The 127,233-nt window shown below is 34.5% G+C and overlaps 4 protein-coding genes and 1 long non-coding RNA gene across 6 annotated transcripts; 2 read left to right on the top strand and 3 right to left on the bottom strand.

Moving 5' to 3' along the window:
* Positions 1–4,922: 4,922 nt before the first annotated feature.
* Positions 4,923–6,437, bottom strand: LOC119083152 (MOB kinase activator-like 1). Its single transcript, XM_037192798.1, has 3 exons — positions 6,233–6,437; positions 5,806–5,972; positions 4,923–5,657 (listed from the first exon to the last, which is right to left on the bottom strand). Exons 1-3 carry the CDS (start codon positions 6,244–6,246, stop codon positions 5,179–5,181), a joined length of 660 nt encoding a protein of 219 aa, XP_037048693.1. The 5' UTR covers positions 6,247–6,437; the 3' UTR covers positions 4,923–5,178.
* Positions 6,438–25,919: 19,482 nt separating this feature from the next.
* LOC119083151 (alpha-ketoglutarate-dependent dioxygenase alkB homolog 6) lies at positions 25,920–37,740 on the bottom strand. Its single transcript, XM_037192797.1, has 3 exons — positions 37,586–37,740; positions 26,738–26,951; positions 25,920–26,671 (listed from the first exon to the last, which is right to left on the bottom strand). Exons 1-3 carry the CDS (start codon positions 37,613–37,615, stop codon positions 26,190–26,192), a joined length of 726 nt encoding a protein of 241 aa, XP_037048692.1. The 5' UTR covers positions 37,616–37,740; the 3' UTR covers positions 25,920–26,189.
* Positions 29,364–37,215, top strand: LOC119083142. Its single transcript, XM_037192783.1, has 14 exons — positions 29,364–29,559; positions 29,878–30,430; positions 30,487–30,642; positions 30,864–30,950; positions 31,025–31,233; positions 31,287–31,433; positions 31,492–31,852; positions 31,924–32,060; positions 32,119–32,226; positions 32,283–32,400; positions 32,452–32,684; positions 32,742–34,852; positions 34,923–35,649; positions 35,708–37,215. The coding sequence occupies exons 2-14, from the start codon at positions 29,905–29,907 to the stop codon at positions 37,187–37,189; spliced, it is 6,402 nt and encodes a 2,133-aa protein (XP_037048678.1). The 5' UTR covers positions 29,364–29,559; positions 29,878–29,904; the 3' UTR covers positions 37,190–37,215.
* Positions 37,741–50,050: 12,310 nt separating the features above from the next.
* LOC119083150 (homeobox protein SIX3) lies at positions 50,051–97,046 on the top strand. Of its 2 annotated transcripts, none has more exons than XM_037192796.1 (5): positions 50,051–50,877; positions 54,222–54,340; positions 54,403–54,652; positions 96,035–96,312; positions 96,525–97,046. In XM_037192796.1, the coding sequence occupies exons 1-5, from the start codon at positions 50,606–50,608 to the stop codon at positions 96,890–96,892; spliced, it is 1,287 nt and encodes a 428-aa protein (XP_037048691.1). In that variant the 5' UTR covers positions 50,051–50,605; the 3' UTR covers positions 96,893–97,046. The 2 variants fall into 2 exon arrangements, with proteins under 2 accessions (XP_037048691.1, XP_037048690.1); XM_037192795.1 differs by having other exon boundaries at positions 50,065–50,877; positions 54,382–54,652.
* A 2,903-nt stretch (positions 97,047–99,949) lies between these two features.
* On the bottom strand, positions 99,950–121,738 carry LOC119083157. The gene is made up of 4 exons (XR_005088807.1): positions 121,728–121,738; positions 118,740–118,743; positions 110,825–110,831; positions 99,950–100,296 (listed from the first exon to the last, which is right to left on the bottom strand). It is a non-coding gene; the product is annotated as an uncharacterized LOC119083157 (long non-coding RNA).
* Between the last annotated feature and the right edge of the window lie 5,495 nt (positions 121,739–127,233).

Here is a 127,233-nt window from a genome sequence, read left to right as displayed (position 1 = left end):
CAAACGTGAATTAATTTTAGGGTTTCGGTTTATCTGATATAATGTATGGCATACGCACTATACCCTCAGTATTGTTAAGAGTGATATCGCCAAATCTTCAGGTGATTGGGAAACAAGCGGTCTCCGATTTTGATGAGTGATAGCTCGTTGGATTCGTCTTTCAATTCTAGGAAACACGTGTCTTTCACTTTTTCTTAAAAAATTTGTTTTCTGTGAAAAGCGCTCAAAAGTGAAGACATGCCAGAGGGTACCGAAAACAGTTTTTCGGCAATAACTCAAGAAAAAATTATTTTAAATGGTTGTAATGTTGTACGATTGTCGGCCTTGAAAAGACCTACAGGTAGAGTATACGCACCGCTTGGTGCTAGTTGATCCACTAGAGTTATGACTAGAAATATAGTGAATGTTCGGAGAGTCCGCCTTCTCTGCAGCTTCGATGTACCACGGAACTGAGTATGGGGTGTTGTAGCTGGCCTCACCCACTATCGTTGCACATATAAATGAATCCAGTACTTTTGGGCTGCAAGCCTACAAAAGTCTTGAAAAAAAAGTTGGTGCCAAAATGTAGATTTTTTCCTTCTGTCTGAGGGCCCAACTGCCAGAACAGCGTCTGCAGAAAAGCTGCAGAAAAGGCGGACTCTCCGAACATTCACTATATTTCTAGGCATAACTGTAGGTTGTAGGGAATTAACACTTTCGATCCAAGTATTTTCATGGGGCTGGTGTCGTGCGCTCATAGAGTGTGACTTGTATTTATGAAATCGGAACTCATGTAATGCTCAGTTACTATGTAAAGTGTCGGTCATTCCTTCATTTCCATGTTTTGTCCTTCCCTTTTCCCTCCATTTTGTCTTTGCTCTGATATGTCCATTCATTGAGCCTTGTCGAATCAAACAGAGGGAATTTTGTTCTTTAATCTGTGATGGAATATCATCGTTCGTAAGATGTGACGTACCTCAGTAGGTGATAGGTGATACTCTTATGATAATTCAAACAAGGAAATATTATCTTTGAAAATCTAATAGGTATATAGTCAGGCAATAGTGAACAGGTCGTTCAAACGCATTTGGTATATAGGTCCTAAATACTACTTTTATGTGATCGAAATATTTTCACCAATTGAAATGCGATTTCGAAAAACTTTTTTTCCTTGAAAGCTGTTGACCAGACGCGTCGTTTAAGCCCCATATTAGGTCGGTGGTCAAAAATCTCGGGGAGATACCACCATAAAAATGTAAAATTCTAGTTTATTTCACGAAACCTGAACCGATTTCACTAAACTTTTTTTTTGCTGAAAGCTATTGACAAGACGCGTAGTTTGACACCAATATGAGGTCATTGTAAAATGCGGTGTTAACACCCCCCCTGAACAAAAATAAAGTTTTACCGAAATGCACCCAAAAATTTATTGCTGTTCTAAATAGAGGGACCCTAGAGGAGTTCAAAACGATGGTCCGTTAAGATGGACCAGATGCTTCCCCACACCCATACAACTAAGGAAAAAATTGTATGGGCTGGGGAAGCATCTGGTCCAGCTTAACGGACCATCGTTTTGAACTCCCCTAGGGTCCCTCTATTCAGAACAGCGATCAATTTTTGGATGCATTTCGGTAAAACTTTATTTTTGTTCAGGGCGGGTGTGTGTTCGTTTGTATTCGACATTCCGAGATATTCTCAATAAACGTCAAATGATTTTTGTAAATTTGTTTTCCTGTAGATGTGAACGATATAATTCCACAATTGCTCCAAATGACACGAAGATTTTTGGTTCATTCTGCTTTGAAGTAAGGTAAAATCACTTCGACCCAAACGTTGCCGAAATTACATGTTTTCAAATAAAAACGGAAGATCGGTGTCATTCGAAAGCTACAGCATATGACTTCACGAGAAAAACACCTTTGGGTCAATCAGGTTAGTTGGATGAGTGTAGTAGGTGAAAACAGCTTCCCAGTGTCATCCTCGAATTTTAACTCGTCGAGATTATCTCGAAAAATTTTGTAACCATTTTTTTAAACGGTTTTGAGCCAAAGAAACATTTTCTGTTAGGTAACAACCACCAATTGCAAAAAAAAAAATCCTCGCTATTAATGACCTCCGAAAACTTTTTTAGACATATTTCCACCAAATTTTGGGATACCTTATATTGGGCTTAAACTGCGCGTCTTGACCATAGCTTTCAGGGAAAAAAAAGTTTACCGAAATCAGTTTTTATTAACGTGTAACGCAACTAACCGCCGACTTTTGCGATCACACAAGTCACACTTCGCAGGCTAAAAATTCCAATTCTTGTTGGTATGAAAGCACTGTGTCTCCTGAGTATTAGAAAATTTATAGACTGATTGGTGGTAACCATGGAGTTACCCATATATGAGAAGACGAACATGACCAATGCATTGTGGAGCAATGGCGTAAGTAATGAAGAAAACTATGGGCAAAATGCAGAGAAAAAAAAACCAGTTCGACTCTTTGTTATGTTTCATTTTTATTGAAATTGTGTGAATAAAAAAATGTTTATTTTTTCTTTAAATTATTTTTGGGACAATAATTATTTTTCATTTTTTGTTTTAAATTTTATTTTCGTGAAAAAATAGTGCTTCATCTCTGTATATATCATGTAAACTATCATCTAAATTTTTATTTTTATTTCCGTTTTCTAAACTCTAATAACAGCATCGGGTGATCTTTATTATAAATCACAAAGCACAATTTTATTTTTATTTTCTCATCCATAAATATGTTCAATGCCTTCACTTCCTACCACGAAAAAAATCTTTAATAGAATGAATACTCCGTAAAAAAATAAAATTCGAATCGACCTGAGATTTCCATTTCCTTATGTTTGAATTGGACACGTCCTAAAGATGTAAGCGTTCTCTTATTCATCGAGATGTGGATATTCGGAACATTTACATAACAAGCACGATTTTGTCGCTAATCTTCCCCAGTGGAAAAACAACGGTCTGCGTAACCACAGATGCAATATTTTGATATTTTGCACCGAGGAACATAAAAGAAACTATCTTCAGAGTTTAAAATGAATCAGCGTGTCAATGATAAGCTATTGATCCGAACTAACAAGAATAGTCGGAAATAGATATTTACGTCACAAGGACGGAAAAGTTGCAAAGTCGAGGCTTTATTGATGTTTGTAATGTACCATGCCGAGAGATTCGCTTTCGGTATTGATTATTAATCATTTCAATCGTAAGATTAAATTTGTTGCATCAAATATCAACACCTCAAATTGTAAATCCATTCAAAGTTTTGGTTCGATTTCTATTACAGAGTCGTTAATGTTTTACAGTATTTTGCAATTTCAATCATAAAAAAGTCGTAATCGTGGCGCTCGAAAAATTAAATTCTTAACTATGTTTTGATGATAAGAACAATTTAACATATTTTATAAGTCTAATAATAAGTCTACCTAGAATAAAGCATAAAATAGCATTATGTCGGCTCAAAATAGTTTCGTTTCTTTTCCGTTTCTCTGCAGTTTCTTTTAAAATTATTAAACTAAAACTAAAATTAAAATAAATAGTAAAAAAAGGGAGATTTGTTACAACTACGGATATTATATGATGAATGCTCGTACAAGGTGATAACAAATGCCAGTTCTTTAAGAGGCACATGCACTTAGCTAAAATTGTAGCCTACATTTGTGTGCCTTTTATTTCATTTTTGTTGATCTATTTCCATCAAAATCCTTTTTCAAAAATATACGACAGCAACAACGACCACAAATGTGTCAGCTTTAAGTAAAAAATAGTTTTGTTTTGGTTGTAGTTGTTTGACCGGCTCTGAGAAACATGAGCAGGTTAACGAAATGTTCATAAAATGCTCACTTTTCTCATGGCTGGTCAAACTGCTACAACCAAATGTTTTTTCTGTTGAAAGCTAACAGTGTTAGCCGAACACATTCGTGGTCGGAATTGCGGTCGTACTTTTTTGAAAAAGGATTCTGATGGAACGATATCATCAAAAATGAAATGAAATGAAAAGTGAAATTTTCATAAACTGCTCACGTTTCTCATTGCCGGTCAAACTGCTACAACCAAATGTATTTTCTGTTGAAAGCTACCACATTCGTGGTCGTTATTGCGGTCGTACATTTTTCAAAAAGGATTCTGATGGATAGATATCATCAAAAATATGCTAAAATTTAGTATTTTAAAAACGCCAAAATGTATGCTTTTCAGTAAGAGCAATCTTCACTTGGCAAAATGTTTGTGATGATTTAACCTAGGTCAGAGAAAACCCAAAATTTGTGTGAATTTTTGAGTTTTCTCTAACTTACGTTACATCATCACAAACCTTTCTATTTTTTATTGAAACCTAACACATTTCAAACACTAAACGATGTTTTTATTTTTTCCAAAAAGTATGCGAGGCCAAAATTATCGTCAAAAATTTAACATTTTTGTGCCCAAATGTAGGCTATAAATTTGCCAAGAGAAGATTGCTCTTAAACATGGGTACGCGGGTCTTGACATTTTCGTTAACCAAGCTGGTCTAGAGCGATGTTTTACCAAAAATATTGGAAACCTGTGTAAGGGAAAATATCGCATGATAGAATTAGAATTTCAACTTGAAGGACACTTATCGAATCATGTCAGCTTTTGAGGTGTCATACTTAAAAATTTATGTTCATTTTCGCTTCAGCGAGAGAATTATAGCTATTATCATTGACAAATTGAAAAATCCAAAAATTTGACTGTACAGTTACTCAATACCTTTCAATTCAAATTTTTATTTTTTTTCCTTGCAGTCTTCATTTGCAATACCTGCATGAGTAAAGAAAAAGTACGTGCGCTCTGGGTCCGCATATAACAATATAATAGGGGACACGTTTTCGAAACATGAACGAAACGATAAAATATCAAAGTCCAGGTTGGCTCGTTCGGTATGTGAGGCCATTATTTTTCGTTTCTTCTTTGAAAATGCAAAACATAAAACCGCAGTTATGAATCAAAGCTTACTGTTTAGTTAAGTGAAACTCAGACAGAGGCAATCCAGCAGTAAATAATGCAACATACCTTATATAGCTTAAAATTAATCATTAAATGTCATTAGTCTGGGAATTCGGATACAAAACGAAAAACTTACACAAAAAAAAACTTTTCCAATAGAAAATTTGCACTTGATGAGTAAAACAAAAACGGGAAACCTTACCTTCTACCTTTAAATGGACCGATCGTCTTTTCCCGTTAATTTCTCGATTAATTCCTGCAACGGAGCCAATTCTCTTCGATCGATTAAATTGAATTCTTGCACAAAGTAAATGAAGTGCTTGAACGATGTGTTCAAGTGGGCCTCTTCGCCTAGCCGTACGACCTCTTGGAAATGTTGATGATATATGTGGGCATAAACGCGGAAAAGTCTCTTCAATATCGTCTTGGCAATGGTTAGAAAATTTTTCGGGAACGGTACACCGATTTTCGATGGAAACAACGTCTCGTCGTCCAATTGGTCCTGCACCCATGTCATCAGATAATCAATGTACTTTGGTGCACTGCATTTGATGGGCTTTTTCACTGTTTGGCCATCAGCCCAATGATATTCATACTTTGGTCCAGCTGACATGATGCTGCAACTGTCTTCCGTACAGAATTCTGTTATTGTGCCGTATAGCATGTTGATTTGATTGAAAAAGTCAACAGCTACAAAAACACGAAAAGATAGTAGAATCAGTAAAATCAGATGATTGGTTTAGGCAGTGCAGTAAAAAGTACAGACAACAGTTTAAATCATAACGACACTTCCGAGTCACTGTTAATAAGTGTTAACAGTGTTCTTCGGTGAACTTACTATTGACGGCAACCCATTCGTTCAGATCTTCGCCATCTGGCAATGCAACTGCATTCCGTAAATTTCCTGAACCTAACGTTGCTGCAGCATGTTTCATCAAATCATATTGATGAGTCCCTTCGGGTATATTCTTCTTCGGTTTGAATGTCTTGCTCGATCTCGAACCACTTGAAGGAAACGTTGGTTTGGTTTTTAAAATTAATTTCGTTTTTGCTATATCGAATTTTCTCACACAGACACAACAACTAAACGAAAATTATTTACGACAAAAATGTCCCCCCTTTTATCACTAAAACAAAACAATGTCCAAGTGACTTCGGATGACTAACCATCGTATTTTGTGCACACAGAATCATACCACCACTTCATATTTTTTACAAAATAGAAAACAAAATTAATGATTTTTGCATTCAGTAAATATACTTACAATAGGAAGCTCATTTTATATTCGCCAATCAACAATTCGATCGTTTGCCCAGGCACTAAGCAATTACAACTTTTCACAACACAAACTGCAACCGTTTTACCGTGGAAAACAAAATCGAAATTAATTTAATAAATAACTACTACGTAATCTGTTCGAGACTCTTTGTTGGATTCATTGATTTAGTGTGGTTATGTCGTACGTAAAAAGTCAGCTGTTTGACAGTTAGACGGTAAACGGTTTTGGTGAGATATCTTTGGCTATTATTTGAAATTGTAGTCTGGTTGCTCACAGATAAGACGTTTTGTGCAAGGTTAATTTATTTGATGGGATTTAAATTTCTTCACCGACAAATTAAGTGCCCCTTGAATAGGGTGTGTCGATTGCAATTTTTAGCCCCGTACGAAGTACGAAGGGGCTTATAGGATTACGATGCCGTGTGTAATTGATGGAATTCGAAGCAGACGGTAAGGGCAAAGTGTTTGCCTATGTTCATAGATGACGAATCCGCAATAAAAATTTGGGCCGTCTGTCCGTCTGTCCGTCTGTCCGTCTGTCCGTCTGTCCGTCTGTCCGTCACGTCGATATCTTGAGTAAATCAAATCCGATTTCAAAAAAAAAAATTTTCCCTGAAAGATAGTCAAAATAGTGAGGCTAAGTTCGAAGATGGGCATATTCGGGTCGGCCCTTCGTGAGTTAGGGCCACCTAAGTGATTTAAGGTCTTTTGGTGATATTTATGGCAAAATAAACGATGGAAATGTAAATGACACGGCAAATGATAGGTATTGTCAATACCAATCCAGGAAAAAAAAGTTTTTTAAAATCGGGTGAGTGGACCGTGAGTTAGGGCCTTAGAAGTGAAAAGCTACTAGGGCCCTATGTGTATTTTACATAGAACTCAAGTAAATTTCATCCGTTTTTCGTAATTTTTGTTTCATTTGGAAGGTAATCGAACGCCGAATAGAAAGTTGTTGAAAAAAAATTAAATTTGGGTCCTTGGACTAAGGCCACTACTAGGGCCCTATGTGTATTTTACATTGAACTCGAGTAAATTTCATTCGTATTTCGTAATTTTTGTGTTATTTGGAAGGTAATCAAAGGCCGAATAGAATGTTGTTGAAAAAAAAAAAAAAAATTTGGGTCCTCGGACTAAGGCCGCTACTAGGGCCCTATGCGTATTTTACATACAACTCGAGTAAATTTCATCCGTTTTTCGTAATTTTTGTTTCATTTGAAAGATAATCGAACACCGAATAGAATGTTGTTGAAAAAAAAATTTAATTTGGGTCCTTGGACTAAGGCCGTTACTAGGGCCCTATGTGTATTTTACATATAACTCGAGCAAATTTCATCCGTTTTTCGTAATTTGTGTTTCATTTGGAAGGTAATCAAAGGCCGAATAGAATGTTGTTGAAAAAAATTAAATTTGGGGCCTCGGACTAAGGCCGCTACTAGGGCCCTATGTGTATTTTACATATAACTCGAGCAAATTTCATCCGTTTTTCGTAATTTGTGTTTCATTTGGAAGGTAATCAAAGGCCGAATAGAATATTGTTGAAAAAAAATTAAATTTGGGTCCTCGGACTAAGGCCGCTACTAGGGCCCTATGTGTATTTTGAATATAACTCGAGCAAATTTCATCCGTTTTTCGTATTTTTTGTTTCATTTGGAAGGTAGTCAAAGGCCGAATAGAATGTAGTTGAAAAAAAATTAAATTTGGATCCTCGGACTGAGGCCGATACTAGGCCCTATGTGTATTTATACTAAATAAATTAAAATTTTAGGGCTATTTGAAATTTTTGTTTTATTTGAAAGGAACGTCGTACGGGGCTTCGTAATTGCGCTATGCGCAATTTCTAAGATGTACACATTTCATAATAATTTGACTTCAACTACGTTTACGGGTGCAATAGGTCTACGGTCAAAGTAGGGTGACAGACGCACTAGGGTCACGTACGCAATAGATATACGGGTTTGTACGGGGCTCAGTCGCAGCAGACGCTCCGACTGTTCTGATGGCTCGTTTTTTAGTCATTCCTGGTTCCGCCCTACCGCGATTCACCCTCGCACTAGCAATAATAATCAGCAAATTTTTTTTATAAGTCAATATAAGCTTGCACAGTCACTTTTTTAAAAATTTTCGAGCTACACGAGATACTTGGATTATGGGTCCGAACCAAAAAAAATCTACAGATGCTTTTGCAGAGTTTTCACTCTGTACGGCATCTAGAGGGTCTACTAGAACATACAAAAATAAAAAATAGTTAAAAAAATGTTTTACCGTCATTTTGGTATAGCACCAAGTTTCACCGAGGTGGAATTTTCTAGAATTTTGTATGTGAAAAAATCATCTCTTCTGGGTAAATTTTAGTCAAACTAATGTTGTGATAGCTCATTTTGTAGGGTTTTCAATAGCGAATCTAGCAAGCGTACACTTTCGATAGGTAAATCTAAAAACTTATTGGTTTCGCTGTTGGAAGGCTCAAAAACGGGACAACTTAGGACTGGTGCTGAAAAAATCGTCATTTCCTGGCTTGGTACGAAAAATACTATTAAAACTCATTTTCAGTACAATGTGCACAAAAGGGTGCACATGTACAAGTGTAAACATTGTGAAAAGGGGTTCCTTTCACAAAAAGATTTATCTGAACACGAGATAAAACACAACATGGAATATAATGATCGCATCGAAAATATTTCACAAAATCTGTGGATCGTTACAGACGGAAGATTCTGCAAGTTATGTAACATAGTCGTAATTCCTTGATTTCCTCTTCTTTTTTTTGTAGGCAAATTTTTAAATCTTCGATAATTGCCTCCATGTTTGTAATAGTTATTTACGTATCGATTGAGTAGGCCGAAAGAGGTACGTATTAAGTTTTGTATTCTTGCTAAGAGGACTGAAAGTAAAGAAATGTCAATTCAAGGGGCGAAAGCGAAAGCTTTACGATGTATTTCCGGCAATTTTAAACCTACATAGTCGAGTGATAGCTCGTTTTGCTCGTATTTAAAGCAAGAATATGATATAATCTCAAAAAAAAATTCTTCCGTCTTTTTTTGGGGGTTAGACTGCTATCGCTCCGGACATGATGAAATATGATGAACGTAATTGTTTGTAACCAATTTTTCTTTGTCATCACGATAACTTGAGTAATTCATAACCTATTTTGATGATTTTTTTTTACCGACGAGGAATGGGATTCCTGAGGTTAATTTCGAAGATAATTTTATGTGTTATTCTCCAGTGACTGGAGAAAATAGTGAAAAATGTAGGTTTACAAAATTATCCATTTGACATTTGGAAGGTCAAGTTCGACGATGAACTATGTGTGAACAATTCTTCAAAAGGTTTGCCAGAAAATATAAATGCAACAAAATAATTGATTTGATATTGATCTTTGATAATTGATAATTAACAAGCAGCAGATACCTAAAATTACATATACAGGGTAAGCCTATAGAATGCTGTAACAGAAGTGGTTCCCTTCTTGAAGACATGCTAAACCTGCTAGGTCCTTTTTTGATTTATGCTGTGATTTATTCATGCCACACATTCAAAACTACAACGGAAGCATCATTTCGTCTAAACAACTGCAGGGATGTGGCTAAACAATGTTTCATGACCAAAAGGTACTTTATGCACGACGAGCAAAGAGCATCGGCCCAGACGCGGTCCATGGGTGGTGAGTGCGGACGTCAGAGTGGGCTCAATTTGTCGGCAGTGGATAGGCCAACGATCCTACAAAGTTTTAACTGGGTCTTACGGCAGAAAATACCCCAAAATGTTTGTTACCACACAATGTATGAAATGTTATCAAAAACGTAATTGTTTGTTTCAATTTTTCTTTGTCATCACGATAACTTGAGTTTGATGATGATTTTTTTTTAATCGACGAGGAATGGGATTCCTGAGGTTAAGTTCGAAGATGGCCCATCTCGGGATAAGGCTCTGGAAATTATTCCAGAAAAACAGGATTTTACTCTGTTGATAATTGATAATTTAATGTGTTATTCCCTTGACTGGCAGAAAATAGTGAAAAATTTAGGTTCCAAAATTATCCATTTGACATTTGTAAGGTCAAGTTCCAGGATGAGCTATGTGTGATCAATGCTTCGGAAGTTATGCCGGAGAATAGAAATGCAATGCAATGCATGCTGAACAACTAGGTCCCACCTTTTGGGTGGGTCAGGTCCCTTGACTGACAATTATTGCAATGTAATTTTAATCAGCTTATTTTTCATTCTTAAACTTCCTAAGCATCTTAAATCACTATCACCGATACAATAATTTAGTTTTTGATATGCTATAAACTAACTTCAATCTGTGATGAGCTGTCAAAGAGTAAACATCTCTACCAAAACAAGGACATACTTTAGTCGGTGATTGGCTGTCAAAGAGTAAACATCTCTGCCAAAACAAGGACATACTTCAGTCGATGATTGTCTGTCAAAGAGTAAACATCTCTGCCAAAACAATGGTATACTTCAGTCGATGACTGGCTGTCAAAGAGTAAACATCTCTGCCAAAACAAGGACATACTTTAGTCGATGATTGGCTGTCAAAGAGTAAACATCTCTGCCAAAACAAGGACATACTTTATAGTCGATGATTGGCTGTCAAAGAGTAAACATCTCTGCCAAAACAAGGACATACTTCAGTCGATGATTGTCTGTCAAAGAGTAAACATCTCTGCCAAAACAATGGTATACTTCAGTCGATGACTGGCTGTCAAAGAGTAAACATCTCTGCCAAAACAAGGACATACTTTAGTCGGTGATTGGCTGTCAAAGAGAAAACAACTCTGCCAAAACAAGGACATACTTCAGTCGATGATTGTCTGTCAAAGAGTAAACATCTCTGCCAAAACAATGGTATACTTCAGTCGATGATTGTCTGTCAAAGAGTAAACATCTCTGAAAAAAAATGGTTTACTTCAGTCGATGATTGGCTGTCAAAGAGTAAATATCTCTGCCAAAACAAGGACATACTTTAGTCGATGATTTTCTGTCAAAGAGTAAACATCTCTGCCGAAACAAGTACTGCTGTTTTTGTTATCCGGAGAGCTACTCATGTATAATAAGGATACAGAAGAGAATTGTTGCACTGTGTGGTATGTTTGGTTGTGCTGATATTGTTTGCTATGCTAGTTGATATGTGTTGTGTGCATACTTATATTGCGCTCTAGGTTTTAATGTCGGTCGCTTGAATGACAGCAATATCTACTAATGCGGCTAAATAGCACGCTTCACATGCTATTTAACGGTCCCAAGCCCGTGAAAACGCAGAGGGGTAGAGTAGGGTATTTGTAGGGTTTAGTTAGTTATGAATAATTTAGCGAAGGATAGGACATCAAGTTAGGGAAATTTGTCACCCTTCGATGTGTGACAGCTAATTTTGCAAAGAAATTCGATTCTAATGTCCACTTTCCACTGGTAAGATAGGTGTCCTTACTTGATCCATTTGCATAGCACATAAGTGTGTAGCGAATGTGTCTTGTTTTACCACTCATTGCCGCCGGTATTGGTAAGATAGGTGTCCTTACTTGATCCATTTGCATAGCACATACATGTGTAGCGAATGTGTCTTGTTTTACCACTCATTGCCGCCGGTATACGTTGTATATAGTTCACATTAGTTTTGAATTTCTTTCGAGTTAGCGATCATTCGATAGGTGATCAATTAACCTAACTCCTTGTTAGGCAATGAGAAACTGTTTATACGATCATTGTGTATCAGTTATAAGCAAACTCTCCTTAAAATTGCCACATTAGGTGGGGTAGATAGGACGCAACGTTAGGTCAATTGTAAGCCATCAGAGAAATGATAACGGATGTCTGGGCCGGGACAACACCATCTGTTGTCATTTCTCTGTCACCCATCGATGTGTAACAGCTAATTTTACAAAGAAATTCGAATCTAATGTGAACTTTCCACTGGTAAGATAGGTGTCCTTGCTTGATCCATTTGCATAGCACATACGTGTGTAGCGAATGTGTCTTGTTTTACCACTCATTGACGCCGGTATACGTTGTATATAGTTCACATTAGTTTTGAATTTCTTTCGGGTTAGCAATCATTCGATAGGTGATCAATTAACCTAACTCCTTGTTAGGCAATGAGAAACTGTTTATACGATCATTGTGTATCAGTTATAAGCAAACTCTCCTTAAAATTGCCACATTAGGTGGGTTAGATAGAACGCAACGTTAGGTCAATTGTAAGCCATCAGAGAAATGATAACGGATGTCTGGGCCGGGACAACACCATCTGTTGTCATTTCTCTGTCACCCATCTATGTATAACAGCTAATTTTACAAAGAAATTCGAATCTAATGTGAACTTTCCACTGGTAAGATAGGTGTCCTTACTTGATCCATTTGCATAGCACATAAGTGTGTAGCGAATGTGTCTTGTTTTACCACTCATTGCCGCCGGTATTGGTAAGATAGGTGTCCTTACTTGATCCATTTGCATAGCACATACATGTGTAGCGAATGTGTCTTGTTTTACCACTCATTTCCGCCGGTATACGTTGTATATAGTTCACATTAGTTTTGAATTTCTTTCGAGTTAGCGATCATTCGATAGGTGATCAATTAACCTAACTCCTTGTTAGGCAATGAGAAACTGTTTATACGATCATTGTGTATCAGTTATAAGCAAACTCTCCTTAAAATTGCCACATTAGGTGGGGTAGATAGGACGCAACGTTAGGTCAATTGTAAGCCATCAGAGAAATGATAACGGATGTCTGGGCCGGGACAACACCATCTGTTGTCATTTCTCTGTCACCCATCGATGTGTAACAGCTAATTTTACAAAGAAATTCGAATCTAATGTGAACTTTCCACTGGTAAGATAGGTGTCCTTGCTTGATCCATTTGCATAGCACATACGTGTGTAGCGAATGTGTCTTGTTTTACCACTCATTGCCGCCGGTATTGGTAAGATAGGTGTCCTTACTTGATCCATTTGCATAGCACATACATGTGTAGCGAATGTGTCTTGTTTTACCACTCATTGCCGCCGGTATACGTTGTATATAGTTCACATTAGTTTTGAATTTCTTTCGGGTTAGCGATCATTCGATAGGTGATCAAATAACCTAACTCCTTGTTAGGCAATGAGAAACCGTTTATACGATCATTGTGTATCCGTTATAAGCAAACTCTCCTTAAAGTTGCCACATTTCGGACCTAACTCCTCGCCGATTCCTACGGGAAGAAAAGAGGGCACAGGCAGGGCCTTGGGGGCAGTTCCCAAGTGCGCTCAACTGTGAAAAATCTTTTTCAACATCAGTACATGAAATATTTATCTCATAAAAAAAGCGTCATAATTGTCAATATTATATAAAATCAGGGTGAAGGTGACGCACCTCTTTGTGTTATAACTTACAAAGTAACTGATATCTCTTGTGGTGACGCATTCTGCGTGTGAAATAAATAATTTGAGAAAAAAATACTTAGTCGAATGTACTTAGAAAGGACAAATTTTTGGTTTAATTAAAAATCCATTAGACAACAATATGTATGAAACAGCGATGTAAAGCTTTAAGCTTAACCATTTCTTTTGTTCTAAAATAACACTTTTAACTAACAATACGTGAATTAAGAGTAGGTCCGGAAGGAAAGGACAATTGAGGACATATTTTATGTATAATTAAAAATTATTTATTCTTTTTTCTTGAAATTTTATTTTACCAAAATTTAGTTTACAAATAACTTCGAATCATTTAAATATAATGGACGGATGACTTAACTTAACTTAACAAACTTTATTATTCAAACAAATACAAATTACAAATATAATAATAATATTTCACTTGCAGCATATGTTTACATGGCGACGGACGAGCGAGAAGGCGAAAGAAATTATGGACGGATGATTACAAACTATGGATCACTAATTATGGACAAATTGAAGACAATTGATTGAAAGAAGAGAACTAAGCGATTTAGCACTAAGAAAAATTATTTGATGTGTGGACACAAATTTTCAGACCTTCAACTATTGTTTTGGCCTAATGCACCTTTTGGTTGACTGATATTTTCTCAATAGATTTTTGTAATTGTAACAAAAACGTAAGCAAATAAGTTAAAACTTTGTAGGATTGAGCCATCTCTGTCAAAGTATGGTCAACTTTCAAACAGTGCTGTACTTCTGGGCCGCTGCTATTTGCTCGTCGTGCATAAAGTACCTCTTGATCATGAAACATTGTTTAGCCACATCTCTGCTTGCAGTTGTTTAGACGAAATGATGCTTCCGTTGTAGTTTTGAATGTGTGGCATGAATCAATCACAACATAAATCAAAAAAAGACCTAGCTGTATTTACAGCATTCTATTTGCTTACCCTGTATATGTAATTTTAGGTATCTGCTGCTTGTTAATTATCAATTATCAAATCGATTATTTTGTTGCATTTATATTTTCTGGCAAACCTTTTGACGAATTGTTCACACATAGTTCATCGTCGAACTTGACCTTCCAAATGTCAAATCGATAATTTTGGGAACCTAAATTTTTCACTATTTTCTCCAGTCACTGGAGAATAACACATTAAATTATCAATTATCAACAGAGTAAAATCCTGTTTTTCTGGAATAATTTCCAGAACCTTATTCCGAGATGGCCCATCTTCGAACTTAAATCCCATTCCTCGTCGAATAAAAAAAATCATCAAAATCGGTCAAGAATTACTCAAGTTATCGTGATGACAAAAAAAATGGTAACAAACAATTACGTTTTTGATAACATTTCATACATTGTGTGGTAACCAACATTTTAGGGTATTTTCTGACGTAAGACCCTTGACTTTCAGTCAAGGTAATATTTGATATTTGATAATTAACAATCAGCATATACCTGAAATTACATAATACAATACAATGAGTATATAGTGTTGCAAAAGTCAAGCAATTGTAACATTAGACAACGTCGACCAGTGTGAAGTTTGCAGCCCGAGCGAAGCGTGGGTCGTAATTCTCACGAGTCGCGGTATCTTATTACAACATAAACAACGTAATTATTTGTATCCATTTTCTCATGAACCGGATCATGAACCGATTTTATCTATTTTACCGGAAACGTACACATAAAAAAATTTTTTGTCAAGAAACATGTTCCATTTTGGCAAATTTTAAGTTTTCGTCTTCACAAAAATTTCCATACAAAATTTTTTTTTAAAGAAACGTGCTCCATTTTGGCAAATTTTAAGTTTTCACCTTCACAAAAATTTCCATACAAACATTTTTTTTTGAAGAAACGTGCTCCATTTTGGCCAATTTTAAGTTTTCGTCTTCACAAAAATTTCCATACAAAAATTTTTTTTTCAAGAAACATTCTCCATTTTGGCAAATTTTAAGTTTTCGTCCTTACAAAAATTTCCATACAAAAATTTTTTTTTGAAGAAACGTGCTCCATTTTGGCCAATTTTAAGTTTTCGTCTTCACAAAAATTTCCATACAAAAAATATTTTTTGAAGAAACGTGCTCCATTTTGGCCAATTTTAAGTTATTGTCTTCACAAAAATTTCCATACAAAAAATATTTTTTTCAAGAAACGTGCTCCATTTTGGCCAATTTTAAGTTTTCGTCTTCATAAAAATTTCCATACAAAAATATTTTTTTTGAAGAAACGTGCTCCATTTTGGCCAATTTTAAGTTTTCGTCTTCACAAAAATTTCCATACAAAAATATTTTTTTTGAAGAAACGTGCTCCATTTTGGCCAATTTTAAGTTTTCGTCTTCACAAAAATTTCCATACGAAAAATATTTTTTTCAAGAAACATGCTCCATTTTGGCCAATTTTAAGTTTTCGTCTTCACAAAAATTTCCATACAAAAAATATTTTTTCAAGAAACATGCTCCATTTTGGCAAATTTAGTTTTCGTCTTCACAAAAATTTCCATACAAAAATTTTTTTTTGAAGAAACGTGCTCCATTTTGGCCAATTTTAAGTTTTCGTCTTCACAAAAATTTCCATACAAATTTTTTTTTTGAAGAAACGTGCTCCATTTTGGCCAATTTTAAGTTTTCATCTTCACAAAAATTTCCATACGAAAAATATTTTTTTCAAGAAACATGCTCCATTTTGGCCAATTTTCTTCACAAAAATTTCCCTACAAAATTTTTTTTTTATGAAACGTGCTCCATTTTGGTCAATTTTAAGTGTTCGTCTTCACAAAAATTTCCATACAAAAAATTTTTTTTAAGAAGCATATTTGGTTTCTCCTTACTCAAGTTATTGCTAAAACAGTGTTTTAACCACCCTCTGAGATCATATGACATGTAGACATATTACACTCGAACTGGATTTTGTTTAAAAAAAAAATACAGATACCTGTTCGCTAGAATTGAATCCAATGAGCTACAACTCAATCATATCGGAGCGAGCTTGTTTTCCAAATGTCTGAGTAATTGGCGAATTGACTCTTAATATAAACTTGTCGAATATCCAATTAAATTAGGATCAGTCAAGGGACCCAACCCATCCACAAGACGGGACCTAGTTTGCTTACGTTTTTGTTACAATTACAAAAATCTATTGAGAAAATATCAGTCAACCAAAAGGTGCATTAGGCCAAAACAATAGTTGAAGGTCTGAAAATTTGTGTCCACACATCAAATAATTTTTCTTAGTGCTAAATCGCTTAGTTCTCTTCTTTCAATCAATTGTCTTCAATTTGTCCATAATTAGTGATCCATAGTTTGTAATCTTCCGTCCATAATTTCTTTCGCCTTCTCGCTCGTCCGTCGCCATGTAAACATATGCTGCAAGTGAAATATTATTATTATATTTGTAATTTGTATTTGTTTGAATAATAAAGTTTGTTAAGTTAAGTTAAGTCATCCGTCCATTATATTTAAATGATTCGAAGTTATTTGTAAACTAAATTTTGGTAAAATAAAATTTCAAGAAAAAAGAATAAATAATTTTTAATTATACATAAAATATGTCCTCAATTGTCCTTTCCTTCCGGACCTACTCTTACTTCACGTATTGTTAGTTAAAAATGTTATTTTAGAACAAAAGAAATGGTTAAGCTTAAAGCTTTACATCATATTGTTGTCTAATGGATTTTTAATTAAACCAAAAATTTGTCCTTTCTAAGTACATTCGACTAAGTATTTTTTTTCTCAAATTATTTATTTCACACGCAGAATGCGTCACCACAAGGGATATCAGTTACATTGTAAATTAATACACAAAGAGGTGCGTCACCCTGATTTTATACCCTATTAACAATTATGACGATTTTTTTTATGAGACAAATATTTCATGTACTGATGCTAAAAAAGGTTGTCCACAGTTGAGCGCACTTGGGAACTGCCCCCAAGGCCCTGCCTGTGCCCTCTTTTCTTCCCGTAAGAATCGGCGAGGAGTTAGTTCCGAAATGTGGCAATTTCAAGGAGAGTTTGCTTATAACGGATACACAATGATCGTATAAACGGTTTCTCATTGCCTTACAAGGAGTTAGGTCAATTGATCACCTATCAAATGATCGCTAACCCGAAAGAAATTCAAAAATAATGCGAACTATATACAACGTATACCGGCGGCAATGAGTGGTAAAACAAGACACATTCGCTACACATGTTTGTGCTATGCAAATGGATCAAGTAAGGACACCTATCTTACCAATACCGGCGGCAATGAGTGGTAAAACAAGACACATTCGCTACACACGTATGTGCTATGCAAATGGATCAAGTAAGGACACCTATCTTACCAGTGGAAAGTTCACATTAGATTCGAATTTCTTTGCAAAATTAGCTGTAATTCATCGATGGGTGACAGATAAATGATAACAGATGGCGCTGTGCCGGGTCAGCGCCATATCTTATCATTTCTCTGATGGGTGACAATTTCCCTAACGTGGCGTCGCATCCATCCCTAACCTAATGTGGAAATTTCAAGGAGAGTTTGCTTATAACGGATACACAATGATCTCGCATAAACGGTTTCTCATCGCCTTACAAGGAGTTAGGTTAATTGATCACCTGTCAAATGATCGCTAATCCGAAAGAAATTCAAAAATAATGCGAACTATATACAACGTATACCGGCGGCAATGAGTGGTAAAACATGACACATTCGCTACACATGAATGTGCTATGCAAATGGATCAAGTAAGGACACCTATCTTACCAGTGGAAAGTTCACATTAGATTCGAATTTCTTTGCAAAATTAGCTGTAATTCATCGATGGGTGACAGATAAATGATAACAGATGGCGCTGTGCCGGGCCAGCGCCATATATTATCATTTCTCTGATGGGTGACAATTTCCCTAACGTGGCGTCGCATCCCCAACATAATGTGGCAATTTCAAGAAGAGTTTGCTTATAACGGATACACAATGATCTCGCATAAACGGTTTCTCATCGCCTTACAAGGAGTTAGGTTAATTGATCACCTGTCAAATGATCGCTAATCCGAAAGAAATTCAAAAATAATGCGAACTATATACAACGTATACCGGCGGCAATGAGTGGTAAAACAAGACACATTCGCTACACATGTATGTGCTATGCAAATGGATCAAGTAAGGACACCTATCTTACCAGTGGAAAGTTCACATTAGATTCGAATTTCTTTGCAAAATTAGCTGTAATTCATCGATGGGTGACAGATAAATGATAACAGATGGCGCTGTGCCGGGCCAGCGCCATATATTATCATTTCTCTGATGGGTGACAATTTCCCTAACGTGGCGTCGCATCCCCAACATAATGTGGCAATTTCAAGAAGAGTTTGCTTATAACGGATACACAATGATCTCGCATAAACGGTTTCTCATCGCCTTACAAGGAGTTAGGTTAACTGATCACCTGTCAAATGATCGCTAATCCGAAAGAAATTCAAAACTAATGCGAACTATATACAAAATATACCGGCGGCAATGAGTGGTAAAACTAGACACATTCGCTACACATGAATGTGCTATGCAAATGGATCAAGTAAGGACACCTATCTTACCAGTGGAAAGTTCACATTAGATTCGAATTTCTTTGCAAAATTAGCTGTAATTCATCGATTGGTGACAGATAAATGATAAAAGATGGCGCTGTGCCGGGCCAGCGCCATATATTATCATTTTTCTGATGGGTGACAATTTCCCTAACGTGGCGTCACATCCATCCCCAACCTAATGTGGCAATTTCAGGGAGAGTTTGCTTATAACGGATACACAATGATCTCGCATAAACGGTTTCTCATCGCCTTACAAGGAGTTAGGTTAATTGATCACCTGTCAAATGATCGCTAATCCGAAAGAAATTCAAAAATAATGCGAACTATATACAACGTATACCGGCGGCAATGAGTGGTAAAACATGACACATTCGCTACACACGTATGTGCTATGCAAATGGATCAAGTAAGGACACCTATCTTACCAGTGGAAAGTTCACATTAGATTCGAATTTCTTTGCAAAATTAGCTGTAATTCATCGATTGGTGACAGATAAATGATAACAGATGGCGCTGTGCCGGGCCAGCGCCATATATTATCATTTTTCTGATGGGTGACAATTTCCCTAACGTGGCGTCGCATCCCCAACATTATGTGGCAATTTCAAGAAGAGTTTGCTTATAACGGATACACAATGATCTCGCATAAACGGTTTCTCATTGCCTTACAAGGAGTTAGGTTAACTGATCACCTGTCAAATGATCGCTAATCCGAAAGAAATTCAAAACTAATGCGAACTATATACAACGTATACCGGCGGCAATGAGTGGTAAAACTAGACACATTCGCTGCACATGAATGTGCTATGCAAATGGATCAAGTAAGGACACCTATCTTACCAGTGGAAAGTTCACATTAGATTCGAATTTCTTTGCAAAATTAGCTGTAATTCATCGATGGGTGACAGATAAATGATAACAGATGGCGCTGTGCCGGGCCAGCGCCATATATTATCATTTCTCTGATGGGTGACAATTTCCCTAACGTGGCGTCGCATCCATCCCCAACTTAATCTGGCAATTTCAAGGAGAGTTTGCTTATAACGGATACACAATGATCTCGCATAAACGGTTTCTCATTGCCTTACAAGGAGTTAGGTTAACTGATCACCTGTCAAATGATCGCTAATCCGAAAGAAATTCAAAACTAATGCGAACTATATACAACGTATACCGGCGGCAATGAGTGGTAAAACTAGACACATTCGCTGCACATGAATGTGCTATGCAAATGGATCAAGTAAGGACACCTATCTTACCAGTGGAAAGTTCACATTAGATTCGAATTTCTTTGCAAAATTAGCTGTAATTCATCGATGGGTGACAGATAAATGATAACAGATGGCGCTGTGCCGGGCCAGCGCCATATATTATCATTTCTCTGATGGGTGACAATTCCCTAACGTGGCGTCGCATCCATCCCCAACTTAATCTGGCAATTTCAAGGAGAGTTTGCTTATAACGGACACACAATAATCTCGCATAAACGGTTTCTCATCGCCTTACAAGGAGTTAGGTTAACTGATCACCTGTCAAATGATCGCTAATCCGAAAGAAATTCAAAACTAATGCGAACTATATACAACGTATACCGGCGGCAATGAGTGGTAAAACTAGACACATTCGCTACACATGTATGTGCTATGCAAATGGATCAAGTAAGGACACCTTTCTTACCAGTGGAAAGTTCACATTAGATTCGAATTTCTTTGCAAAATTAGCTGTAATTCATCGATGGGTTACAGATAAATGATAACAGATGGCGCTGTGCCGGGCCAGCGCCATATCTTATCATTTCTCTGATGGGTGACAATTTCCCTAACGTGGCGTCGCATCCATCCCTAACCTAATGTGGCAATTTCAAGGAGAGTTTGCTTATAACGGACACACAATAATCTCGCATAAACGGTTTCTCATCGCCTTACAAGGAGTTAGGTTAACTGATCACCTGCAAATGATCGCTAATCCGAAAGAAATTCAAAACTAATGCGAACTATATACAACGTATACCGGCGGCAATGAGTGGTAAAACAAGACACATTCGCTACACATGTTTGTGCTATGCAAATGGATCAAGTAAGGACACCTATCTTACCAGTGGAGAGTTCACATTAGAATCGAATTTCTTTGCAAAATTAGCTGTTACACATCGATGGGTGACAATTTCCCTAACGTGATCTAAATCGCTAAATTATTCATAATTAACTAACCCTACTAATACCCTATTCTAGCCCTCTGCGTTTTCACGGGCTTGGGACCGTTAAATAGCATGTGAAGCGTGCTATTTAGCCGCATTAGTAGATATTGCTGTCATCCAAGCGACCGACATTAAAACCTTGAGGGCAATATAAGTATGCACACAACAAATATCAACTAGCATAGCAAACGATATCAGCACAACGAAACATACTACATAGTTCAACAATTCTCTTCAGTGTCCTTATTATACATGAGTGGCTCTCCGGATAACAAAGACAGCAGTACTTGTTTCGGCAGAGATATTTACTCTTTGACAGCCAATCATCGACTGAAGTATGTCCTTGTTTTGGCAGAGTTGTTTTCTCTTTGACAGCCAATCACCGACTGAAGTATACCATTGTTTTGGCTGAAATGTTTACTCTTTGACAGCCCATCACCGACTGAAGTATACCATTGTTTTGGCTGAGATGTTTACTCTTTGACAGCCAATCACCGACTGAAGTATACCATTGTTTTGGCTGAGATGTTTACTCTTTGAGAGCCAATCACCGACTGAAGTATACCATTGTTTTGGCTGAGATGTTTACTCTTTGACAGCCAATCACCGACTGAAGTATACCATTGTTTTGGCTGAGATGTTTACTCTTTGAGAGCCAATCACCGACTGAAGTATACTATTGTTTTGACAGAGATGTTTACTCTTTGAGAGCCAATCATCGACTGAAGTATACCATTGTTTTGGCAGAGATGTTTACTCTTTGAGAGCCAATCACCGACTGAAGTATACCATTGTTTTGACAGAGATGTTTACTCTTTGAGAGCCAATCACCGACTGAAGTATACCATTGTTTTGGCTGAGATGTTTACTCTTTGAGAGCCAATCACCGACTGAAGTATACCATTGTTTTGGCTGAGATGTTTACTCTTTGAGAGCCAATCACCGACTGAAGTATACTATTGTTTTGACAGAGATGTTTACTCTTTGAGAGCCAATCATCGACTGAAGTATACCATTGTTTTGGCTGAGATGTTTACTCTTTGAGAGCCAATCACCGACTGAAGTATACCATTGTTTTGGCTGAGATGTTTACTCTTTGAGAGCCAATCACCGACTGAAGTATACCATTGTTTTGACAGAGATGTTTACTCTTTGAGAGCCAATCACCGACTGAAGTATACCATTGTTTTGGCTGAGATGTTTACTCTTTGAGAGCCAATCACCGACTGAAGTATACCATTGTTTTGGCTGAGATGTTTACTCTTTGAGAGCCAATCACCGACTGAAGTATACCATTGTTTTGACAGAGATGTTTACTCTTTGAGAGCCAATCACCGACTGAAGTATACTATTGTTTTGGCTGAGATGTTTACTCTTTGACAGCCAATCACCGACTGAAGTATACCATTGTTTTGGCTGAGATGTTTACTCTTTGAGAGCCAATCACCGACTGAAGTATACTATTGTTTTGACAGAGATGTTTACTCTTTGAGAGCCAATCACCGACTGAAGTATACCATTGTTTTGGCTGAGATGTTTACTCTTTGAGAGCCAATCACCGACTGAAGTATACCATTGTTTCGGCTGAGATGTTTACTCTTTGACAGCCAATGACCGACTGAAGTACACCATTAGAGATGTTTCCTTTTTCACAGCCAATCATCGACTGAAGTATACCATTGTTTTGGCAGAGATGTTTACTCTTTGAGAGCCAATCACCGACTGAAGTACACCATTAGAGATGTTTCCTTTTTCACAGCCAATCATCGACTGAAGTATACCATTGTTTTGGCAGAGATGTTTACTCTTTGACAGCCAATCAGCGACTGAAGAATACCATTGGAGATGTTTCCTTTTTCACAGCCAATCATCGACTGAAGTATACCATTGTTTTGGCAGAGATGTTTACTCTTTGACAGCCAATCATCGACTGAAGAATACCATTGTTTTGGCAGAGATGTTTACCCTTTGAGAGCCAATCACCGACTAAAGTATGTCTTTGTTTTTTCAGAGATGTTTACTCTTTGACAGCCAATCACCGACTGAAGTATACCATTAGAGATGTTTACTTTTTCACAGCCAATCATCGACTGAAGTATACCATTGTTTTGGCAGAGATATTTACTCTTTGACAGCCAATCACCGACTGAAGTATACCATTGTTTTGGCAGAGATGTTTACTCTTTGAGAGCCAATCACCGACTAAAGTATGTCCTTGTTTTGGCAGAGATGTTTACTCTTTGACAGCCAATCACCGACTGAAGAACACCATTAGAGATGTTTCCTTTTTCACAGCCAATCATCGACTGACGTATACCATTGTTTCGGCAGAGATGTTTACTCTTTGACAGCCAATCATCGACTGATTGAAATTAGATTATAGCATATCAAAAACTAAATTATTGTATCAGTGATAGTGATTTAAGATGCTTAGGAAGTTTGAGAATGAAAAATAATCTGATCAAAATTACATTGCAAAATTGTCAGTCAAGGGACCTGACCCACCCAAAAGGTGGGACATAGTTAATTATTTTCTGATTTTCAAAGTTTTTTCAAAAATAAAAACTCTATACCTGTCATTCTGTATCCTTTTCTTTCTCTCGTCATTGTTTGAAATTCTCTATCGAAATAGTAGGATGCTAGGAAGTTCGCGCCGCGTCATTCACAATAATTGACGAAATGACACATTTTGTATAAGGAAGATGTCAATTTGTGGGTTATTGTGAATGACGCGGCGCGAAATTCCTCAACACCAAATAGTATATTTCGTACCTAGAACTAAAAGTCTTTTTTAGCGTGTGAGAGGTTTCCACACAGAGCCGAAGGCGAGGTCTGGAATCGAATGCGCTAAAAAATATTTTTAGTCCGTGGTACGAATAATATTTTTCATATCGGACGGAGAAAAAGTGCGACGAATTCGCACTTTTCGTGTCCTAGGTATGAAAACTATTTTTCATACCTAGGACCCAAATGTACTAATAATGTTCAAAGATAAGATCAGTGTTAAGTATGGTTTCCACTCAACAAAAAGTACTCCGTGAAAGAGCGAGCTGTCAAGTAAACAAATGAAAAATTGAAGAAAAAAAAACACTTTTGTCTCTCACACGGAGTACTTTTTTGGTAAGTGGAAGTCAAGCATTAAACGGACCAGTTCAAAATTTCCTCATTTATGGGTCAGCTGTCAAAGTTGTTGTAACCGTCATCAAATATGTATAAAAAAAATGTGATTCAACTAATGACCTCAACTGGCGAGACCAGTATCATAATGAAACTAGTCCTGCATATAGGTCTGCTCCAATACCATACGAATCGTCAAATTACTGTCAAATTTCATCGATAGAAACCAAAACCCTTCCTAGCAACCAAACTAATATTATCTGTCTAGAACGATAATCTCGAGCTTATCCCTCTATGGCAACAGGTGCATAATATATATTATGAATCACTACTACTTTATTCGCTCGTGTTGTTGTTGTTGTGTTTAAGCCATATTAAAGATCAGCGTTTCTCAAACTTATTTTCCCCCCTAAGTCGATTTTTTGAGAGAGTTTGGATGCTAGAGAGAGTATTGTAGAAACATAACTGCATCAATATTTATATGAAAACCGAGCTCTGGATGAAATCGTGTTTGTTCGGCCAGTCAAATTTCAAGTTTACACTGTAAACTTTACAGTTACTTGGAACAAACTTATTCGAAACTTTGGAAAACTTGACATTTTTTAGAAAAGCATCGGTGCAACCTTATATTTACTTAAAACAAAACTTCTTGCTGATTATTAATGCTAGTGCAATGGTGAATAGCTGTAAGCCGGAATCCCTAATAACAAAAAATTGAAATCGACACACCCTATTATGGGGTGGGTAGGCCGTAGATTGTGTAGTTTTTATAACATATTAATATCTTGCATCATCATCATAGTCTTCCTATAGAAAGTATTTTATTAACATTTTCTGAGCAAATTGGAATAAGAAACTATAACATCGATGCGCTTTGTGCAATAAGTGGCTTAGAGTGGCAATAAGTTATTGTTGTCTGCTTTAACGCTACGCATGAACGATCACATGCATCGGCATCACTCCAAAGATGTCCTCCTGTGTAGATCATACGTTGCGTCCTTCTGTTAGTCCGCTTGCAAATTTCATTATTTTAGAATTGTATGAATGCAGTGTAATGAAATTTTTTGACCTCCTTACTTTGTAAACAATGTGTGCGCTGTTGCTAGAGAGCTGTCTTGGCCGTACCTTCATTATAATTTAAAGCAGCGTCATATTAGAAATGAAAATCACATGCTCCTGTTGATTGGTTACCCGTTTCTTTTATTAAACAGTCAATTAGGTAAACATTTCCATTATACAATTGAATCCAAAAATTCTGCTTAAGTCAAAGTTTAAAAATTATTTTTCATTTTTACGATGGCTGATCGACAGCTTAATAAACTGAAGGTGAAATTTGGAGACGAATATGTGTGGGTGTTAGAGTTTCTAAGTTACTGTGTGCTTTGCTACCATATAGATTTTAAAAAATGTGTTTTAACGACGACGACGCCTATAATACTTGAAATAACATTTTCTTTCAGTGATCTGCTAAGACACTAACATAAAGTGTTTTCATCCGCCAAATTTTTCGTATCTCAACTTATTTTTTACCTCAATATAAATATATATCTTACTGATCGAGCACCATTGATTGATTGGAACAAAAATAGAACAAAAAGCAAAAACGATCTCAATTCGTCTTAACAATCTTAAGCATCACAATGTATAATCATTTATCAAATCAACAAATTTCCTAATTTCCTAATTTCAATTTCATTTTGGAAGTTTTTGGCACATGTCTTATGGTCAATGAAACTCTAGTCTCACGTTTGATTTTATCGCCTAACTTATAACTATTACTACAATGCTGTAAATTCGCTACATTTTCACTGATCACATCTTCATCAATTTCGCAAATAGCATGCAAATATTTATGGTACATATCGTCTCGCAAAATCAATAGACTTCGAGGCTCGATGAACAATTTGCACATAATTTTTCTCGATAATTTACCGTCCATTTGGTCACTGGAACCATCATTGGCTGACATTAAAGTTTCCGAAAATTCGGGATTATTATCGTTAGCCTCAAGAAATTCCAAAACAGTGTGCGAGCCACACGATATAGTCGTAATTATTGGATAAAATAACGGCCCATCTAAATGCGGCATAATTCCTTGTTTCGGCAAGTATTCATTCACAAGAACATGATTTGCTTTCTTCGTATCGAATATTCCTGTTAATTGAAATATCATCGTGAATAGATTTGCCGATTAACGGTTCAGAAGAGTGAGCAAATTACCCAAATTATTTACTTTGTCCACATAATTCTGCAACCAACCGGGCATTTCTTCGGCTATCATACCATTTTTGTGCGGAACGCCTCCATAGTTCAACAGGCGTCTGTGCGTCAATTGGTCCCATTTTGGTTTGGGTGCATTGTATACAGATGTTAAAATTTTCTGCTCTTCTGCCGGTGTTATGAAATTTGGTATGTAAATGACGGTATTTGGACACTAGAAAAAAGGAAATAAAAAATTGTTATAAAAGCTGTATTGATCTTCACTGGTCTTCCAATATTCGCATAAAATAATGACTTTCTACCCGAGGGTCGGGGATGTACTAGTGTGCCCAGATTCAGGGAAACATATTTAGGGATCATGGACAATTTTTATTTTCACTTGTTCGATCTGTAAGTTCAAAATAGATTTTGGGATTTTTTTTGCTACGAAGGCATCGTTTTACGTTGGCGTGTAAGCAACGCACTTCAAGCAAAAGTGCTGCAAACATTACGGAATTTTTCTCGTAATTCACGCCATAAGTGTGCCAAAAATTTGAATTTCAAGTGAACGAGTCTATGACCAACAAATATATTTCAAACGCTTCCTTGTATGTAATTGACGCTGCGTTAGAAAGACTTGCGTGAGAAAGATTTTGAATTTCGACCGCACTTACGGCATCAAAAGTTGTATACGCATCTGGTGTGGACGGTTTATTTTAGGCATTTTAGGCAGTTTCAGTGCTTGAAGTGTGTTGGCGTAAGTTAGGATTTAAACTTTATTTAGTATATACACACTCTCTCCCTCTACATCTCTGGCAGCACTTATTTCCAATGAAAGAACAATTCCAGGTATGGTCTGTCCATACAAACCGGAGGAAATAGCGATTTCATATAAAAACCTTACCTTTCAATGACTTTCATACGCTTCATACAAAATGTCACATTAGACCATACCTAGAGAGTATGATTAGATTAGATTAGATTAGATGGGAGGGTGTAAGCCCAGCACCTAAGCCTCAGATGGGCCTGTTGTGCTATTGTACAAGTCTCTTGATCATATGGACTGTGATTTTACATCATATCTCTCCCGACTTAGATTGTTCACAAATCGACCGTGTGTTAACGTCCCATACGTTGTGAATTCTCCAAGCCGTGGGTGGTATGCGAATACCACAACCATCACTAATTGACCTGTACATTTTCCCAAAGATGGCGCTATCAACATTGTCATGTTGTAGCTCTTTCTACTATTGACATTATGTCGATATGGTTTCTTTTATGGAGAAAGCGAATGTTGGGTTTTTTGATATTTCCGACTTTGTTACGGTTACGGCTATTAGTTTTAGGTAATAGCAAGTGTCTAATCACCATAGGCCATGAGTTACCTCTTCGTATAAATCGCCATGCCACCATGTGACTGAACTCGTTCTGGCGTTGCAGGTTGTAGCGTTTGAATGATTCGTATTTCGTCATATCCCTTGACATCCATACAACGTATCAATCAATAGATCTGTTAAACCTCGCGGTCATTTTGGAGTACAAGATAGTTTCTGTATCTTGGGATTGTACCACAGCAAATTTGTAAAAATTTGCTATGTGGTTTTGGGGTGTCAAATGAGAACCCGAGGCGTTTGTACCTTACCTGCACTAAAATTGACTGCCAGATGCCATACGGCAATGTGTCATTTTCGTACATTAATCGAGCACGTAATTTAGCATTAGCTTCTGGTAGAGTCGATTGTTAATCCGTACACCGACGCCACGAAGCACATGTTAAATAACAAAGGAAATAACACAATTGTTGATATCGCACAATGAGGCGAGAACAACTTTATTGATCAAAGAGAAAATGACCTACGAGAACAACACTTTGACTTCGTTAATAAAACCTTTAAAATAATTTCACCATTTAACCATTACAGCAAAATAAAAACACCAAAGCCGTAAAAGTTGGCACAGAAATCAGACAAAATCGAAAATGAATTCACACACAGCCACACAAAAGAAACACTTTTAGAGAGCAACGCATAAACACGTCCGTTCTCTGTGACTGCCGTTGTGGTACCTAGAGAGTATACTCAATTATGAATTATTGCAGAGATGTCCCAAATATGACCGATTCTTCGTGAGGTATGAACAGCACTGCCACATAAATTATCACGAACAGATAGTTTTAATATATATAATTGAAATTGTACCGAGTGACATGACGTGCACGTGTTTAAATAATGTCAATGACCTATAAAATATTAGAGCCTTTGTTGTTGATGCAGTGTGATGATTTGTTATTTTCTAATTTTAGTTAACTAGACATTCTATTGAATAAATAATATCGCTGTGAATAATCCACCACTAACAAACCAACTTATAATATCATCCAATCTGAATTAAATGGTAAAAAAAACCTTGATATATGTATCTTGAGTCCTTAACATAAATAAAATCATTTCCGTAGTGTGCCAATATTTCTTTCGGTCTTTCGGTATAATAATAGCGTAAGAAAATGTATCCGACTAATTACAATTTCCATTAATTTCGCTCTGACACGCACGGTGGCAAAATGTTTGAGTGGTTTTTGATTTCTCGCCAGATTTATTAGTATCTTTTCGATTGTCCAGACAAACTGTTAATCTCAGTGAACCGTGACATTTTATTTCGAAGACACTGTCGGTAGTATTGTGACTATAAAACAGTTTTCTTGTAAATAAAATTGAGAGTTACATCGATTATCACTATCCGAATCGGTGCCTTGTAGAAATTTTACTTTTCTAAACTTGAAACAGAAACCGAACTTGTTTGATCGATAGTCGTTTTCATACAACCATATAACGTGTCCGCGTATGGTAATTGTTTCACCTACTTTTCGGTTCAGTAAAAATCCTTTCCTCTGTTTATCGAAGTATCGAAGTTACATCGTCACCGACCACTGCCGTTTGTGAATTGTTTTTATTTAAATTGTACTAAAAGACCTGTAGCACGTACAATACAGTGACTGTAATCGAACAAATGTGGACGAGTGTAGTGCATTTAATATAAAGACTATATCATGTCGTGTTGCTTATCATAATTTTATCATCAATTTACATGGTTTTTTCTCTAAAATTAATTTTAATGTGCAAATGCAACAAATTCTGAGTAAACTCTTTAATTGAATCTTATAGACTGCATGCAGTGAATGGTAGAAGAGAATGAACCAAGGGTGTTCGTCAGAGAAAACAAGTACGTCTTCGTCGACAACGGACACCAACAAAATACCACGACACGTAGTAAATTTAAAAGAGTCCAACACCCATCTATTCTATGTCATTCAATCGGATAACGAAAGTCATGGCGATACTCAGCAACTGGTTCAATTAAGAATATCGAAGCAACGTCCTCCATCAAGAAAGTCTTTTGCACAGAAAATGCAATTACGCTACAATGACAATAATGATGGTCTCGATGAAAACCGAGGAAAGTTAAAAAAGACACAAATTGCAAGTATTCACAAGCGAACAGATCATCCGTCGTTTGTAGTACTTCCGGAAGTGTTTAGCAAAGGACGTTTAAATATTCGTCAAACAATTGAGAAAAACCAATCAACCAGCGAAAATTCCAATGCAACTTATGTGATACGATCGAAAAATGATAACAGAACCTGCGAAAGCAAAGCCAAAATTCCAAGACTATTCAATTCGTTGCGGGAAAGAAATCCTAAAACTGCTTACTTGCATGGTATACTCGTTGCATATTGTAATAATGAACAGGCAGAAATTTTTATCGTTTTTAAGGTATGAACAATTTAGTAGCTAACAAGAAGACGGATGACTTCTGCGAATGTGCTACTAAGGCTACTGCCAAAAAGTTTCGAGACTCGCTGAATTTAGACGATAAAATTGAAACAGTGGGGACAGCGCAGAACGCATCTAAATGTTTCCTAAGAAAAGGTAAGAATTGAAAGACTTTTTCGTTAATTAATATTGCAAAAACATATTTCTGCTACCGAACCCGAAGCTTTTCTATAATTCCCCCTTCCTATGATTTGGGAATTAATTCCCAACTCTCAAACTTCATGAGTTTTTGATAGGCCATGTTGTCTAGAGTGACAAGATTTAAAAGTATTTGCTGTTGATCAACTTGGAAATAATAATTCGTTTAACGGTTTCAGAAGATCTTTTCAACATTGATTACGTTGATCCGACACAAAATCACATCCCGCAGAGGTTACGAGCGGGTCAAGACTATGACAAACGATGTACGTTTTATCATCTAAAAAAAAAACATTTTTATTCAGCAAGTTTCACTTTTTCGTTTAAAATCAAACATTAGATAAATCTTGTTTCATGTGTCCTAATATGACGAGAATATTTCCGCCGACAAATTCGAGGCGTCGTACCCGATTTACGTCGAATTGTGGGTCTGATTCGTCTCCAACAGATCATGGTGGTTACACAAAAATAAATTTCAAATTGGTTCGTCAATGCCTGATAAGTGGATCGGTGGACGAAAAGACTGAAGTACTGGATGCTATTCGTATGGTAAGTTTTGTGTTCATATCAGCTCGATTCCACTTGTCGGTAATTATTTTTAGAGAATCAAATCATCAAATTCCAGCGTGGCAATTAATACAATTGAAGAAATTGTAAAATTTGATCTATTCGGAGTTCAATGTGAATGTAGATCAAAGCCACTGCTAGGAGACCTTTTTTGGCCATTAACTCCATCGCACCAATTACAGGTGAGCAATAAACGAAACATTCTCTCAACGAGCGAGTAGACAAAACTTTCGTTTTCAGACCAGCATCGCCCAGTTCGTAAATGCTTTGGTGTCGTATAAAGTTGGACGCAACTACTTTAACAACAGACCAATAATTGGTATGCTGACCTGGGGTGACATTGGACGAGATAACATTGATCAGATTATGGGTGACAATTTGATGGGCATTATGATGAAATTGAGTTTAAATCGATTCCAACGCACCGATATGATAAAAAATGGTCTGATTTCTTGGCTAATGCAACACATGGAAGGGGAAGAATATTCGGCTTCGAAATATCATCTCCAATGTATGGCCGGATTATTGAGGAATTTACTCCAAGGATTTAATTTGGAGAATTTTTCGTCATCCGAAATGCAGAAGATGATTGTACTGCTAGGTGAGAGATACTCATATGAATGTCTACTTGACTGGATACACACACATCCAATCCAAATACTTATTTTTCAGGTAGATTCTTGGAGCACGAAAATGAAATAGCAAAGCGATACGTTTGTGACTCACTTATGATTTTGTTTCAAAACATAAATTGTGTTACTAGTGCAAAGAATTTAAATTTTCAGAGAGTTATCCAGGAACATGCAACTGTACGTTGAGTCTGTGTAACAGCGATAAATTTCAATAACAGAGAGTTTTATCTTTTAGAATGCAACAGACGCGGCACAAAAAGAGCGTCTGGGTGTAATCTGTCGTTTATTGAATAGGTCTGCAACGACAACGCCTCACATCAACCAGAAATTTTATTCTCGATCGGTTTGTTGATGGTGTAAGTTAATATCGGGAGAACTTAATTTTGATGACGATTTTAGGAAGAAGAGCCGTTCCTGGACGCAGACCTGGGACCATGTGGTGAAGTGGATCATTATTCCGGCGAATTTTTGATCAGAGAGAAATTTACGGGCGATGGTGATACGCAACGACAAAATGGTAGGTTCATAAACTTCATCTTGCTACTTCCAACAAAAATTTAATTTTCAGACACCGCTGAGACTGACAAATCCAATTCTATCACCTCCGACGATTCACACAAACACGACCAGTTGATTACAAGAGTGTTTATCGAACATTTAAATTGTTTCCTACCGAATATTGAAAACAATCGAATATTTCCACTGTGCAACAGTCGGTGTGCTGATAAGATTAGAACATGCTCGCATGTTGGAGACATCCAACCGAGGAAGCGACAACCGTATATTCCACCAAACTCACGAGTATGTTATTTTACCCATTAAGAGAATAGTTTGTCACGGACAAAAAATTGTTTTCAGTTGTCACTTCAAAAACATAGTATGACAGATTCCATTCAAGCCACGTCCAGTGTGGGCTACAATAAATCAGCGTTGCAATCTAAGCCGGCCGACAAAGGATCGCTGAGCACCAAAGAACGAATAGCTTCGCGAGTTTCTACAATTTCCCACGATAAAACTGCTGCAAAGTGGAATCACATTGGAAGTGAAGGTAGTGATGACAAATTATCAGGATCAGTATCAGCGCATGGAGGAGCAATGGAAAAAATATTTGAGGGACATTCAAAGAGACCCCATGGTAGAATGGAAGGCGAGGAAATTATATCAAATTCAAGCCATCGACCTTATTCATTCGAAACAGTTGGTGTATCAGATGAAAGGACAAGGAACGAAGGGAATACAATTGACGATCAACGTCAGGGCAGAGAATCACCTCATACTGCAAACGTTACAAACGAGGATCGTAATGAACCATCCCGAACTAAAACAAAGGATCGGGAAGGGTCTAAATACAATGCTGTGACTGCCGCTCCGATGAAAGCTCTTGAAGCCACAACTCTACCGATACACACGAAAGAAGCGGAGGACCGAAAAGATTTACTACGCAAAAAGACATCAGAAACGGAAGCAGACGCTTCCGTCGGAAGTCATGGATGCACACCGAAAAATTCAGTCGGAAAAAAAGAAACTTGCGAATTTGCTCAGCAGAAATTTGGTTCCGATGAAACTAATGTCGTCGATCAAGAAGATGGTCGCCAGTCATCACATAGCACATTATTCGATGTCAGTGATGATTTTCGTCAATCAAGAGGCCGCGATTCTGAACAAAAAACCGTATTCGAAGGGACAACGCTTAAAGAACCGTCGGCTACTCGGGGTATTGAGAAAGATGACTCCAGTACGAAATCAGAAGAAAAATTCATTGACTTGAGAAAAGACAACGAAAACTCTTACAGGACCCAAGTAACAGAAAATATTGATGAAAATGAAGTAGACAACAATTTCCCAATTCAAACTGAAGAAATGATAGTCGAAACTGGTCAGCAGTCATTATTGGATGCAAGATCAGAAAGAGTTCAAAAGAAAACATCGAAAGATAAAGCGAAAACGGATGGAGGTGAAACCGGCATTAGATTAGAAGTCAGATCAGAAGAAGGATATCACAGGACCGAAGACACAGAAAATAAAAAAGAAGTTGGCCCCCAATTGTCTATTCGATCTGAAGAAGTGATAGTCAAGAGAAAAACTGTCGAGAAGTCATTATTGGATGCAAGATCAGAAAGAGCTCTGAAGAAAATATCGAAAGATAATTTGCAAATGGATGGTAACACTGGCGTTAAACTGAAAGTCAGATCAGAAGAGAATATAAGAGATCTAAAAAATTGCGGAAACAAATTTCAAGAAAGTAATGTAACAAACGAAAAATCTGGTCTCACATTACAAGCTAAGTCAGAGTTGTTTGCAACCGGAAATGAAAACCAGAAATTGAAGTCTTTGAGGTTAGACAATGAAAACCTGATTAAAGATACAGAGACACAGGGCATTCGTGCAACGGAAACCGGCATTAAACTGAACGTTAGATCAGATACTGTTGTGCAGCGAGGAAAATATGAAAGATTACATAAATTATCTTCGGCATCGATAAAAGACAGAAAAGCGACGCAAAAATTACATGCAAGGTCAATGGAAATGATAAAGGACTCCAAAGATCATATTTTGAGAAAATCTAAGAGTGACGTCATGTATGATGTGGACAAATGTCACACAGAAGTCGGGATTCGTCCAAGAACTCCACCTGGTTCGCAACCAACGACTACAGCAAAGCGCCAAAATGTATTTGGACGGGCGCACAACGCAAGGTCAGTGGAACACGAAGGAACAAACTATCAATTATTCAAATCCAGTTCTGAAGAGTTACTGGGATCCACCAAAAATCAAAATTATTCGCTTGAACCAACCGGAAATAGTAATTGGTCCAGCAGAACGAGATTATTGGATCAATTTGCCGTCAGATCAAAGGAAATTGTTGGTCGAACTCAAAGTGCGATAATGAACGGAAAAGAGGATTCGCGTGGCACATATCAAAGTTCAAAACATTGTGTTGACTGTACGGGAAGCGGATATGTTTTAAGGTAATTTAATATTTATCTCAGGGCCTCCAGGCAATTTCAGCTTTATAATATAATTATTTTATTTTCGAAGAGCAAGACCAAGTCAACCATGCGACCGATGTAAAGTAAGTCTGACGCGGTATCCCGATTTTGTGGATGCACTAGCTAATCAGGACTATCATCGACGAGATGTTACCCGTACCAACGACGAATGGATAAAAACAGATTTGATCAACAAAACGGACGGAAAATTGAATTCGAAGCCCAACCAAGGAAACCTCAACAAGGATAAACTCGGCGACACGAAAATTGACGAAAATCTTAAGGAAGCAAAATGGAATGCGGACAGAGATGTGGGAAAGTCAAGTGCAACACAAGAGGAGCGTTCAACACAAAATTTGGACAAAAAGGCGAATCAGAACAGTGTTTGGGCCGAGGATGGTGATACAACAAGTAAAAAAGATTGGCTCGCTAAAAATACTTCTAGTGAAAAGGAAATGGAATTAAACACAGCTCAAAAAGCCACCGACAGCTCGAAAGACAATGAAGACGAATCAGTTACCGATGCATTATTTCTGAGTGGCGAAATAAGGAGACACGGATCAGTTAGATCGATTCACAGGCAATCGGATGATTGCACAGAAATTACATCGAACACAAAGCCTCAACCTGTCCTTGAATGCTGGCAATCAGACAATGTAATCAATAAGAATGTTTTGGGTGAGAAATCACAGGCAAATTTAATTTTTGATCCTGCAGCCAGCATGATGAGTTCGGATGGCCCATCGATGAGCGAATCTTCGAAGCAGATGGATGAGGTAAGTGAAACTCAGATTTGTTGTGCATTTTCGCAAGAATAAAAAAAATTGTTTACAGAAAGACGAATTAACTGGAAACAACCAACATGCAGTGGATGATGCCAGTAAAAGTGGTAGCAGAGATTCTGAAATCGAAATGGTCTTCCATAAAAAAGAATTGAAAAAGTTAGACGAAACACCAACCTCACAAGAAACTCAGGTACTGACATCGGATGACACTGAGAACGGTGGCGGGCACGTTGAAGTTGATTTCGATCGGCAAGATTCGGTGCAGTTGAATATAGCACAGCCCATTCTAGGAACTGCTGATCGTCTAAAAGCAATTTCAGACATTAAAAATTATATTCCACGGTCGGAGACAACAGTTGACGATGAAGTTGTTTCAAAAACAACCGAACAACGAGAAAATATCATTCCGAATTCAGTAACGTTTTTAAAAGAATCGACAGACGTAACAAACTTAATGGCAACAACAAATGAGCGGGCTGCTGTTGGTCGTGACGATCCAAATTTGTCGACTGTTTTTTCACATTCGATTGGAAAAACAATTAGCTTTCCATTTTTATCGTCAGAGGCGACTGTTATGGACGATAGAGAACTGAATCTGTCATCAAGCCTAGTTAACACTTCGAACAATAAAACGCTCCGGGAGGCTGTAAGCGATCCACAATTATCAGAGAGACAACTCGACTTACCAGTGGCCAGGCATCTATTTCCCCGATCAAGCGAAACAATAGGAGTGATGAGAAGTAAGTCAATTGATGTTAACGTAAAGGGCACGAGTGCATCTGGTGAAAGTGAAAACACGCCCAGAGATTTGAAGGGTGGAAAAAATGACGCGCAGATCAGTAGTTTCAAAGAGAACGCAGAGCTTAGCGATAAGGGCACCGAAAAGATTGATTTGAAAAACCAATTGTCATCATCACACAACATAAAATGGAATGACTGTTCGGACAATATTTCGGTCGCAATGAATAAACGTCAACAAAATAAGAATTCCTTAAATGTCACGTCGTTAGCTATTAGATCGGTTGAAGCTGTCAACGGCTCGCCAGACAATCCACCAAGCGAATTAAGACAAAATGTGGGAAACGATATTGCATCTCCATGTTCTGGTGACTTGATACCAATAAGGAATGAGCAAAGAATTGGCAAAGAATCGATTGAAATTTCAGTAACAAAATCTGTCGACAACAAATCATCCGTAATTTTGGATGAAGCTTTCACTTCAGAACGAAATTTACACTCAGACAAACAAACCGTGAACGTCGAGACCGTTGATGACACAGAAATTGATCAAGAGTTAAATCTGGAAGGCGATGGAAATATTGAAAGGGGCAGACACAAAATCAAAGTTGTAAATTCTACTTGTTGTAGGCGACTGTTGAATAATGATGAACTTATCAACAGATTGAGCGAAAAAGTGTTGGAGAAATTGACAAACAAAATTCATCGATGTGGTACAAATTGTAAAAGTCCTTGTGGCGGATTAAATTCACTTTTTAACACTAAGAACGACAATAATCTAAATTGGCAATAAACTAAATAATAGGTCACAATAACATATTTTATAGTTGCTGATTATTTCATTTTTGATTCTTTTTACCAGCCCCCTGTTCAAATAGAACGAAAGAAATCCTTTACAACAAAAACGATTTATGAAATATTTCTGTTGACGTTAGGTAATTGCCTGAAATCGTTTGTGAAACAACATCGGAACATTTTTCATGCTCTTGCAGAAAGACTTTCGTTTTTTTAAACAAAAAAATTAAACCTCCAGTGCATTTCTCAATTGAATCATAACAAACCCCACTTCCCTCATTCAATTTGTTTTGTTTGGGCCTTGGTTCCAGAAACACCAAATTTCTTAACTATTTTTGTACAGCCAGTGCGACAAGAATAATTATTTGTAATAAACTCGAATTGGTTTACTTACAGATTGTACTGTAAAATCACTGATATCCATATCTATTTCACGGTACTTTTCATTTATTCGTCTAATTTCTCAAATCTCTATGTTGTTATCTTAAATATTTTTATGAAAACAGTTCTAGTAGATGAAGCTAAATGTTTGAAATTTGTGACATCGGTGACAATTCCAAATTGTGCGGTTTCAATGTTACGGTTTAACCGGTTTTTACCGTTTACAGTCACTTCGACATTTAGTACAATTTTATGAATTTCACTATCGAATTAGAAATGCTGCGCGGGAAAAGGTAATAGTCAAGTTTCTTGATACGAATCATACGAATCATGAAAAGGTAAAGTGAACCCGTACAGATCACGACGCACAGCCTTATAATATCGTGGCGTCATGATGGTTTTCTAAAGTTACTCATATCAGGAATGTTAGGGGTAAACCATTATGGTTCGTGAAGTTCGTAAGTAAATCAATTTCGTAAACTTTTGACATTTAATGTTGCTATTGCTATTGTCAACATTATTGATAAGTCTTTAACGCAGCAAACGTCGTTAATGAGATTTTTTACTTCTTTTGATTAAGGTAACGCCTCGTGTGTAACCTCGATTACGTTTGTCACTGCTGTCGATAAGCGATTATTAGAATTTTGACCACATCATATGTAATTGAGACTAGGCTCTGTTGGCAAGGAAAGTAAAAGACAAAATATGGCCATACGTTATAAAAATCGATAATTGCACTGTATGTCTCATTCTGTTAAACAGTATCCATTCTGAATAATTAAAATGAATTACAATCTCCGTTAAAAGTTAATGTGCATTAAAAAGCAGACATTTTTGTCAAGGTGACGTTTCGTTCATATTAATTTACTGATCCGAACTAATAAAATACTTCCGGCAAAGGTTTCCATTTATTGCAAAATCTTGTGCATAAGACACTCAGAAAATTATTCAATTAAAATCGAACATTAAACTGTTCAAATGCCTCCACAAAACAACACAAAATCCATTGAAATCATATCTTCCCATATATTCCGCACTTAATCTCGACTACCTCTGTCTCTATACATATTATACATTTTGATTCTATCCTGTTGTTAGTTACGTTGCATTTAATTCCCCTCTTTATACATCATTTATGGTTCAATTTGTATTTTAAACTCTAAATAATATATCTGACTGACTGAGGAGGATATCAAATTTCCTATATGCCGATCTGGAAACTATGAATGTGAACAGCGATGTGTATAATTTCAATGGAGACGTACACGAGACTGTTCTGTGTAGATTCTGTGTGGAATTCAAAACCATATTATTTTATTACAATGTCTTAGTAATATGCGAAGTTTGAAATTTAAGGATTTCGAGTCGAGATCAACTATGCAAAGTAGCAAGAGGGCATTATAACAATACGCGCATATATACATAAATATACATACAATAGATATGCTGCTGCTGCTGCTGCATGCATGTTCTAATACAATAGAAATTGAGGGATTAATTGGTTCACAAAAGCCTAATAAAAGCGAATCATTTCACATGAAATAATAAAATGATTTGTCTTTTTCAATTATGTAGTTAATTAATTTACTGCGGTTGAGGTTGTGTGGATGATGCTGATGTTCTTTTTCAATGTTATATTATCTTAAATGTTTTGGTTGCTGATGAGGTTATTTAAAGTAACCCAATTTCGCGATACATCAATTAATATCTGAGACCAAAATTATACAATCCTTTGATGCGTTTTGTAAACTGGTTGTACAATTTTGTTGTTGTCGCACATGTAAGTATGAATATTGTGAAAATCAGTCATACTTTCATAAGGATTTTATGAGGGTGAATCGAAGGTGACCCGAAATTCGCATCCGTTTCTCAACCATTTTATTTTCAGATCATGTAGACCTCAAATATTGACTTGACACCAATCTCATCCTGGTAAACAAAAACACCAATTTCAATTTCATCACAGTCTGGCTAGCTTTTAACAGAGTATTTAGCCTTTCAGAGCACATTTACTACTTCCCTTTTCTATCAGTAGACGCAAAGATCGTTCAATTCTCCACTTAATAAAACCTGTCGAATTTTCAACGCCATATCTGGGATTATTTATCCTACGCTGCCACGCAACCAGTTCCTAAATGCGCTTCTCCGAGCACTTCGAGGACTTCGAATTCAGCCAATTTTTAGAGCTGTGACGATTTTGTTATCTTTGTGATAATTTGTATTTCTACTAACTTGCTTCTTTGTTAAAATTAGTAATGATTGTAACCCTATGTGTCCTCTTGCATTAAATGAAATAAAATGAATGAATAACTCGACATTTCTCCGACTTTCTGCCTTAATTTTTTAAGACTTAAAAAAGCACAATGAAAAAGAAGTTCTCATGCTCTTAAAATCTTATTTCTCTTTCTTAAGCTCCTCTGAAATAAAAAGTCTTGTCGAAAGTACACGGAAAGCCCAAATCGATAATGAGGCAATACTAACAAGTAATCTGCGAAGAGTCTTAATCCCGGACATTGTTAACACATTATATTGAGGAAGGCCATGCACACATTTTTTGGGGATTTTCCATCGATTCTGAGAAATTTTCCAGAAGTCATATTTTCGGCCGATTATCAGCAAATTTTATGAAGTTAATATTTGCCCCAGGAGTACTTGACCTCAGCTTTCCAACGAACCCATACACGCCCGTGTCCTCGCCACCTTACGGAAATGAAATCCGAACTACGAAACCTCATTTTTCGACTTTTGGCCACTTACAACCAGCCAGGTATGGAAGATCAAAAATATCTGAGACTGGTTTTGGGGCCTAGGCACCAAGGCCTAACTAGGCATATATAAAAAAGTCCCGGAAAAAATAGCGCCGATTTCGGTCAGTCGAAATTCAAAAGAATCCCTCTGATCGATTTGTGAAATTTCGCCTGCGGCGCTCGAAACTTACCTATTTAACTAGTCTTGTACATTAGCATTTAGCAATGTTACTTCTTGAGTTAGTGTACGCGGTATACGCAGAAACTTTGGGTTGCGAACTCTATTAAAGTTCTGTAGCGCTTTAATTGTTCTATCAATTTCCAACAAAGATGTTTTTCTTCTATACATATCGGGTCCATACTCTCAATAGAACAAATTGACAAATTAAAATGAAAAATCATATATTTAAATGTGTGTGTGACAGCTTCGTGTACACACAGTAAAATAGGACTCTTAATGTCAAAAGTAAAAGGACTCAAAACGTCAAATCAAGCAAAGTTGACGTCTTCGTGTTAGTGGTGTGTATATGATTTTTCAATGAATTTCGGGTCATAATTCCATAATATGGTCTCAACAAAAATCGGTGCAAAAATGAGGTTCTGCTTTTCAGTCAATTCTATCTGTCAATTTCTCTTGAACTTTACAAATTTTTCTCAAGCCTTCCGCGACTGAGTTACAGGAAATTTAAAATGGAGGTATCAAATTTCTCTAGCTCTCTCTGTTTCCAAAGCCTCAATCATTAAATTCTCAATGTCTTGCACATCTAAGTTTACGACAACATGCCGAAACCTAGATTCTTTCTGAATTTTCTTAAAATCTCATTCATGATGATTCGAAAAGTGCTATGACGCAACAAAGTTCTAGTTGAATTTGACGATTTTAAAATTTTAGAAACTTATTTACTCGCGAAATAATCTTTAGCTTTGCGTAAAAATAGGGTACAAAAGTTCCCGAAAACTCACTTTTTTACCTGCTTTTTGATCAGAAAATCAACTATTTCTAGCAACTATTTTCATGACTTTTGGTCACTTTTCCACTATTTCCCTTTAAATTCTCCGTGGAATCCATGGATATGCTATGCCCTTGTCAAAATAACAGCCTCTAAACCTCGTTGCTTAAAACACGAGTGAGTTAGGCTACTATCTAATCTACTATTACAGTTCTTGTATACCATATGAATGTGTGTTGAAATATCGCGACTTCGTGTTTCGTCGCTCATCACCCACGTCGTTTAGGAAAAACGTTGTTCCTAACTTATGCTTTTTTAGTGAATTCAATTCAAACGTCTCATTCGCTAAAAAAGCATTTTAGCATTCGTTAGGAAAATAACTATTACACAACCAGGGATAAAAAACTATTTTGTCCTAATACAAATTTATATTGAAATGGGTAAGTACATGAAGGTGTGAAATAATGAGTAATTTACGATTAGGAAGTTATTTTTTTTTCTCAACTTCAGGATTACGAGGTTGTAGAAAAATGGTGCAAAAAGCTACTCAAGGCTGAGTATGAATATGAAAATAAACATTTCATCGGTATTTCGAGTACAAATTGTATGCCATTTCCTTTCAGTTTTACGCGTCGCATCCAATATAATAAACTGTACGAAAATGTACCATATATATGAATTGGTTGAATGATTTCGTTCACCGCCATAGAAAAACCAAAAATATGAATACAACGCTCGACTCATAAATTGGAAAATATGGTACTCATACATTTGCTCTTAGCATATAACCTGTCAATCATACAAATCGGATTTGTGGGGAATTATTTATATACTTCCACGGATATTTATTTATGGAAAAGGCATCAGAATCAAAAAGTTTTGTATGTTTTTAGTTAATGTAAAAGAGATTACAAACGAAACTAATATTAAATTTCTAACGCCATCAACATAATGTTAGAGTAATGCTGGCTGATGCTTTTTACGAGATCTTGGAGGGTGGTATGTACAGAATTCGTTATGGGGCCATAAGTGTATTTTATGTTGTATCTATTAAAGCATGTGCCGAGTAATTAATCCTCTTTGTATATGTTGATTTCAGAATGTCAAAATTTCATATGTCATTTCAATATCGAAAAGATGTTATTTTCGAACTTGGGCGATAACGGCTTTTCAGATTCTATACGACCGTCTTTTTCTAAATCTCTTATTTTTTTGCGTCCACTTTGTTCCACACATTCCACATCCTCTTTTTCATATAATTTGGAACTAAATGTCTGTATACAACTGATTCAGTTCATGTGGCCAGGATTTGAGGGATTGCACAGCATGTTTGTTTAATCGATTTTTATGTGTTTTAATCAGTTTATCAAAATTCTCGATTTTGCTGTACAGAATTCGTTATGGGGCCATAAGTGTATTTTATGTTGTATCTATTAAAGCATGTGCCGAGTAATTTGTATATGTTGATTTCAGGATGTCAAAATTTCATATGTCATTTCAATATCGAAAAGATGGCATCTTCAAACTTGGGCGATAACGGCTTTTCAGATATTTTTCGACGCGAAAAAGAATAGTTTTTAAGTTAAATTCGCTTCGTTTAATTCGAAAACTGCCGTTAAATCTTAATAGTCTGCGAAATCTGAAGCGAATGAGGTACATCCCACCCAATAAATTTTCACCTCACGCTTCAAATAATTAAATCTCAGCGAATATAAAAAGGATATAACGACCTGAAACGTTTACCAGTGCACATCTCTACAATCTCGAATGTATCCGACTACAGATACTTCTATGTTGTTCCACAAACAGAAGTTTGTTATGCTTTTCATCTTCCATAATGGAAATCATATACTTTCTCACGTATACATGACTTTATTTCGTTACTCAGTTAAATATAATACTTCCAAGCTTCACTTTAATGTTCCACATAAACACAAACGTAACGAGATATTTATGTATAACGTTTTTGGAGAAGCAAATCATACGAAGGATGAGAAAAATAACTGTTTATGACATGCGCTCATTTAAGCATATATACATACCGTATACAGTTAAATATATATTCGAAAAAAAAGGGAAAAATATGCTTTGCGGTTACACAGAGTGGCAATGATAAGAGTTCTTCGTTTTCTGTATTATTTTCTATTTCCACCTCTTTCCACATATGTATGAAAAGACATAAAGAAATAAGATCTTCTTTGCGTCTCCGCTTTTCCTTTATGTCTAATGTGATTCGGATTCAGTTTTTAAGTAAAAGGAAGCAAAAATTAAATTCATTCGTAAGAAGATGTAAGGCGCATAATGATCTATTTTCATAATTTTAAATATTCTAATATTAAAAAAGGAAGCAGAGGTCAGGCATGACAGCCGTCAAAAATAATGGTAGTGGCCGCTAGCGTGTTGACTGTGGACAGAGGCTTCGAAACAACGAAAATGTTGTAATTAAGGTAGGTGTACCGTTTGAGTTTCTACACAAATTACAAACATACCTATTTTCCTAACGTTTTCCTTAACTTAACACGTTGCCGGTTATTGTGGCTTGTCAATTTTAGTCACACCGGAAAGTGCCTGCTCGATCAATATCCCCTACGTGTTAACGGAAGCTCTGGGCTTCACATTTTCATTTATAATAAACAGTATGTGAAGAATGAAACATTTGAAAACAAAAGTCTGTCAGCGATATCACGTCAGAATTAGAAACCTTTCCTGCCTCGATATTTCTTTCGGTCACCACAAATACTATTCACTCAGATAACATGTAATTGGCTTTTATTGTACCTGCTAGATTTGCGTGTAAAGGGGGGAAGGCCGTATTTGACAGTTCTATAGAGAAATACACCTTAAATTTAATGCTAAAATACGTTTTTATAGAGAATTTATGAATTAATTTTTTTAGAGATTATTTTACTATCGCACAATGTTTACATTACGATGTAAGCACCTTCAAGTGAGCTTAAAATTTTTATATTGGTTCATTGTATGATACGGCCTTACCTGTAGACTTACGTTCACTGGCAAATCTAGTGGAAATGTATGCTACTGTAGGATCAATTTAAGAATCTTTTTTTTTGCAAGTACTTTCAAATTGAAAACGTTTTGAAAATCTGATGAGCCAATTACAGTAAATTAGTTAACCTCTGTCTTATTTGCTTCTGGACTTTATGCTTATTATTTTAAACAAAACGTTCGGCCTGAATTCGAATTCGGACACACTGTTCGCTGTGTGGGGAATGCGTCTGTTATTTTGTGTCTATTTAATCATTCTGACGCTGAGTAATTACCAATATTTCAAACTTTTGATGAATATAAATAAACAAACCGAACCGAAAGTAAATATTATTTCAGAAATATAAAGGATGAAAACTTATGACAAAATGTGTCAACATATCACCGAAGTAAAAGGAAAAATGCTGTTTGGATGGATACACTAGTCCATTATTTCACTCAGAGACAGAGCGAACAGAAAAATGAAGAAAAATGTGTATTATTTTACCGAGTTGTTAACAAGAAATCTTCAAATTGAAACTCATAATCTTAAATTTATTTACTTTATACACACTCCGCACTTTATACAAGTTGTCTCAAATCCATTCAAATATAACAACAAATCTTAAAAATACTGCTGGATTTTCCTTTTAAAAGAACTTTCTTATTCTTTTTCTTCGTCTATTTTTTTTTCTTGCTGTATTTTCAGTTTTAAAAGGAGTTAAACCAAACTTTTCCATGTACACATTGTTTTTGTTTCGACTAAATCCCTTTTTCTTTATGTTATGATGAGATTACATTAAAGCAGAAAAAAGTTTTCTGGAAAAACCATTAGATTTTCAGTAGCTGGAATAGTATAGTACAACGATTTTGTATTCAAATCTATTTGTCGAATCGATTAATTTCGTTTGTTTATAAGAGTAGACTTAAGTCCGTTATGCCTTATAGAAAAGGCAAATGTATCGAAAAGCCTAAAGATGTGTTACTTCGTTTGCGACATTTAAAACCTTTTGTAGCCAAAATCTATTTGAAACTATCTGCCTTGAGCAATAATATCGCATTTTTTCTCTAGTGCACAGAGCGATTTTTTGAAAAAATGGCCGACTGAAATCGGACTTTTTCTCGAGGTATACGAAGCGTTTATGGTCGTTTGGGGTGTCATAAGAAAGGTAATTGCATATTCTTTCGGAAAAGATGGTCTCATGAGGGCTTTAAGCATTTACGATGAAACATGAAAAGTTTTAATGTATAAGTGCTCGTATTTCATCGTATAGATGAGCTACCAATCTTCCGTAAGACTCTATTTGCCTTGAAGCAAATTGCCTTTCTTATGACACCACACACCTGTACGTTTCGTGTACCTCGAGAAATATATGTAAGAAAAGTGTAAGTTTTCAGTCTTTTTCGGTTGAAAACTTGAACTGCATCGTCGGCAACATGACTAAAGGGCGTATCTTCGATATCTCAGGAAGTACTGAACCGATTTTGAAAAACTTTTTTTCCCTGAAAGGTATAGTAACAAGTTATGAATTTTGAGCATTAAAAAAAATTCAGTGAAATCAGGCTTTTCAGTTTTTCCACAATAACTTCCGAACCGTATGGCCGATTGACTTCATACCGAGCTCAAAATTCACTACTTTTTACTACCTTTCAGGGAAAAATAAAATGTTCTCAAAATCGACTCCAATGTCTTACAATTTTTTATAAGCTGTTTTTTTCAGTTTTTCGACAATACCTTCCGAACCTAAAGGTCGATTGACTTTACGTCGGGCTCGAAATAACTTTTCACTGCCTTTCAAGGAAAAAAAAAGTTTATCAAAATCGGTTCAGTAGTTTCAGAGATATATGAGATACGTTCTACAGTTATGTTGTCGACGATAAGATTAGATTTGCCCCGGACGTACATGCAATTATCTTTCTAAGGACATTCCTCACGACCTTCTACGGCCACGGCAGAGTAAAAGTAAACCTGGCAGGAGCGGTTCATTATTAAAACGTCAAATGAGGGACCTAATACACTGTATGAAAATGAACTCAAATGAACACTGACATAAGTTGAAAAATTTAATTCGCAAAAAACATAGGGCTACTAGATTGTTCAGGTCCCTAGTCAAACAAACGCTCCTGCCTGGGTTACTTTTACTCTGCCGTGTTCTACGGCTCGTGTAACTGGAGACATTTCTGTAAGAAAAGTGCATGTTTCCATTTTTTATCACTCCACACTAGCCACACAAGCTTCGAAGAATTTTTTTGAAAGTGGTTTTGCCTTTCTGGGCACATTTAAAAAAATCCACTGAAAATGCGTCCGATTAAGGTCGACTGTTTTTCAAAAGAATCCCTCACAACAGTTTACTTCGATTTATCTGTTATCGGCATTTAATAGTGTTTTCGCAATTCCGGTCCATAATCATCACCTTTCCATGCATCCATTTAATGTCGTTTTGAAGGTATTTATTTCACAGTGCGTTTTTGATTATTTTTTCGCACTTGGGCTTTTTCACCTTTTTTTTCGCACGCTACATAGCTCAGTACCTTTAAGAAAGACTAAATTTTATAAATAAAAACTTTGCACAGACCAGGATTTGAACATCCAACACCAAAATTCTTCCAAACACCAAGCAACGACCATAGCCATTCGGCTACAGAGTCACACAATTATACAGAACGTATTGTTGAAGCGTACATACTAAGCATTGACTACTTGATTTTATTTAGCGCGTCTCTATACATCACATTGCAATGTGTTGCTTGATCGTTCAAATGAATTCATATTTGGTAGAAATTTTGGTAATATTTTGCATTGGAAAGGTGATTATGGCCCGAAATTGCGAAAAACGTTGTATCTGCCACGGTAGGTATGCCGGTATTTTTTCGCACACGACGTCTTGTCGACCTCGGCTTCGCCTCGGATCGACAATCGACATCTAGTGCGAAAAAATACCTTCATACCTACCTTGGTAGATAATATATATTATGCACCTGTTGCCAAGATTGATATTTTGACGTGTGGGACATTATTGCCCTAGCCGAAGGCGTGGGCCATAATGCCTACACGTCAAAATAACAGTCTGGCAATAGATGCATATCATATTTTATCTGTCGAGAACAGATATATCGAGATAAACAAAAACTCCCTAGAGGGATAAGCTCGAGATTATCGTTCTAGACAGATAAATAACTAATACAACTCTGACCAAAAAACCGCCTTCGTTTCCAAATCGTCAAAATAAACATTTTGAACAGAGGTGCATAATCTATGTACTATAATCGATGACTTATATGGAAATATGATTCCTTTGTTAATCTTCTCTTCAGTATGTTACATCACTAGAAAATCATTGAGAATAATAATGTTTTCTTTCGCTCATTACATTACACGATTACGATCGCCTGGCTGTCTAATTGGAACATTTTTTTTTATATAAATGAAAGATACGTGGTAATTTTAAAAATACAATACATTGTGAAACCAAACACATAACAATCCATAAATGTGACGGATGTGTACGGCGCCAATTTCGTATCACTATTCAACTTCTGTGCTGCAGCATTTATTTTAAAATATACGAGAGGAAAAAAAACAACTATATTTTCGAGAAAAGGCACCAATATTAAATTTCGTCAGACAGCATACGACATCTATCACACTAAATAGTGATGGAATAGAGTGGTAACCTTTGACTAACGTTAAATGTATAGTGAAATTTAATTCTAATAATATTTCGGTGCTCGATTAAAATATCGTAAATGCAACCATTACCATGAAATTTTCATGATGAAAATGTGAAAGTAATTCAGAATAGTTCTCATCAATTAATGTGATCAATATTTGAGGCCTCTATTTTCACCATCGTATTTGAAACACACACGCTCCTTCCATGGGAAGTGTTAATACATTTGAAATGGTCTGAGATATCTTAGTGTGAAGGCCTAATTTAAAGGGCCAACGAATGAAAATAATGTTCGGAAGGCTCAATGTTAGGTTTGTGAACTATGGGATTTGACGCTTGAGGACTGTCGGTGATTTACAAAAGTGACGTCACGACATTAGAAGTTGAGGTAATATGTAATTTTACAGCGAACGTCGATGGAATTAGAGCGAAGATGGGTATTAAATATTCCAACATCGTCTTCTCTTGAGGAGGTGTTCGAATAAGAGTGGTTATTGACAATTTAGCCGTACACAACAAAGAGAGTTAATGTAAACTATTCGCTATGAGGTCACACGTCGTGTTCGACTCCCTGAGTAAGGGTTGTTGATATAAATGCATCCGATTTTGGTACATTTTTTTTACTGTGTCGTTTTAGGGAGTTGGGAGTTGGGAGTATACGGTATTTTTTACGTTGCGCCAAGCGTTGCGCTGAGCCAAGAAAATTATGTCATCAAAAACAGTAAAATTATTTAATTTTTAACTTGTCGGGCCACCACCAAAAATTCCATTTAATTCTTGATTTGGCTTCAACACTAGGGATGGGAGACGTTCAAAATTATCGATAATATCAATCGAAAGAAATTATCGATAATTGATTAATCATATCGTTATCGATAATTTAATAATTATCGATAATTATCAAAATATCGATATTTTGATATTTATCTGAAAATTCATGATAATATACCGATATATCGGAATATATCGATATATATCGGATTTTTGGACCGAAATATCGATATATCGAACTATCGATATCTTGATAATTATCAAAATATCAATAATTATCGATTATAGATACTGTTTTGATAATTTTCGATAAAAAAAGTTGATAATTATCGATTATCGATAATCGATAATTATCGATAATCATTATCATTATCGCCCATGCCTATTCAACACCTTCATTTTTATATTGTACGATGAGTGTGTGGTTGCTGAGGTATACACCAGGGCTACTTTCGTTTAATCCATTCTTAGGGCTACAAAATGAAAAAGAAAAGAACAAGTATTTTTCGTATCAGGCAATGTAAAAATCTGGCTTCAAGGCTTAGGCTTCGGTTTCAAGGCTTTATGAGCCATTTTTTAATCTTGTTTGAAAGTAGACTACTTAAATATGAAGATCAGCTGACGAGTCTTTTCATACCAGAAAATTATTATTCAAAGTTCAAAAAAAATGTGATTCGTTTGCATAGGACAGAACCATTAATTTTCTAAATATCTGTGCGAAATATCTAACAAAACAAATACCATATCTTGACAAAGAAAAAATAAATCAAAATATTTTATTAATAAGCGAAGCCAATCCGAAAAAAGAGTCCGTAGCACAAAAAAAAAAGTATAACGAAGAAAAGTTACCGTCTCTTCTCCGCAATTTCCTACCATTTACATTGGTGAAGCGTATAGTGTATAACATTCATTTACCACCCGTTCCACATCTACCCGTATTATATTTTCTAACTCACAAATAGCTCTATGTTCGCGTTATATATACCATATCATCAGTTTAAAATTCCACCACATGTTGGTAATGTATTACATACAAAAAGTAGATAGTATCTATTACTGTGCGAGTAGGATGGACTGTTGTTATTTATCTACCATTGCGATGATAGCTGAGTTTTTTTTGTATTGTATACTCGCGACTCAACTTCTTTTAGTTAAAAAAGGGGAATGAACAATGGCACGCAGGTCTCCGGTGCAATATAACACGGATAGATGGGTTGAAAAGAGATGGCAATTGAACGCCTTCCAATCTGCTGATTGGCGTTCTCTACGGCTAATAGTGACTGTAAAAACAACCATTTTAGGGCGTTGCTAACAGCCAAATGTAGGATGTATATGTTAGTTTTACATTATACCTACTGCATGTCGAGAGTCAGTAGACATTGAACGGTCTTACAAAACGGGTATATGTGTGTTATCGGTAACACGCGATATGTAATTAATACCAAGGATTGATAAATAAGAAAATTGATTCCTTGTTTGTCTGGTGTGACTTTGATTGGGAATGATACTATTACGGTCGTTTTCAGATGAGTGATAATTCCTTGTGTAAGTGTAACTGATGCTCTCTCCGCTCAGTCTTAGACAAATGTTCGATAAATGCGTATCGATTGAATGAATTGTGAACAAAAAATCTTATTTTACAATTGATTCAAAGTTAAGTGAAAATTTTTAACAAGAAAAATTGTGCAAATTGTGACTTTTTTTTTAAACATGAATGAAAGAACAAAAGTGTTCGGACTGACAGTTTTTGTTTTCGTGAAGTGTTAAACCAACAAAAAACGAAAATTTAATTTTAAAAAAATTATATAAAAACGAAAATCACCAAATCTGATCTATACGTTTACATGGTACTCAAACAAAACTCAAAATAGCTCCGAACAATTTCAATCTGGCGGTGGTGCGACCATCAATGGCCGTTGGGCCAACGGGGGGAACTAGTTCCCCGACATCAGCTCATCCAATTTTAGCGCCTAGTCCTTTGTTCGCTTTGCCAACATTAAATTTTTCCGCTACACAAGTAGCTACGGTTTGTGAAACATTAGAAGAATCTGGTGATATAGAACGTCTGGCTAGGTTCCTATGGAGTTTACCGGTCGCTCATCCAAATATTAGGGAATTGGAAAATTCAGAAGCCGTACTGCGGGCTAGGGCAATTGTTGCATATCACACAGGACATTTTAGGTATGTTAGTGTGGTGTATTTGTAAATACTTTAAAAATTATAAAATGACAGTGCTACAGTCTCAATCGTTTTAATCTAAGAGCCCGGACAGAAATTCTATTTTTTCGTCGCTCAGTGAACGTAAATTTTGACAACTGTTGCAATAAAAACAAAATTTTATTAATTGATTTTCACTATTTGAACACAACGTCATCACTTAAAAATAATTATTATTCATTAACACGAAAATGGAAAACCTTTTTACACCAAAAATGTCAAGTTTCACTGACAAGTTAATTCTTCACGGACAAATTCGGCCGTGGAGAATCTAACCTCACAGTTAACTTTGACTGAGCGACAAAAGTTACCGTCAGTGAATGAAATACAATTCTTGTACGCGCCCTGGTGCGTCTGTTCAAATTCAATTGAAATTTTGACTTTTCTTTGTTTTCTTGTGCTTTTTTTTAAATTGTGCAATGCTTCAGGAGAATCCTTTCAATGTTTTCAATGCTCTCATTGTTCATGTCATTGTTACGCATTTGGTTGACTGCATTAGGAGTTTTACGAGAGGAAAATGAAAGAACGACTTACTAGAAAAAAAAGGAATAATAAAATGAAAGTTTTGTATTTAAATGCTAGGAATTTAGTGATATTCACCTAAATGTGGATACCTATAGACACCAAATTTGTAAAAGGAGGATGACTCTTGATATATCCGGTTTTATTTTAATTTAAATCGTCTGCCAAATTTAATTTTTATCTCAATTTTTGAATTTTAAATCTCGACGTTTAATGTTACTCCGTTTGCTTATTCGCTGACATTAATTTATTGCCACTTTTCTTTTCTTTTCTTAATTTACTCTTTCGTTTTTTGTTCTGTACAAATTTTTGTACTTTATTCCCTAAACTGGTGCAATGAAAGATGGAAGATTGACGAGCGTATCTCTATTATATTCATTAAATGTGTACATGCTATGCTTACGTTTATAGGTTTAACTTGTTCCATGCTAAAAACAAATCTCCGACTTCATTAACTTTTAATTCATTGGGTGGATTCAAAAACAACCAAAAAATAACAAGGAACATATTTTTCTTTTCTAAATGTTAAAAAGTTAACATTATCAAAATTTCAAACATGAAATAAATTTCATTAAACTTAATGAATGTGTAAGGGAAATAGTTTTAGTTTTTTCGGTTAAAATGTAAGTTTACCCTCGACTTACCACCTCAGCAGTCTTGCTTGAAAGCGTAGAGAGTTTTTATCGAATTCTTAGCATTAGTAGTGATATTGTCTTGGTGAACACTGTTAGAATCATTCTCATTTTGACAGTCGTGCAGTCTTGTCTTATTATCCTTTGAAAGAGACGTGCTTACCCTAGTTGTCTTTTATTTTACCATACATTAGAGTATATAATAGGACTATAGGACACTAGCCTGAGCTCAACATATATATTTGACGTTGTTGATAATAGATGATTGGCTGTTTCTAAAAAGATTATAATGGCGGACAACGCGTTTTCCAGTTCAGACAGTACAATATCTTGAGTCGGAATTTCCTATTTTCTTCCAGATTCTATTTAATATGTGCGAATAACCGTTTTTATCAACGAAACAAAAAAACAAAGAATTACCGTATACGTATTTTCGAAACGCATGATAAAAGGAATGAGAGGTTTCCAATACGAGGCAGAGGCGAGTTCTGGAATCGAATTCGCTAAAAATCCCTTTAGCATAAGTTGGGAGCAACATTCTTCCTAATACGCGATATTTTAACACTAGTTAGGAAAAGTAAATTTACATGAAAAATCCTTTCATTTCAGTCCATTTTTTTTTTCAATAGAAGAATTACTAATTCTAATATTTCCTTTAATGTCCATTTACTAATTCTACATTAGAATTAGTATAAACGTACGTAACTTTTGAACTTATGTGTAAATGTGATGTCGGTATTTACATGTGGAACGAATCAAATAAGTTGGAATGAAATCACTGGAAGTTTTAATTCTATAGCCCAAGCATTTTCGGACATTTGTAAAATAAGAAAAGTAAATAATTACGATACAGTAAAAAATAGGGATTAAGTAACAAGGTCATCCGACCGGATCTTATAATTTAAGAGCAATCTACACTCCGACCCCCTATGAAAACATATTTTCGATGATAACTTTTTATTCGAATTATTTTTGAGAAAAGTGGCCTCACCGTTTGGTGCCTTACTAAGGCAGCCTTAATATAGAAAGTTAGACACTGGAATTGTAGATATTGATGTAGTCTGCTCCGAGAAAACTCTAAAGTTCAAAAAATATCACAAATTTTGATACTGTTCTGATCGATGACACGGAATCCAAAATGTCCATTTCTTGGAAATTTTTGTGATATAATCAGGTAGCCTCAATAACAGTGAATTATGGATTATTTGTGGAATTCATAGGCCGGCTGAAAGGGAATTATTTGCGTAGCAAAAGAATAATTCACAAATATAAGCCACATAACATAAATTGTGTCGGTCGGTTTTTAGTTCTCTCCGACTGTAAAAATGATCTTGAATGCAAAATTGTCTGGAACATTAAAAAATCAGAAAAGGTCCAAAAAATGTATTGCTTTTTGAAATATAATGACTGTCATCTGCTTCCGAAGGAATGACCTAAATTTACGAAAAATTAACGAAAAGCAGTAAAATCAGTTGAGTTTCAATCCATTACCCATAACAAATAATTAAGTTTACACAATGGGGTAGGGTAGTCTCGCACATCTCACAAATTCATGGTGAGCGAGACCTGTAAATGGTGAATCTCACGCAATCATGACTTTTCGTTACATGTCGTAAAAGGGCGTATACTATGATTGCGAGATTCCCTGACACCTTGACAGTACCCTCTTTAGCAAACAAACTTCGTTTTGATGCAGGAAAAAACTACCTTATTTTGACAAATTTGACACTGACTTTTTTTGTGATGGACTTGCGGTGCTGCGCTTTTTTCTCGAAGCAATAACGACATCACACAAAAAAAAAATCAACTTTATTTCATTTTTGCACACCAAAATAACTGAGCAAAACACAAAAAAGACATTATTCACTTTCGAACCCCGAAGTGGTGACAATACAAAATAAATATTTAAATCACCCTAAATCTCCTAGTTTGTTTGCTAGATAGGGCATTGGTTTACATCTATTGGACCAGTCAATAGAGACATCATGTTAATTTTTACTTGCGCAACTTGGTTCAGTTACTTTGCCTGGTCTTCGTATTGTCGAACACACAATTTTCGAATGCTTTTCGCGTATAGAAAAGTCAACATAAATTTTTATAAAAAAAATCGAAATCTGAAACTCTGAAATTAACAAAGAAAAAACATTTTTGCAGAGAACTCTACGCAATATTAGAACGACACAAATTTACGAAACATTCGCACGGAAAATTGCAAGCAATGTGGTTAGAGGCTCACTATCACGAAGCGGAAAAATTACGCGGTCGACCATTAGGTAACCATAATTTCGAAAACAAAAACAAATTGAAGTTGTAGAATTGTCTCGATCGGTTCCAGGTCCAGTGGACAAATATCGTGTACGGAAAAAATTTCCATTACCGCGCACAATATGGGATGGTGAACAGAAGACACATTGCTTCAAAGAACGCACAAGAAGTTTATTACGTGAATGGTATCTACAAGATCCATATCCAAATCCAACCAAAAAACGAGAACTAGCACAAGCGACTGGACTGACGCCGACGCAAGTGGGAAATTGGTTCAAAAATCGACGACAAAGAGATCGAGCCGCTGCTGCAAAAAATAGGTAAGTTTGACGTTTAATCGATTTAATATTATCGTAATGACCGGAAGTGCAATATTAATCACCCATTGTTAACGACAAGTAGTCACAACAATAACAACAACAGTCGAACGAGTGGAAATTACCTAAAATAATCTACACTCTTGGGTTCATTCAAAAATTTTGCAAGTAACTTTTACGTTGAAATTTATTTATACCTGTTGTGAACACCTACGGTACAGATACGTAGAAAGTTGATCCATCGATTATTGTTTGTGTTTATTTAAATTGATTTAAAAGATTTGTCACTTTTGTTCAAAAGCTTTACTTTTTTACAACATTCTGGCCGTTTTAACGAAATATTTTTTCTGTGCACATAATCTGACCACAAGACGTTCTACACGAGAAAAAGAATCCAAGACAAAACAAAGAACATCATTTGTCATTGAACCAAAACATCGTTTGTCTAATACTCTTCATGCGGTTATTATGCTACCCAAATGCACTTATATAGTGAAATAGTTATTTCTGCAACAAGCTGCGAAAAGTGAATTTTTCAAATGCATTCGTAACACAAATTGAATATTCTACCAAATTTTTGACTAATTTTACCAATAATTTTGAGAATTTTGAGAATTGGCGTAAATTGTTTTTTTCATATCAAACATTTGTTCCCTACAGTCCATGCAACATGTGCCATTGACACTAATCGGTACCGAAAGAAGAGACAAAAAATTGATTAGACAAACACCAAATTTACGTGAAATGACACATTTAGATCCTAATAAAGTACTTTGCACCTCGATTGTATAAATAGCTATTATGTACAGCAGTACGATCAAAGTACTGCGTAGTAAATTGACGCAGTAAATTGACGTAGTAAATTGATGTGTTGCCGATACGAGTCACATCTGCTTATTTCCCACGTCGTTTGACGTTGTTCCTAACTTATGCTAAAAGGTTTTTTTTAGCGAATTCGATTTCAGCACTCGCCTCCGGCTCGAGCTGGTAACCTCCTATTCGCTAAAAAATCATTTTAGCATGCGTTAGCAAAATAGCTATTTCACCATTAGTTGCAAAACAAATTTTTCGTAACAATTGAAAAAAAGACCCCATTACGCTCATCAAAGAGGCATGAAAAAGTTCACTTTTCGCAACGCAGTTGCAGAAACATTGATTCTTTGTCTGTTTTCAACAGGCTAATTCGAATGTCTTAAACATCTTAGTGGTCAATAATGAGGCCACATGCGGTTTGGTGGTGATGTCGAATATAAACATAGAAAATAATATATGGAGAATTCGTATGGGTGTGGTACCCATACTCCGTCTATATTTAGGGTGTTATGATATTGTAAACGTCAAAATTTATTATTTGCAAATAATCGACATTTTTTTTATTCAATGCGTGTGAAATAAAGATGGGAAACAATTTTATTTATACAATAGCAATTTGTTCATTAGTCTAACTAGTTACGGTTAGTAAATTGATTGCAAACCTGAACATTTAAGGGAACTAGTTGTTGTAATGGATCATCGACAGGTACTTAATTGAAACTGTAACACAAAATTCGTAATTAATTTTTGCTCTTGAAAATGTTCATTTTAACGAAAAAGAAAGTCTTGTAGGCCCACGATATAATTATTTCAAATATGACATAAGAATCGGCTATGGAGGTATAAAATGCTTCGCTTTCGTTTAGGGAAATGCGAAATGAACATTCACAGTTGCGTAAACAACAATGAAATGAAATGTCGCTCAGATTTTAACGTATCTATTAAGAATAATGTTAAACCATCAGCCCCAAATACTCATTGATTTACAAATTTTTCCTCGTCCAACATCAACAATTATCAAGAAAAAAGCGCCTCTCATCTCAATTACAAATTATTTTCATCTCAATTAATGAACCCATATGCACGCACACCTCTATTAATTTATTCTATTCACTTCATTCACCAACAGAAATAATAAAAAAAACTGTAGAGCTGTTAATATCGAACATTTATCGCATCAGTTGGATAACCAAACAAAAATTCCAATTTGAAAAACCAAATCCATCTTTCCTCTTACCTCTTCCATCCGATTCATATGCGTTATACATTATGATGTTGGATCGTGTATACATTTTTCAAATAAAAAAAATTATGTCGAATCGATTTAACGCTTTTTCGGTCTTTCGTATCCCGCAGTTTGATTTATGATACAACCAGTAGTCTCTAAATATGAAAAAGAATTATGGTTTTGTATATCATTTTCGGAACACACATTGATTTTGTTGTTGCGACAACATTGCGTTATAGCCATTATACCTTCGCGTAATATAACATCGAGACCGAGGTACAGAATCTGATAACGTACGGTGAAAAAATCATCATGTTATATTAGAGCAGTGCCCGGCAAAAGAACCATAATATGCAAATTTATTTTTGATCATAAATTAATCTGTTATATTGGTCAGCAAGCGCATGGTATAGTTGTTAAAATGCTCTTGACGATGTTTGTTATTAAACACATAATCTGTTTCGTAATGTGTGAATTTGTAGCTGATTAATAATTGCTTCGTTTGCTTCCGTTCGCATCTCACCGTAATTAACTTTGTATCATGATTTTCAGTATCAGATTAAGCTAAAAATGAGTGGAGAGCTTTGCTAGGACTCAAAGCGTAACGTTTTATAAAATATGTGGCGAAAGAGGACAGATTGTACGTAGATGCAGCAACAACTTAGTAAATTTAACGTCCTGTACCTGTACACATAAATCGATTCTTTAGTCAAACTAAGTAAAGGTACCATGCAGAATAGGAAGGAAGGCCAAAGTTTGAGTATGAGTCTCCAATTTTAAATCAAAAAGTACTGGATTTCCGTAACTGTGCTGTGTATTTGCGCCCCTTTATCTGTAACATGTTTTCTGATCTTAGAATTTTAACGATGAAGGACAAACCAAAAGATTCAAATTTAATGAATAAAAATGTAGTCTAATATGCCTCACTAAAAACCTCCGTGTAGGTAGAGGTTGCTTAAAATTACAAAGAGTTACATAGAAGAACCTTTAGTCTCATAATAATTTTGATTTGAATGACCCAACCCTAGCATTATTCGTAATTTTCCTCATAATATTAACGCATTCAATACTAAATATACCTAAACCAACAATTTATCGTTCATGGCCAAAGTACATGGACAATAATTTTGAAAGTTTGAAGGCTTCACGCAAATCTTAGACAAAATGGACCCACAGCCGAACATTTTTTTTGTCTTGAACAGACAACAAATTGAATGAAAATTTAAATCAATTTGATATTTTATTTGTAAATTGCTGCACTAACGATTATTATAGCCGTTCAATGATTAAGAAAAAGAGCGAATAAATTCTCCTTCAAATAAATAAATAAAATTTATCGCATAATAATACTAACAACATTCATAAATTTGCATTCTCTTTTCCACTTCAGTATCACATTATATACAACAAACTCTACAATTGCATTTAATAAAGACATAAAACATAAGACATTAAAATATGCCCGTCGGCATAAATATGCGACTAATTTACATAGTACAATTTTACAAAAAATGAAAAACATTATTATAATGTGGTATCCGCGCGCAAGAGGAAAAGAAAATCCGAAACTTTTATTCTCGACTTGCAACGCAAAGCGTTTGCCAACACGCCAATTATACTTTTGTTTGACCGGTTTGTGAATAAATGCATGGCGAGTTTTTTACATACAAAACATTTACTCAATTGGGCACTTTCGAAGTTCAATAATTCAAATTCAATGTTTTTCTTCAATTTGTCGTATAAATGACAAAACTCATGGATAAATGATGGTTTTTCAAACAAATTTTCTTTTTTCTTCAACAAAATATTTTCATGACTACAATTCGCCGTAATTTGATGCAAGAGAATCATTACTTCAAGCATGAGTGTTTCCCTAAATAGAGTACTGTAACTGAACAGTGTATCAAACAAATTTTGGAAATGTAAAAAATGTGAAAAAATGTGCATAGAAAATAGCAATGAATGTACATACCACGTATGGCCGATTCTTCAAAATTTATCTTGAACGCACTCATTATTTTTGTCAAAATCTCATAAAAATGGAGTCCGTTTTTAAAATCGGTTTTTCCTCCAAGGTGACGTAAGACCATGCCTTGGTGGTTTATATTCATTGCAAAAAAGTACTCTGATCGAAAATACAGACGGCACTAGTAAATTTCTAATTCAAAAAGCAAGAAATCCAATTAGTTTCATTTGGACGAAATTTCATCACTCGTAACGAAAAATACTATTTTTAGAGAGTTTTTTAACACTCGTTTTTGCCTAAGTTGACACAGTCAATTACTTTCCCGAAAGAGAAGTTCCGTTTTCTCCAAGGCTTTAAACTTTTGGGAGGTCTTGCAGATACAGATGCGCGGGTGACACACACAAAATTTGATATTTTTATACATTTTCGTAGAAGATTGATTCTCAAATTTGACAATTTCACAGTAGGTGAATTCTGGTTTGTGTGTCCCGCGTATCTAATAAAATGTCGGTCTGCGTGACCTCCCCACTAGTACATAGCCTTGGTTTTCCCTACTTCTGTAATTTGTCATAGCTTCCTATTTTAACCATTAAATCGGTTAATGATAAGTTAATAAGATTAAAAACATACTTTCAACAAAGTGAATAAAAATAGCAAACTGTTTTGATTAAGTCTGAATTACGAACATCACGAATCATTATCGAATAAACGTAATTACTGGAATAATTTTCAACCATAATCAATATGTGTGTAAGCAGTATCGATGAAATAATGCCTTTCTCATCGCTATATGAGATTATATTTTCGGAATTAAAGCATAGAATAAACGAATCGGTTACGCTATAAATCTGTTAACAATTGACACAGATAGTAAGTGTGATAATTGTTTAAAATACGAAAAAAAAAACAATTGTTGTCGGGATGACCGAAAATGGTATCCGTTATAATTTTACTAGTATGTTGTTAAACAACTCGAATTAAAGAATTTATATGGATAAAAAAAATACAAATTATCCATGACGTTATTACAATTTACGTTTTGATTGCATAGCTGGTAAGGTACCAAAATGCTTCAATAATTTTTTTTTAATAATAGAAATTAAAATTTACAAAAAAATTGCTTGTGACTCGTTAAATTTCAATTATAAAAAAACAACAAAATCCGCTAATTTAATTTGAAGAAATTTACTGAACTTTTGTTTGCACAATGGCCATGTCCCACACGAAATTAGATATGATGTTTTCATTGGTTGAGTCTCTCAATGATGAGCTGAAATTTCCCGTATAAACCTTATTAGCCTGCCGCATATCAAACCTGTTATTTCATTTGATATCATTGCTTTCAAACAGTGCCATAAAATCTTTTACTTCATTAGTTTTGACATGCTGTTTGTTACTAGCAAATAGTTAGATAAAATTACTCAAGTACACTAGACGGAATATAGGTGAGTCAATATTGAAACAAATTTAGACTTTCCGACTAGGCATAATCTCAGAACTGTGGTCAGTCGAACGTTATAGGCAGCGGAGTGAATGTTCTATTAACACATTTTAAACTGTTTCGAATTTTCGACTTTTTGAAGGTGCAGTTCGGAGCGGTCGTATTGCTCCCTGTACTGATCACGGACACTAAGTGATTTTTTAAATTCGTTAAAAAAATCGATACTGAATTTTCCTTTGTGTCACCATGCCAAAGTGTAGGTTCTTCTTTCAGTACGACGTTATCGTCGTACTGCATCTCACGCAGTTCTGTATACGGCGCGGCGATAGGGAATGGTTTTCATTACAAAGCTATTTATTCCAAGTACGTAATCAATTAAACCTTTCCTTTACTACGACTGTAATTTACTCACACAATCCGCCCATTTATTCCACTATAATGTCTAGTGTATGTTATATGTGTATCAATTTTGACAAATAACATTTAATTTCATCATGCAAACCACATAATTTTTTTTTTTCATCAAAAGTGTGAACAACATAAAATGATAGATGATGACATTGCGTGATCATTATATTAAGACTGAAAATATTTAATGTTTTTCGTAATATAAAATTGGGTTCCATCGTACATAGATGGTTGATTGGTATGTGGTGTAGTTTCTACATGTTGGAGGATTCTTATCGAATAAAGTAAACAATTTTTTTTTCATTCGTTCCTAGCGAAGTCATTCACATTTAAAGAGTACCGTGTTTTGCGAACATTTATGATCAAATACAAATCTAGGTACATTTAAAAAAAAAATTCAATAAAACCGCAAGCCGAAATGTCTTACTTTATTGAAAACAACTTTAAATTAAAATTTGAATATTAAATTTCAATACGTTTCAATGGGCTTAATAAACAAAACAACCTACTTTCAATCAGGGCCTATTTTTGGGAAATTGAATTTTCCAAATTTCCTCAAATTTGCCAAAATTTGCTAGAATTTGCTAATATTTTCCAAAATTTTCCAGAATTTTTTGATAGCAAATTCTAGCAAATTTTGGCAAATTGGAAAATTCAATTTCCCAAAAATAGGCCCTGCTTTCAATGGTCGGTTATTAAGAGAATATCGGGTCTAACTGCGCTAGTCTGTACCTGCTGCCCTTTCATTTTTTGAATTTTTAGTGCAATTACGACGAACGAACCAAAACTCAATTACTATCATAGCTAACCAACTTTGGCAATAACTTTGGTTATATTGTCGATTTGAATGGGAAAAACTGTTCCGGTTGTTCCGGCTACAAAAAGAACCGAGCAAACCGTAAATTGCGCTGAAAGGTGAATTTCTAGATCTTAAACCGTGCTACAATAACGTAAAAAGTGAGATCTTGTTAATAAGACTAAGTTGTCAATCAAACGATATAACAGTTGGACATTTTCTCTGAAGTGATACCATACAATGTATGGCATACATAAAAGTAAAAACAAATATTGTTGCATCACAAATGCATAAACAAAAGTGGTGATACGATTGTTTCGTAAATCAGATATCATTCCTTAACCATAACTTAAACATTATTATTACATTCAACAAGTCTAAACAAAAAAAAAGAGTTTTCAATAAAACTACTGGAATACGAAAAAAGTGCTCTTGAAATCGATACTGGTACCCGACCAATATATTACCAAGGCCCATATCAGTTAACCATAATTCTTGGTCTTGAGTATATCATATGTATTACGCAATCTAACCATACCATCGAGCCAATGAATGTTTGACACAAAATATATAGATAGATACTGAACGATGAACATTATATGTGTCTGTAAAACGAATATTTTCTACGTGAATTAACAAAAGAAATGTACCGAACACACGACCGATATTGTATTACGTTCACTAAGGATTTTCTTAGAATAATGAAATCAGTGGAAGAATTTTTGTTTTGCGGTGGACACATTGGCTTTTTTTTCGTATATTGCATATGTGTATAGACTTTGCATTAGCGTTTGGGTTCGTTCTTCTTTTTTTTAAATATCCCGTAACGTCTTTATTATGATTTACAAAAAAAAAAAACCTTAATTTTCTTGTTAATTTGATAGTTACTGAAATATTGAAGTCGATTGAGGGTCCTATACGAACAGGTTCAGGTATCGAACTGTTTTTTTTTTCGCTGGATATGAAAACAAAAGTCGACAGTATGGGGGGTGAATTTGATACTTTTCGTTCATGGTAATTGATGATGTTTTATTAATGGTCTAGATAATTTGAATGTTATTCGGTAATTGAGGCTTTCAGAGAGGACGGTTTTGCCGTTTTCTAAATAGAAATCCAACTATCTTGTTCGGTTGATTGTTGGTAGATAAAATTTCTATCGTTTAACACTATGTTGGCTATAATGCTTTAAAAACAATCGTCGTCTACTAATTTTTTGTTGATAATCAGAGTCATCCCATGGTCGGTGGCATATCTTCAAAAAGAATTTAATAGAACATCTCAAAACAGATCACACAACATGCGACAAGATCCGTTAGCTATAAAGGTCTTTAGTCTAGCAGTCTGTGTCTACGGTAAGAATATAACTTCAATGAGATGAATGAATTTTTACCGTGAAGAACGTGAATCTCTGAATCTGAGCCTCCTGCTCAATACATAACTAACAAATCGTCAAAATAAAAATTTTAGACAGAACCTTTTTGTACCTTTTTGGTATTCATTAAAATCTGCTGCTTACATATGGAAAAACTGTTAGGCCAGTTGTACCAGTTGTTAGCCCATTTGTTATTATATTTAGTATTACTTAATTTTGTTAGTCTTTAGTTTTTTACGCAATCGACTCACGTGGTTATTAAAATTGCATTAAATTCATCTGCTTCACACACGGTCATTTTTTTACCTTTGAGACTACATCAATATGTGTTCATGATATGGACAAAATGATATGAACACACGTACGTATGTGTGGCATTATTTTTTTGCTCAGATGTCTGTTAAACGTAATTTTAAATTAATGGCTACAAAACAACATTTTTGTATTTTCCATGCACAAAAGTAGCAGAATTTTTGTTTCGATAAAAATCTTGACTAATGAAGATTATACCGAACATGTCATTGTCATTTATGCGAAGTAATTACTACACCATTTTCATTAAACTTGTATTGTAATTTCGTATTGTTGTGGGATTTTTTTTTAGTGTGGAATGGAGTCAAGAGCACCTTTGATATTGATTTTGTTTATAATAAAAATTGCAGGATCTATCCACCTATTTCACATTACACTAGGTAAAACACGAATTAACATGTTATTTCACCGAATTTACCAAATTTTGCCGAATTTAGTGAGTGGCAGCTGGACATTCTTTCAAAGTCGGTTTATATCGAATACATTTCCGATGCAGTTTTAAAATCCTGGTCGCTCTTCAATTCTAGTTACTGTCATGTACTTTTTCATAATTTAATTAAACTGAGTTTCATCGTACCAGAATAATATACGTCAGGTTCAGAGAAACAATGTGCTGACTGTAGGAGTTCTTATTGATGTGATTCCGAGCCGCAGCAGCTATAGAAACTGTTACACACATTTCAATCAATTGCAGAAGTTTGGCATTGTTGGTTGGTTATTTTAATCGGAATTTCTATTCCAATTTTTTGTCCCCCAATATACTGAGAAGATCCATCAATGGTCATTGATATTTCCAGAAATCCTTTAAATTCTCTCAAAACAATTACCAACCACATCATCAATTCATTCATTATTTACACAAAGTGTTAAGACCTATAATCCCTCATAATAAAGCCCCTTGTCATTGTGTTGATATATTAAAACCAACAAAAATCTATCTTTCCGGATTAAATTTTGTTATTATCTCAGACATTTCAAAAATCAGATTTTCTCAATTTTTTTTTTCTTACAGAAAAAAAGAAGACTAAAGATTTGACAAAATGTTCCTTCCATTGAACAACATATATATTATCTGTATAATGCACTACGTACATCACGTACGCGGTGATGTTGGTTTTTCATTTCAAAACTAAAACTTTTTCCATCTCTTCTCTTTTTCGATGTTGTCATCGATTGTTATAAAATAAATGGGATATAATGCGACTGGGATGGGACACATATGTATGTGAAAGGCAATGGTCAAATGTTATTGTTTCGGATTAAACCAAACACAATGTCTTCTATATACTGACGACTTATTTAGTTGAGTGTAAACAATATTTGTAGCATAATGTGAAATTTATTTACAAATATTATTGAAGGGTCTTTGTTCGACGGCAGTCAGTTCAGTAATACTGATTCAGTATACTAGTGGAAGTAGATGAATATTTTTTACAAATGTAAAATAGACCGATTTTTCTCTGGACAGAAATATTCGGCCGTTCTATTTTGAAATAGTGACTCTATTCCTTAATATTTAAGACTTACATTAAACTATTATTATACTAATTTTCCGAGCTCAACGAAAATACTGAAAAAAATTAAGACAAAGAAATCTGGGACAGCCTCTTAAACACTTTATGGACCATATTGATTAAATCGATACTCAGGACAGGAACTTCTTTTTCATTATTTCATCATTGGTATCATGCGATTTTATTGCAGTTGTTCCACCCGAAATCACATTTTTGAAGATTCTTAACACTACAATACAATAATTGAATACTTTTATCAGTAATAGTGACTGAAATAATCTAGAGCTTTGAATTTGAAGTGAAATTATAAGAGAAATTGAATCAATGAAATTAAATCTGAAATAAAATTGTGTTGCCACGACTGGGACCCGAACCCAGAATCATGCAGTTACGCGGGTTACACATCACGTTTCATACAAAAAATTCACCACGCCATACAAATTCAATTTTGGTGAATTCGTTTGTATGGAAAAGGTGTGTTACCGTATATATAATAAAATGGCGATCTGCGTGACCCCGGTGACCCCCCCAAAGTATACAGCCTTGAGAATCTCCACATTGCCGGGGTTTCGCTCAACCAATTGAGCTACAGTGGACATTTTATTAGTTTCAGATCTAATTTCGAACCGTTGTTACATTACTGAAGCATGTATATGTAGCTAAACCGTGTGCACTTTATGCCAGTAATACGGGCTATTGTGGCGCTGATATTACTTCGTGCCACCTACACATACATGCCTCTGTCGTATTTTCTTGTAACTCAGTCTCCATTATTACATTATTATCACAATATTTACAATGGTCATAAGATCAATGTTTGCATTTGCAAACGTTCATTAAAAAGTAAAATTCGAACTTGATTCAACTTATCTGCTAATTTCCACTTCGTCACAATATTACTACCGTGGTTTGATAGGCATACGACATATTGTTTAACCATGTCTACTGAATCACCCATTGTTTCACAATATGAGGTCCGACCCATATAATTATGCACTATCCATAGCAACACGTATAACATTCAATATTTTTATTTTCATATAAATATCAAGCTACAATAGAGTTGTCACAATCACACGTGTCAAAATATTGATTGCGGCGATAATTTATTCGGTAGAATAAAAATTTGTCGTTTGTATGTTGCACTACTACAATATTGCGTACCATAACGTATATCTACATGCCTCAGATATATTTATACACACAATCATGAGAATTTTTTTTATAGCAAAACTTATACGGTGATCAAGGAAGAGAAAATAACGTATAAGAACCATCATCATAATCAATCGCAGCATGACTCGTAATAAGATTTTGAATCCATGCAAAAGTGAGCTTTGAAGTTTTTAAAGTCATGAACATTGGAAACACAAAGGTGTTTGTGAAGTTGAAGATTCTTTGACATAATCTTTGAGGAAAGTGTTACGTTAGTGGGGTAATTGGGGGAAATATGTACTGCGATAGGAAAAGGAACAACATTCACTTTATTACCGAGGTGTATTATTATCGAAACATTCTTTTTACAGTAAATAAAAAACCAAATTTGCATCCCTTCTTTCTGTTTAATTCCGAGGCTTTTCCAGTTATACTAACTTACTAACTTCTTATCTGATTCACTTCCCTTCCCTTCAATATTGTTGTAAATTCACAAACACTGCAATTTGGAGCTTAATATTTATTTTGTTCCAGCCAGATCAACCATACAGCAAACAGAGTTCCATATTTATCTACATTTGAACGGTGAAACGTCTGGGGATAGGATTTTATCGATTTTTTTTTCGTTGTTTTCGTTTCCACTAAATCTAGTTTACAAGGGTCTTCCCTTTTTGAGTTATATTGCTGCTAAAATGTCACTTAAGAAGGTGTTTGTGTGCGTATATGCTCTCTTAAATAATAACAAAGGGTGAGTTAAGGCGTTTCAGCTTGTTTTTCTACATTACAGTTTTATAAACATAAATATTTAGGGCTAAATTGATTACATTATGCGACAGTTTATTCCGCTTTTATGCGTACGGAACACAAATATTTTTGAGTATGCGTTTAGCATTATAGAGTCTAAATGTTGCTCTTTGTTAATGGCATTTTGTGAAGATTCTTTTTATTGCTAATGAATCTGTGATAAACTTACATAATCTATAAAAAAATGAGTGAAGAGTACTTCAGAGCGCCACCAAAATTTCTTGTCAGAAAAAGTTATGTAATTTAGATGTACAGAATTTTTCGTCGGAATTTACCTTTACTAAAACGTTATTTTTCACCTAAAAAGCACAATCTGCACGAAAGAAAGTAATTTGAATGCAACCAGTGCCAATCTAAAAAAAATGTGGGAAGAGTACTTCACCGCGCCACCAAAATTTCTGACAAAGTAAAGTCGGACAGAAGTGGACAGAAGAACTCAGGGCCTATTATTTGGGAATTAATTCCCAAAATTCCCAAAATTCCCAAATATTCCCAAATATTCCCAAATATTCACAAAAATTCACAAATATTCACAAAAATTTAAGACCAGGTAGACTTAAATAAAATTTGAACGATTCAGTGGAAATCATGCTTATCAAATTTGTGATACATAATAAAGTGTTTTAAGCCAGCGGCGTTGGAGGTACCCCAAAAAATGTATGTTTTACGGCACAGCCCTGCTACTAGCATGAACACTGAATTTACAAGTGTCAAATTTGGAGGCTTTAGTGATACGAGCTACCGCTTAGGATTATGTTTTAACTCATACAACAAAAACAAGTCATCTATCTGTATAACAGAAACGCAGTGCCTACTGTGATTTCATCAGCCTCATGGTTTGGGAATCAATATTGTTAATATTTGTGAATATTGGTGAATTTTGGAAATATTTGTGAATTTTGGGAATATTTGGAAATATTGGTGAATTTTGGGAATATTTGTAAATATTGGTGAATTTTGGAAATATTTGTGAATTTTGGGAATATTTGGAAATATTGGTGAATTTTGGGAATATTTGGGAATATTTGGGAATATTTGGGAATATTTGGGAATATTTGGGAATATTTGTGAATATTTGTGAATATTTGGGAATATTTGTGAATTTTGGGAATATTTGTGAATTTTGGGAATATTTGGAAATATTGGTGAATTATGGGAATATTTGGGAATTTTGGAAATATTTGTGAATATTTGTGAATATTTGTGAATATTTGTGAATATTTGGGAATAATTGTGAATATTTGTGAATTTTGGGAATATTTGGGAAGTAGACGAGGTGTAAAAATTTTAACGATAGAAAATACCTGCTGTAATGCCACTGGTTATTTCTAAGTCATTTGTGAACATCGAAAATCAACTTCTGATTGATGAGATTAAATGTCAATGGTATTTAAACACGATTTATAAAGCTTTATTGATAACAGTACAAAATAGAAACCAAAAATTTTGGGATAATATATTCAAAAGGAGTATTTATTTGGGAATTAATCCCCAAATATTCACAAAAATTCTCAAATATTCTCAAATATTCCCAAAATTCCCAAATATTCACAAATATTCCCAAAATTCACAAATATTCCCAAATATTCCCAAATATTCCCAAATATTCCCAAATATTCTCAAATATTCCCAAATATTCCCAAAATTCACAAATATTCCCAAAATCGATTCCCAAATAATAGGCCCTGGAAGAACTTATGAGTGTGCAACTAAGACTGTGTATGATTACTATTTGCTTCATTCTAATTCGATACAAAATTGGTTGACGCTCACCGTATTAGCTTGAAATGCAAATTCATAAAAATTCAGTGGACAACTTTCATTATTTCTGGAAATGGTTGTTTTGTTTTATTAATTTATATTGTCGTTTATACAATAATTGAAGTCTTCAAGTTTGTACAGCAATAAATTTGTATTGTTAGTTTTATAAAACAAATATTTTGATGCGGAGTCATTTGCACTCACTACTGCGACCAAAAACAGAGCCCATAAATACTTAAGGTAACATTAAATTCATTTGCATTAACGAACTGAATAACATATACTCATCGTAATCAAAAGATAGTCATCTTAAGCGAAACCTGTTAATTTCTATCCAATGTTCAATTAAACATATTAAAAAGACTAATGGCAATAAATAATAAAATTTTATGATAATTATTTTTATCAATGTAAACGATCACTATAATTCAAATGAAAAAATAAAGTAAAAAAAAAACTCAACAACAAAATAACTAGTCACATTTGTGCTGCCACACATTTCATGTAGACATAAATTCATTTTGTTGTGAGCATTTATTTGAACAGACCATAATAAATCTAAATGTCATAACTTTGTTCAACGATTATCTAAAAGAGATTTAACCGTTTGAAAAATCAGTCATCAAATATAACGGCAATCGAAAATAGAAAAACCAACATCAGAAATTGGCTCAATTAACACCATTTTTCAAGTAAAAAAAATTATTTAAAAAAAAATACTTTTTATGAAAAGAAACATTTAAACGACCGTAGAGATTACTATATGGCAATTACGGATGAAGTTAAAATCAAGCCCATATTTATTCACATATCCATATCTAAATGTAGCGCAATTTTATATACAATTTCTTCCATAAATAGAGTTGGGATATTGAGAGAGTAGCATTCAAAGTTTTTAATATTTTCGCTATAATTAACCTCGACTTATAATTTATCAAAATGTCAGGTGGTATGTAGTCATCAACGGAATGACATGTTGATAATATCTTCCTTTAAATATTTACACTCTCTCATGGTTATAGTTTTGTTTAAATTGAATTTTTATTTTTCACTCTTTCAACGTTGCTTCAAATGCATAAAAATTGATGCAAACGAACCGATTTCAAGTGCTTCAAGTGATTATTACCGCATTTTCAGCTAGAAAGAGATCATGAAGGATTTACGACGCTGTGGCAGAGAGAAGCTTTGAAGGAAGTAGGAACAAATTATTAATTTCACGAACATTAGTAATTTTAATATTTATTCATCACTCACCATCAGTTTGTAGAAGGTTGATTACGATCTACAAAAAAAGAAGAGAAAATAAGTTAATGGCTTTACAATATTTGTTTTTTATATATTCCATATGGGATATGGGTTGGTTTGGTGGTGAATTGCATAGTTAACTGGATGTATGCATACATTCGAAGGTGCTATTTGCTTTCATGTGGTTTGTTTTTTAGTTAATGACAGGTGCTCGAATGCAAATGAGGTGGAACTATTTGAACAAAAAAATCAAACAAATTCGTATGCATTCGGACTAGCTTCAAATGGAAAGTCATGTTACGTAGAATGTCCATAGTTCTCTGTGTCTGTTATAGGTATACAATACATACGACACATTAGATCTCGTTTTCTGGTAGATCTGCGCTAGTGTTATTCATCCACTAGTGATGATCATCATTCCGCTTTGAGTCGATATCATTACCTTTATTATAAAATTAATTAAATGTTTTCCTCTCTTTCTACTTACAGGTAAGAAATTGTGTTGGCAACGACACAACAAGGTATATAATCAAATCATAAAACCTAATCAAAGATATCTGTCAAACACCTTACACAAAAATATATCAAAATAATTCCATTTTATGAGCTGGTAAGTGAATCAATTTATGTCTACCATATAATTACTGCAGTCATAGTTATAAGTATAGTCTCAGACACATCATCCAACTCAATTAAAATGCATTACAGCACAGATAAAAAATTATTTACAAAAAAAAAACCATTACATTGGTGCAAAGACCATCATCAGCACCGTACATTTAACATTTAAAATGACATTCAAAATACCTGCGATTTAAAAAATATTTTACTCACTTCAAATAAATACAAATCATATACATCCACATCGTTCCGCGATATCGCTTTTGAATGAGGTGGATTTAAAAAAAAAATAATTTCAACATTTCATTATATGCGCCAGTAAATTACTTTATATACCACACCATTATTGAATGATCATCACCGTTTTGATGAATTGCAAAATTTTATTTTTGTTGTGCTGTGTCCGTGAGTTGCTAAAGGAGCTCTAACTGAAAATAAATTATGATGTGTGGCTCTCGAGGATGAAGCGGTTTTTTTAAGAGGTGTCAAAAATTTGTAGTCAAAATTATAGCATAGAAACTCTGTGCACTGGAACGTATCATATGCAGTGATATGAATTAATTTAACTGAAAAGTGTTTTGATGATAATTCATTTAAAAAGTGATTCAAATATCTATCCACAGAAATATTAGATATTGGGCTGACTGCTTCAACCGGGTTACGAAGCAGACTGTATCGTAACGTTTCACAAACGGCTAAGCGTAAATCGTATCGTGATCTAATTTTTACATCTCAACACCGATTAAAAGTATCGCTTAATACAGTAGGAGAAAATAAAGAAGACACATTTTCAAATATTACACTACAAATACATACGTAAATGTTTCAACATTATGGCATTTAATTTTTCTCAGCGTGCGCAAAATCTGCAAGCCAAACTGTATACTCATTACTTTATATCATACTGCACACAATAAGTTCTTAGAGCACTAGCCACAGCCTGTCGTTTATTTTTGTCGTTGTTGCTAATGACAGACGACTATATCTGGTTCTAGAGTTTGATCTTCTTTGATTCTAAAAGCCAACGACGACATGTCCGATTAATTCTGTTCTATTTTAGTTTTCACATGTATCTATCATGAGATATAGACGCTGATCACTGAAGATTTTGAGAAACAAGTTTTTGAAAACATATTGAGATGTACAAGGAATTTTGAACAGATTAAAACGGGGTCACCACTCTGTCAATAAAATGTTGTAAACAATGAATCCAGCGACAATCAAGCATAAATCCTACTTTTCTTTGACTAACTTTTCTGAGATAGTAAGCGTAATCGTATTTTCACTGCGAGTACTTGCTCGTGGCCTTTTTCAGTTTCCAAATAACTTTTTGTACTGTAACCCAACCCCATACAACAAATACATCCAGAGACGTTAAAAATGCAAATGAAAAGACTATCAGTGTCAATTGTCATCTGAAATTCCTGCTGCTGCAATTTTTCCACAACAAATTAAATTACTTCAACTTTACGATCACATACAGACTTCCCTCCTGTACTCTGGTTATAATAACAACGTAATTCACTGCAGAGTAATTTTTATCAACGTAACTCCATTACATGGAAACATAAAAACAAATTTTTTAATTTATCAACAAACCCTGCGTTTCTCGTTTTTAATGAGATCAACGGAAAGCTTCTTTGAAAAACATTGAAAAATCGCTCACGTATAATAACAAACACATACGGTGCACACAAGAGCGACAAGTTAAAACCTCCTATCTAACAATTCACTCAATAAAAACAAAACAAAAAATGAACAAATAAGCCGTTCTTTTATGCGGTGGTTCAGTAAAACATTTGCCGAAACAATATTAAACATCTCCATTGTGTGTATTACATTCTGCAGGCTACATACGATTGTTGTGTAATCTGTAAAGGATCATGGCTCTGGAAGTATTAGAGGGTGGTAAAATTGAAATCAAATCTTTTCTACGTAACAATTTTAACAGAATGTTGAACGCATGATTTTTTGATGTAAAAACAAGCAAAGAAGATAGGTCTTTCACCCAGCTATAGTAATGTAAATGGGGGGAAGGGAAATTTAATACAATAATGTCTAAATTGTTGTAGCTATGAGGATTTAATGATACTCTATGGGAATAAAGTAATTTTTGAGATAATTGGTTTGTGTGTATCATAGACACACAACGATCTGCAAAGAAATTCTGTGCACATCAAACAGAAATATAAGACGATGAATGTGTAAGGAAAATATTACTTTTTTTATAGCGCGCAGTCTCTTGTTTATAAAGTTATGTATCTCTAGCGATGGTTAATGATACATTCAATTTTATTTCAATTAAATATAATTCTCATCTTGTTAGCGCTGTTGAGTTGGAAATTATAGAAAATCCCAAAAATATGAGAAGTGTGGTTGCAATGTGAATATTAATTTTTTTTTAAAATAATTCGTCTTATTATACGTGAGGAGATTTATACCAAACCCACAATTAATGGTTTTTGTACACATTTTTTTTTCTACCAGTGAATTGAAGCTTATTTAAGATCAAATTAACACAGCTTCTGAAGAGCACGTTTTTTATCTGCCAATATCGTTATGTTGTGATGCAGGGTGACCTTATATGTCGATAAGATTTTCTGTTAATCGTTTATTCAGTAAACGCTAGAGCGGGAGCTGTTATACAAAAGGGCGTTAGTCGAACGTCCGATCGATGCCGAACTTGTTAGTGGACCACGTCTTTGCACGTCTTTGGTTCATTTAATAAGTTTTTTGCGTCAAGAATTTAAGAAATTGCTTCCAATCAAACATTTATGTGCAGCGAAAAAAAGAACCAAAACTCTTCCTATAACATCGAATAGTTTTTTCGACATAAAGTCTGATTCACCCTGTTTGTAAATTCAATCAAACTAAAAACAAAACTTGTTTCCAATTCACGTCCATTCATTTTTCTGTCTATTTCCAAACACCCAAGGACGGACATCAAATCAAGCAGTCATTGTTTTTTTGGTCCATTAACAATATACTTAGTATTGTGTGTATATCAACAATCAAATCAAACAAGAAAAACGACAATCTCATGAGCTTGAAATGTACATCAACATTTACATGATGGCATACACATTTTTGTTCATATAACGTTCGTACACCCATCACATCATTCCAGCTGAAATAAAATAAAATATCGAATGCACTTCTCGTCTACTTCAGATTTCAGACACTCACTTCATTTTACGTATGTGAATCAAATATGGGCACAAACAAAAGTGATGGCTTTGCTACCTGCGTATGGAGGCTTAAGTAGATGGAAGGATGCCCGTGTGTAGATATATTAAATACACAAATATTAACCAATGTTTTTGATGATAATGAAGCCTGTGAAGAGTGAAGACAGAACCAATAACCATGAATAGACCAACAACACAACACGAAAGTGGTATTAAATGTCGCTTGAAATGGTTTTCGATATCCATAAATATTTGAAAAGGAACTCGGGCTATGGTTTGGTCCACATTAACATTCAACTGAATTGGTTTCTCTCCACTTTTTGTGAATATTATTTTCGAAAAGTCATTGTTGATAAACACAAAGATAAACAAATCATCAATGGTCTCTAAGCTGGTCATCGTTGTATTGTTAAATGGCTAATATTATAGTGGTTGGTGTAGTCAATAAACTTGTGTCGTTGTTGAAGAACCAATGATGAAATCGTAAGTTTTTTTTTAACAAACAAAACGAGTGGTGACAAAACTTGTCTTAATACGAAAGGTCACTTTCGCATGGCCATTTTCCATTCGAATGAATCTCATAGCTCAATATACTTAGTATAGACTTAAAATCCACAAAATATCGGTTAATTGTTGTTTGGTGCCCCGAAATGGAACTATGGTTCGTTGGAACAAAATGTTTAGAACATGAATCTAGAATATAAAATGTTAATGCATAACGCTTGCAATATAAATAGAGGAAATTCCTTAGTAATTTCATATTCACGCGATGTGGCTTTCATTTTGTTTGTAATGGCTTGACTGATTACTAGCGCAAACTAGAATTGAGTTAGCCAACACCATAATGAAACGATCTTTTCCAATAAATTTCCTCTTGTCAATATAATTAACTGAAATTGCAGTACCCGTAAAACTATTTCTCTGAACAATATTTTCACAATAATAGGCAACCCCTCTTCGATCGAATCAAGTGGCTCTCGTAATTAATATCGAGCATTTGATCAATGAAATTCAAAATACTTAAAAAAATATACCGTAAACAATGCTTGTAATGAACCTCTAAACGTTTCGACTTCGTCGAACAAAGAAAATATTATAATATGTATGTAAGAATGTATACGATAATGGGTCTTGCACAGTGCATGGGTATGCCTACGTATGGAATATATATAATATGTTCAACTCTTACTACAAATTTTTACAAAATAAATATCAGAGAAATAACCTTATGGGAACGAAATGAAAATTGGGACTATTCATCATTATGAATTTCGAGATTTTTTTTCTCTTCGTCTTGATTTTTTATTTCGTAGAGGTCTTTCTTATTTGATTTAACTAACTGTTACTAATTTAATAAGTGTACTTGGCTTCTTGGGATACATAGCGGAAAAAAATTAAAAAAATTTTTTTTTTCTTATGAATGAAAATATTTGAGAAATCAAAAAAAAAATGTCTATTGTCAAAGTCGACTGTATGTTGTTCTTTTATTGGTATGTTATAACGTCGAAATACAAAACTGAAACAAAGCATCAACTTTGGTGGTTTGAGAAATCGATTTTTTAACAGTTCACATAACTAATATATTTGACTTGCTACTGGAAATTGTTTTTTTTTGTTTGTAACATTTGTAAGGAATATTTTAAACTTTTCCATTTGTAACGACAAAAACACTTTGGCTGAGTTTTGTGTGGAATTATTTCGTGATTCGTATGAATCCCCATTTGAATTGATCGCTAAATTAATGAAACACGTTTTAATTGATTTTTAATTTGACATTGTTTCGTACTAAAGTCGTTAGAACAGAAATGCCGTTAAATTCTCAAATAGAGTAGAATGGTCAGTATCAAATCTGTTACATCTCTTATTAAAATTATTTTATTTTCTTCCAAAAGAGTCGTTAAAGTAATCATGTCCGGAGCGATAGCGGAGGACTTGACGCAGTCTAACTTCCAAAAAAAGAACGAAGAAATTTTTTTGAGACGCGGCAACTATATATAGGCGAGAATTTAAGTTTCTTTCCTTTGGCCTGTATCACCACAAATCCTATTCTATCTTATTCGCGCTTCAAATACGAGCAAAACGAGCTATCACTCGACTATGTAAATTTAAAATTGCCGGAGATACATCGTTTTGAAGTTGGTCATTTTGATAGAAAATGCACCAAATTAACGTTTTCCAAACAATCAAAATCTTTCAACTTACTCTGTATGTTTCTATCTATCTGCCTATCTGTCTATCTGTCTATCTATCGACGGTCGATCTCGGAAACTAGTCAGCCAAATGTGATACGCCATTACCCCAGGAAAAACCAGAATTTTGTTTTATTGGCCTCGAAGTGGTTTCTGAGTGTGGTTTTCGAGGGTCGGGAACGCGTTTTCGGCTGTAGCTTAGCTATATTGAAACCTACAGAGGCGTGCGACCCATCAAATGAAAGGTATTCGTAACACGATTCGAACAAAAAAATAATTAAAAAAATCGGGGCAGATTCGTTTGAGCTAGAGTGATTAGAGTGACCAAATTTTGAGCTACTCGAGCGTAGGATGAAAGGACTAAAATTTTTTTTGGGTTATGAGAGATAGAGAATTACTTTCTTCGCCAAAGTCTCAGAGTTTTACGAGTAGAACAGAGGGGCATATGTAAAAAATGTCGAAAGTTGGAAATGGGTGGGTCAATTAGGGTTTTAGAGGTATTTCTTGAATGGTGACAGATAGAGAGTTACTTTCTTCGGCAAAGTCTCAGAGTTTTACGAGTAGAACAGAGGGGCATATGTGAAAAATGTCGAAAGTTGGAAATGGGTGGGTCAATTAGGGTTTTAGAGGTATTTCTTGAATGGTGACAGATAGAGAGTTACTTTCGTCAAATTTTCGATTTTCGTCAAATTTTCGAATTTCGTCAAATTTTCGAATTTCGTTAAATTTTCGAATTTCGTCAAATTTTCGAATTTCGTCAAATTTCGTCAAATTTTCGAATTTCGTCAAATTTCGTCAAATTTTCGAATTTAGTCAAATTTTCGATTTTCGTCAAATTTTCGAATTTCGTCAAATTTCGTCAAATTTTGTCAAATTTTCGAATTTCGTCAAATTTCGTCAAATTCTCGAATTTCGTCAAATTTCGTCAAATTTTCGAATTTCGTCAAATTTTCGAATTTCGTCAAATTTTGTCAAATTTTAGAATTTCGTCAAATTTCGTCAAATTTTCGAATTTCGTCAAATTTTCGATTTTCGTAAATTTTTTGAATTAAAACTGTAAACTGTAAAAAGCAGTGTTGACTACACTTCTAAAACGACTGATATCACAACAAAAATCTCTTCGAGAAAAGTGTGACGCAGTCTTTGAAATACAATTTCTAAAATGAATGATATCGCTAGAGTTGACGCTTTCAGCTTCGTTACGCAAAAATTAAATTTTACACCCAATTAGTTCAAACAAGCTGGCTTAAGTTTTCTCATCATCTGCCAAATAATTTTTACAAAAAAAATTTTTGACTGGAAACAACCAAAATTTTATCAAAAAAATCTTCGTCGCATGTGGCAGATAAATTTTCTTGCTGGTCTGTTCCTGAACATTTGCCACTTTGCGACGCAGATTTTTTTGGTAAAATTTTGGTTGTTTCCAGTCAAAAAAATTTTTTTTAAAAATTATTTGGCAGATGAAGAGAAAACCTAAGCCAGCTTGTTTGAACTAATTGGGTGTAAAATTTAATTTTTGCGTAACGAAGCTGAAAGCGTCAACTCTAGCGATATCATTCATTTTAGAAACTGTATTTCAAAGACTGCGTCACACTTTTCTCGAAGAGATTTTTGTTGGGATGAAGTACTTACTCTATCGGTTGTGACATATAGCTTGATTTTTGTAAACCGTTAAACCACGTTCAAGAAATAAAATTTCTCAGTAGTAGATGCTGAAAAAGAGCAATCTTTCAGGTGTAGTTTGTGTCAGCTGATTGTCAGCTGGTTTACAAACAAAACTGGTTATGAGTGTTTATACGGATTTATTAGTACGTGTGGTAGTGGCAGAACCGTATATAGTGTTTAAGTGAGAGAGATGGCGAAACGACAACCTACTGTTCCATCTCGGGGCTGCTGTCAGATTCTTTTGAATTATCGATGACAGCAGACCCTGAGTTGATTTTCCATCTTGCTCTACTTAAACACCGTATAAACATGCATAGCCAATTTTGTTTGTATGAATCAGCTGAAAATCATTCGAAATACTATTGTTTTTCTGTAAAGGGAGAAAAAAACACTCAGATCACAGAAACTAGCACAACCAGGAGCCCTGCAATTGAAGTTTCAGAACTTTATACTCTTTAACTGTGAAACGCAGAAATTGCAAAGAAAAAGACACATTTATATTTAGTTCTGAACCTAGATCCAAATATTGTTGAGCTTTGGATTTGATAATATAAGTCGTTCAGCGGGAGCTTGGCTATATTTTTTTCTCTTCTATTGTTTTTTACTCAAGTATTGCGTTCGCAATGTTTAATTAAATGAGAGATTTAATTGACAAATGTACGTTAGAGAACAGATGCTTAAAGACCACAATCACAGACCAATTTTTCTTTTCATTTCGTATACAAAACAAATAGCCCGCTTTTGTTACTCTTCTCGACACACAATCTTCACATGCATTCCGCGACCATGGAATTGAAAGCATGTTTTATTGATTGCAGTAATCCTATTCTGAGAATGTTGAAATGCACACTTAAGAATCAATTTAAACTGCTTTTTGTCGAATGCAACAATACTGCTACAATTGAGTTACATGTGATATGCGCATTGTTCACATTGTTTCAGGTTTCTAAATTAAGCAATTATGAACCGACTGCAAGAACTTACAATTTAATATCTCGACGGAATGTGAAAGAAAAACTTATTTTTAAAAATTTAGTCATGAGAAGGATTCAAAGATTGCTAAAACTGTGTTTGGGATGAAGAACTGAATATTTGTAAAAACACGTCGTCATTCTTTGAGCCGAACTATAGGCGCCTAACTCCAACTCACAAAATAATATCATTAAGATTCATGTACAATATTAAAACCGAAAAGAAATGACCCTTTTATACTGCAAAGATTAACTAAATGTTCATTATGCGATATTAACGATGACAAGACAACAATGTGTTGCTCGTGTTCAAGAGCTAATTAAGATTCAATTTACCAACTTTTTCACTTCGTAAAATATTTACCTTTGCTGTGTATACACACAGCATCACCGTAAATTATAATCTGCTCTGGACAACCCATATCAAAATACACTGTCAGTGTGTTAAATCTTACACCAAATTTTGTTCGAAGTTAAGCCGAACACAACACAAAATAATGTTCTACACATAAAATAAGGGAGACTTTTCATCTTCCCGTCATATCCGCAATCATCTTCATCCTTCTGTTGTATAGTAGGTATATAATACGATGCAGTTATATAGTCATTGTGTATGATGCCAGTGTACCGAACAACTTATAAATATTCTGATTTTAATCTCTCGCCAGTACTCTGGGCATGAAATGGAAAATGCCACCTTATAAGAAAGTTTTGAAGAAGTGAAGATTTCCATCTTTTTCTTTCATTTTCTCTTAATATCAAAATAGAACAGATTCGTCAATGTATCACATTTGTCGATACATAATACCTGACAGTCGCCGAAGTATATAAGATGTATCTCAGAGAATCAATGGGAAGTATAAGGAAAGTCGTTCGATTGATTCCTATATATGTAAATATTCAGGCAAAAAATGGTATACATGATGCTGGCATTTATAGGTATATATATATATATTGTCACCGTACATGGGATGTTTGTTATATGAATGGAGGTGAATATTCCGAGAAGTTTTCCTCCATGAATTGAGTACACAAAGCATGAAGCCAGAGCAGATACACAGCACAATATAATAAAAGGGAATAAACGAAAATCGAAACCAGTGCTTTGAAAGTATAGATTATTTGTCGATGTGTGTTTTTCAATTTTCAATTCAATCAAATAGCAAAAAGAGAGAGCCTTGTTCGCTGTACTCGCGTTTCGTTCGACATTATCATGTTCGATTGCACGCCGAGCTGAATAATATCCGCCCAATACCCAAGAGAAGAAAGATCTTTATTTGACTTTAAAAATACAAACAAAGTGTGCTGCCCTCTTACAGAAGGTTGCTAGGCTACACAGCATATCTATCAATAATTAAATTACAAAATATTTACAACAAATGTGATATTCAACTAATGTTTTCGTCAATGACTAGGCACCGTATATGTGGCTTTTTATAATCTGAATCGTACGAACTAAAATTTCCTCCGTAATTGGAGACAAATCAGAGATATCTAAGTTAAAGTCTTTGAAAAATTGCACAACACTTGAACCGACCGTGCCGCGGCTCCCGAACCAGAGTCCTTTGACCGACCATTTACGTTTACCGAAGGTCGAAAAATACTTTTCTTCATAAAAGGGAATGCACTTTTCGTAGATTTCGCATTTTTCGGCTTGGATTTTTGAGTCTTGGTTACTGTCGCTGGTTTCGTATCTAATTGTAGGATCGATGATATAGGTGTTGTTGGACTTGTTATCGAATGCGATGATGTCGCTAAATCTTGAACGTCCGTCGATGTCAAAATATTGAATATAAATTTTAATGGAATTTGAGATTTCTATTACTAATATGTTTATACTTTAGTAAGTATTAATGATTGCAATTAATGATAATCTCTCATCACCGATTAAACGTTCGTTATTTTCTTGTTGAAACAATTTTTTAAGAGTATGAAAAAAGCTTGCTCTCATATACTCTTTGTACATGTAACCCCTACTGACGCAATTCACAACTGGAGCACCTACTGGATTTAATAAAATAAAAATAAAATAAATTACCATTACGTTTGAGAAATAGATCTGTCAAATAGGTCTTAACTTTGGCCTATCCACACATTTTTACACATTTTTTATCATCAAAATTGGGTTGAAACATATTTTTATTTGCGGAAGTTAATCACATTTATGCAATTCCGTCGCAAAATGTTCACTTTTTCATGCATTATTTTAATGATGCATTCAATTTTCTTTGTGCCACCGAGAATTGAAATACGGCTCTTTTCAGCACTCATTTTAGTGTTGTAAAGTGACTTATTTCAGCACCCGTTTGATGTGATATTACAGCACTAAAAGCAGTGTTGATATGGAATTTGTATGAGTTGTTACAGCATTCGTTTGAGAAAATGCAAAGCATATTGATCGATCAAATTTGAAGAGTGATTGTTTACAATGAAAATTATGATTTTTTGTGCTCTTGCCTATTTCAATTCTCGGTTGGCACAAAGCATGATGTGTTACACGTATTGTAATGAGATTTTTTTCAGCACACGAGTGCTGACAAAATCAACATTACAATACTTCTAATACAACATACTATTTTATGACTAGTGAAAAAAGGGATTTCCTTAATGATTTTTGTAAATTGCTGTGGCTGTTTCTGTCACACGATGTGTTCATCTCCTCACAGTGAAGAAAACAGTGCCAAAAACAACCACTTTTCGCAAATTGTTGCAAAAATAACTATTTATTCACTATAAACGATAAAGAAAGTTCTGAACGTGTCGACAAAATTACTTGCTACCGGTGGTTAAAATATTGACGATACTTTTATTGTGTTGTTTCGATTATAGGCTCAAGCTAGAGTTAAGCGTTTCAAGTTTTTCAAAAATATTCTCACCCAGTCACTCCAATCATAAACTATTTTTTTTTGACTATTTGAAAAATTATTCACGATTTCCGATACGAATATCGGATATGTGTTGAACCATCGTTGAGGAGTATATTATATTCAGTGCGAGTCCTGTAATTTGTATCCAATTAGTGAAATTACACGATAACACCCTAATATTGTAATATTTATCCTCAATTTAAGTTCTATTTAAATAATTCATTTGAATTTTACTATGGTTAGGCGTTGAAGATGATGACACGCACGTGTTGTCTTAAATTTTGTTCAACCCTTACACAATGCATATTTTGCATCTAAAATTGAATACTCTTCATGCTATCAATCTGTTTCACTTCCAAGAATATCTATTTTTTTTGTTCACAATCAACATGCAACGACTATATACGTAGGGAAAAATCATTTTATTATTTATAGATTGTGGATTAGTGAGTTGTTGAAAAAAGTACTGAGTAAATATAACTTCAAATGAGAAACAGAGAATAACGAAGATGAAAAAACACCATGAAAAAAGCCTGTATTTCACCCCCGACATCGTGCCGTGTAAATCGAGGGTAAACACCGTGTAATTTGAAATTGTGACATTGTCGATACAACAAAAGGAATCAAATCGATTTGCATCCCTTTTTTTTGGTTGTTGTATAAGTATACCATGGATGGAGTATTGATATTTTAGCATTCTTGCTTCGTTTTTTTTATATAAAATATTGTCAATGGAGATTATTTAGGAAATGTATATACAATACAGACAGTCGCCGTAATGTCGTAGTAGAATTAGGATATTATGTATGAAAACATCAAGTATCAATTCAAACAATGAGTTTGAAGGAAGTGGAACATGAAATATTTATTTATCTCATTGAATCAATTTTCGTTTGATGAGAATTTGTTGACTTTGTATTACGAGAAAATTTGCGTACATCAATTTAATTTTTCGAATATACCCAGCCTGAGGGAGCCGTATTAGAATATATATATATATATAATACATGCGTCAGTAACGAGCGCCTTCATCAATTGCTATTTTAGTTAAAATCAATTTTGAGCAGTTTATATTTTGCGAATTTTTAACAGAGGTCATTTTGAGTGTTGACATTGTTGACATCTGCAGGAATACATTGATCAATTGAAGATGTTAGCACCGTTCGATTGTAATAAAATTTCTAGAATCAATTTATTTGAATAACCAAGTAGCTATGAGAAAAAGGACTGGATAGCTTCTCTATAATTTGGATTATTTTAGTCAATCTTGCTCAGTACTAATTTGACAAATGGACCGTAAGCATCTGTTACGGTTGGCATTCATTTAATGGAATTAACACGTTAACTTCAACGTGTTAATGTAAAAGGTGAAAAGAATTGTTTTAAACTACTTGAAAATTGTAAGCAACTTTTACTTACAGTGAACGACATCTCAAATGTCTCACTGTCATTTTTTTCAGAGAATGTCATGGTGAATTTGCAATGACACAATAAAATTCTGAGAAAAATTTGACAGTGAGACATTTGAGATGTCGTTCACTGTACGAAATGTTTTGCGTGAAACTTATAAATGATAAGGTTTTACGTCGTCCATTTTTTTGTGTTTACAACTATCTCTGATTGACAACATTATTCAAACTTCTTTCCTTTTTCGTCATAAGACAATGAATGTGAGACATTGACAGAATGGCCCACACTATACATGTTCAAATTTAAAAAAAAACCCTGAAAATATACATATTCCATCCAGTTGTGAGATGTCAACCCAAAGTGTCGTATAAAATGTAAGAGAACATTTGAAACGAACCGTCATTAGAATTTCCACATTAAATCTATCCTGTGCAAAGAAAACATAATACTCTTCGCTACAAAAATTGGCTAATATTTTTGTTGATTTAAGACTTAAACAAATACAGACACATATTTCAATCATTTCCGGCGCCACCGGTATGATTTTTCAATTTATATCTGCGCCTGTTCGTTGTTGCTCGCTTAATATCAACATGTATACATTTGCGGTCATTCTGTGCAGTGTATGAATGGAAAAAGCTCAGAAAAGATACGTCTAAATCTATAATTATTTTGTGAACCCGTCTAGCCAAAGGAGCTACTTGTTAAATTAGATGATGCTTCAATAAATTTACTAAAAGAAAATATCCGTAATTGAACCATCGACAATGTTTATGCTGAGATCTTTTTGCCAACATTATCCTCTGCATTTGCGTGCCATACCTATCCCTTACAATAAAACAATTCTCCTTATTTCGTAAAAATATCAAATTTCCTAAAATAAACTCTCAACAGTTCCCACAGCATTTGCTTTTTAATGTGTAAATATTCCAATGAATATGATTGAAAGTTTCATATTATGTTAGTATACCATAATTTACATTTATAGTATGTTGTGTTACAAGTATTGTAATGTTGATTTTTTCAGCACTAGACCCAAGTTTTGGGTCGTGTGCTGAAAAAATCTCGTTACAATACGTGTAACACATCATGCTTTGTGCCAACCGAGAATTGAAATAGGCAAGAGCACAAAAAGTCATAATTTTCATTGTAAACAATCACTCTTCAAATTTGATCGATCACATTGCTTTGCATTTTCTCAAACGAATGCTGTAACAACTCATACAAATTCCATATCAACACTGCTTTGAGTGTTGTAATATCACATCAAACGGGTGCTGAAAGAAGTCACTTTACAACACTAAAATGAGTGCTGAAAAGAGTCGTATTTCAATATCGATAACTAGATTGAAATGTCCAAAATTACAACACCCGTTTTCATGGCTTATTACAACACTCAAACCAGTGTTGAAATGAAATTCGTATGAGTTATTACAGCATTCGTTTAAAAAAAATGCAAAGCAACGTGATCGATCAAATTCGAAGAGTGATTGTTTACAATGAAAATTCTGAATTTTTGTGCATTTGTCTATTTCAATTCTCGGTTGGCACAGAGCATGATGTGTTACACGTATTGTAATGAGATTTTTTCAGCACACGACCCAATTTTCCAACTTGGGTCTAGTGCTGAAAAAATCAACGTTACAATACTTGTAACACAACATACTATTATGCAACTCAGTATGTTAATGTGCAATATTTGCAAACTTTAGATGCCTTTGTTGCATAGATCGTTCTATGAATCTATTCTATGAAGAGAACGCTAGTTTGGCTCCGGAAAGTGATCAGTGAAACTTAACCAATTATACCAATAAAACAATCCGATTTCTCACCAATCAATCGTCCTTCTATTGTAAGCTGAATGTTATCCCTAACTTTCTGCATTTATTTGCATAAAATCACTTTTATTGATGGCTCATGGCTCAGCCAAATTTTTTGCCGCAGTTTTTATACCAAAATTTTAATTTGGCAAAGTTGACGGTCTTTTCCACGATGATTTTTTCTGCCGTTATATTGCCCAACAGCAATTTTCACTGCGGTTAGTATACATTTGGATGCCCTCTCTTATGGAAATATGTAAATGAATTTCAAACATTCGTTTAACTGCAACCTCAATTTGTGTTTATCAACGTTGAAAGGACAGGAAGAAACTGGGTAGAGAAACACTGCCACAACATGTACACTGCCTGGGTTGCCATATTTATATGGTGGTCATTATGTACGTGATATCGTTTTTTCGGTGCTGTCTGATGAATATGGCAAGGCTAGTGTGCATATATTGTATAATTGCATTTTATGCGGGTGATTGTATTCGATTTGAGTGTTTGCACCGTTTATTTTGGACGTGGAGTGTAATAAATAATTCCCTTGACTGAAAGTCAGGGTCTTATGAAAGAAAATACCCTTAAATGTCCGTAACGCTAAGTTCACTTTGATATTTTGAAAATGTTCTACATTGGCAAAAAACGTTAAATACAGAAAACGTCCGTACACTTGTGGACTCGATAACTCGAGTAATTCTTTACCGATTTGCAAAATTTTGGTTTTAATCGACGGAGAATGAAAATCATGAGGTTAAGTTCGTAGATGGGCAATATTGGGATAATGAGATGGGAGTAATTCTCAAGAGAATTTTATTCCTTGTTACCGCGATAACTTCCCTAATTCTTATCAGATTTTCAAATTTTTTGTGTTATTCGACGAAGATTGAAATTCTTGAGGTTGAGTTTGCAGATGGATAATGTTAGAACAACAAGATGGGAGAAATTCTACACAGACGCTTTTCCTTGTGGACTCGATAGCTCGAGTAATTCTTTACCGATTTGCTAAATTTTGGTTTTAATCGACGGAGAATGAAAATCATGAGGTTAAGTTCGTAGATGGGCAATATTGGAGTAATGAGATGGGAGTAATTCTCAAGAGATTTTTTTACTTGTTACCGCGATAACTTCCATAATTCTTATCCGATTTTCAAAGATTTTGTCTTAATCGACGAAGATTGAAAATCTTGAGGCTGAGTTTGCAGATGGATAATGTTCGAACAACGAGATGGGAGAAATTCTACACAGACGCTTTCTCTTGTTACATAACTTGTTTACCACGACATTTTTGCAACGGATTTCCAGAAAAATTTCTTATTTGACGAGTAGTGAAATTCTGGATTTCTGGTCAAACAATTAAGAAGTACTTCCCAAAAGAGTTTTTGCTTGCTTGCTTGAGAAACCGATAGCTCGAGTAATTCTCAGAGGCTTCAAAAATCAATTTCGACCAGTAGCGTAATTCATGTGGTTAAACTCGAACATTGGAATTTAATTGGACTAGTAATCTGGGATATAAGACAATTTTTGCGTGAAATCCGTATTCTTAAAAGAATTTTTTTCGTTCGTAAAATGTTTGAACGAGTGTGAACTTTGTGGCCAGAGCGAAGCGAGGGCCGTAATTCACACGAGTTATATTTTTTCAAGAGGTAGGCAGGAAATACGCCAAATTATACTCAGACGCTTTTCCTTGTTATCGTGATAACTTAAGTAATTTTTACCCGATTTTAAGTTCGTAGATGGATAATATTGGAGTAGTGAGGTTGGAGTATAATTGTAAACACAACTTGTTACCGCGACATTTTTGCAACGGATTTCCAGAAAAAAAATTATTCGACGAGTAAGTGAATCTGGATTTCTGGTCGAACAATCTAGAAGTCTAGAACAATCTTGCTTGCTTGATAACACGATAACTCGAGTAATTCTCAGAGGCTTCGAAAATCGCAGATTTGAAAATATTAAGTGTTTTCGACCAGTATCGTAATTCATGTGGTTAAATTCGAACATTGGACTTTATTGGACTGGTAATCTGCGATATACGACAATTTTTGCGTGAAATCGCGTTCTTAAAAGAAATTTTTCGTTCCTAAAGTGTTTGCACGAGAGTGAATTTTGCCAGAGCCGTAATTCACATGAGTTTTTTTTTCGAGAGGTAAGCAAGAAATGCGCCACCTGTTCAGCGCTTTTAGTAGACTATATAGGAGACTCAACTTAGGAGTAAGACATCGCTCGCCGGACCTTCAGCTCTTTTTGTTTCTTCAGGAAATTAAATAAATATGAGTAAAATGAAGCATGTGATGACTGCTGTTTTCTGAATAAAAGAGACATCACCTTTTCATGTGACTTTAATTTTGTGATCTCAAAAACACCACCTCATTTAAAAATGGCTAGAAAACTAAGGCTGGAATTATAGAAAAAAAATAGCCAGTCAAGGGACCTGACCCACCCACCCAAGAGGTGGGGCCTAGTAAAAAGTACTCGACTGAGATTATTGAGGTCATGCATCGTTATCGGAAAAAACGTCATATTACAGCTTAAGTACAGCTCAGGTAGCTAGAAAAAACGAACAAAAGAATTCAACGCATGACAAACGACGAAAGAACATTTACGCCAGCAATTGAGTCTCTATGAGTCTTTTTTTGTTACGAGCAAAGCGTTTCGTTCGACTAAACAAATCCTTTGAACAAACATCACATCATACGAGTAAAACAGCACCGCATTTGATAAGTTGTAAATGTAATGTTCATTAAGATTAAAAGCATAATGTCATCAAAGCAGCGATGTGTAACGAAATATCTATAATGATGTATTATATGCGCGCCGGTGTTCTATGCCAGAGATTCCATGACCATGAGGTATTTATGGAGTATTATACTGTGTAAATAATAGTATAGCTTCATTTGATGTTAATCGCTGAAGGAAGTGTGTTTTTGACAATTTTCTCAGGTGTAAAGTTGCTGTAAACACATACACCTCATCAACCGAACGAAAAAAAAATGTTGATTTCGATCTGGTGATAAGGCGAAAACGGTTTAGGGTCGAAGAGCGCTATAATATTCTGATGGTAAATGATGATGGTGTTGTTGAGCTATTTTAGATGTTAACGGAAATGAGATATTTTTAATGAGTTCATAGGATAATTTGATATTTATGGGTTTCGTTTATGGATCTGATTAAAGATAGTGAAAAAAATTAACGTTTATTCGAGCTGGATGAACACATGAAGTGTGAATGTGAACGAAGATTAGCTTGTTAATAAAACCATAATTTATTTCGTCAGTTTAATCTATAGTTAACGGTATATTATCGGCATAGTCATTAATTGTTTTGCTTCCTCTATTCAAAGAATATTATAGCTTGCTTTTTTGAGAGAAATATTCACGCCATAAGTCCCGCCAAAAATTTAAATATTTTCAACTGGCAGTTGAACAAAATACCGCTGACTTTATGTAACAAATGTCTAAAACTGTGCGTTAAAATGTCCCAATATGCGTTATGTTTTGAAATTTACCGCGTGAATTAAGGTAAAAAATCACGGTTCGACAGAATTTTGAAAATCGGAGTTTAAACTCAATTTTTTCTGTTGCTTTGAAGTAGTATGACCAGGGCATGTTCGGAATCATAAGAAGAACTAATTCTCTATTAAATTAATTACGTTAATTTTAATGTTAATTTCAGTTAACACATTCAAATTAATTGCGGCTTGTCAACTTTCGGCACCCTGCACTTTACTTAAATAGTCGTGGAATGCCTCCAAATAAATTTCTAAAAATCTAGAATTCAGGTTTGGATTTTTAGAAATTTATTTGGAGGCATTCCTCGACTATTTCAGTAAAGTCCAGGCTGCCGAAAGTTGGCGAGCCACAATCAATTTCAATGTGTTAAGGGTTTTTTGACTGATCCCATAAGAACTGTCAATTTACGACTTCTTAAAGTTAAGAAAGGAATGGGAATCTACGCCCAGGTCTCTGGGGTATTTAATTGCCCTTTCACAAATATTCAACACAAATCATATTCCTGTAAACAAGTATTTTAACCAAAGTATATTTATGCAAGAAAAAGCATGAAAATCATCAATGTTGTTCAGTTGAGCATTTTTTCAGTTGGATTTCAATGGAACCATTCAAAAAATTGGTTAACCATTTTAACACTGAAATCGATACTTTTCTGGTGAACAAAAGGCACGCATGCGTCTTTACCTCAAAAATTGTCGAATTCAATTAATGTTTAGCTCGCTTTTGCCAAATCTGTGCACAATTTATTCGTGAAATGTGTTGAAAATTCGAATGAAGAGGAAAAAAGTAACTGCCGCAAGAACAAGCCTAAAATACAAAAAAAAAGTTCCAAAAATGACGTAGGTATGATTTTTGGTGTTATAAAGGCCAAACTACTAAATTGAGATACAATGTTCAATAAATTTGGTACTCATAAAGAATCAGATGCATACGGGAGCCACAATGTAATGTAACGTGAATCTGGTAAAACGAATTTTGAGCCCACAGTTGAATAGAGGGTGGCTCGTATAAATGGAAGAAAAAAAAAATCTCATTAATACAAGAATTAAAGACCCGAAAGTGAATTCAATGCGGCGTGAAATATATATTATTACGATCATATTTCAGTGAGAGCAGATTTTCAATGGAGGGCTTAGGATGCGTGCATAAAAATATTAAATTTTTGATAATAAGGCCAAATTGAATAAAGCTGTCTTCATTATACAAAGATTAAATTATTAAAATCAATCACTTGATGTATATTATATTTATATTAAAGGCAATGAGAGTGAAAGAGACGTCTACGACCTATCGCGTTATTTAATATCACATTTAAGTCGGATCAACAACACGCGAATATCGTAGGACACATTTAATTTAGTTAAAATGATTTTTTTAAAGGATCGCACAGCACGATCTTGATTATATGAACGTGCTGTAAAATACTTCGGAGATTGAAGTAAGAAAGGAATCAAAATTTATATTTCGTTTCGCTTATCATTTAATAAATATTTTGCTGTCTTTCATTGAGCGAAATGTGGGAACGTCAGGACAAGAATTTCATTGATTCGGTGCACTTGGTGATAGCATATGGTGCGAAACTAGAATCAATATAGTCACAAAACTGCTGCAAATTTGCTCGATTTAACGAACGATGTATAGCGATTTGCATGTTAAAACAAATGAAGTGAAATAATTTTTCTCTAGTACTGAGATATCACGACTTCATCGCGTACTTCCGACACGCGTTAGAGAAAATGTTGTTCCTAATATAAAGCCTAAAACTAAGAAAGCGTGAAAACTTAGATTAGCTACTAAAAACAATACTTACTACCATTGAGTAGCATGACTTGTGGATTGCATATATACATTTCCCTTTACTGCCTTAAAGTAATAGGACTATAACAACTTTCGTGCGCATATTGCCAATCAAAAATTACAGATGAAATACCAACAATAACGTACGCAAAGCGACAATTTGTCTCCATTGAAAATCGTTTAAGCCAAATAATTCGACATTTTATTGAATTAACTGGCGATGTAGAAACAAGATCTTACACCGAACCGAAACCACATTCTCAATGCGACAATGATCCGACCAAAGTAATTCAGCACAGTTAGTGTGTGTGCAAGGAAAAATACCACTCATTCAATGATGCGACAACAAAAATCTCAGATTCGCTTCTTTTCTGTATCAGAAGATGAAACAAAACAATTTTTTAATACAGAAAAAAAAGAATTTTACATCGAAATCAACTGTTCAACTTGAAATGTTTAAATTATTGCGGCGCCTTTGTCTTCAATGTGATTTATCACTAATTATCTGTCACAAGGTACAATGTATGTGATTTCTCTTTTGTGGCACTTGGTTCGTTGCGTTCATTGCGCATATATAATTTGCTGATGAAGCAAAGTTCATTCAAATTTTACCCAGGTTTCATTTAGAATTCAAACATTATCGAAAGTATTGGAGGTGTGCAATTCAAATGTGCAGATAAAGAAACTCAATTAAACTTTCTGTCAGAAGTAAAGTTGTTCACACAATTTCGTTTTTAGTGGAAATTTTAGGAAAAATCAACTTCGATTATTGGCTGAACGATCTACCTAATTTCGTTCGCCTTAATCAAATCCAGGAACACTGCAAAGCATTGTCGAATTAAATATGAAAATGAGAACGTTTCTGTGAAGACAAATGCGAAAAACAGATATACGAGATGTCTCCGTCTCTACATATATAATATTCATATACCCTGATACCCTTGGTAAAATTTTATTTGTTAGACACAGTAATTGCTAAATGTCCTGTCATGCGAAAGGTTTATTCATTGTAATATCATATTGCCTAAAGGATAGAAACGAAATTACAGAGTCTCATGAGTTCATCTAATAACTTTTGTTCATTGTACGCTTCGGCAGGGTAGTTTAATTTCAAAAAACATTACGAAAAGTTCTTTGTGTGTGGGACGTTACAACGTATATATACACTTAGGATGTTCACCGTATCATATATAATATTGGATGGATACGGGATGGAGTTGTAAGAGTTGAAAATCGAATTGGGTGGTTTCATAACGAACATCTCCAATTTTACTTTGCAAATACCAGACAAATTGAGTTAGTGCACATACAAGATCTCTATATTCTCAAGGATGATTTTCAATCTTATTTTTTCCCGTTGAGTTGTGTATTTCAGCACAGACGTATCCTACGAATATCTGCGACTATAATGCTATCAAAGTGGTACAGAAAAAATATTTCCGAACGCTTCACTCATTCTATATATAAATATACCATCAATTCGATCAAGAGAGGAGCATGATTTTAGCATAGAGTACTAAAGAATGAAATGAGAAAAAAAAATGAAACAAAACAAAATCGAAATATTAAAATAATTCTATTTGGTTGACCCTATTTACGTTGACAGATTCTATGTTCTACATCGACAACAGCCTCATTTTTGTGTGTAATATACTCTGTAGGGTGAATTTAATAATTCACAAACCGTATTATGTTTGATGGTGAGATTTGATGCGATAATAATGGTTGTATTGCCGTTGGAAATTGTGAAAATTGATACAGAATGAGATCCTACTCGCATATTTAGGGTAATGGAAAATTATTCTAATTCACTTGTAGAAAGGAAAATTTGATTTTTTTTTGCCTATAGAAAACTGACGATTTTGTCGGTTTTTTCTTTTATATTGTTTTTTTTTGCTGTTACGATATATACGTCCGGTTGTGGATTGACGGGAGATTTGAAGCGTTACAGTGATAGAGTTGTAATTGGTTTGTTACGTAGAAGATAAGAAAATTGTGAAATGCACCGCATTCCATCAGGATTCTATTATATCATTATTGTTAGCATAGGACAGGACACCAACAATGTTCATCATTTTGTGTCAGTGCTTCCATTTCATTTCATGAATTTTCTGGAGCCTTCGCTTCGTCAACTATTTTCAACAAATATTTTGTGAGACTCCATTGTCGCATTAGTGGATTCGTTAGGTGTAATGTTGACTTAGACGACTAATTTTTAAGTTTAGAAGGACGAATGAGTTCTTACATAGCAAAATTATTGTAGAAGATGAAGTAAAAGATTACTCATCTATGAAGATAAATAGACAGACCGAAAGAAATAACCGACTGTGTAGTTGTATTGATGATGTGCTTACCGTCTGTTAAAATATCAACCAAATCTGTCTTCAGCACTTTTGCAGTTATGACTGACTGTATTCAAACAATTAATTACTCAAAGAAACAAAAGAACAACACAAAAAAAGAAACGTTAAACAATAAAATATAAATGTCAGATAATAATTGTATCATTTTCATAATGCAACACAGACACAAAAGATCCAGTCCGTGGATGTATATAAAAAAGAAACTGAAAAGAAAAACGCAAATCTAATTTTTCAAAACATTCCGTAGATCTGCCATGGTCGTTATACCTTCTTTTTACCTTTAATAAAGTCATTAGCGGCATTCTTTTTCCATTCGCAATTAAAAAGAATGCATTTTTGATGTTATTGCTCCTGGTTGTGAGCATTTTCTGAATATATGTATAAGTATATATATTTATGTATGAATGATATGGGTTTTGTTTGTTGGTCAAGTAATGCTGACGTTTTCTTTTCGAACTCAGTGAGTTGGTCTTTAGCGACTGCACGTATTAGGAAAACTGAGGCTATTTTGAATAACTCTAACAATTCCCAATTGTGAACTTCGTTCGATATAATATCTGCGATTCTGACTTGCAAGTATAATTCAGTACCCTCGCACGAAATAAGCTCAAAAACAAAAACGTTCAAATTTGCTACAACGTACTTGAAAACGGTATGCTGGCATCATCGGTCTCTGTTTCTGCATTTTAATTTCAACTGCAGTTGAACAAGCAAAATATATAAATTTGAGAAGGAAAAATATTTTCTCTGATAATATTGCCTTGCTAATTGAGAGGCCACTTAACGCTTCCAAGTTCTCTACTTGATGTCTGTAATTTATATATACATTGCATCATAAAGTGTGTTAGATACCCAAGGGGTTATGAAAAGAAAAGTGCTCTCAAACGACAACTGGTGCGATGGTCCTTCATTCATCAGTAATTGGTTGCAATGTATATTTGTTTCAATAATGTCGCAAAACAATTGAACGATATTTTTAGATGAAAGTATATAGCTGCCTGATGGGTGTAATTGAGCATATTTATACTTTTGAATGGTTTATTAGTCTAGACAGATGCGTTAGAAGAACAATTGAGAAAGTTTTGGTACCTTTTCAAACGTTTACCAAAGTTTTGGTGTGTGTAGATACTAGAGTATCCTGATTTTAGTACAAGCGATACCGATCTGATACATTCTGACAGATACAGATATATGCTTAGGTTAATTTTTGGTCTTTAATAGTGAAATGGATGTGAAAGTAGAAACTGGATGTTTCATCAATCAAATGAAGTATTAGATTCGACTGAATAAACATTCAATTGCGAGGAAAAAAATTAATCTTTTACTTAATTTTCTATGGACATTTACATGGTTTTCTCGTGCCAGACTGGTATTTCTTCACAATTTCAATAAGCGAAAATTATTTTTCTGTATACGTGAGAGTGTATTGGTGAGCTATGATATGAATCGGTCGGTAGGGAAAGTAAACGGTCGAGAAGTAAAGTAACGGTTGGGAAGGAATGCACCAACACACTCTCACTATTACAGAAAAATATCTTTCAAAATACCCCAATACACACTCGATGTGTGTTTTCGCTGGGGCTTCGCCCGCGCGTGCACACACATCTTGTGTGTATTGGGGTATGTTGAAATATACTATTACTCTAAAATCTGCGAAGCGATGCAATGAAATTCTACATTATCTATCCCAGTCACGTATATATATGAACCAAACCGTTAACATTTGGCATATGGAATAAAAATGAAATGAACATTTTTGTTTTAATCTGTTTTTTCTCATTGCCAATGCGCGCCCATTACATGTGAAGAGTTTTGTAGTAATTAATTTTATGATTTTAATATTTTTCAAATAAATGGCAATCGATAAGTATTTTTATCTCTTCATTTGAAGGAATTTCAATGTTCAACTTTAATGTATCGCATAACGAGAATGGCTCTCTGAGTTTGTATAGCATAATGTGCGTTGCTCTTGCGATTTTGAACGAGAAATTTGATGATCAATGATTGGTTTTTGGTATCATTCTTGCAATATTTATCTGCATTTTTATAGTGTTAATGGAAAATCGAAACAAGTTTTGTTTTAATGGAATGATGGAATAAAATAATTAAAATTTATGGTTCGAGATTTTTGTCCATAACCGTAGGTATATTTTTGATGAAAAATATTCAACATATACTTGCCAATTCAATGTCATGATTAATTATTGATTTTGCGTCACACTTTTTGCAACGATGCAAACTGTTTACGAAGAGTTTCTGTGTCAGCGCCACAAAGTTTCTTTTTTATGCTTTGAAAACCGTTTATTCACACAGATTACTTTTTATTTTGTTTTAATTATACAATTTTTGGTAAGACCAGCTCAACGAAATGTTGTTAATTTTCTTAAATTTCCAAAATAAATTCAAGATAATCTGAACGTGAATACAAAAACTACCAAACTAAACCGGTGATGAAGGAGTGGTTAATTTGAATAAAAATTGTACAAATACCGTTCACTGAACGTCTTACAATTGAAAGTGCAGATGCTCCTATTTATTAACGAAAATAGGGTAATTGTTCGGACATTCTGATATACATAATTTGATAGATTAAGGTTAGATCGTTTAGTATGTGTTTATTACATAGGTGGAAGCACGAGTTTTCAGGGATCATAATGTACCAATGCACGTGTGACAACTTGTAAAAACTTAAAATCAAAACCCACCGCTGACCGCTTGACGAACGGATAATGAGAAAACGAATTCCTTACTCTATAGATCATTGTCAATGTCGTTTGAGATGTCAAATGAGCTGTCATTTTCACAAAGCTAACCACAATGTTACAAAAATTTATATGGAGCTGTCATTGTTTGAGGTTAGCTTTGTGAAATTGACAACCCATTTGACACTATTTTGAGAGAAGAAACCGTTATTTGCCACTGATCTATTATAATCATGTTTTTCCATTGATGGGGAGTTTGACTATTTTTGTGCTATAGATCGATCCCGGAGCCAATCGGAATCGATAGGCATCTAACTTTTCACCCAAAGTGACTATTGCTAAATTTTGATACGAGCCCTACGAATATAATATTAAAAAATGAAAAATACAAAGGAGATCAGGGACAAATCCTGTCAGTCTTTCTAACTTTGTATGTACGGCTGAGTAGTCGTTCCTTTTCCTTTTCATCGTATTTTTATTTTATTTTTTTGATTTGCATTCTTTGGCTGATTTCTGTTATCACAATAAATCCTACAATAATAATCGCTACTCATTCCCTCCAACAACCCTAATCAAATATGTCCCACAATAAAAATTCATGTATTCTGCACACAATACACCCTAGTAGCGTGAATAATGATAATTGAATTTATTTGCTCATAAAAAGGGTTAACTTGTACTTCACGCATCTATATTCAGCTTGTTGTGTGCATACATACAAGATCCCTTCGGAATGTTTTATAGTTAAACGGTTCATCAAAACACAGCACACAAAATGACACAAACCCGATGAGTCTCTGTATAAATAGACACTACAGCCAAATAAAAACGATGTCAACAAAGCCAGAAGCAGAAGGCACAACACTTTATAACTGAGTATCTCGGTGTGCTTAGAGTGTGTGTGTATATGGGATGAAAACGGTGGAAATTATTCGATGTGCAATTTTACGACTATCTCATCGTACGATATTTATTGTTGCCTACATGCGTTAAAAGCAAAACGGTGGATAAATTAAATAGATAGAGCCATGAATTATGTATGAGACATCATCGTCATGTGGTGGTGTGTGACGGAAGCTTTTGTTTATTCAACACTTTCTGTTTACAATGTTCCGCAGAAAAGCGTTAGGATGTTGTGTGTCGTGTGTAACAACTATAACGACTATGAAGTATTCCGTTGAGTTGAGCAATGTATTATTGTGGCTTTACGGGTGGAGTGTGATGAATTTTGTGTGAATTTGCTTTATTATTTAATTACTGGTTTCGAAAGGGATGAAATTATTAAACGTAGTTAACCACCTTGTGTTCATTGTTCAAGCGCTCCCTCAATTCCTTGTGCCAAACATAAAAAGCGATGAGCTGATATTTTTCTGTTCTTTGCAATGCAGTGATTGTTATACCAGTTTGTTTTTTGTTTGTTTATTGTTTGTCTATTTTCCTAATTTTTCTTTTTCTTTCTTTTCAGAATGCAACAACCGCCACTATCTGGTTCCGGTTCAACATGCTTGCAATCACGTCGCCAAGATATGAGTTCCCCGACGCCATCTGATGATTCTGACTCTGATATATCGCTAGGAACACATTCTCCCGTTCCAAGTAGCCTATCGCTTCAACACAGTCCTGGCTCAACATCTGGCGGTGGTAATGACAGAGACGATCGTCTGCAAGAAGATCGGGATAAGGATTACAGAAGCTTCTCGTTAAGTTCGTTTCGATTCGATACACACTCACCGGGAATGGCTGGTGAGTTATTCATCCAATTTTTATGATAACACGTTACTAGTTGTAGTTGTATGTAATTTCTACTAACCTTGCAAGTAATCTTGTCAGTCAAAGACACTTTGCCTCAGACTTTGCAAAACGAAAAAAATTGAAAATTCTGTCAACATTTAATATTTGAGGCAGTATACTCTTAGCGAGAATACTTTTATGATTTGTTGTTTGTGGTTCCCTAGGAGCATTCGCCAGTCGCTTCTTGCCAACGTTGCCTTATCGCTTGGGCGAAAATTCACCACCCATCAGTACACATTCACCACCAATTGGCATTACGAATTTTCCTGTGACTCCAACCGTGTTACGGCCCCAACCACAAATGCCACCCACACTAAACGGCACCACGGGTAATCCATTAACGACCACTGTTCCTTTATCACCGCTACGGATTCGCGTCAGTTCACCAACTCGAATAAACTCCGATTTAACAACGCATGGCCTAACTCATACCCTCAATTCGGGCATCATTCGGATAGCGGCACCGACCAATCCGCCAATGTTGCATCGACCGTTCTCTCCGTCACCACAGCCCAAAGACACGATATCGTGATATGGGGATGAGGATAAGGAAGCGTATTTTCGGAAAGTGTTAGTCTTTATTCAGAACATTGACAAAAAGTGTTGATTGTTTGTGTTTGTCGCATATTTCGGTAAATTTGTAGTTGGATGCAATTTTTAAAGTTGTGATTATATTGCGCGTTTCCTTTTTCGTTTGGTGTCATTAATATTCCAATTCAATTAAATGTCTTCGGATTTCGTTAAACGGTATTTCGCCCAATGAGCTTCGGATACACATCAAAAAAAGTCTAGCACAAAATGGAACTAATGAAAATCTATTGAATACTCTCGTATTAAGCAAATATATATTATAATAATGAAAGAAAGAAAGGAAAAATGACAAAAAAAATAACTAAGAAAAACTTTAATTATATTTGAGTAACGAAAGGCTTGTAAAAATTTATGCAAATATTGTATGTAAAAAGCGAAACATTTTTGTTTTAAATAAATAAAATGCAATAGTATACTGTGAGCCCATATCTTGTTTCCTATCATTCATCGATCATTGTATGAAGAGTTGTGCAGTATCGTTACATTTTCTAAGGTGACTAACATTTGTGTTCTAACAGATATTATTTGTCACACTATGACGGCCACATTAGGGTATATGTATATATCTAGTACGTGTATCAGCCTTCAGCCATCTAACATTGGACATGGCCTTACAAATGTGTTTCACCTAATGCAATGCAACAATTTTGTACAAGCTCCAGTTCGTAACCCGATGATAGATGGAGAATCATATGTGCGTTATAAGTCTGTAAAGTTTTTAGTAAAGAAATGATATTATTGAATATTTAATTATTAAAACAAATGGTGAGTAAAAAGAGAATTATTATAAATAAATCGCATCGCGCAATGCAAATAGAGAATCCACAAATTTTGCGTTGATTTACAAAATTTTATCTTTCACACAATTTTTCAACTATATAAGCTTCAGAAAGCTTTCAAAACACAACACACACAAATAACATTTATTAAAATAGAGTTCTATGATACATATACTATTATGAGATATGCCTAAAAAATTATGTAAATAAAAAGAAGCATTAAAGAAATAAAAAAAAATTAAAATAAAAGTATCAGCTTAAAGAACAACAGAAATATTCAAAAATTACATTTAGGCACACTGAATTTCGATTGTAAATAAAATAAAATTAAAAAACAAAAACAAAAAATGCTGTAATAATAAATAACTAAAATATAATTATAAAAGTGAATTATAGAACGAAAATACATTTTTTTTATCAATTTGGAATGGCGATCGAATCGATGCTTACGGAACCAAGCCGCAACCAGTTTATCGGCTGATAAACATATAAAAATCTTTGTCTCTAAAACTCTTTTCACGAAATCTTCAAAATAGTAAATCCAAACAAGACTGACAACCAGGCATGAGCGCCGCCGAAAATAAGCCGCCGATCAAGCCGCCGCGGGCCATTTTTGAGCAAGCCGCGCCGCAGCCTAGCCGGTGCCAAAAACACGGCTCAAGCCGGCTTGAAACGGCTGGAAAATGAAATAAAGATTTCGAAAGGTGAATGGGTGAAATAATTTTGAAAACCGAGATTACTGTTGATCCTAAGCAGCTCAAGTACTTTTCGAATTTTTTTTACAAAATTAAGAAAATTTTGAAAATTTTCTTGAATTTTCATGAATTTTCCAGAATGGTATATTACGTCCTCGCTTCTAAGTTTGTTGTTTTGGCAAGTATGACCTTTGCGGAACGAGCCGAAGGCGCACAATCAGTTAATTCACAAATTTGAGAAAACTTTATCGATCTTTGCGAATTTTCTCGATTTTTTTTTCTTTTCAATTTTTACTTGATTTTTGTGAGCTTTCGATTTCTTATCGAAAACCATTTTCTTAATGAGTTAAATGAGTGTACCGGAGCATGATTTTCCATTTAGTTCATGTTTTGAGGCAATAAAACTTGACGTGTTAGTGAACCTTAGACTTAGAGACTTCCACTTGCACTTTGAACAACCTAATCTACCTACATTTTCGCTTTCCGTACAATTTCATTTTCATGCTTACTAGTTCATTTTCCATGAATTTATCTAAACGTTTTTATTTTGAAAAAAGTTAAAAGGAACCTCCAGCCGAGCCGTTTTAAGCCGGCTCAAGCCGACTTTTTCGCCGCCGCCGAGGTTTCTCCGTCGGCGCTCATGCCTGTTGACAACATCTGAAAAGGAGAGTAGGCTAGAGAAAATCTGCTACTTCCGTGATATTTTGCTATTTTGGTTCGATAAATTGGGGTTATTTTTGATACATACAGAATGCGACAATAGAGAGTTTGCGCAAATGACATATAATAGACCGTGGGCGATTTTGAGAAAAAAGTTTCATATTTCAATAAAAAGAAGATCTACCATGAAACCATTGAAAAAATATTTAATTTTTTTTTACAGAAATTATTGAAAAATATTCTTGCCATCCCGATGCCATCCTACTTAAAGGCAGGGTAAATTAAAATGATCGATTATGAAGATTTTTAGCGTATCGTGATTTGAAAACGAGTATAGAACTAAATAACAAGCTTTCGATCGATTTGTATAACATTCACAATGGTTTTTGGTGTATTGAGCTTGCACGCGCACGTTTATACTTCGAAGTCGAGCTTATGCGTGTACAGTGGAACTGTTTACAGATAATAAACCTAACAAATGCAATATAAACAACTCAAATGGGCGGTATGTAAGACTATACTGGCTTTCAAGTCTGGATACTCTCAGCGTCGATCATTTTAATTTGCTTTCACTTTATTAGAATCTTAGTAAGAATCCAATTAGAATGAATTAGAATGCATTAGAATGGATTTAGATATCCTTTTAGTCTCATTCAAATTACAGCTTTAAAAGTGAGATATAAAATCAAGCAGACATTTCTTAGATATTCTGTTTACACTTTTGTTCTACAGAATAATAATTTACATCAATTAAAAATAAGTTATTTATACTTCACACGGTCCATTATAAGTCGACAAATAAATCCAAATTTATACGTGGTTATAAGTCGATTACTTATAAAGTAAAAGTTATAAGTTCATAATTCAAAATATAAATTTCAAAGAAATTATTCTAATTTTTAATTTTTGTGCTAATTTAAAACGTAACAGATTTTGATAGGTAACTTGGCCAATGTATACAATCATGATAGTGTTGCAATGTTCACTTCGATGTGTTGGAGTTGTATACTTCAAGGCTGTGTACTTGGGATGTCACGTGGTATACCTAGTTTGTTTGCCAGGTCCAGAATTTATTTTGAAAACATATACTTGAGAAATAATTCAAAATTGGAAAATTTACTGGTAATTGCGTACAATAGTTGCAATGTTCTTTTTTTTTGAACTGTCATTATGTTATAGTACAAACGCTGACATCTTTATGCACACACAACCTGACTGGACCAAGTGACCTACCAAAATCTGTTACGTTTTCAATTAGCGCAAAAATTAAAAATTTTAGGATGATGTATTTGAAATTTATATTTTGACTTTTGTCTCACTAATCACTTATAAACGTATTTGGGACGTATATCTTATAAATTTATGTCGATTTATAATTTTATGTCATTCTCTAATAAATTCTCAAACTCCCTAATAAATTAGAAATGTTTACATATATGAAAAGTTCAGTGATTTGAGGAAAAATTAGGGTTAAGTGCAAATTCGAACATTTTTTGGTTGTTCTATGAAAACCTGAGTTTCCAAAAAATGATAATTTATTTTTACTACATCCACATACCCCAGAGTATCCAAATGAAGTTAAAAATAGAAAATATTTGATGAAAAAGTCGACTTCCGCAAATCGGAACTTTGACTTTTTATCGCCAAATTGAAAGTCCGTATTACCAAACTTATCGCAGAAAGGCACTCTGGAAAAACATCTACTGACTCTCCCAAATATTTTATAATCAGCATCTCATAATTTTTTATATGCCTTTGTTTTCACTAGGGTCGAAAGTGGTTTATTAGACACCTAGGCAAAACAAGAAAATTGATTTAGGTTCGGTAAGAGAGATAGAATATCCTTAGAAGAAAACGTTGGCTTTTCAATAAAATAATGTTGATAACAGTGCAACACGGATTAGAACTACATTTATAAGCGGTGATTAGGGAGATTGCTTTTACTCGTAAGAAGTGGCAGCCATTTTGATTCGTGAACTGTTTTTGTCTGAGGAACTGACTTGATTATATTTGTGAATGTTGACCACGGATGGTTGGTTAAAATGTTTCTTGAAATTAAACAGGAATTTAAATCTTTACCATGTATCTCAGTTACTACCAACTGTTTTTCGGAATAATGAATATTATTCCAGGCCTAGATGTAGGCCCATGTGTGACTTTAGATTTTTCATAGTTGATGCACCGGAGCCACCAAATTAAAGATCCTAGTGGAGTACAGGAAGAAGACAGGAATGTTCAGTGCGGCAATTAATTCAGAACGCGTGGATTAAATAAATTTGTTGGTAGTTCTTCTAGAACGTATTAATCGGTGCACGGCCCTACAATCTTCATGTAAATACTAAGGGTAAAATTAATTGCCGACGTTGCGAAAAAACTGCTCTCTATTTTGGCCGTTAATTTTAAGAATATCAAAGAATATCCATACCGTCAAATTTTCCACATAGACACTGCCTTATCACGGTCAGTTTTGATTCTATGTCGGAAATGGTCACAAGGACACGTAAAAAGCAATCCCGTAACTTCACTTATTGCAATCAATATTTTTGTTCCATCGGCAGTAAATTTGCGTATCAATTAAATATTTAAATGTGTTTCCATTACAAAAATTGTCTTCCATGCTAAATGTTTTTTTTTTATCCACAATTCGTAACCAATTAAACCTGCAGGTTTGTATAATGGAAAACATTTTTTTTTTACAATTTTTCAGTTCCCACTGTAATACGGTTAACATATATCTTACATACAGAAATGGCCATGGGCATATTACGTGTGTAACAATGAAAAATGCAGTAAATAAATACATACAAGCCGATTTTATGGAAACTTAAATATTTAAATAGGCGAGAGTCTATTAAAAACGTTTGTAACAATGAAAAGGTGCTGCTTTAATCCAGATTATCTTCAAATCATCCAAAACATCCATTTCAATAGGACCTCAGCTATAGCGTTATTGTATTAAATATGTACACAATGTACCTTCGATGTGTGTATCACCGTTCAAAAATCGACACGGACGAATCATTCGCATTTTATAAAAACGACATACGCCACACGATTATGTGTATATTTTGGGTCTGATTCAGCCTCTCAGATACATTCACATTTTACTGTTTTATTCAATATAATGTACCATAATACCAGGAATGTGTTTATTTTAAGCCGAGTAAAATCCTGTCTGAATTATCCCAATATAATAGACAGAGAGTCTATGTAAAATAACGTCCACAACCCGATACAATTTTTATATTTTGTACCAAATGAAGATTTAATTTTTCTTTAAAACGGCTGATGGTAATTTTTGGAACATTCTTTCACATGCTCTTGATCTTACTATTATTTACAGTGATAATCGTCATTGAATCAGGTTTTTTGCAGATGGATGAAAATGTATTTTTAAACGAATTTTCATCTTGAATTATGAATTCTTAAGTTACAGGAACGATGGAAGATATTAAAGAAATCACATTTTCGACTATTACAACCCCTTTGATGTTATTTACTCGACATTCGTCGATATAAATATAAATTTTCATACGTGCGGCGTGAATAACCTTATTTTCTCTACTCAAATACGGCGAGATGATGTCGTTTTGTTGACAGTTCAGATGAGAGAATTATTATTATCATGCCTTGGGGCCGAAATCGAGGTCAATTTTGGAAATTTTCTCACGATTTTTCCCCTCTGCATGAAAAGTTTTTTGAGTACTTCGCAAGCAAGCGAAAATAGCTTAAAAACATCGTCCAAACCAAGTACACAAATAACTATTTCTCAACGCTTGTTTTTTTGTTTACAACTTTCACTTTGTTTTGATTTTGAAAAATCTCGAAACAAATTGACATGTTGTTTCGTGGATAAAAACAGTTATTCACGCTACGCACGGATGACAAAGTATGTGTTCACCTCGGGGATGTAGGAAATAGGAAATGTACAGCTTAAGTTTTTCTATAGAGGTGTGTATTTCTGACAGTCAGGCTTGTATAAAAATACAACGTGATAACAAAAAAAAAACGGTTGACTGTCAGAAAAAAAAAATTAGCCGTACTAAGTACACTAGTACGCTGAAATTGTAGCCTACATTTATGCATTTCGAAATTTTTGATCGCTGATATCTTTTTACGGGAGTTTTTTTTTTAAATGTACGAACCACATTTCGAGTAAAAATATATCAGCATTGGATAGAAAATACAATTATCTGTGAAAGTTTCATTTGCTTTGAGAAAAGTTATTCCTTCGTTTCTCTTTTAGTGCTCCTCTGGCTCTAGTAAAAAAAAGTCTGTCTCAACGAAACACAGATCACGAACAACAAACCAAATCGCTTTCGATAAGTAAGGTCATTAAACAATTTAAGATTTGTCAGTAACGTGTAAAGACTGTAACACAGTTTAAGTCAAATAAAATTAGTCAAAATTTTGATTCGAATCCATCAATAATACGTTTTGATAAACATTGTCCATAAACAAGTCATTTTATAACGCAACAATATCAATCTTTGTTTCACATGTCCAAATGTATCAACGATGTGTTAAACAACAATTCTTAAAAGTCAAATGGAAACAAAAAAAAAGGAGGAAAAAAGTGACGTGCCTTCACTCATACATTATTTTCTGAGATAATTTCAAGCTCAAAAGGGAATGTAAATCTCGGCGTTTTTTTGTCTGTTCCTCAATTTTTTATTATTAAAATCTATTTAAAATGATTAATTAATCCATTATGTAAACTTTTTGTTGTAAAGTTTGAGTACTCCCCATCAATATGATCAGATCATCGCTCGCATATTTATAAAATTCGGAGCATACACTATTCGGTACATTACAATTGAGTTGTTGTAAATACAACAAAAATAATGAAGACGCGAGAGAAAAAAAACCGATCCCATTACCATACCTTAAGACGGCACGGAGTCATTCAATATACGTATGTACGTATATGGATGATACGGAGAGGGATCGATGACGGTTCTTTTATTCGAATGATCGATGGTTTATGTATAAATTAAAATTTTGATATCTGATCTGAGCAGAGAAAGACTTCATGAATTGGCGTTTTGTTCCATCTTCAGCCATGACGAGACTTTGTGATGATGACTTTATTGTGAAACATGTTTTTTTCTTTTATCATGTTGATGTTATTTGTTTCGGATTATCTAAAACAATCATGTCAAAATTATATTTAACTCTTTTTCATCATAACTGAGGCTAGGCACTCCAGCCAACGAATTTCTGGTTTCTTGGTTTGTTGTTGTTTTTGTTCAAACGTTTTGTTTAAATTGGCATCAGAATAGAATCAGAAAATTAATATGTAACACATCGACAACATGATACTGTAAAAAATGAAAAATATTGATATCGATATCCGGTCAAAATGCTGAGTAATTCACAGAAATGAAATTACATTTTTGTGTATTGGGAAAAGTGTATAGCAATTTACATAGTCATTGTCTACTCACGCTTATTCGATCTTCGATGGTGACTGTAAATAAGTCGTTTGTCTTTCAGGTGTTTCCGTGTTTGGTGTTTGCTGTAAGATTTATTTGACAAAATATGAAACGAATTTTGTTTTATCATTTTTGTATTTAAAGACTGAATGCTGCAACCAGCTTAATACATAAAATCTGGACTTCAAATGAAATTAATAAATTAATCATGCAACTTAGTCAATATTTTCGGCGAGTACAGTCAGTGGCATTGAATTTCGTATCGTACGTACTTCTACAATTCTTAGTTTCATGCTTATATGTAAGACTTGTAGTCATAGACAAGCGCGCACTAATAGACCCAATAGGAAAACGTACCAGTTGGTTTGCTCAGCTTCAGTAAACTTCATCACAAAAATGACAGACACTAAAGATACGTAAATACTTTTGTCGAACAACACACATGGCACTGCACTGTAGACATTTAATTTGGCAAAAACAGACACAGAGTTTTTTTTAACCCTTGTCCCAATTAGAACTGTCTGTGATGACTGATGTATAAAGTATCAGGTATAAATTACGAGATGCGCAGCTACTATAATAAAGTGACTTGCATTGTTCCAAACGAGAAATTAAGATTATGTTTCTGGGTATATAAAATTACAGGTTAATAGTCAAGCTAGATATCATCATATGTGTTTGAATTAAATTAATTAGGTGTTCGCCTCTCTTTTCGGATGTGTGGTAATAATTATTACTAGAGCTTCTGTTTAAATGGATAGGTATAATTACAAACGGCTACTTTTGATAAGTAACAACCCTTTTTTTTGTTGTGGTTTCAAAAACTATGTTTCTAATGAAAAAAAATGTAAATTGTCCAATCATCAGGTAAGACTGATTCAGAAGAATGGAAAAATCACATTAAATTTACCAATCAATAAAAAATTGTTGCATAAAAAACCATATCAACATTCCATTCCCATTCATCAAATTCTCACATATCATTTCCGATTTGCTGCTAAATAAGACATTCTTCAATGATTACTCCATAACAAAACAATTGAACGTGGATATACACATGATTCTTGAAAAATATTATTATTTCCCAGGTTAATACACTGTTTGCCCAAAAATTCTCGATTAAGTTCATTTAAACAATCTTCTTCTTAATGGTTTAACGTTATAACACACCAGAACCGAAGGTATGGATACGTTGAATATGAAAATATGTATTGGCCATCATCACCGTACAAGGTATACATCAGAATATTTTCAATTCAAACATTTTTTTTTCTCCTGTTCTTATTTTTATTATTGTAAAAAAATGCGTAAGAAAAAATTAATTCGAGCCAAATGTGTAAGCTCATAGGTAGGTGATAAATTTATACGACATGGTAATATTGTATAACATTCAAGACCAGAAGCTGTAAGATATTTTCATAGTCAACGCTCTATCATCTCTATTCTGCGTTATTGTTGTGTAAATCTATAGAATTTTTTATTGGAACGAAATTGATTGCTGAGAATCAATTCTGAATGGGTGAAAATGTTGATGATAAATGAAATGTAAATAAATAATTTCATTTTTAATCGTTTCATATTCATATTGCCATGACTTGCACTCATCGACGAGCATAAAAACCGCATCTATAATGGTACATGTGGAAGTATTTATAATCGAAAATGGATTTAATTGGCGGTATTTTTATAAACCTAATTTTTAAATTCTGATACAATATTGTGGGATAAGTGCATTATATGAGACATTTTTAGTAATATTGGAAAATAACTGATTGTATTGTAGAAATTGTAAAATAATAATAGCTTACACTGAGCGAAATTTCGAGAATCGAAATACGTAACTACGTTTTCAACGAGTCCACCACATATAGAAAACATTGTTTATGTACGCTCCCAAAATCCTTATCTAATCTAATCTAATCATATACTTATGTGTCATATATGACATTGTCATACTGTTCCGACGAATTTCACACATACCCTGAGTATTGTCTCAATTTTCTTTTTCTGGGTGTAAATCGAGCTCCGGAATCATGCATATACGTCAACTTGAAGTGATTACAGATTTTTAAATATTTAATAAAAAAAAGTTGCTGTTCTACGAGCCAGGGACGAAAATAAGGATTTTTTTCGGTGTAGCCACATCTTGTCAGGGGCTCGTGTTTTTGCTCTGAAGGGGCCAAATCTAATTTGTAAAAAAAAACTTGAAATAAGTGATCTCAGGCGAATAAAGGAGTAGTCACAATTTTTATTTTTATTATGTTCCTTAAATGGGATCACTGCGGTTCTAAGATTTGACAAACGAATTTTTTGAATTTGAGAGATTTTTCCGTCGGCTCAATGCCAAGTCATTTTAGGATTCATTTCAAATTTGTAAGATTATCTCAAGTTTTAGAATTTTTCCTGAATGAAAAGAAATCGCGAGCGGAGCGAGCGAAATTTCTTTTTAATACTGACTTTTGATTATGCAAAAATAGGAAACTGCACAACTCTTAAAGTATCAATGAATCTCTGATTTGAGTAAATAATTATTTAGGTATTAAAACATTAAAAGAAAAAATGCACCACAGGCGAAATTTTTGAATTCCTTGGTTTGTGCAGCCTACAGGGAATCTTCTGACCAGAAGAAATTATAATTCATCGGGTTGAAACTTTCTGGTGATGAAGTTTCTTTCAGCGCAGCGACAAGAACTGACCGGGAAATGTCTAGATAGATCGGTATATTATGTCTGCAAGCTTGAAGTTGGAATTTTGGCGTAGTAATTCAAACTTTCCAACTCATGACCGCTAATGGTGTCGCATTCTGCGTCTGAACTCAACAAATTTAACCAATGATTCGGTTTTCGTCTTTAAAGTTATTTTATTTTATCCTAAAATTTTCTTGAAAATGGTGTGGTTTCCTCAACAATTGCCATTTGTGACGCAAATTTGTTTGGTAATTTATTGGTTAATTTTGTTGAGGTTAGTCGAAGCTTTAATTGCATGGTGATTAGAGCCATAGGGGAAAGTCAAATGCTGTAAATATGCTCCTCAGTTAGAAAAACCGTTTCACCATATGATACAGTGAAATTTCTGTGGTGGCAAATGTCGACGGCAGTGTCGCCACTTTGAGGGGCACTGTCGCCAATTGCCTACACACTTGTTCAGGCCTCTCACACCTCCTTATTTCCTTATTTTTCCTTATTTTTATAAAAACATCCTTATTCCTTCTTATTTTATTAAAAAATCCTTATTTTCCTTATTTTTCGCAAATTTCATCGACGGAAATCAAAATTAGGAAAAAAAATCGTTGCGCGGCAAAAATAACAATTTTAATTATTTAACACAAAGAACTCATTAGAACTCACTATTAAGTACAGCTGAAACTTTTTACAAAAATAATTTTTTACCGTTAAAAAGTTGAATTTTGTATGAAAATTATTTTTTTTTTCGTTGTTATGTTGGATTTCCGTACAAGCCTGTCTGTCAAAATTATTTTTATACAAAAATTCAGCTGTACACTTGCTATGGAACAAGGAGATGGAACGGGTAGGTCGACAAAATGTTATTGCTGGAATCGATGGCAAATAGGTCACTGATAAAGAATAGTTTGGGTGATAAGCTTGATTTTTGGTCATTCCCGGGTTATGGGCATCCTAACTTCAAGAATTGTGTTTTTTTCACATATTTGACATCGTCTAGCGGAAAGTAGTACAAATTAAATTATAGTTTCTTCGGCAATTCGTCAGAGTATTGTATTCTGCACACAACTCTCCATACAAGTAAAAATAATATCGAATTTTTCTGATTTTTCGATAGATTTGAGCATTTATACTTCAGATGTCAACGGCTAGTCGTCAGATAATTAATGACCGGTTTAACATATATTTTTGTGGTTCCACGCCGCCTCTCGGCTCGAGAGTCTCGAGTGGAACTATTTGATTTAACTTATAAATTACCCTTAACATTGTCTCAGACATGCGTCCTTATTACAAACAATTCAAGGTTTTAGCCTTATTTACACTTACTTCTTTCAAATTTATACTTTTATACTTTCACCAATTTACTATTTTTCCGGAGTTCGAACGGGATAAACAACAGCTTTTGCAGTTAACGAGATCAAAATCTAATCCAGCAAGTTTTTAAACTTGAGGGTGGGTCAAGTAATAATTCACACGTTTAAAATTTCAAAAATGTTGTCGCATCGAAAACTGATTGAAAACTGCCACCCTACAAAAACGATATGTTACGTCAAAATAAACAGTGATGCGTTTTATTTTGAATTTTGAGACGCACTCACATTGATAATTGGTGAAGCTAAGCCAGGCGTCCCACTTGTCCGAAATGTCCGAAATTTTACACATTTGTCCGAAATTGTCCGAAATGTCCGAAATATTCTTCAAGACCTGACCAGAATTAAATATATAAACTTATAAAAGTCTCATCTTCAAAAAAATTGCCTGCGGCGCGCTTTACAGAATTTTTAATTGAACTTTCAGTCTATCAATACTTTGTCCCTAAATTTTTATTCACTTGACTGTAAGTCATATGGGTCTTTATGGCAGAAAATACCGGAAAATGTGTATAGGTACCGCTATCACTATAATTGAAAATTATGTGGAAATATGACGTTAAATGTGTAATATTTTTTTAACTTGAGTAAATCTAAATCGATTTTCAAAAACATTTTGTTCAAAGGAGAACTGAATTCCTCAGGTCAAGTTTTTAAATGGGCGTTATCAGCTCAATGGTCTGGGAGTAGTTCTCGAAAAACCGATATGCTCATTGTTTCTTTTCCTATGGAACACGATAACTAACTCAGCTAATTCAGCTAATTTTCTAGACCTGGTTTTCATTCAAAAATTTTTTTCCTGTTTTTCTGATTTTGGTACTCGGGCATAATGTTACAATTCTTCCTTCGAGTGAAAATCAATAAATCAATATTAAGATAATAATATAACGAGTGAGCGCAGCGAATGAATATGTTAGAAATAGCTGTAGCTCTAAAAGACAGCCACGTTAAGAGTTTCCTGCGTCACATCTTGGCTGACTCCAATATCTTTTTTAAGCATTTTTTCAGTATAGTCGACATTAAAAAATTTCGAATAGAAGGGAGAATATGATCGAATTTTTGAAGTAATAGTACGAAAAGTAGACAAAAATTCCAACAGGTTTAGTGGAAACTAATTACAAGATTCGCCTGTGGCGCATCGAAATTTTAACCTTGCTTGTGATCATTATTTCTTCCATCCTTCGATGAAATACATGCAAATGATGTAGGTCGACGAAGGAAGTGTATTGACTAAAAACCACATATTTGAGGAAATTATTCTATGCGAGGAAAATGTATTTCTCAGCATTTGTCCAAAATTTGAGGAACGGAAAGAAGGCTGACCCGTATTCAACCTGGTTTTATTTAAACATACAGTCTCGCAAGGTTGAAATACGACATGTTTCATCTAGATTTTCGTTTGTTTGACGAAATTTATATGGGATCTATTACAAACCCTTACCTCAGAAACATGTCAGATATTATTCTTCCGCGACATGCATTAGTTAACCTACATCTTTAACACTATCTTTTCGTGAAGGTTTCAAGCCCTCTATTCAGGTTTATGATCTGTACAGCTACAGGTCATGTCAAAGTATACTTTTTAAAAATAATCTCATCTCTCTCATCTCATACAAAGCCTTAGAATTTGTTGGTGGAATGGACTTAAATCACTTACAGACTTTTTCTAATGCGTAACTTTAGTGAAAATTAGAGAAAAAATGTCCGAAATTTTTGCAGAAAATGTCCGAAATTTTTATGAATTGTCCGAAATGTCCGAATTTTGGACAAGGCAAAATTTAGTGGGACGCCTGAGCTAAGCTTTGCTAAGAATCTAATTCAAGCCCAAAATATTCAAATTTTCATCGTGATAAGAGTGAATTCTACGATATAACTTTACAAAAACGATACGTCAAAATAAACAATAATGCGTTTTATTTTAAACTTGAGGCGGACTTCCGATGTTAATTGCTGTGTCTTAGAATAATTGCGATTTTTATCGAAAAATTTCTCCTCATTTTTCCTTAATTTCAACTAACAATTTCCTTATTTCTCCTTATTTTTGTGCTAAAACCTCCTTAATTCCTTAATAAGGATTCCAAATTTAGAGTGAGAGGCCTGCACTTGTTCCTTACTTTAGTCCCTGACGAGCACCTACGAGATTATGGACTAAACGTGCTTAGTTTACACTGTTGCCGAATTGTCAATTATGTTAGCATTTCCTCTATTTTGGTTCCTCTCTTGTAAGTAGTTTATTTTTACCATGACTTCTACGTTATCTCTTTAACAAAGTACTGAATGATACCACTGGCTCAATTATGTTAATATCATGTTAACAAATCTAATCTTTTCATCTCATTTGCACCTTCTTTTCTACGCTGCTGAACAATCAGTGAAACACTGTTCATTATGTACAGTATTTCAAAGAGCAGGTCTGTATCTTCGAAATCACTTAATTTATTTATATTGCAAAATAAATGCTAATATTCCGCGTAGACAGTAAATTGAATGTAATATCTGATGAAATCTGACACTTCTGCAATTTTCATTAAAAATAAAACAGAAACGAGATGCAGAAAAAACATCCTTTATTCGTAATTCAATTGAAATTTGAAAGAAACGAAGCATTTAATTCCATAAATATTTCTTAATTTCATAAATTAGAGACCCATGTCGTGTCGTCGAAAATATTCCAAATTCATCCAGAGACATTTATTCGTTCAATTAACCACAACAATAGGACTATCATGCCAAATGAATAGCTGGTATAATTATTGTTTGCACATAATGAACGCAAACTTAGCGATTTTTTTTTATTATCCTGGTAAGTTTTCAAAACAAATCGCACTGTGTCTCTAAGAACAAAAAAACACGCTTTTGTCTTAATCGCGATGCGGGGTATGAAGCAGTATTTTTATAGCCTTATTGATTTCCGTTCGCATTGTTTGTTTTGATAATAAATGTTTTGAGTTAAAGGATATGCAAACTGTAAATTGAAAGCGATAACTATTTAAAATACTTAAGTGTATTGTGTGGCATTGTGGGTATAGTGTTTCAGAGAGGACGGAATGGAACACCATTTTTTGTTGTTTTTGGGGTACTTTTTTCGAAATAAATTAATTTACCAATTTTGATGGCAAACAAATTGAATTGCATTATATTTCGTATTCGTAAGAAAAAAAATGTTGGATTAAGCTGTAAGTAACTACAATGGTATTCGTAGCGCCGATTTATGAGATTCTGAGCGAACAACTGTACCATAATTGTGCGCAAGTAGTCCACGTGAAAAGTTTATGTGTATAACAGTATGTTTTAGGACTATTCTAGACTTTTTCTTGGAAGTTTTAGGGTGATTTAGTGTCTTGGAACAGAATTTTTCTAAACTTCACCCAAAAAAATGAGATTTTGGATGTACATTGAAATCGCCCAATTTTAACGAGTAGCTCGCAGAAAGTACGTTTTAAATGTACAATTTACGGATGAGTAAACCATTGGTCTTATCGTGTTTTTGGCAGTTTTATCCGTACATCGATGTACACTTGATCCGTACACTGCTGTTCGATTAATCCGTACTTAAGAGTTGACAGTTATCCTCAAACAAATTAATTTTGATGTGGTTAGCCAATGCTCAGATTTGTTAAATAAAAACTATTTGCTGGCGGAAAACTGCCAAAACGATTCATAGCGTCGTGTCAGTTATCAATATAAGCGTTCTTTTTTATAGATTTGGCCGATCTCGATCGGTAATTGTATGTTTGATTAGTTGGGAAAAATTCAATTGCAGAATAAAACTTTATTAAAATTTAAAAAAATCAACAAACATTTTTATAATTAGAAACTGAAACTTAAAAAACACAACCATGTTACTAGCCCAATCAATGGTTCACTTTGCTTTCTCATTTTCTTCAATGACATTGTGAGGGTTTTGCGTTCCAAGTGTTCGTTGTATGCTGACGACCTCAAGTTGTACCGTGAAGTGAAGTCTTTGGAAGATTGTATCAGTCTGCAGCGTGACCTTGAAGCGATCAATCGCTGGTGTGAAGCGAATTTCTTGTGCCTGAACGTTGGGAAGTGTGCCTCGATGTCTTTCTTTCGGATTCGTAACCCGATTCGTTTTTGCTACGCGATTGACGGAACGCTTATTAAGAGAGTGACTGAGATTCGTGACCTCGGTGTGACGTTCACCGAGAATGTTTCGTTTAGTAGACACGTTGAATTAGTGATAGCTAAAGCGTATTCGATGTTGGGCTTTGTGAAGAGAGTGTGCCGTGACTTTGACAATGTTGAGGCTCTTAAGAGTGTTTATTTCGCGTATGTGAGATCCCATTTGGAATATGCTTCGGTAGTCTGGTCACCTTACTACCAGAATGGTGTAGATGCGATTGAGTCGATTCAGAAACGTTTTCTGATCTATGCCCTGAGGAGGACAGTGAGGAGAGATTCTAATTATCGTCTCCCGTCGTACGTGAGTAGGTGTACGATGATCGGCTTGGACAGCTTATCTCGCAGACGCATCAATTTGGCAGCGATGTTTGTCTACGACGTTTTGACCGGTCGCGTTGACTCTCCCAGTTTGGTTGGAAAGTTTAGGGTTAATGTGCCTGCCAGGGATTTGAGGAGTGCCAGCTACCTGGTACTGGCAAGGCATCGTTCGAATTATGGCCTGTTTGAACCGGTCAATAATCTGTCGAGGATATTCAACTTGTTTTCCCATCACAGTGCTGTCTCAGCCACTCGAGGAGCGTTTCGGACGTCAGTGAGGCTGACATTGTTGACTGATGCCGTATTGAAGAGACACGGCTTCCTGATATCGGCTGGATGAACCTGTCAGTAAGCCAACTCGTGGCCATTTTCGCTCCTTTTTCACCTACACCATTTTGAATTTTGAATTGTTGCTTTATCATTCAGTGACCGACGTTTTTATTTTTATTTTTCATGTTGAATGCACATGTGGCCTATATCCATGGTACAATCGAACTCAGTGTCATCACTACGCTCGCTGCGGATTGCTGGTAAAACGCTGATCGTCCGTAATCGTTTTGCACCGAATACACAAAATCGTGAATCACATAACGAAGGATGGATTAAGACTCCGACGGGTCGACTGGGTCGAAATCTCATCTCCGGGTTCGTTATCAGACGTGATGCTAAAATACGTCAATTTTGAATTTGTGCACGTTGTAATGTATAGCCAGTAAGCTTTTTTAGCCGTTGGCTAGTAATAAAATAAATAAATAAATAAAATTTACAACCGAACATTATAAGCTGTTCGAAATTACATTCACTCTTCTCAGCAGCCAGTTTGTTCAGCTAGTACGTCTGAGCCTGGCAAGTTAGAGGTGCCGGGTTCAAATCTAGTGCAAACTTTTTATTTTTTTTCGTCAAAAGCCATAAAAGCAGATGATGTGATATGATTGTATCATTTCGAATCATCAATTAAGTTGCATTTATTCTTAAATAAACATTTAAACGTCATTGCCTGTCTGACATTTACTGTACGTTTTAAATGTACATAGTGTACGGATAAGTAAACCATTGGCCTTATCGTGTTTTTGGGCGATTGAAACGTAGAACTTTTGTTTGGGTATTGTCCCTTTGCATTATTGTGACCGATTCAGAACAAAAAGCGGTACCCATATATTGTCCCGAAGGCCGATTAAATCAAATTGAGACCACATTCCACATACGTTCCTCAGACGGCATTTTCAATTCTATTTCGAAGACAGTTTACGATTCATAAAACATTACAATGCTTCTAAATAAATAAAATTCTTTAACACTCAAAACGCGTCACCCTGACCGTGTATCACCGTTCCTACACTGAAACTTTTTAGAAACTAGTCATTATTTGTCAGCGGCGCGTTACTTATGGTGATGAGATGACCTGAAAAATATTTGAGCACAAATTACTACCACACAACAGTGTAAATATACGTAGCAAATAAAAAAGTATTATTGGTCGTTTGAGATGAACATTATTACTGTAACGAAGTCCGGGTACCCTTACTGGTATGTACGATATTATATTGTATAGTCTCATGCAAAAATGTTTTGCTTAAATATTTTTTTATCCGTTGCAAATTTAATTATATTTTTACTGCCATTTTGATGTATTAATGGTACAGCGTGAGTATAACATTGAGTTACTTGAATTGTTTACGAATTGGTCGAGCTGGTAATTAAAATGTCAAAATTGGATACACAAACAAAGAATATAGTCGGAAATTTTTGTAAACTGTCGACCCTGTAGCTATTTGGAGCTCAACTCAATCCTGATCGACATCTTAGTTTTCAAATTTTCTAGCGCCAAAAATTTCGATACTGCCCATATCGGTATATACATATATCCTCAATTCCGAACTTATACGTAATATGTATACGGGTTAAATGCGCACGCAAGACACTCAGTATTATACGATTTAACCGATTTTTTTTATAATCTCATCGTTAAAAGAAACAAATCAACCAGAACAATAATAAATGAAACAGAAATCTATGAGAAAGACGTCAATTAGTCATAAGGTACGGCTTTTCGATGAAAAGACATAAAAAAATCCAGTCTCTTACTGTGATAAATCTGAAACAAATCGTCACACTCCCAGCATCTTTTCATCCAAACACACACAAATATTTACATTCATTGAGCTAAAATCATTACTCTTTCTATTTTTTGATATTGATATTGAGAACCGGATAGACTGGTCATTCTATTCACTTGAGAAAAATTGACCTCAGCCACCTTTTCGGTTAGTTCGTGTTAAATATATGTGGCTACAATATATGTAGAGGATACAAAAACGGATTCTAGGTTGCACAATTGAATCACAAAATAAACAGAAATTCTGTGAACCGTCCTGATGTTAAAAAAGGGAGTATTATGTGCCAATTAGCAGATGCCCGTTTATCATCTCAATTATAATGATGTTTTTCTTTTGCATTTGTAATGGAACTGGTTTCTCTTCACGTTCTAAATAATAATAATCTGAATGAAAAATATCGAACGAAAAGAAAGCGTATTATGTCCTCTACGTTTACATTAATCGAAAATATCGGACTCATGTGTCCAAATTAATAAATGTCAGAGTCGATATTTATCTTACTACACTCTCTGCACACCCATCCAGCAACAAGAATAACAGATCATTGAACAAAGAACCGCAAATAATCAAAGAAACTAATATCCCATTTTAAACAACTTCTGCAAAAAGCAAATGAAGTGCCTTTTAATAACACATATACGAGAAGACAAAATGTTGGTAGTCATGAAATTTAAGATGATAATCTTGGCAAACATAATGTACATAATGGTCTTCTTCAACAATATGCAATAATAAATAAAGCATACAATGTGCAACACAGCAAATACACACTTTAGAGCTACACCAAGTATACCTCCTGAAACGATCGGAGCTGTATAATAATAATAATAATATTCCTTCATCTCCATCGTATAGATTATGAGCCATAATCGACTTGTTTATTGTATTACGCGAAACATCGTTTCGTTTTAAGAAGTGAATTTCGCATATTCTTTTTGCGGCATACATAGACCCCCTTTTGAATGGAAAATGTTTATTTAATGGTTCGTCGTTGTTTCTTTTTTTTTGTTTCTGTGCCTCACTTTTTTTTTTCTTTCATTTATGTTTTTCGATGTTATATGGAATGTTGTTAACAAACACCAAATTTATATGGCAAAATTTTTGAAGTGGTCAATAAAATTGTAATGAATTATTTGGTAATAAATGTGCACATGAATTATTGACAGATATCGTTGGAAACTATTGGGAAAGACTGCTGTAAAATTTTAGTAATTTCTTCTTCTTTTTTTATAGTTATTTACGTATCTGTGGTGGTGGTGGACGGTATATTTTAGGCAATTTTGCGAGTAGTAGCCTGAACGAACTGAGAGCGACAAGCGAAAGTGCCTAAAATATACCGTCCACAACAGATGCGCATCCAACGTTTTATGCTGAGGGACTAAATTACCAGAAAAATTCCAAAATTTAGGCCCAAGCAGTGCCGCTTTTTGCATTTCGGGCGCCACGGGCACTTCGAAAAATGCGCCAAAGTATCATATTTTCTTCAATTATCACTTTTTTTTACAAAAAATGGAAAGATTTTTTTTTTTCGCGACTAGAAGAATACGGCACAAACTTAATTGGATTGAACTAAACGGTTATAGCATAAGTCAGTTCCAAGGTTATTGGAGCTGTCAACGCGTCATCCATAAATTTTGGTTTTGTGCTTAAGCCATAGCCAAAATATGATTGTTGACAAATTGTTCGTAAAAACATCATGGCTCTGTAGATGTTCTCGTTCGTTTTTGGCCTGTCAAAAATCGTTTTTACCGTACGATGAATCCTGTTGATCAATGCCCAAATATACCTTGGCTTGTATGGCCACTAGTAACTGTTCATATTTATGTAGTAGTCGAAATTTTGCGAGCGGAGCGAGCGAAAAATCTTTAAAGTCAACGTTGAGAAGTGGGTTCTGAATGAGAAGTTTTCTTCATCTAACCCATAGTTTTTTTCGAAACCGGAGCGAGCATTTTATTTCGCTATTTAACCAATGCTTTTCCAGTGACTAATCTAAGAAAATTTTGGTCGGTTACAAAAATCAAACCAATATTAGTTTCCAATTAGATTCTATCGAAATTCAAAACAAGAGTATTCCAACCGAAGTTAATTTTTTAATTTCAAGATTAAATTATTTAAAAAAACAAAAGTTTAAGACTCTGTCATCCGTAAAAAAATTAATTTCCACTGGACGGATTTCGGTCAAACAAACTGCCAGGGTGTAGCGCGTTATCTCAGGAATCCGGTAATGCAATTAGTTTTTAAATTAGATCAATATAATGATGTGATGTTCCTAGCACCTTTTCCTTCCTGCTTCGTCCTACAGAAGATTTCTGTTTTCGAGTTTTTTGTTTCAAAATCACCCAGCAAAAACAACACCTGGCATCTACATCTCTCAAAATATAACTCACCTAAAGTACGCCAGGCGCCTCGCACTGCGCCTCACAAATAATTCAACTGATGATTGTGCTAAGACTGTCATATCACTATATGAAATCTATGCGTTGAAATCAGTGTATTATCTAGAGTGAAACATTTTTTTTCGTTTTTCTCGAATCGGGCGCCAAACTTATTTGGGCGCCACGGGCATTTGCCCATGTTGCCCATATGGAAAAGGCGGCACTGGGCCCAAGGCATGAAACATTTTGTGATAGGTAAGTACCTTGAATTCCTATATATGTCTACCCAGTTTATCACTCCAAGCAATTGTGTCATTTATAATCATTTTATAAAATCGGGAATTTATCAATTCACAAACTGGAATTGGTGTTTTGCTGAAAGTAATGCTAGAACAAGAATTAAACAGTTCATAGACGGCATATCACATCAATATTGTAATATTTTACTTCTTCTGGTCAAAGTATTTCCACCAGTTGGATGTACTTCCTGATTCTGACGTTAACAAATGAAATAAAGCCTTGGAAAAATGGTAGTATTAACTTTATTTCAAGTAGAAATTTTATTTGTAAAACTGCACGAATTTGCTACTGGTAAATGGTGTGTACATATACTGTGTATGACTTGACAAAAAAAATTGTAATAAAAAATTAGTTAATTTCCCAGCAGACACTTGGTTATACCCTCTTTTTCTACGAACCCTTAAAAACGCACCAAACCATAGTAAAAATTTGAAGAAAAAAAAACTCCGGTAGGTGTTTTGTTATAAATTTCATAATTAATGACATATCAATTTTAGTTTATATTTTTAATGTTAAACGGATATGATGTTGATAAGTTGATGTTTTTACTAACACCGTACCGAACCCCTTGTTAATAAACTCATTTACGGGAACGTTATATCTAAACTTTCAACTAACAAATAATATTTATTTTAATGTCCGAGTATTATCCTTCAGTTGTATTAAGGTATCCTAAATGTTTACTTTCAATTTTCACCTTTTGTTCAATTTATATAATAAAAGATCGTTACTTACATCAGCGGATTCATAACCATAGCTTTCATTCGAAAATGATGCAGCAGGTGGTTGATGTATGCAAGAATTTTACGACTCTACAGTTATTGGGTGTTCCCTTTTTCCCTATAATGAATTTCTTCTGATCTGCTGTTGTTTCTGCTTTATACATTGTTACGCATATTAGACTATTAACCATACCACCCTTCGTTAATTAATGATTAGGTTTAAATACATTGCGTTGGGTAAGCGATCTGTTACGCGGTTCACTAAGCTATTGTTGTCAGTCATTTGTCTTAAAAATTTTCTTTTACGAAATATCCAGCAGATCGTCAAACCGTAGATGAATTTATTTATTCACTCATTCGCTAGCACCGCAAACTCGTTCTTATCAACCATTAGATTCGGTAGACGTTAAGTGCACTCCATTGCCAATGCAACAAAACCATACATGTTCCCGATTCCAATATCAGCAACGTCGGTACAAAACATTATTCTTTGCTTGATTTATTTCCAACATGACGATGAGAGGTTTTTCAAAGAGTTTACTTTAATTCTGCCTCATGTGATGCTGTCTATTCCCTTTGTGAGACGCTAAACACTTAATGTGGTCCTTAAATGTGTTGTATTTCTTTTTTCTCCTCTACAAAGTACAACTTAAGGTATGCAATCCAGATAGGGGCTGAATTACAATCGATCAATGCAACGCAATGTGTGTATAACAAAGAAAATCTGAATTTCGTAAGGAATTCGGTAAAGGAACACGTACTTCGAATCGATAGATGATGTATCTCATGAGGTACTTGAATTGAATAAAAAAAATATTTCACGTATCGCGTAACTTGTGTTTATGAAATTAATTTTTTTTACATCGAATGTGTACTTTTTAGAAATATAGTTTACGAATTGTATGAACAAGAAGTTAAAAACAAAAAGAGAAGACACAAATCACAGACAAGCCCGTTATCTTAAGGATGTATGCATGGAATTTTGAAAACCGACACATTTTCTGTTTTGTTTTTTCCGGGGTTTTAGTGATTTTTCCATGGAAAAATCAAAAGCTAGGGGCATTATATTGTGGTTATGGTATCCAGAATCCCTATAGCTATACTTAATGCATTGCTAAGCCTTGATTTACGAAAGTGACAGAAGCAATGTTTTCTATTATTCGAAAGTTTTGTTCGAAACAAAAGACAAAATTTGCATCTGTCACATTTACATTGCTATGTACATCTACAGTAAGTAATCTAGTATTGTATCAAACCCATGAATGCTAGGAAGTAAAAAATTGGATGTTGAAAGTACTTATGATTTCGAAACGTTACTATCATCGTAAAACCACTTACATCTAGATGATCATCATCTAGATGATGAAGAATTTAATGCAAATCTTTCATTTTTCATATACATATTTAAATATCCTAATACTATAATTTCAATTTATTCATAAATTCAGAACAAATATGAAGATCTCATACGAATTTCAGTGGTTTTAGGTATTTGGTTCTTTATTTTTAAAAGCGAAAAAAAGGCTGCAATGCGCAACCAGTAAAAAACGATCTTTTCAAAAAACAAAGTTACAATAAATAAAAATCATCAGTTCTACTACGTCCTAAAGTCCTCAAAATGCAACTAGCGTTTCTCCATTGAATTGCAATAGAAACCTTTTGTAATAAGTAATCCATTGATCGGGCTTCGCCAGAAGCTTTTCGCATTAATGAACCCAATTTCTTTATAAATGTACTTGTTTCAGGACCCATGCAACCTAGTGATTCGAAAGCAATAGGTGTAAATAAGTAATTTTCTTTTAAACGTATGTAATGATTATGCTTGAATCTTTCAGCATTATCTGCAATTGATCCAGATTTTTTAGATGATTGGCTTAGGTAAGAAGGAGCTAGTGTGTCTCTAATGGTTACATCCCACAAAATCGGTTTACCGTGACTCCATGGAATTAGAGTCATACCGTCCGGTCTTTTACCGTCGTCTCTAGAAATGCCTGGAGGTTGTACTAGATTCGGAAAACCTGCAGAGGAAAATGCACGAGAAAAGATTTTATTAACTTCATCATGTCCAGAAATCCATCCTCCGCTTTTATTGCAAGATAAACCGTGTAAGCCATCCTTCGTAACCGTCTTTCCACAAATACATTTATGCTCTTCACACAATTGACTACCTAAACGAAGACCAACAGCAATTCTTGCAGAATTGTTATCTAATAGTAAGCCTAACTGACTCGATGGAACCACTTGCAGCCACTTTGAAGATTCTTTGGTTGATGACGCAAGTAGTCTAGCACGAGCAGTCGGCTCACTAGAATCAAACATTTCCGAAAATTTACCCTTGATCCTCGGGAGGTCCCAATTCGTTTGCTCTTTTCGAATGCTCTGTGCGAAAATAAAATGGAGCAAATTTACAAATTAGTTACAGAAAAAATCGAGTCTACAAAAACGAATTTTTGAGACGGAAAGTAAGACGTTAACGTTAGAGTTCGGTAGCAGGAGAAAAAAATAACTAAATGAACTCGCATTAAAACGCACCAGGTAGTCGCTGCAGAATCCTAGAAATACAACATAATAATTAAATTTGAAAAAAGTTGCTTTGTTTACCTACCATAATTTTGCCAAGGCGACGCGAAACTACATGAAAATGAGTCAACTGCTTCATATAGCTGTGAGAGAAAGGCAAAAGTAATACTTTACATTGGTCGCTATTATGTGTTGTATCGGTCAATTAAAATAATGTATTCAAAATTAAAGTTAGTTTTTTGTTAAAAAAAATGCGCAACTCATTCAATACATTTCATATAAAAGCTTACGGATAACAATCTTCTAATGATACAGATATACCCGAAAATAAACAAATCGAAATTTACATATTTACACAAATCTCTGAATATTTTAGCATAACTGAGTGAACCTTTTGTGTTGTTTAGCGCTAAAAACATTAGGCAATTGTTTTAAATATAATTTCACCAATAAAAGAAAAGAAAAAAAAGCAAAAATTTCCCAAAAATTAACAGCTCAACTTTCAATTCTTATGTGAGTTACGTTTTTTCAGAGCGAAAAGCGCGCATAATTAAACGGTTGAGGTTTTTTCGTTCCTGGTTTTTCCGAACCTATGAAACAAAAAGCAAATGAAATTTCTGTTTGACTTCATCGTGTTATGTTAGTTTACAGAAACCATCACGAAACCGTATTCGAATCAACCATCAGAAATACAAATTTTCAGAACATTTTGTTTTCACATGGCAAACAAATACAAATTTTGTGGAGAGGTTTGTTTCGAACTGTCGCATAAGGCGCTCTGTTTTTTTTTTCTCGATCAGATACATTTTGTGTCTTGGGTGGAACTAGCTACATTGTTATAAGATTTGAAATACTACTTAAGCATTACGAATTCAAAAGAATTACAACAACAATGTGGAATGGTACTTTCGATTGTACTGCATCCCATGCAAGTCGAGAAACAAATCTGTTCAAATAATAAGCATCTTAAGGAGCACTAGCAATTAAAGATAACTATTATTTCATCCCACCGGCTTATGTAAATTGTTTTAGATTACGTGTAAGTAAACTTCACAATATAACCTGCAATCGAACCTTCAGCAATCGAACGAAATCCAGTTCACAATGAAACTAACTTCTATCTTCTCGTCATATTGAAATTGTAACCGAAAAGATTTTGCAAATTCAAATATATGCACCCTCACTCGCATCGTTAAACGGGGCAATCAGCCGTATACAAATACGAACAAGGCTTGACTTGACTTTATCATCATCGCATAGCTCACCCAACTTTTAACCTTCCCACCCCATCACAACCCTTACTCCTTTTAATGCTAACATTTTTACATGCTTTTTTGTGGACATTGTGGCGTGGAAGGAAACTTATATCGAAATGATGTCAACGAAATTTTCTGTTACTAACGATTGCGGCTGTAATTGTTAATTGCTTAATTGATTTAAGACAAAAAAGGAGCATAAACGACGAAAATAATGAACAGCGAGCTCCAGCTTACACGCAGTGCCACGTTGTCTTGTGACACGAAATGCCATGAAACAACGCACTTCAAGCAAAAGTGACAGCTGCCAAATAGAGTACCATTTTGTAAGAAAAAATTTTCTAAATTTTTTTACAGTGCCAAAATTTATTCGATACACTGTCCGTCCAGTTACAGTACTATGTTTAGAGTACAACTCATGCTTGAAGTGAGTTGCATGAAATGAAAGATTGAATGAGCAATATACTTCGCCCGCCGACTACTCATCCGAAGGACTCACACGGGTTAACCCGCTCATCTTTAATGGCAACTTGAGGTCGTAGTCCCCAAATTCTATTATTTTTTATGGTAATGACGACGTGATCTTTTGTGAGTAGACTCGTTATTGGTGGAGACTCGTATTTAGATGTTTTCCCCTATCTAATATAATATCGAAAAGAGCATTTATTAATCTGTTGAATAAATCTTGGCGTTAATAGCTGTACGCAGATTTTCGCGCCGTACGCTTCCCTTTAAGTCAAAGGCTCACTGATCCCAAAAAACACTATCGAAGGGATATGAAATTAATTAATTTCTAAGTGAACCCTTTTGATGTAAGAAACACCTTAAGTGGTATTCTCTAATAAAAACAAAGCAGGATAAGTCAACATTCATCTCCTCTATAAACGAACATTCTTATTCATATTTCATAAAATTATATCGCAAAATTGTTAATGGTCATCGCGTTTAATATACCAGTTCACAGAGTTCCAATATTGTAGCTGACTGTATTATACGCTACACAACGAACAAGTTCTCAATTAATACTCGACAATAAATAAAAATTAATTTAAAACATTTGAATTTTAATCGGATGTTATTATTTTAATCAGATCCACGCGACGGGATATTTATTTTAACACGAAAATCTGTCTTACCTTGATATGAATGATGTCTTCATTGCATTTCGATAGATTTCGTTTTTGAATTCGATCATTTCGACGAAATGTACGAGTAAAATTATCTTGTTACATTCAATGAGATATGCATATTTCAACAATGAAGGCAACGAAGAATTACTACGAACCAATAAAAAAAAATATTTGAAGAAAACATTACTTCAACTAATCACAACATCAGATATGAGAGAATATCATCATCGTACCAATTTTTGATTTATTGAATATCAATTTTATTAACATGGAAACTACATAGGCAATAGGAGGGAACGATGATGATTATGAGAAAATTTTTAAGTCTATAGTATAAAAGAGGATTGGTTCATGTTGTCGACTGATTGTACGTAACCATTAAACTCGACTGAAACCTAATCGATATAGGGTTTGTTGAACTTAATTTTGTTTTCGAATTTTAAATCACATCCAATATCTCCAATATACTGCCAATATTGATATGCCATTCGATATTCAACGTATTATATGTGCATTCATGGTATACATTAAAGTAATCACAATTTTCGAATCATACCTATAATTTGATGCGATATATACCTGTCCTGTAAATGGTTGAGCCTATATCATTAAGCCATAATTTCACATCTCCTACATTAACACCACTTAATTAATGGGGAAGAGATACTTAAAATGCAGTTTTTACATCCAAATGTGTATACTTTTGCTGTGGCAAGAACAACTTGAACACCCCGAAGGGATTTTTTCCTTAATTTACTCACGCAATAACCTGATGTGAGTGTTTGCGTAAGAGGTGTACAAACAAAACGTTTCTTTATATTTCAATAAATGATTGCTAGGCTTCAGTTCAAGTGGCCGAAAAAGAATTACTTCTAAGACAATCTACGATTACTGATACGATAAATTTCTTGATAGATGATGAGTATATCAGTGATGAAACTATCGAGTTACTTTTTCGATCTAACTCGTATACACTCAATTTTGAAAAGTGACACATTTTCTTGGTTTACTGGTTTTTTGTGAATTTTACATGTATTCTTACATTGAAAAATCAGAAACTCAAGTAAAACACAGAAACAGAAAATGTGTCGCTTTTCAAAATTCCATGTGTGTATCACCAAAACTTTCGAATGGAACCACGGCAGAGTAAAAGTAAACCTGGCAGGAGCGGTTCATTATTGAAACGTCAAATGAGGGACCTAATACACTGTATGAAAATGAACTCAAATGAACACTGATATAAGTTGAAAAATTTAATTCGCAAAAAACATAGGGCTACTAGATTGTTCAGGTCAAACAAACGCTCCTGCCTGGGTTACTTTTACTCTGCCGTGATGGAACGTTATTGAATTTTTATTGAAATTTACCTTCCATTTGATCTGAGTGTTCTGCGCTTTGATATGTCTCTCTCGCTGTTGATTTGGATCCCTGAAGCCTGTTTCGTCGAAATGCACGTTTCTTTATTGCAATCTTACCTTCAATATCTGCAACCAAAATTTATCATTTTTAACAGATTAATGGGAGATATTTTGTGATAATTTTATGCTACGTGATCGCTGTATAGAGAGATACTGCCGCGCAAAATAAGATATTGTTTTTAAGATTAACATGGAATTAAAAATTGCGGTGTACGATTTATTTTTTCGAAGTGCTTGAACTATGCTCAATTTTGCTCATGGTTCACTTAATTTACACATATAAAAGACTTTCTACGTATATTTATCAGGGCTTACTTTAGAGAATTTTAATTCCAAAAAATCCGAACATTCTGAAAAAATTCCGAAAAAGTTCCGAAAAAATTCTGAAATTTTTCGGAATTTTTCAGAACTTTTTCGGAACTTTTTCAGAATTTTCGGAATTTTCAGAATTAAAATTCTCTAAAGTAAGCCCTGCTATTTATCGTACAATTCAATTTACGCAAATAATGTCCCGATCGTAGATTTACAGCGAAAGTCGCAGTGAAGTCAGTTGCCCGTTTCTCTCTGCTAACGCTTTTCGTTACTGTTCCATTATCAAAATACCATGGCTGCAAATACAGGAGAGTATATATATCATTTAGTTATAAAGATGATTGTACAACACAAATGTGCTACCAGTAGAACCACAGCATATAATTTGTAACTAAAAGCGTAAAGTTAACGCCTACCCAGCTAATTTATTAAATACGATCATGGTGTTAGATGCTACAGATAAGTTTGCAGCGAGAGGCAAAACACAACAACACACCAAGTATAGCTCAACGTTATGGCAACGTGACTCTATGGTTGGAATAATATTATACCACCATAAGTCAGAGCGCACCGTTTACAATTCTATTATTTATGTATGACGGTATCAGGTCAAAATCGACAGTATAATTCAATTTCTAACGAAAAAAGAAAGAATCGAAAGTCTCACTAAATCAACGATTTTTTTTTCCTAATTTATTTTCCGAATGGACACATACCATCTTGAGAGCACACACTTGAGCTGCATTGACTGATAAATCGAACTCCTCGAACGATTAGATCTCACTTATGTAGAATATAATGCATCAATTGAATCGAATATTGAGAGTCTTGTATGCGGAATAAATAGGGGGTGTTGGTGTTATATACAACAAGAATGGTGAAAGTCTCGTCTTAGACAAATTGTATGTTAACTTCATATTTTTTTCGTACGCACACGACATCGAGAGTATACTTTAATTTTTTCGTGTATTGTGCTGCTAATACCTACATTCATTGGATGTAAACGTATTCAATCATGATTGAGATTGAAGAACAATTTTGTAAATATGACCACCTCGCACTTATTAAAAATATCGGTGGAAAACTAATCAATTTTACACAATACACCGGAACTAAATGCATTTTATTGCGCTAGGTTAAATTAGGTTAGACTATATTCCAGAAATCGTGGACATATAAAAACTACAAAATTACAATTGGAATACTTAAAGCTAAACTGAAAAATTTGTTTCTATCATAATCAGTAATCAGCACCCAAATTATACATGGACATCTCACAAGTGATAGCGCCATCGTTTCACCTCTCAAATGTAAATCTATGGTTTATAATGATTGCTGCTTGTTCGACATGTTGACAATATTCACTTTGGCCCGCGTTTGTATTATCAAATATATTTTGATTTAAGTATCTACTATTTGAGAGCGGCAGGCAGAGTTTTTGTTATAAATTTTTCATGTGAATTTTTGTTAACGTCTTTGATTGAATGTAAATGTTTTATTCCTTCGCTGTTTAAACTTATTCGATCCGACTAAGTGCGTGTTGTTTTCGTAGCAAAAAAAAAACACAATACCTTGCCGGAAAGAGTTTGTTGTTTTAAAAAATAATGAAAAAGGAAGGAATGTATTAATTTGTCGAAGGTTTGTGATATTCTCAGTAATTTTTTAGAAGGAAAGAGAAATAATAATCTCCTAAAAGACAAAATACCGTAGAATCTTGTATATCCTACTACTGTTTGAAGCATTGTAGGTGGTATGCGCCGGGATGATGCTTGCCTTTACTCAAATGAAATTAAGATTTTACAATACTTTTATCGGTGAGATATTGTAAAATCCAAATTTTGTCAAGAAAATAAAATCTAATTTTATTGAAGGTTTCGAAGGCAATCACAGCCATTTAATACGGAAATAGAACAACACATTTCCTACAAGCTTACTTGGTTGCGAGTGCATCGATTTAAATTAATCTTCATGATTCTCAGCTTCCTTCTACAATATTGTTGCAGCATTCAAATTAACTTGACTTGTACATACATTTCATTCATTGTAAAAAT

Source organism: Bradysia coprophila, unplaced genomic scaffold (assembly GCF_014529535.1).
Source record: "Bradysia coprophila strain Holo2 unplaced genomic scaffold, BU_Bcop_v1 contig_561, whole genome shotgun sequence".
Taxonomy (NCBI): Eukaryota; Metazoa; Arthropoda; class Insecta; order Diptera; family Sciaridae; genus Bradysia; species Bradysia coprophila.
The sequence above is the reverse complement of the archived record's forward strand: the minus strand, read 5'-3'. Positions and strand labels throughout refer to the sequence as shown.

Excerpts from the sequence above, each read along its gene's own strand:
- LOC119083151 (XM_037192797.1), bottom strand. The coding sequence starts at position 37,615 with ATGGATATCAGTGATTTTACAGTACAATCT. Across the intron at positions 26,952-37,585 it reads GTGATTTTACAGTACAATCT|TGTCCAAATACCGTCATTTA; the intron begins GTAAGTAAACCA and ends CCTTTTTTCTAG. Across the intron at positions 26,672-26,737 it reads GGACAAAGTAAATAATTTGG|GAATATTCGATACGAAGAAA; the intron begins GTAATTTGCTCA and ends TTCAATTAACAG.
- LOC119083142 (XM_037192783.1), top strand. The coding sequence starts at position 29,905 with ATGAACCAAGGGTGTTCGTCAGAGAAAACAAGTACGTCTTCGTCGACA. Across the intron at positions 31,853-31,923 it reads GAAGATGATTGTACTGCTAG|GTAGATTCTTGGAGCACGAA; the intron begins GTGAGAGATACT and ends CTTATTTTTCAG. Across the intron at positions 32,685-32,741 it reads ATATTCCACCAAACTCACGA|TTGTCACTTCAAAAACATAG; the intron begins GTATGTTATTTT and ends AATTGTTTTCAG.
- LOC119083150 (XM_037192795.1), top strand. The coding sequence starts at position 50,606 with ATGGCCGTTGGGCCAACGGGGGGAACTAGTTCCCCGACATCAGCTCAT. Across the intron at positions 54,341-54,381 it reads ATTACGCGGTCGACCATTAG|AATTGTCTCGATCGGTTCCA; the intron begins GTAACCATAATT and ends TTGAAGTTGTAG. Across the intron at positions 96,313-96,524 it reads ACACTCACCGGGAATGGCTG|GAGCATTCGCCAGTCGCTTC; the intron begins GTGAGTTATTCA and ends GTGGTTCCCTAG.
- LOC119083152 (XM_037192798.1), bottom strand. Across the intron at positions 5,658-5,805 it reads CGAATGGGTTGCCGTCAATA|CTGTTGACTTTTTCAATCAA; the intron begins GTAAGTTCACCG and ends GTGTTTTTGTAG.